Here is a 144,179-nt window from a genome sequence, read left to right as displayed (position 1 = left end):
CAAGAAGTATTCAACTACTGTAGAATTTGTGTCGTCATCAGGGTTGGCATTTCTGAATTTTATTCCAGATCATCCAATATTTGTGTCAAATATATTGTTATTACAATCAGTTGCTGAAGTTCATAATGCATGCAAACAAAATAGAGATATAAATTATTTTTATTGCATGGAAGAAATTAAAAAATGTAAAAGATATACATATGAGTACTTTGATATTGTTGATTCAGTTTGGTGGGAGTCTTTTTTCAATAATCAAAGTGATATCATTTCAAGAACAATAAATGAAGATATACCTTTGAAAACTCCATTTATTTTGCCACAAAATGCGTCAAATGAACATGACGAAAGAAATATTGTTGAACAACAACAATCTCAACGTATTATTAATTCTTCACAGGTAGAGGAAAGAGAAATGTATATTGGTTCCAAAAGATCTCATGCATAACGTGAAGCCATGAAAGACCTTTATAGGGGTTCAGTACAGGATATTAAGGAGGGTTGCATGATCGCAATGATAGCAGATGGAGATGCCAATGGCTATCCATTCTGAGTTGCTAAGGTTATAAAGTTCATTACAGAAAATGAAGATATTTCAGGTGTTGAAGTACATTGGTATGCCACAAGTACACACCATTCAATGGTGTGTACAACCCAGAGATGGTAGTTGATAAAAAAATAGGTGGAAAGAGAAAAATAAAGGGTATAAATATAAATATTCGTTGCATAGACCTATTAAAATTGGAGGATTTTGACATACTTGTTTATGACTTCAATTTAACAAAGTGAGCAACTCTTCGCTTCAAGACGATAGAGATTCTAAAGAAGGTGTTACTAGAAGAAACAGTTTTGAGATGGGAGTCTAATGAAACCCGTCGTAGATCCAGAAGAATTTTGAAACCTGAAATGGTGGGCATGCATGTGGACTTAGACGAGGAACTAGTTGATGAAAGAGAAGAATATGGAACATCTTCATCAACATCTATTCATTCATTTGAAGATGTGAATTATAATGGTGTGCAAGAAAATATGAGCGATTTTGAATAATTCTCTAAGACAATTTATATAACTGATGTTTGCATCGTATCTTGAAATAAAAATTTTGATTTCCATATGATGTTAAATGAAGTTGTGAGTCATTTTTATGTTTGTTAGATTATATGTTTTAATTATAATGAGTTTTATTGTTTAGAATATCTACAATGCAACAATAACTTAGAGATATAATTTATGTTTCATTCAATCTACAAGTATTGACATTTTGATTAATTTATTCATGTAATTTGTTCATAATGTCATGGTTTAAATGTGTTGAAAACTTAGAGTTTTTTAATTCTATGGTTGAAAATTTTCCAATTTTTTTTTTATCTAATGTTATGGTTGAAAACAACTAGAGTTTTAGCGATCTTTAGTATCATGTTATTATATGTTTAACAACATGGATGAAAACTAATGGAATTTTAATGTGTTTCCAATCCCATTATTTTATCTTTATCTTCATTACTAAAAAATGTTGAAATTATACCTGGGAAAGAAAATTGTTATTCTACCAAAAACACAAGTGTGGTTTTTTCCTAAAAAACAAATTTTTTTTGCACAAAAAAATTGGTTTTACTGCCATTTTTTAAAAATGTTGAAAATTAACCCTAAAAAAAACATCATTCCAATATACGCACTTTTCAGTTTTAGCAATGTTTTTCATGTTTTTTGGGGTTTTTTGGCTAGAGTTCCCGTTTTGAGTTTATAGTTCCTGTTTCAAAGTTTACATCATTTTATTCAATGCATTGTAATTTGTATGTGAGTTTTATATATGGGAAACACGTATATATGCAAATCTATTTAATGAAAGTCGCACATATGTTCTAGGGTTTGTAATTTATGCATGGTGATGAGAGTTGATGATGACTATTTTATTTTATATTGTTAGCCAATGATGTCTTGATCAAAATGGTTTTTGTCTAGTAGTGTTGATTGGATTCATTTAATTGTGGCTTGGTATATTGATCAATGATGATGTTGCAAAATTGTGATTGGGTATTCATTAATTGAGTATTGGTATATCTATGATTAGTTGTTGTTGTGACTTGATATTTCAATGATTCATTGGTTTATACAATGATTTAGTTTGATAGTGTTTCAATATTCAATGATTTGATATTTGTATGCAGTTTTTGTGCACCGCAAGCGCGTATATACGAATATATGCTTCAGAAAAATCACACTTATATTTTGAATTAAATTTGATTAGGGATTGTAATGCCTGCATATTAGTTTTATATTGATGACATTGTGATTGGTTGATTGGCATCTTGGTATTGAGCATATTCTTGGGTGTGGGTCTAGTTTGCAAATATGATGAAAGGTGGCCTACATATTTTGATGTGTATTTGAGACAGGTGGATCCAGTATGAAATATTATGAAACATGGTCCACAAGATGTTGACCGTTGTATCCTTTAGTGAGAAGGTAGGAGCCTGTAAATGAGATTAGGGGGTTGTAGCTCCCTTCGAGTGGGTGTTGGAGAATGAGTGGAGGTTGTAGCCTTCTGCAATTAGGTGCACACATGCTGGCAAGATTTTGCACTTGTACAAGACCATGATGAAATGAATGATTTTTCATTAAAATAATAGAAGAAGATAGAGACAACAATCGCGGTGGTTTTCTCCCACATTAGGTTTCCACCTAAAATCTCGATGTCCATATGCATTGATGTGTTTCTTATGTGTTGATGATTTATCTACTATTTACTACTCATGGGTACTGCATAATGAATGACTAAAGAAATAATGATGCAATGGTTAAGTTAAATGATTTATGGAAATTATGAAAAATTACTAATCTGGATATACACCGTTTTAATTAACTAAAGGCACGTACACACGTGGGTTATTTGAATAATAGTAGCATACAAAATCCTAAATTTGAATTGAATGTTAAAGTGAAATAAAAATATTGATTCAACCCACCTTTAAGTATTTTTCCTAGCAAACAATTCATTATGATTATTTTGTAAGTAATGAAGTAATTAATTACACATCGTTCATAGGATAAGAGAACACATTTTAGTAAGATCATATATTATGGACCATGGTTTTCTATATAGTTCATGGCACTCTAAAGCATTACATGCCTAGATTAATAAATTCAGTGTATCCCTGGGTTTCTATGACTTTAATTGATTATTGTCAGAATAATTTAGCCCATCATTGAGGTCTTAAATTTAGCACTTGGATGAAGACTATATCCTCCCCTAATACAATTTTCACCCTCTCGTTCCTTAGTTTTACACACTTATATTTCTAGGGGTTTGTCCCCTTCTTCCAACTCATAATTACCCTAGTTTATTTCAACGGTTTCAACATAGGAGTTTAAGTGTTTCCCCTATACACCACAATCAAATCTAGATATGAACTTGCAAATGCTCACCCCCTTAGAAGTAGATATTCATTCCCGTACCATTTGGATTTCCTTTGCCAAATTTTCAAGAAATGTTTCTAGTAATGCTTTAAGATTAAAAGATATTTGTGTACCGACTCCATCAACTAAGTAAGTTGAATCATTCTTTTGTTTGTAAGTTGTTGGCTCAACCTTCTCAAGTCTAGATCCACCCATCCTAATGTACATTGGTACCTTGAGCATTGGATATAGAAGCATTCTTCATGTGAGCCTTAATTCTTAACTCCACTAGGTTTTAGAACTCTTTAAGATCCTTAGACCCTATGTTTTTGTGCAATGAAGAATTTCCAAAGTGACCTTCATGACTAAAGTTAGGAACCTTAGACCTAGGGTCATGTAACTTATAGACAAAATAGGGTAGAATCGAGCCTCCTTGATCAGAACATGAATTCACCAATACCTTTATGTTATGGCAACCGTATTTTGAAACACATGTGTCCTACATGTCCTTCCACTTATGCCCAATTAGAACTTCCATGGTAAAAAATTATGTATCCTTTCTTTGGTCTTAGGATAATGCTTTAATTCATTGTAGGTCCCCTTTTTTCATACTAGACTCGTCATTGTATCAAAAATAAAACCCACTACCAAAATATTCTTGTTGTGATTATTATTACAAATTATGTAGAGAGTGATCACCATATATATATGCTTAATGAAAGCACAAAATAAGAAAACCCAAACAATAATGACATATATTAACAAACAAAGAGCATGTACATACTCACACAATTAGAACCACAATCTGAGGTTGTGAACAAACTAGGAAAGATGCAAAAGCTAGAAAATAAGTAGAAGTGAGTCCAAAGGGGTATCTGATATATAAGGATGAATTTCAATAAGGAAATGTTGTAGTTAAAAGAAAAATGAGGTCTTAGTTAGTGGTTTACATAGATCAATGTAAAATGGTTGTGTTTCATGTCCTTCTCTATAGGAAAATATGTGGGTGGCTAAGACCTTGTAAAAAGGAGTTTCTTACTTCAATCACGCAAAAATAAACTCATTTAAAAGTACTAAATTGATCTTTTTATTGGGGACTTTTAAACCTCAAACCAATAAAATTGCACAACTAAGAATGGACAAGTTCATACAGAAGAAACACGAGAAACTACACACTAATTACTTGAAAAAGAGAAAAAAGAACTCAACAAAAGCATGGTAAACTAAGCCAATTGACTAGAGAACAATAAATAATAACATCTTAACTAAGGGAAATAAATGAATACCACTTAACATAGGTATAGGAATATCCAATACCAACAATTTCTTAAACAAAATTTATATTACCTAGAAATAAATAAATACCAATCAACTTTAGATGTAAGAATAATCTAATACAAACAAAGTCTTAAACAATTTTATATTACCAAAGCCATTGCTACAATCTAAAATTAAGGCTCACTTTCTCTTGTTCAATGACAGTGGGAACATAGCAAATTTTTAAATAATGCAAAATGGTTCATCATACACAAAATAAATACAATTTTCTTTCAACCATGATAATAATAAATGAGTAACTTTCCGTTATTTGAATGCATGTCCCTCTCACTACTTTTCAAAAACACGAGGTGTGTTTATATATAATTTAATTAAAAGTTTTCAAAAAGCTGGGGTAGATAAATAATCTAATTTAATTTAGTTGTAGGAGTCATGTATATATGTATAATTTAATTTAATTTAATTTAATTGAAGTAGTTCCAGCAATCATGTATATATTAAATAATTTGATTAAATTTTTAGTTCTAGGAATCATGTATCTATGTCATATGATTTATTTAATTTAATTAAAGTAGTTCTAGCAATCATGTATATATGTCGCTTCATGATTGTGATTAAATTCGATTTTGGGAAAGCAACCGCAACGATTTAGTATTTAAAAAAAACTTTTCACGGTTGTGGCCTAAAGTAAAAAAAAAACATGTTTCCAACTTATTTTGATTTTTTTATATGCTTTGTCTGAAGGAAATGCAAATGCAGGCAAAAGATGAAATGTATATATATATATATAATTTGAAAGGTTACGTATAATACTTTTATTTTTCTTTTGCAAAGCTTAATATTCAAAATAAGACATCTAAAAGTTTGAAAGGGAATGTTTATATTATACCATTAAGTTAATATTTTGTGTATTATTTGCCAATAATTTAAAATAAGGAAATATGATGATTAGGTAAGATTTAAATTATGGATTGAGTCTCCTCAATTGTATCTAGTTTTTTTTTTCTCATATTAAGAATGTGCTTCTTTATTAAGTATGTTATCTATCATTTATATCTTTTTTTTTTTTTTTTTTTATTAGCTAAATGTGTTGTACATTTTACTAGGTCATCTAGTAAATATTGTTTCTTAATCTCTAATATTCAACTTTGACTTTTTTATAATTTGCAATATGTTGCACATTATTGAAAAAGGTCTTGTTCAATTTGTACTTCTCCATTTCAACATACTTAGAGTAACATTTTACTCTATTACTCATTATATTGTTGTCATTTTCTTGTTTCACATTTCAACATGCAAATTCGTTCTTAGTTTTTCTATTACTAGTTTTTTAGCTTATGATATGTTAAGCTTCAAGCAGTTTTGTATTATGCTCTCATTTTTATTTATGGAAGTTGTCTATGTGGAATTTTCATTCTCTTCATTTTCTCTTCCTGTAGCATTCTTATACATGACTTGTCAATACCTTTCTATTTATTGGGCACCTTTCTTCTTATATACCCCATTCTTCAAATGATTTTCTACATTATTGGACTTGTGTTGTCTTCCTTCTTTTTAGTTCGTCTTCATTGACTCTAATCAAAATCTTGCCAATATTCATTATTGCCATTTTATATTTATATGAGATTGATTTTATTAGTTGTTTCAATTATGTTAGGTCAACTAGGACTATCTAGTATGGGGCGAGTAAATTTAGGGTCTAAAATGGATCTTATTAGAAAAATATGTGTTGATGAGCTAGAATTCAAAAATAAATAGACTCTCAAGAAATTAAGTTCATGATAAGCATTGATTTGGATATATAAAAATCGAAATTGATTATATATCATATTTTCAATTAACAATATTCAATTATATATAAACTTTATCTTGATTAAGATTTTGATAATATTATCATGAGATATATTAAGTATTCCAGATATAAAGTATTCCACATTATCACTATTTCAAATAATGTAAAATAATAAAAAATATTTTATATTATTATTATTTCAAATAAAAACCATAATGAAATCACCATAAATCATTTCTCATATATATATATATATATATTTCACTTATATAATATATTACATATTCTAAAATTAACTAAGAAATATATTATATATTATATCATGTGGCAATTAATATAACTAATTTATATATCTTATAACTAAGAGATGTAATATATTAACAATGATTGTAATAGAATTATAATCATGAGTAGAACATTATTATATAACTATCCCCATGGTGGGTGAGTACCCCATAACCTACACGCACCATTGCCTTAATGTTGTTACTTGCTCCAACGTTTCCTCACAATGCTCAACCACTTGGTGCTCTTGTTTTATCTTCATAGCTTACATATGATGAAGAACGTGTTGACGGTGATCGAAGGTACCAACATATAGGGGGTCTCCCTGATATGAAGTTCCAACTATACCTCACACCATTTGCGATAGGGTCCTTATCTGGGAATTCAATTCAGCCACCATTATATTGATTTTATAGATTAGCCTTGCCTGCAATCAACACACAAGAGAGCATGCACATAACTTTGAGATAAGCAACTAAGTTAGATTTGTGAAACACCAATTGCAATGTATATAAAGTATTTTCATGGACTGGAAAAGAAAGAGTGAGCCTTTAAAAGAAAAGTAATAGTACTATCCTAATAAAGACACACACAGGCATGAAAAGAATTGTTAATTATCTTGCAAAAGAGTCCACAAAGTAACAACGATCATGAAAGCAAGCAAGAACACACATTCAACTAGATGTATACCAAAGCCAACGAAATAGTTCATTTTCTTTACTACATATCAATACAAACATACATAGTAAACATTAAAAGAGTAGTCTTACAACATTCACGATACATGCATGAAAGTGCATCGAATCTGAGAGCTTCAAGATATTAAGTGAAAGTTACAATATACATAATTACAACGATGCAACACTAGCCCCAATTATGGAACATGAAGCTACCACTTGCTCCTCCAATGAATGATATTATCTCATATGCTAAACTAGAGAAGCCAACACTAAAATCTAAAATTCTAAGCTTTTTACTTGAGGCATGAGAGTTTATTTATAACAATTGAGGTGACCCTTCACCTCCCCATGTGACTCTTGAGCTCCTTCATGACCCTTGAGCTCCCATATGACTTTTGAGCTCCTCTATGACCTTTGGACTACTTAATGACTCTTCACATTATTCATGTGACTCTTAGACTTCCACTCACACATTTTACATTTTCTTGTTATTTTCAAAATACAAAATTACATTTAACAAAATGTGGCCATAGCCATTAGACAAAATAATACAACATGCTCAAACTTAAGGAAATTGCAACTCGGTGACTATAACATCTAGGTTTGTTGTAAGATGATGGTACTAAGATTTATATTTATTGTTATGTATCCAACCTTTTGTGGTATATATGGATTATATCTGATCTTTCCCTCCAACGCATTTGGATATATTGTCTTGGAACTTGTCTTAATGTTGTTCCACAGCATGACTAGCTTCATATGTATCTTGGTTGGATTGGATACTTATTGCAGAACAAAATATTTTGTCACCTCTAACTCATCCTGAGTGTTCACCTATCTAATATTGTTCAAGAACCCTTCTATCTCCTTCCTTATAGCATTCCTTCTTTTCACTTCCCCAAGTGCACCAACAAAATGTATTTTGTGCATTCTCACCAAGGAATCTAATCCACGATACATTATTGCCTCCCAAATAGGTACAATTCAAGGCCAATCTAACCATCCTTAGACACATTTAACCTCTCTTTTTGCATTTGATGACATATTTTTGAGCTATGATGTGTTCATTATGAAGGTTTATAGATAATTCCATATTATATGCCTAATATTATTTATTTTACAGATATTGAGAGAATATTGAGTAAATTTTGAAGATCTACAGAATGAGAGAATTTAGGGACTTTCTCCCTACCACAAGATACTACAGGATGGACCAATAAACAAATAGGATATATTGAAATTATGGAAAAGATTCTAGAGATCCACTAATCGAGAAAATCTAGGGATGCGTTCCTTGCTACAGGAGAAGCCAAAACTCAGTATTTAATGAAGATCCCTACTGTGATTTGGCAGGGGAATGTTGTATCCTTTCAAGGAAGATGTTTCTCCATCAATTTTTATAAGTACCAATTCAAATTTTCCTCTAGAGGCATGGATCGTTTAGTCTTCTTGTGAAGAAAACTTGTTCTTAGCAGCTCTACTTTCATTTCTAGTAGGGATGTACTTGAATTGATTCTCATAATGTAAATAGGTTTCATTTTCAGGTTTTAAGGCTTGGGTTCCTTCATATTACTCTCAGTATCCTTGTTCTTGGACATCCTAGGAGCCTCAAAACCTTAATGTACAATTTCTTTGTCTTCTTTTCATTTCTTGTTCACTTACATATCTTGTTCTTGCATTTCCTATTTCTGCATTTAGTATTCCTGTTGCATTTGTTTTAAGTTATATTGGTTAAATGATAGAAGTGAGTTGTTTTGTAGGTTATTTATAGTTTCAAAAATACGTTGTATCATTATAACAAATTTTCAAGGTCACATTCATCATTGAGCTACTTGGATGGCTTTACTAGTTCACAATTCTAGAAATTCTGGAAGTTTCTTGTAGAAAAACAGTAGTAGATTTCTGCTGAATTTTAACACATGATAATAAATTAATTTCGAGCTCATTAAAATTGTATTAAACAATTAAAACATTTAAATTAAAAAAATAACTATCCCACAAAATTTGTACTTGATTAGCTTAGGCATTTAGTTACTTAGATTGGCTTACTACTTCATCTTTTTGAAATTTCTGGTTTCAGTAATAAATTTCTACTAAATTTTAGAACATGTTAATGAGCCTATTATGAGTTTATTCCACTTGGATTGAAGCATAAAAAGATCCAACTAAATAATAAAAAAACACGCCATATAGTTTTCACTTCATCATCTTGGGAATTTGGGTGCTTAGATCAACTTACTAGTTCACTTTGGCACAAATATGGTTTGTATGAAAAAAAGTTTCGTCTCTGTAGGTTGGTCAGTCGATTCTTCTAAAAAGCTTGGTTATAAGCACTATGAGGACAAGCTCAAAAATATATTATTTATTTTATGCCATAGTTAGACTCTAGTTTAAATTCAACTCATCCTTTCCTTTGCATTTTGATTTCTACAATTAGCCTTTTAGCAGTCCTTTAAATCATGATGTCTTTGTTAGTTGAATAATCACTTTTTGTGTAGGTAATATATATTGGTTTAGAGGAAAATAATAGCACCATATTTTATCACCAAAACCATTTCTTTCAGCAAATTTATTCCAACGATTCCTCCAAATTGTCTATGCACAATGATTACATTATAGGGTTGAAAGAGACCATTAGTTTGAATTTTCCCCTTGTGCAAGATGGTCTACTGAGTAGATATAAGCTTGGCAAGGTTCTCTACACTCTTTTCCAACCTTCCACCATATTTTTCCACCTTCACATCGCTTCTAGAGTTGTTAGAATTCTTTTGGATAAAATCTGGTACCATCTTGTAGCATTCTTATAACATCTCGTAGCACTTAACAGAATTGATCAGAACTTGGCAACAATTTCATCTTAAGTTTATTTGTATTCTTCCATCACCTTTCAATATATCCTAAGCCTTGGAATCCAGCTAGAAGAGACCAGATACCCTTTGTGCATCATCCCTCCATCATTGTAGCTTTAATTTTACAATTAATGTTTACCATTTTGTTCATGAGTTAAATAACATAGAAATAGTTTGCATTGATTTATTTTGAGCACTTGATGGTTTTTGCAAATATATTAGAGTTTAATTTGAATGCAGTAGTATATATTTTATTTATTGCATTTGATTCCATGAAACTATTGTAGGTTTACATTCATGTCATTTAATTTTTGCAAAACAAAATTAGGGTTTTTTCAGCACTTCTTTTTTTGCAAATAGATTAGAGTTTCTTCGATGCAGTAAGACAAGTAAAGTTTCAATTGATTCTTTCTTGTAAAGTTAAGTTCAGTAGTTTCCTTTCTTAGAATTTTGCAAGATTGTGTTTTCACATCTCAATTCATTTCACTGCTTCAAATCAATGAAGGAAGGACACATTGCATGTTGCACACATAGTTCCAACACCTCTAAAGTTTGTACAAACCCCAAGTTGATAGTTAAAGTTGGTAGCCTTGGGAGTTGCAACACTCTTGTTGCAATATTGGGGCTCATCAGTTCATTCACACATATTCTAACATAGTGTTGGTTACAAAGTTACTAAGGGACTCATAGACCGATATAAACATTCTTATATCCACTTTGTCCATCTCAACATCATGCCTTCCTTTCCTAACCAATGTTGTAGGTACATTCAAATACTTGGTGCCCCATTCAATTTGTCTTCAATACATTCACATTTTCCTGCAATCCTTTTTGTGCTTCACACAGGGGCGCTACTACCTTATGTAGATTGGTCATATCCGCATACAAATGCTTCATTATGTCTTCCAATGGCTTGAGTTCTTTAAGTATGGTTTCATGTAATCCCTCTATGTTAGCACTAATGGAATACATTCTTTGATTCTCGGCAATGAGATGATAAATTTGTTGCTTTGAAGTAGTTGATTCCTTCTCCAACTGTTCATTCTTTTTCATCATGAAGTTTGTATTATTTTGTGTGGCCACTGCAAATCCTGCATTAGATAAAGCAACTTCTTTACGATTTTTCCTAGTGTTCAACACAATCACCGTTTATGTGTTGATGGAAACAAGCTGGTCATGATCATTCAGGAAGTACCTTCATATTTCCTGCACAATATTATTCTTCATCTCATTGAAGTTGAAGTTTGAAATATCCATGACCTATCATCATGTGGAGGAATAATTCCCATTTTACTGAATAGGAGATTGCCACCACTCAGAGGTGGTGTGGGTTGGATGCTTGTCTTTTCTATTATCGATTGAATGTCTATCACCTAGTCATCCTCCTCTTTTTCTTCATCTATATTATGGGCCTACAATTCTTCCGCCAAATTTCTTAAAAACTTTTCCTCTGGTTTCTTCTTGTTTTCTTCCTCTAATAATAGCCCTTTGCTTCTTCAAAGCTTCTTCTTATTGCTTCTTTTGACCTTCCTCTTCTTTTCTCTTCTTTGATTCTTCTTTCCTTCTAAAACAACTAGGTCAAGCATATAAATCCATCCTTCTTCAAAGAACTTAGTTCTTTCACACCCATACAATCTACAGCACATAGCCATGAGTTATTGAGAATTTTTTCTTAATGATTTTGTCCTGTAGATTCCCTTAAGATTCTGGTGAAATTTTCTTGGTTCTTTCCACCATGTCTTAATAACATTCTTTGTAATTAAATGAGACAAGGCTACGTAGAAACTTGAATTCAAGTATTCTCTTGGGCTCAGAAACTTGTAATAAGAGCGAATATCATGGGGCTAATAAGTCACAAGATCTTGCCCACTTTCACTATTGAGAATCATATTTTGTGTGTCTAGACGTTGCAGTATCCATCCTAACATTTTTACACATGGTAAAACTAGATATATAGTAGTAACCCTATGGAACCTAGAGCTCTTGATATTCAAGTACATTTCTTTATCCTCCAAGTCTTCTAGGAACTCTTTCTCAATATTTTTTTTGTTATGATTTTCCATGCTATGGTGGCGGACTTTTTAATGAAGCACTGTGAGGAAATTTTTGTCTAGAGTTTTCCATGACACCTTTGACACTGCTTTCAGTAGCCTCCCTTCTTTGTTCTTTACATGTGACTAGAGGAATCGTGTGAGCAGAAGATAATAGAATAAAAATTGGATTTGCAATACCTAGAAGTGGAAATTCACTCATGGAAAAACAAAATTATTTCCACAAAAGGAACTTGTTATGCCTATTTCATCATTGCAAAAGGATGGAATATTGTGCTTGCTTTGAGCACAAATATGCAATCTTGAGGCAAGGTGACCTTATTGGCCACTATAAATGCACTCTACAAAATAGCAAGGAAGAGAGACTCATATAATGCACATGTCGGATCAACAAGAGATAAAGGTTAGAGTCTTAGGTATTGGAGCTGCACAATGCACAATTATTGATAGAGAGGATTTTGTCTTGTGTAGGTGGCATCAATAGTGAGCAGTGGCCTACATGTTCCTAACTAGAAGTGCATAATGCATAATTGAAGGCTAGGTTGGGCGTAGTGAGCAACCATAATGAGCAAGGAGATCAAGATTGTTGGCTAAGAATGTGTAATGCACCAATTGAAGAGAGGCAACTCCTTTGGTGTGCACAAGTCGCATCAATAGTGAGCATAGTTTAACAACTTGTTTCTTGGAAGAGATTGATGGGCTAGTGAAAGGATGGAGGAAAATATCAACTCGAAAATTGATTGAGTGTTAGACAATAATAAGCAAATATCACCATGAGAATGAGAATACTAGCATGCATGCATTCATATATTCAACCGCAATCATGACTGGAATGTGAAATGTCATGGAATGTGAAGAGATATTATAAAGGACATGAAAAAACGAAAAAACACATATAAGAGCTGAAATAAGCAAAAGAGACACTTACAATTGAAAAATCAAGCAAAAAAGACACATGTAAAAGTAAACAAAAGGGAAAGTAAAAGCAACAATTGAGAAACTTACCTGGGAAAAGAAAATACTTTCAACCAAGAATGGTCCTTGTGCTCATGGAATGTACAGAACTCCAAAGAAAATTATGAATGTGAGTGTTGGGCATGGAATTCCCCCCAAGGAATGTCTTGGGGCTTAAAGCCCAAGTTTTTACCAAATCCTTTGTAAAAGCTCCGCGAATTGTGGGCACAGAGTGTGAAGTCATAATAGAGTCACAGGGTTTTCCGCCCTCGTTTTTGTAATGTAATGTCAGCTTGATAGACCTACCCATGGTCCACGAACCATGGGATTGTATAAATAGAGTGAGCCTCTAAGTGTAGACGATATCATAGCTAGAAGAAGCATGATGAGTCTAAGAGATTGAGTAAAAGTGTAAAGTGTGTCTTTGGGTCATACAGTAGGAGATGGCTTTGCAGCTGAGTGCACAGAGGCCTAGTAGTCCACAGTTGAGTGCGCGAACCCCTACAGCTGAGTGCGCAAGGCAGGTCGAGTATGTGACTATTGGAAGAATTAATAAAGAGAAGTTTACCATATTTCTATGTATCTTTTCCTGTTTAAATGTATTATTGTGTATAAATTGCAAGTGTACTGTTTATTTTTTGTGCGAACTTATATGTGCGTATAAATAAATATAAAACAAGGCTTCTATTTACGCAAAAATAACTAACTAGTGTAGGAAGATAGGTAAGATCTCATGTGTGACTTAGGGAAATAGTGCAGAGCGCTGCTCCAGTAGCGTGGAAGCCCCACGTCCCCTGGTTATGGCTGCACGAAGGCAAGTAGATCAGGGCGCAAAGGCTAGGGAAGTGCGCAAAGCAACATGTGTGCAGGGACAAATAGTGGGACTGAATCAAACCTTCAGACATCTCAAGGGTGTGGAAACCTGGTTCCAGCACCCCCCCTACTACTTCAGGTGAGACCTCAGTCCGCGCTCCACAGACTGTTGCTGAAAGGGCTAGTAGTAAGGGATTTGTTTGGCTAACTCCGAACCTGGGTCAAGCCCCAACAAGCCAACAAATGGTTCCGTTGTCGGGACCGGGATCTGCACAGAGATGTCTAATGTTATATCACTGGAATCCGATAAAGAAAGGAATTGAAGATTGGTTAGATAGGAAGATTCACGAGTTCGTGGCACAGGAAAACAGAAACCCGCAACTATCAAAGGATGAGTAGTTAGACTGCTTCTTATACACAAAGATCCACAAAAGTTTCTTCACATCTTTCCCTACTGAGATATACGAGTGGATCGTGAAGCTAGCAGATAGCCAAGGAAGGTGTAAGCTCGACAGACCTATTGTGTGGACTCCAAAATTGGTGCACATATTGGAAGCATCGAAGTATAAGATCGCGCGTGTTGTTGACCACTGACTCGATCAAATTATAGGAGGATTCATCACCAAGTTCACGGTAGATACTTCAATCAGCTATAGCAAGGCAGAACGACACTTCCTCAAAGGGCCGCAAGATAAGTACGTTAAATCTTTGAACACTTGGATTAAAATGCTACTATGTGAAAACCAGGTTATGTGAATAAATTGATGTTTGGGGCTACGCAAAGTGGGAGAATCTACAGAAATGAAGGTAGTACAAAACTAGAAACTAGCCCCTTGGTTTCACCTTCGCAAGGGGGCGAAAAAGAGCTCGTGAAGGTTTTACCAAGAAGTGTGATAAATTTGAATTTCGCGCATACCACCCCCACCCACACCACCACCAGTTTTACCATCTTCACCCCCATCTTCGCCCATACCACCTCCACCACCACCTCGAATCAATATGGCAAGCATGATAAAGTTGCTAGTGTTCAAGGGAGTAGGGAATGAAGATCCGAACCAGTTTTGGTTTGTGATAAAAGTTGTACGGGAAGCACATGGAGTCACGGATGAAAACATAAAGAAAGTGACGTTGGTCAGCACTCTACAGGATCTCATGTTGACTTGGTACATTAAGCATTCTAATGACAATCTGAATGTGGGGATCGTAGATATTCAAACTGTGCTAAAGAAAGAATATAGCAGGTTGAAGTCAGAAGCACAGTCGATCATTGGGTTCAAGGAAATCATAATGCTACCAGGTGAGACCCCTTGGGAGCTGAATTAGAGACTGAAGTGCATAATTTGCGAAGCTAACATGATGTTGACAAATGGACAACACCACGAATGGTTTGTAGCATCATTGACACCGCATCTAAGGAATGTGTTGTCACAACAGAGACTAACAACTCAGGCTGAGGCCTGGAGGTCACGATGAGATTTCATGAGACTCCGATACAGGATCCCAACCTAAGAGTCCAGCAGATTCACTCACAGCTGAAAAACTTGTGCCTTGAGATGCAGAGTTTGAAACAAGACAGGACAACTCACCCAGAAGTGTGCAATGACGTATGGTGCGTAAAGTGCAAGGGTCAGGGACATGACAAGGACCACTGCCCGGTGTTAACAAATTACCTCACGGGAGGAGGACTAATGCCATTGAGACCAGAGGCACAAGCAGGAGCAAGTGTCGCACCCGCATTGTGGTGAACAATTTGTTATATAGGGGAAAAGCATGCTATAGATAACTGCCTTTTATTACAAAAGTAGATGCAAAATTCACAACAGTTGTTCTATAATTTTTGTCGATCAGTGGGACATGATGAGCACTCCTGTAGAAGTTATGAGCTGATAATGGATCAAACTCCTACTTATAGGGTTCAGGCTGAAACGCAGGCTCTTGACCAGAACACGAGGATGACATGAACCGGATTTCAGGGGCGCGGACGAGGCCGAGGTGGAGGAGGACCAAGAAGAGGTCTCGGACAACTGATATGTTACAATTGAGGAGGTCTAGGACATTATGCCAGTTACTGTACAAACCCAACGCGGCCATCATACTTGTATTATACATTGTTTGATCACGAGACAGAGGATTTTCCCACACTGATAGCCAGGTTACGCGATAAAAGAGCACTCCAACCTCCCCCGACTCAGAACCTGCAAATGATGAGGTCTGAGCTGCATGAGGAAGACCCTAATGTAAATATTGTGCTCTAAAGTGGAATTACGACATGGGATGACAAAGGAAAGTAGCCTGAAGAAAGTACTTGGGTTCACAAGGCTCCAACGAAGGAACCAGAGTTTGATTTGGAGTGTGCTAAGGAAACCTTCATGGAAGCCAAGAAGAGCTTCGCTGATGCCTCCACTTCAGGGAGTAAAGGCAGACTGGAGCATGAAATGGACCCGTTGATGCTCACAACATTCCTGGAAACATGCATGAACCTGCTGTGCGACAGTAAGGCTGTAAAGGGGCTGCAGGAATGCATAAATAGATGTATGGGGACCATGCCAGGAGAATCGCGCATAGTCCAGAAGCTCGAAAAGAACACAAGGCGAACGGGAAGGGAGATGATATTGACCACATAGATTGGAGAATATGAGATGGACCAAGTGATTTTGGATCTCGGAACGGATGTGAACGTCTTGCCGAAGCAAACATGGGAGTGCATGGGGAGGCCTACACTGCAATGGTCTCCTATCCAACTACGAATGGCGAACCAACAAAAGATCCTACCCATGGGGAGATTGCAAGGAATCACAATGGATATCGAAGGAGCAAGCGTGCTCGCAGATTTCGAAGTGATAGATATTGTTGATGACATCAATCCATACCCCCCACTATTAAGAATAAGTTGGGCCATTGACATGAATGGGGTGATAAATCTCAAGAAGCGCAAGATGATTTTTGAGAAAAATTCTCTGTGCGTAGTTGTACCTTTGGACCCTGCAGAAGGATCACGCTACATGGAGCCAATGCGTGACGATAATTTGGATTGCATATACAAGATAACCACGTGAGAGAAAGACTAGGTGAATCCGATCGCGGATGGATGAATCTCATGGGAGCATGAAAGCTCCTGCACATCGGATTCGGACGAGGAAATAGAATGATGGCAGAACTAGTTACATGAGGTAAGCACACCAGAACTGTAACATGATGACGATATCGTTGCTTTGTGTATCAAAGGAGGTAAGGGATTTGCCTACGTATGATGGGTTAAGTCAAGTTGATGACTTCCTAAATAGATTTGAAAGAGAAGTGTCGGAACAGCAACGTTATGAAGCTTTGAAATGGGTATTGTGCGCTACGTCTGCGAGTTGGTGGGTATTTTTCAAGAAAAGTGATGAATGACCAGATGAAACCCTATACAGGTGGCACAACCACCTGAATAGACGTGGAAAGTACAGTCTTAGCACTCCTGGCAGCTGATAGGAGGCGCAGGACTATAAACTATTCTACCCGGGAGCTGCGCAATGTTGGAGCTGCGCGCAGGAGTAATGTGTCACAAGGTCTGCGACCATGCAAGGGGGGTTGCGCGTAGGAGTAATGTGTCACAAGGTCTGCGACCATGCAAGGGGGGCTGCGCTACCACGCAGGTTGGCCAATAAGTGACCGTTGAAGTCACTATTCACGATGTGATGCTCGACTTGAGACCAAATGAAGCGGGCGGTAGGAATTTAAGACGTGATTTATGGGCAAGATTTGGGAAAATATGCTGCCAAGGGAACATTAATGGACCACAATTGGGGGGAACGATCGAATTCAAATTCAAAAGGCACTATAAATTACAAAAGGCTGCCCACCAAACAACACTTGGTCATTTGCGAATTGAGTTGTTGTATACCCTGCGTAGCTTGAGCAGAGCCCAGTTTGACCTATGCAGAACATTGATTGAGCCCCTGAGTACGCGAGTGATAGATTTCTAGTTGGACATGATGGCAGCATCTGATGAAGTTATGGAAATTACAGAGATGACCGCCGAAGAGGCCGCATAGGCCTTCACTGTGGGGGTGCCCCTGAAGGCATCAGGATTGTGGCAGAAATCCCTAAAGCACCACACACACCATGGTCGAAGAAATACAAATAGGCGATGGTTCCTGTACATGTGTCCCCGAAAAACCCACTACGCACCAGGCTGACAATGGAGGAGAAGGGGAAGTCATTAATGTAAAAACTGAGGAAGAGGAGGAAGACCTGGAGGACCTTATCATCAAAGAAGATGAGGACGAAGGCATGGATGAGGAAACTGAGCCTACACACCCACCAACAAAGTTTCCAACCTATATCCCCCTGCGGAAGTGGAAGGCTAAAGTGCCCAAGGATCTTGACGAGAGAAAGAGCTCTCTCCAGACCCCGCTCCTCCCAGACGACATCATTTTTTAGGGCACGCACCTAGGACAGGTGCAAAGTTTGAAATTTGAAGATTACGATCTCGCTGACCACGAGAAGTTCCCTCACCTAGAGAGCGCATAGCTTATGAAGCCTAAGCAAAACACTGTGGCAAGGGTTACCAAATTAGAGCCACGAAAGTGGTTGTGCGGAGTGGAAAAGGCAGGGCTACTAAACCTGCTCTGGGTGTTGCATTTCCACCGTGCCCCAATAACAACTTTCATCATCAGGCAGGTGCTCTGCTTGGTGCATGGTTGGTGTTTGTGGCTGGAGGAACCCATCCCCATCATGGACCACTTGATTCACTACATTACCTGACTTCCATGTAAAAGAGATGACCCCACAAATATCTTGAAGGGGAAAAGCAGTGACCTAGCCATCGCGGAGGCCATGAAGAAGAAATATAAACTGGAAAAGAAGAAGAGGGGCTACGCCATATCCAGAATCAACGGCAAAGCAGTAAGAGTGGTGACCCAAATACTGGCAGGTAAGGTTATGCACAAGTGCCTTGAAAATGAGGTACTCGCGCCAGTGGTAGCACTTGTTGAGAAGTGTGCAGAGGGGGGCCAGCTTAATTGGTCTGAGTTCCTCTGTAAGGAATTCTTAGAGAATTGCTACAAGGCTTAGGAAAAAGGAAAAACATTCCACTATGCATGGCTTCTATTGTCCATAATGCTCGTGTTATGGGAATTTTCGGAGGACAATCAGTTCCCCACAATTGATAGGGATCTGTCAGAGGCCACGAAGTATGCTTTGCTCTAGGCCAAGAAGGATGCAAACCAAATTCACGACAGCAAGATATTCTGGGTGTTCATGGAAATGAACCTGAGGATGGGGATTAACCACAAGCCATAATTATCACCCACTGTCTACAATAGCCTACAAAGTTTTGTAGAGTTTAAAGCAGCCCTCCACAACATATACATTAGAGCGCATAAGGACCTAACCAAGCAATGGAGAGATCTACCCTTTGTAATCACAGATGACATAATCTTTGACGTACTGGAGACATGGCTGCTGAAGTGGCGCTCTCCAGACATCGAGGCAATGGAGAAGTCTACGGTGCAGAGGAAGATAGAGGAGGCCAAACTGTACATGGCGCAATTGGCTGAGAAGAGAAGGAAGGAGGCAGCAGCAGCAGAAGCGTAGGAGGTACATGATGCTGCATAGATATCCGCATACTAGAAAATTGCAACAGCAGCAGGAGGCAACTGCGAAGGTGCGCGAGGGCCAAAATTCGCCTTCGCATGGGCAGGAAGTAGAGGAAGAGGAGGGAGGCATGGACCCATAAACCATGTCAACACAATTGAAGCACTAGTTCTCAAGCGAGAAAACAGGGCTGCACAAGAAGGTCAAGGCATCAAAGTTGTCTATTGACCCGATCACCCTTACCGAGGGTGATCTGCATGACATCAGTGAGACAGTGCACGATGTCACTTTCGAGGCCCTCTAGAATTTTGTGCAGGAGTTACAGGTGTGCACTCCTCATGCTGGTACCCTTTCAACCAGCCTCGCAGTCGGGATAACTATAGAAGAGCAGATGTTGCGTGCTCGGACAACCAATACAATAGTTCTGCCAGAAGGGGCACCGGTGACAACAAATGAGGCTGACAAGCTTACGATTAGCGCACTGAAGGGTATCAAAATCAACATGGCTGCAGTCCTATGGGAGACTTCAAACGTTCTGCAAGATGGGATTATTATGGAACTGTGGGCTAGAGAGATCCGCATGCTACAAGTCCTAAGTGAGCAAAAGATCAACATGGAACAGTTGAGCTTGCAGCATGAGGAAGTGGTGTCACAGAATCGACAGCTAGTACAGGTACTAGAAGAAGCCTGTCAAAGTGTCCCTGAGTTGGCCATCCCAACAGACACACCAGCAGAGTCACGCATCCACACGCTAGTAGCAGGGGTGCGTGAGGCGCAAGTAGAAATGACTAAGGTTCAGCTGGAGTTAAACCTTTAGATCATCGAGCTACGGTTGAAGGCGCATCCGTCCACACCTTCGGAAGTAAGAGAACAATGCACCAATGCTATTATAGCACGACTGGATGAGATTGGCAGTGTAGTGAGGGACTGCACCAGAATGTTGGAGGAGTCATTTGAGGTCCTCAAGAACCTACAGGAGGACCCCAACATCCAGCGCTTAGAGATAGAGGCATGTGAACTCCATCAGCAGTATGAAAATGTCAAAGGAACTGCGTAGACAGTGGCCCTCACTTAGAGGCTTGCACGGATGCAATAGACAAAGCGTTGAAAGAACTCGTGGACGTAGCACGGCACAAGGAAGCAGTCCTGAAAGTGTGTGTTCAGCCATGGATCGATGAGGCCTTCACCATCACAACAAAAATTAAAGTCAAGCTCGTCCAAATGCAGGGGATGTAGGAATAGATGCGGGGAAGCAGTTCTGACACTGCGGTCTTGAAACAATCCGTATAAGAGATCCAACAAGCAGCTGCTCAGTGCACTGCCGACCTTGTGCGGTTTGGACAGAGTTGGAGGGACTCCATGCAAAGATCTCTGCGTCGATAGAGTGACTCGAGGGCAAGTCACGATGTTTGTGTTGAGGGCCTGTTGGGCATGGAATCCCCCTAAGGCATGTTTTGGGGCTTAAAGCCCAAGTTTTGACCAAATCCTTTGTAAAAGCTCTACGAATTGTGGCCGCAGAGCGCGAAGTAATAATAGAGTCATAGGGTTGTCTGCCCTCATTTTTCTAATGTAATGTCAGCTTGATAGACCTACCCATGGTCCACAGACCATGGGATTGTATAAATAGAGTGAGGCTCTAAGTGTAGAAGATAGCATAGCTAGAAGAAGCATGATGAGTCTAAGAGATTGAGTAAAAGTGTAAAGTGTGTCTTTGGGTCGTAGAGTAGGAGAAGGCTCTGCAACTAAGTGCACAGAGGCCTAGTAGTCCGTAGTTGAGTGTGCAAACCCCTGCAGCTGAGTGCACAGGACAGGTCGAGTATGTGATCGTTGGAAGAATTAATAAAGAGAAGTTTACCATATTTTCTGTGTATCCTTTCCTGTTTAAATGTATTATTGGGTATAAATTGTAAGTGTGCTATTTATTTGCTGCGTGAACTTATAGGTGTGTATAAATAAATATAACACAAGGCTTCTATTTACGTGAAGATAAGTAACTGGCTAAGGAAGATAGGTAAGATCTTAGGTGTGACTTAGGAAAATAGTGCAGAGCACTGCTCCAGCAGCGTAGAAGCCCCACAGCCCCTGGTTAGGGCTGTGCGAAGGCAAGTATATCAGGGAGTGAGGGCTAGCGAAGTGCGCGAAGCAACCTGTGCGCAGGGACGAATAGTGGGACATAATCAAACCCTCAGACATCTCAAGGGTGCGGAAACCTAGTTCCAGCACACCCCCATACTACTTCGAGTGAGACCTCAGTCCATCCTCCGCGGACTATTGCCGAAAGGGCTAGTAGTACAGGTATTTGTTTGGCTAATTAACTCTGAACCTGGGTTAGGCCCCAACAAGCCAATAGTGAGAATGAGCTCTAGGATAGACTCCTTATATAAGGAGAGCACACATGCAATTCAGGTTAGGGTTTGTGTGTGCTCAACACATCTCGGGAAACTAGGAGATAAGGATGAGTTAAATACCACTTGTGATAGTGCTAAATTCGGAAATTGTGCCTTCATTGTCAACAAGAATTTTGCATTTAACTGTTCATAAGGAGTGTGTAGTCACCTTTAGCAAGGAGTGTGCAGTCACTGTATTTAGGAACTGCGCAATCATTGTCTCTCGGAACTGTATAATGATTGTCAACAAGATGTGCACTTGCTAGAGTTCAAGAGTGCACATTGATTTACAATAGGGAGTATGCTTTGCCTAGTGGCGATAATTTTGCTCCATTGTCTCCAAGAAGTGCACAATGCCTACTTGGAAGAGGTGTACTTATCAAGGCATCAAGAGTTAGGCATGTGAAAGCAAGTAGTTTTGACACTTAGGATTCCTATAAGAAGACTTGAACACTTGGAAAATTATGAAAAAGGATGATTTTGATGACTCAAAATGATAGTTCACATGATCATTGAGTGGCTCCAAAATTTAGATATAGGAAATTTTTTGGAGGGGGTTGTAGTAGCTACAAAACTTGACGATTCACTGGAAGAACCCCAACTTCTCTGTTTAGGTATAAATTTAGGCACAGGGTCTATCTTTTGGGAACTATTATCTCATCTTATAGATCAACCTAGCTTCCTTACTTGCCCCGATTATAGATATAGTTTCTCATGTTACTCTTATCAGCTTAAAACTCTTCATAAAGCTAGTCAAACTTAATTTATTTCAATCAAGTAGTAGGAGTATGTAAATTCGCAAGTTTAATATGTTAATAGTTTTGGCATCTTTTTTGTTGTTTCCCTGCTACTAGCACACTTTTTAAGTGCCCTAGTGAAGTCACTTCAACGAATCACAAACATTTCTTCACTTCCAGCAGGCCTATTCAATACCCTAGCAAAGTTTCTCGCTTCACCTCTCTACACAGGAAGCCTTTCTCTTCTTTCACCCCTTATTTATTTTATCTTATTATGCACATTGGAATTTCATAGATGTTTATATCAGCAAGGGAAGAAGAGGGTGTAGAACTATAACTAGGGTCTCTCACACCACCAATTATACCACATTATTAAGTCAATCCGGGATCATTTTGTTCTTTCAAGGAGTAACTCAATCCGAGGCTATTCTGTCCAAGTAGTGCTCGGTAGTATAGCGTTCTAATGACTTGAAAGGAAACAAACACTAAGCTGTAACTAAACCAATTCAGAAAATGAATTCACACAAGGCAAATGATCAGTCAAGGGTACGGAACCAATAACCCTTCCCTTTAGAAACTGATAAAGAAAGCAAACCAAAGCATGGGCTTATAGGTCAGGGAGCTAGGCAGCGTCTTGCTGGGCTCACGACAGCCTTAGGCCTGCTATCACGCGAAAGCAATAAAGGCAGATTAATGAAAGTAAAATGGAACAACAATTCTTAAAATGGAACAACAGTAATGAAATGGAACAGCAGTAATGAAATGGAACAGCAAACTCAAATGGAACAGCAGATCCAAATGGAACAACAAACTCAAATGGAATAGCAAACTCAAAGTATGTACAAGGTCTATACTACTGTAGCGATCCGAGAGCAATGTATGATGCGACTATGTTTCTGAACAAAGTGATATTATCTTCAAGTCTCACAAGTACTTATTTCATATGAATCCAATAATGATAACATTCATACCAATAACTTACTATAGAAATGGATGCAATTCGAATAGATTCAGTTTGTGTCATACAGAGACGTGAATTACAGAACTTATTCAGATTCAGATATTAATTAAGAAGCATAGTCTATCATATAAGAAATGTATCGGATTACTGTAATGAAAGAAATAAGCAAACCACACAAATCACCGTATGATACAACAGCAAGTGACTGTCGGAGCTGGGCCCTTGGCTACGATGGTACACTGCTTAGAGTTACTTCAGATACAGAAACGAAGTGAACACCAAATCCTTTATATTGATTGCATAACAAAAGTGTGCAAAATCAGATATTACAAAAGCTCAGTGATCAAAATCGTTCTGAGTTTTTAATTATAATAACAGTCATTCCCCCCACGCTCGATGGCGTGGTACCTTTATATAACATAACTGACGGAGATGTCTAGATACAAAAGATAAGCTTTAAAGCAGCGATCCCTCAGGATCGAAGATCCTGAGGGATTCGCTAATCGTTCAGGTCTCTTGCGTTCTCCGTCACGGTATCCTGCGCTCTTTTCCTGGATTATTCGGCTCCAATTTTACTTGATCTTGTCCGCATCCGGTTCCCTGTCAACGGGGCAGCAGTTACTTTCCTTGCGCTTCTCGTTTTTACTCGATAATCCCCTATTTCCGCGTCCTTCTGCATAGAAAACATCGATTATTAGTGATTGAGCTTCGTTTGTCCATTTTCACATAATTTACCAAAACCCTTATGTTTTTAGGCTCAATATGCAGAAAAGATTAGAAATAGTATTTGAAAAACCACTAGATTACTTATCAAAAAGCATACCTTCCAGGTGCTCCACACACCCCCCTGCTTACCCTGTTTCATGTCCTCATGAAAACGTTGTAATTGACATGCAGGGCTGTGAGAGAGTAGGCCGGAGAAGGGATCTCTCGAAGAGGCCGACAACCATGATTAGCAGCTAGATGGTCAAAGAACTGGTCTAACTGATCTGCAGGCATCTCATATAGAGCCTGATATCCAGGTGCAGGATGCCAAACAATTGGGCTACGAAACCGATACCCCAACCAAAATGGTCCTGCTCGCAGAATCCGTTCCCCATAGAGACTCAATCGACTGGCAGCCAATTCAAAATTCTCAAAGTTAAAGGGTTCTCTGAGCTGGATGTTTGGGTTAGAGGTTCGGTATCGAAACTTTGCAGCACGGAAGGCCTGGTCTTTAATAGTCAGGAAATACTCCAGACCATTTCGGATCAAGTCTTCATGCATGGGACCTAATATCTTCATGACACCTGGGATCCTCATCATACTCCTATGCTCTCTCCATAATGCTGTTGGGTCCCTAGGTTCAGCTCGTACCCAAAGGTCTAAGCTATTTTCTTGCCTCTGGAAGATGTTGTAAGCTTTAAGCCATTTTAACTGATTCACCCCAAATGAGATAAAGGCTTGAAATTGTATATCGCCAACGAAAGGGCCAGGATTCAAATCAGTTTCCTGGTCTAAGACAAGATTGTGCAAGTAGAATTCACATAACAATCTTTGAACTTTAACTCCATAGTGCTTGCAGCAATCTATAAAATCATTAGCAGTGTTGATATGGATAGGTGCTCCTGCCCTAACAGCTTTTATTTTTAATCTCAAATAACGTTCAAGCAAAAACAAAGCATAATTTTTAGCAGGGGCTCTACAAGTCAAAACATCAGTATACAAGGAACACAAGGTGTCCATCTGCTTAACAACACTATCTAGTCGACGAGTTACCTTAGCAACCTTTTCCTGCTCCTTCTGCCATCCTTCAAAGGCCTGGCTCTCAGACTGACTGATGTTTCGAAGTTGCTGTTGGAGCTCCTCGTATCTTTCCTTGGGGACCGTCTGTTCTCGCAACTGCTCGGCCTCCTGCTGGGCTTCCTTCATCATTTTATGCAAGGTCCTGGTCTTCGGGTCTTTCTTCCACAGAGCCGTAGAAGCTGGAAGTTTAACCTGGACCTTCCTATTGCGTTGCTTGGAATTTAGGACCCGAATTACACCCGAGGGGGGTGTTTCCGTTTGAACCTCTTTGCTATCCGTCTCCTTTTTGATGCGAACAAAGGGTTGGTGTGGTCTTTCTACCACCGGAGCCTCTTGCTGTTCCATTGGAATGTCCATTCGTTCCTCTGGGCCAAATGGAACAGCAGTTTCCATTGGAACAGCACCTTGTTCCTCATTGACATTCGGAACAGCGGACTGTTCCTTAACAGTAGGTCTCCTCATGGGGTTTCGTCCTTCAAAACGAACCCTAACCCTCGGGGTCCTCGCTGCCATGGTCCTTTTCTTTTGCCTTGCAGTTTGTTGTATTCTCAGACTGGCTTTCAACATTCTGATTTGTTGCCGAAGTCTGGCTATCGTGCCCAGCATCCTCTGGTGCTTCTTCTTCAATTTTGCAATTTCCCTAGCCTCGGCAGAGGGTTTGGCCTTTAATTTTACTTCTTCTTCCTCTCCCGAAACATCTTCTGGTGCCCTGGGGACAGATTGTCCCGAATTGATGTCCTCTGCTTCTTTATCGGGCAGGTTTTCTTCCCCTGCTTCTTCTACATGCCCTTCTTCAGGTAACTCTTCTTCTGCGGGACCGTCAAGGATGCCTCCTGGACTGGAGGCTTGGCCGTATTCTCCCATATTGGCCAGAACTGCTGCCAATTCCTCTTCTCCTGGATGGTCTTGCAACGGGCTACCCAAGGATTGTGCATTTTCTTCCTCAATTCCTTCTTCTGGCTGGTTAGTTCCAGCCTCTAATTGCTCAGCATTTCCTTCGGGTAATTCACCTTCTTCTTCCGAAGGTTCGTCCTCGATTTCGATTGGTTGGGTCGCAGTTTTCTGAATCTTTTCCAACCTTCCCCTTATTTGAACCAATCGAGCTGACTTCCTGGGTCTTTCAGGTAGGTTGGGAGTGCCAACAGGTTCTCTAGGTTCCTCTGGTCGTTCCGGCGTATTGGAGGATTGCTTCCGTTTCGACACAGCATGTTTTTCTGCCGCCGACTTCTTACGTTTCTCTGATTGTTCCGGCGTGCTAGAGGACTGCTTTCGTTTTGAAACAGCATGCTTTTCTGCTGCTGGCTCCTTGTGTTCTTCTGAACGTTCCAGTGTGCTGGAGGTTCGAGGTAAAGCCAGTCCCACTTTGACTGTTTCAACCAACTCCTCCCAAGTGTCTTGCTGTTGGGCCAGACTGTGGCTTATTATTAGCCGAATCAGTTTGTGGTGGCTAACAACCGTCTCTGTGTGCTGAGCTTTCTTCAAACTTCGGGCCGCATCATGTAATAATGAATTTAAAAAGGCAGGGAGATTTACAGAGCATTTTCCCTTCAAAACAGCTAGAAGTTTTAAGTGACGAGCCCTTACCACATCTTTTCTCCCCTCGCAGGTGATATAGCTCTGCACTATTTTCGCCAGCTCGGTCCAGGGTTCCCCCAGTGTTGTCGGCAGAACTCCTTTTCCTTTGACTGTCGACTTTGGCCTTCGCTTTGGAAAATTCCTATTGCTTTCTGCAGTCTTTCCTTCTTCAGCTCCCATCTGGGTCCAACAGCTGGTAATCCTGAGGTTTCTGCAATAATTTCCTCTGTGACTTCTATCCGCTTTCCTCCGACTATAGAGTGGTTTTCCTGCAGATTTTGCAGGAATTCCAATGCTACAGCCTCGTTCGATTCTTGCAGGCAGTTGAAGTAATTCAACCAACCTGCATTTTCCAGAATTTCACGGGCAGCATCAGACGCGATCAGCTTGTGCGGTTCACTTCGGATTGTTTTCCCGCCCATAGCTTACTCTCAGGAATGAACTCGGGAATGACACAGCAACTGTCCGTGGTATTTACCGAACAGAGAGGGTACTCGATGCTATTTTTAGGAAGGATTTTCGCAGAGCATGCAACAAAGAGAAAGACCGTGGGTGGCAGTCCGTAGAATGAGATCATCATACCGTTAAATCATGTCATTATTTTGCCCGAATGGTGTGCAGCCACATAACCATTGGAGTAATGAGGTCACCTCCCCCCCCGTGATCTGATAGGCTGCCCCCAGCCGTCAAAGAGAGGAGCAGCAGCCAGTCGGGAGTCAAATCATAAAGTACAGCAGGTGGAAATTATGCCATGTTGTAAAAGACAATGAAGTACCGAAACCGAGGCAGAAAAATGGATCGCTTTTAAGATAAGCCAGTGTGATATAATGAGGAACCGAGGGTTGGACGTCTGTCAACTGTACCAAGTCTCCAGTAGTCATTGTCAATTCCGTTGCCATGATTGGTGATAATGCTCATGCGATAATTATATCAGGGTGTGACATATGATACATGCGAAGGAAATAAAAGACAAACAGACTTAATATCATACCTGTTGGTGTAAATATTATGACTCCAATGCCATTAACAGAGCTCTGCTGCCAACAGGTGTTCATAACCTTGGCAAAGTTGTTTATCTCACCCTCCGGAACCATTATCCTTTGTGTATCTACTGAAGAGTGCTTTGTCAAAATGCAGGCCATTATGCTGGCTTGGTGACCAGATAACCATAATGCCATTCACAAGGTAGGCACGAAACGTGGTCAGGCCGGCTCGTGATGAGACCTCCTGTTCCAAGGTTTGCTTGTTATTTTACCTTTGGACCATATCCCTGGTGTGGTGGCCGTAATGGGTATGCCACTTCGTTTCCATCCTTATGATCATGGTAGGCTGGCTCTGAATGAGACCCCCTATCCTGCATTTGACAATTTCATATCTTGTTTTTATATATTTTTTCTTTTTTTTTTTTATTCTTCTTTTGCAGCACACTTCTTTTTTCTTTGTTCGATTACACATAAGGGTGGTTCCGCACTCCTTAAGAGCGGGGAATGGTGGAAGAAGTCTTACAATCCCAACAGATAGATATAAATTGTTTGCTCATATTCCTCAGTAATGATCAAGGAAGTTTTTAGGGAAATCGACATGATAAAAATTACCAAACCATGGTTCAGGAACAAGATAATGACAGTAAAGACGAAAGTTAATGTCCTTCCTCTTGACTTCTTATATATATTGACTGTTAAAATAATAGCGATTTGTGATATGCAGGTTTCGGTATAACATGTTTTTATGTTCATTGCATAATGTCATTGCTATATCTAAAGGATTTAGGAGAGCATAATCGCAAAACGTCCAAATAGAAGCAGAAAGGTTCTGATGGTGTCTTCTCTGAGCGAAACATGCGAATGACTCCTCTTGCGGAAAAGAAAAACCAAATTCTGCATCTTGAAAAAAAGAAATATGCGAGTGCTGTTCCTTTTCGCAAAGGAACAGCAAAGCACAAAGAGTGATGTTCCTTTTCACAAAGGAACAGAAAAAATCCACACGGGCTGTTCCTTTTCGCAAAGGAACAGCAAAAATCCACACGGGCTGTTCCTTTTCGCAAAGGAACAGCAAAAATCCACACGGGCTGTTCCTTTTCGCAAAGGAACAGCAAAGCCAAAAAGTGCTGTTCCTTTTCGCAAAGGAACAGCAAAACAAAAAGTGCTGTTCCTTTTTCCAAAGGAATAGCAAAAATTCCAAAACGTCAAAGTGCTGTTCCTTTTCGCAAGGGAACAGCAAAAATTCCAAAACACAAACGTGCTGTTCCTTTTCGCAAAGGAACAGCAAAAATTCCAAAACACAGAAGTGTTGTTCCTTTTCGCAAAGGAACAGCAAAAATTCCAAAACGCAAAAGTGCTGTTCCTTTCCGCAAAGGAACAGCAAAATAAAAAGTGTTGTTTCTTTTCGAAAAAGAACAGCAAAACAACAAGTGTTGTTCCTTTTTGCAAAGGAACAGCAAAACACCAAAAGTGTTGTTCCTTTTGAAAAGGAACAGCAGAATCACACGAGTGCTGTTCCTTTTTTAAAAAGGAACAGCAAAATCAAACGAGTGCTGTTCAAAATAAAGTAACCAAAATACTACAAAACAAAAATGAAAAGAACATATATACAGGATGTTATGTACAAATTATGAAAAACAAATTGCTTAAGTTATGGGTGAGGAAGATTTCACTTCCTCTGCTAGGATCTCCAAATCAGTATCTTGCTGAAGCTGTTGACAAAAGGATTCCCGAGTAAGGGGTCTTCGATAGAGACGAACTCGGTGGCCATTTACTTTGAACGTATGTCCAGAACCGTCAATCGTGATCAGAGTGAGGGTCCCATTGTCGTGCACCTTCTGGATCTCATATGGTCCTAGCCAGCGAGTCTGGAGTTTCCCCGGGAAGTCCTGGAATCGAGAATCGTATAACAGAGCCCAGTCTCCTTCATGGAAGACTTTATTCTTTATGTTATCACTTAGAACCATAGTTCATGTATGTAATGTTGTCCACAAGGTTCATATAAAGGTTTTCAGTTTTGTGAATAGGTTTATATGTGTGTGTCACTTTGAAATGTGAATTTCAAAAGGTATTGATGTAAGTTCGTGTAAGAAAAAAATCGTTAGATACCCTCCATCATTGTCAGTTAAGACATGTCATGTCATTAGTACTTTGCGCAGTTTCGCAGCGCATGTTTGTTTGGTCAATTTAGCTGCGCAATGATGTTTCCGTCTTTTCGCAGCGTACTGTTTATCAGCCATTTCGTAGCGCGTTTTGTTAAATTTGAACTGTCCGCGCTACGAAATCGGGGTTTCAGTGTTTGTGTAGCGCTTGTTCTTGGAATGTCAAATCCGGGAGGGGTGAGTCATAGGTCCGTTCATGTTTGTCAGTTGATGTCATCTCCCGGTCATGATAAATCATCATTCCGCCATAAGGTCCAGAGTCATGCATATGAATGTCAGCTTAAGGGATTTTACGAGGTATGGTTATGTCATAATGTGTTTTCATAATGTGTAAACATGTTTGCTGTATGAGAAGCCCAAGTTCTCATTTAAAGGGATCATTGCAAGCGAGCTTGCACTCCAAAGTCGAGATTGTTTTCGCGCTGTAGCTGCCATTAGTTCCCTGTGTGAAAATATTCGAAGCAAGATGGAAAAGAGGGAACATCGATCCGGTAGGTGCTTGAGGACAGAGCCGGAGGGGCTTGATGTTACACTCAGGGATGAAGGTGTCGCAAGAGCCTTTCGAAATGCTGGTTGCTGGAGGTTCTGCGAGAAGTTGAAAGGAGGACATGCAGAGGTAACGAAGGCTTTCGCATTGAATTTTACTGGACTGAATTCAAAGGTGTCAATGTTAGAGTTTCCTGTGTCTCCTGAAACTATTTCCACTATCACTGAAATTCCGAGGGGAGGTCAAGAATGGTTCAAAAACTTTAAATTCGACATGAGTCCCTGTAAAGAATTTTTGAAAGAACCTTATGTAAATGAGGACCTCACCAAAGCGGTGCCAAGGAGTTACATAAAGGAACATTATGCTATGCTCCTCACATGCATTCAGAAATACCTAACATGCGAGGGAAGGTACAATAAAGTTTACTCCTACCACTTCAAACTTTTGTTGCATTTCACAGGTAAGGCTTCAATAGATATACCTTTCTATTTGTTCAGAAGTATTAGTAAAATGTGTGATAAAATCCAGTTAAAGAAAGATGGTTGTGAAACATCCTTGTTTCATCATGGTTTAGTAAAGTTGCTGGTGTTGGATGGTTTACAAAAGATTGGCAGAGATTGGGATTCATTTGTGTTTATGGCCGGCTTTCCAAGCAAAACAGGCCTCACTCCATTGCCTGTGACGGAAAGGGAAGAAATGAGTGAAGAACCCACTCTGGCTGAGCTCAGAAAAGAGGTGACAGACCAAAAGAAGCCTAAAACCAAATTAAGGAAATCAGAGAAGTCTGTGGCAGCAAAAGAGACACCTAAATCATCAGCAAAGGAAACTCCTAAGCCATCATCTAAGGAGACACCTCAGTCATCAAAGCAGAAGATCCAGAAAAAGAAGGATGAAGCTAAACCAAGTGAAGTTGAAAAGATTTTAAGGGTGAAAACCAGAGGTCAACTAAGCAAGGAAAAGGGTAAGTCAATTACTGTGGAAGAAAGCCCTATTTCAAAAGGCAGTTTAAATGACTTACTTGAAGCCATTGAACTTGAGCAAGATCAGCCAATACAGATTGAACCAATAGAGTTTGAGCAAGATCACCCAGTGCAGCCAATGCATATTGACCTCACTCAATCTTCACCCGAAAGTACAAAAAAACCAAGAGCTTCAAAAAGATTGAAATTTGAAGAGCCTAGTAAAGAATATGCTTTCAAGCCACGTAGACCAGTCACAAGAAGACAAATGAAAGAAGTGGAGAAAGCGCAGAAAGAGAAGGCACCTTTAGAAGTGCCTAGTACAGATGTATTTGAGGTTTTGACCAGAACAGTTCAAGCAGCCAAAAGTAAAAATAAGGGTAATAGGGTTATCATTAGTCAAGGTGGAAATGTCATTGCTATCAAGCAACAAGCAGGAACAACACAAGAAGAAATACCTCAGATTAAAAATGTTTCTAAGGAAAGGGCAGTAAGATATGTAAATTATAAAAAGGCTGTAATAAAGGGCAGAACAAGTCTAATGAGCCAAACTGACTCAGTGTTTGATGCATATTTGTGGACGGTGCCAGCTCTGAAGCAGGCAAAAATCATGAAACAAATGAACACAAGCTTAAGAGCAGAAAACAAGGCTTTAAAGGAAGAAGTTAGCAGTTTAAAGAGGAAGCTAGGCAAACTAGCTGATTAATCCAAGGGGAAATTTGATTTTCAAGTTTTGATAAATTTTGGCTGTCATCATTTTGAAACTTTTTGGAGCCCTTACACCTGTACAAAATAGCTGAAGAAATCACGGAGTTAAGTCATCAGTGCTTTAAGATTCATATGCTTTGTTTTGATTACCTACAGCAGTTTCGTAGCGCGCTACGAAACTGCTGTAGATGACTGTTTATGTGAAAAAATGAAATTGATGCTGAGGTCAGCAAATCTTAAAAGGGATGACTCGAGTCCAGCATGGAGATTATACAAAGCTATTCAGATATCCAAAAGGTGACAGGTGTGAGTATTTAAGGAAAAAGTGAAATTTTTGTCTTTTGTTAAAGTCTTCCTAAAGTTACTTTATAGCCGAATTATTAGGGTTCTGGTAGGGTTACCGAAGTTTTGAGTGGTACACCTGTTCAGTTCACAAAGTGTCCAGATCATAAGGCATATTGAATTATGCGTGGCTATTAGAAGAATTAAATGGCTTGGAGCATAGTCTTTTAATGCATGAAGACTAATGGGAGGCAGAGACCGTGTAAATAGGGCACAGATCCTTATCAGTTGATGAGTCATCCACATATCAAGTATCCGAAGCTGCTCATTCAGTGAATGTTCCTCCAGCATGTCTTGGCTATTACTGAAGTGATACAGGTGTCAAATTTCAAGAAAGCATCAATGCACACGAGGAGATAGACTTAGAGTTTCAATGGGAATGGGACTCTATGTTTTCACAGCGCAATACCTTTGTAATTAATTAGTTTGTTTAGATATGGATAAGGCAATTAATGATAGGATTTCGAGCTCCCTTCATGCTTGTTGAGGAGTCTCAAGTAGTTGTACTTTTGGTTTTCCTATATATAGAAATGACTCTGATGTAAAAAAGGTTGGAGATTTTATACAAAAACAGAGTTTATTTGGGCCAATAGAAAGACTTATTACAGTAATAGTAAAACAGTGGTTGTTTCTTCTCAAGATTCTCAATGGATTATATTGTTCAAATGTGATAGTGTTTTATTTTCTTAATGTTCTTTTAACAGCCTTGTTATAGCACAATCACTCAGAATTCATATCTTATGCTCTGACTTCCTGTGTGTTTGGCAAGCTGTGGTTTTTGTGGAGTATGTTTGAACATTTAATGCAAAGAGCCTTGACTTCCATGAAATGACTGTGCTTTTGTTTACTAAAGGTGTGAGACTCCATAGCCCAATGAAGACTAGTTTGATATGTGTCCAACCAGCTTTGTTTTCATGAATGTGTGAAGAGTTAGCCATCTGTTGTTGTGATTGATTTTTATCAAAAGTCTGTGAGAGAGCCCTCTCTGATCAAAGAGGCTAATCTTTGGTCTAAAGTCTGGTTGAAAGAGTTACATGAAATCTTGCTTGGCTGCAGCCCTTAGTACTGATTTTGTGATAACATTTTGGTGCGTCTGCCGGGAGCCTGATGATTACTTATTCCCGAAATTTGAAGATTGAATTTCTGAAGGTAGCAGGAGTTCAAATGATTTTCGAGGCTGCATTCTACCTTGGTGACTCCATTGTTTTTTAAAGTTTAAAGGTGGCTTCGAGAGGAAGATACACAAGGAGTAAGCCTGACCCAAACCCACCTAGTCCTGTGGAGAATCCTAATATCATCTCAAGGAGTAAACAAAGATTCTCTGATATACCAAGTACTTCAAGTATTTCAAAGTCCTTATTTCCTGAGTTTTCTAGAAGTCCTGAGAATAAACTTGTTGATGATAAAGTTCAAGAGGTTATATTAAGGTCTGAGAATGAAGAAGAATTAATTGGTATTATTTTGGATCTACAAAGGAGAGGTATTGATACTTCTTCTTTAGTATCACAAAAAGATAAAGAGGAGTTTTGGGAAATTGTTTCTTCTGAGTTACTATTAGAAAAAGAGGATTTGAAACAGCTCAAGGAGCTTGACCCTTTTGAAATTTTTCTTAACTCAAAGATTGGTTTACCTCTCCCAGATTGGAGTTCTTTTGTTGGTGGTTTACAAAGCCCCAATAGTCCTTTTCGTACTCATAATTTGTCTTCTGCCTCTGCTAGTCCAAATAGCCCTCAGACAACATCTCATACTAGTTCTAGTCCTTCTGGTCATACAATACCTATTGTCACTTTTCCTCCTTTCATTATGGCTGTGCCTGCTAGGTATGCTCCTCTAGCTCTCCCTGCTGTTCTGCATGATCTCCCTAATAAATATGCTGCTAGGATTCCAACATGGGGAGGAGATGAAGACATTACAGCTGAAGAGCATGTGGATAGATTCAATGATTTTATTGATAGGTATGAAGTGGATGATGAAGATGTCAAACTGAGATTGTTTGCTCAGTCTTTCATTGGGGAAGTCAGGAAATGGTTTAAAGCCTTGGGAGCTGGTAGCATTCACAGTTGGGCTGAGTTTGAAGATAGTTTTCTGAGGAAATGGGGAAATAGAACTAATCCTGTTCAGGCCCTCACTGAATATAATAATTTAAGAAGAGCTCCAGATGAGACTGTTCAAAACTTTTCTAAGAGGTTTAATAAAATTTATAATTCCATTCCAGCTCACTTGAAACCTCCTGGAGCTTTGGCACAGTTAAGATATGCTGAGTCCTTTGATTCTGATTTCTCTCTCTTACTCAGAGAAAGAGAGTCTGCTACACTGGCTGACATGCAAAATGATGCTATCAAAGTGGAGGTGAATATACTTGCTGCTAAAAAGTCCAAGATGGCTAAGACTAAGATAAAGGAAGAGGAGAGGCCTTCTACCTCTGCTCAAGAAGAGAAATTTGAAACCATGATGAAGACTATGGAGAAATTGATGGACCAATTAGCACTTGGGAATACTGCTGCTCCCCAAGCACAACAAGAACCTCGGTTCAGAAATCCTCAGTTTAGAAGGCCTCAAAATCAGCAAAGGCCAAGGGAAAATAGAAATCAGCAAGCTGATCCTCCTGTAAGACCTCCTTTTCAGCAAAATATGGTGGATGAAGAAGAAGAACCTGAGGAACCTGAGGAATCTATTCATTGTCTTGGTGAAGAAGATTCGGAGATTTTTCTAACAAAGGAGGAACATGATGAGTCCAGCCAACTAAAAGCCGAGGAGGAACCCTCAGATTTCTTAAAGGGTTATCAGCATGCCATATTTGAAATCCAAAAGCAATACAACCTCAGAAACAGAGATGTCCCTATTACAGCAAATAAGGCTCAGCCCAAGAAGAATGTTTCAAAAGCAGTGGAAGACAAAAAAGAAAAGCCAAAACAAGCTGATGGAAAAAGTGATTCTCCTCTTGAGAAAAAGGATAATCAAACCCCTGCTCCTCCTAAGGAAATTGAAAGGTCTACTTCTGTGTTCAATATAGAAAATGAGATTGCTAAAATTAAAATATCAGTCCCATTTAATGAAATTTTGAAAGTAAACAAGTATAGAAGTAAGATTGTGGAAATGCTTAATTCTCCATCAGGAGGGGCTGATATTTTGAATTTGCAAGAGGATAATCCTGTTATTTGTTTAGGTCCAAGACTTGAAGATGAGCAAAATGATGAGTTTCCTCCTTTTTATATAAGCATCAATATACATGAGATGACTCTTCATAATGCCATGTTGGATTCAGGGGCATCTCATAACCTTATGCCTAAAGTCATTATGGAAAGGTTAGGATTAGAAGTGACCAGGCCTTACAAGGATTTATTTTCTTTTGATTCAAAGAGGGTTCATTGTATTGGGTTGATAAAGGATGTGGTTGTGGCACTCACACAAATCCCAGCTAAAACCACTGTCATGGATATTGTTGTGGCAGATGTTCCACCTAAATTTGGAATGTTACTCTCAAGGTCATGGGCAGCTAAGATTAAAGGTACCATGCAGATGGATTTGAGTTATGCTACTATTCCAGTATTTGGGGAGCAAAGAAGGTTATACCGTGAGACAAGAATGGCATATATGGTGAGCAGCAAGGACAAACCACAGAATTTTCCCATTTATTCTTGTGATACAGGCCTTGGATCAGCTATTCTATTTAATGAATCAGTGGGAAAAGAATCAAAGGAAGAAAAGGCAGAAAATCAGTGTGAAGAGTTGCAGCAAAGTGATGAAGAAGATGCTTCTGGTTGCTGGTCTTTGTACTTTGATGGAGCAGCAGGGAAAGATGGTGCGGGAGCTGGAATTTGGATCATGAGTCCAGCTGAGGAAAGTAAGTTTTTGTCATATAAACTTAATTTTGATTGTACAAATAACATGGCGGAATATGAGTCCCTGGTTTTAGGCTTAGAAAATTTGATTGAGTTTAAGGCAAAGAACATTGCTGTTTATGGAGATTCTGAGCTAGTCATAAAGCAAGTTCAAGGTGCTTATCAAACAAAAGATGCAAGGATGAGAGCTTATAGAAACTTGGTATTGGAATTGTTGGAGAAATTTCAGTCATATACTTTCAATATCAAAACCAGAGATCAGAATTCTATGGCAGATTCTCTTGCTGTAGCAGCTAGTCTTTTTGTCATCCCCAAACATGCTTCTGATAGCTATGAAGTGAAAGTCCGCCATAGGCCAGTTATCCCGGATAATATCCTAAATTGGCAAGTCTTTGAAGATGACCAGCAGGTGAAAAGTTTCCTAGAGTTGAAAGGAGAATTTGAACATAGTCAAATTGATCAGCAAAACATGTTAGTGGAAACAAAAGAAAAGTCTGAAGTGTTACAGCTGCAAAACAATCTGATTCCTAAAGGTCTTATTCCACTTGAGAAACTTTTTGATCAGAATGATGTGTTTAAAGCACCAAGGTTGCAAGCAGATGAAGAGGAAGTAGAGAGCTGTAATTTAGGTGATTCAGTAGCGCCTAAATTGGTTAAAATTTCAAAAATTTTATCAGCTGATCTAAAAGTTAAATATGTTGAGTTAATGAAAAAGTTCATTGATGTTTTTGCATGGAACTATGCTGATCTGAAGCAATATGATTCCTCAATTATACAGCATACAATTCCAATCAAGCCAAATGAGAAACCTTTTAAGCAAAAATTAGGAAGAATTAATCCTCTGCTAATGCCATTGATTGAAAAAGAAGTGAAGAAGCTTTTTGATGCAAAGATTATTGTTCCTATCAGATTTTCAAATTGGCTTGCTAACTTGGTACCAGTTAGGAAAAAGAATGGAGAGATAAGGATTTGCATAGACTTCAGGAATTTGAACAAGGCCTCACTGAAAGACAATTATCCTCTTCCTAAAATGGATTTTATTTTGTAGAATATTGTTGGCTCTCAAAGAATGTCAATGTTAGATGGCTTCTCAGGATACAATCAGATCCTTGTTCATCCAGAGGATCAGGAGAAGACAGCCTTCACTACACCATGGGGCACATTTATGTATGCAAAGATGCCCTTTGGCCTCATGAATGCAGGGGCGACTTTCCAGAGGGCTATGGACATTGCTTTTGCAGAGGAAAAAGATAAATCAGTGGTGGTATATCTTGATGATATCACAGTCTTTTCAAAGAGAGAGGAGGATCATCTAAAGCATCTTGAAAAGATACTATTGAAGTGTAGGAGGTTTGGTATTTCTTTAAACCCAACCAAAAGTATCTTTGCTTTGACTTCTGGTAAATTGCTTGGGCATATCATTTCTGAAGAAGGAATTAGGATTGATCCTAATAGAGTCAGTGCTATTTCAAAGTTGGATTTGCCAAGGAGCAAGAAAGAGGTTCAATCTTTTCTTGGTAAAGTTAATTTCGTTAGAAGGTTCATCCCCAACTTTGCTGAAGTGGTTAAACACATCACAAAAATACTAAAGAAAGGAGTAGACTTCAAGTGGACAGCTGAGGCAAGGAAGTCATTTGAAGAAATTAAGAAAGCACTCACTCAAGCACCAGTCCTTATCAGCCCTGATTTCACCAAGGAATTTCTAATCTTCACATATGCTTCTGAGGATACAATTGCTGGAGTCCTATTGCAAAAAGGAAATCAAGGTACTGAACAGCCTATTTCATTCTTTAGTAAGACATTGGCTAATGCTGAATTAAAGTATAACATTTTAGAGAAGCAGGCATATGCATTGGTAAAGGCAATCAAAGATTTTAGAATCTATGTGTTACATTCTCATATTGTTGCATATGTGCCAAGTGCTGTTATTAAAGACATTCTTACACAAGCAGACCCGGATGGAAAAAGAGGAAAATGGATAGCCATCTGTTGTTGTGATTGATTTTTATCAAAAGTCTGTGAGAGAGCCCTCTCTGATCAAAGAGGCTAATCTTTGGTCTAAAGTCTGGTTGAAAGAGTTACATGAAATCTTGCTTGGCTGCAGCCCTTAGCACTGATTTTGTGATAACACTTTATAAGTGCATCGTGCCACTTAGCTCGCTGCTGTTGGATTAATGCTGTGTTTTGTAATGCAAAGAGCCTAATCTCATCCAATTCGTTGATTTGTCGTAGTCGATTGATCTGTGCCTCATTCAGATCTAGGCCAACCTCTTGTGCAGTTCGTAGTGTTTGGATCTCGAATTCGATAGGAAAGATTGGTTGTTTCCCAAACACCAATTGATAAGGTGAATAGCCTGTCGTACTTCTCCATGTGGTTCTATAAGCCCACAGTGCTTCAGGTAGCCGAGCAGCCCAATCACGCCTGTGTGATGCGATGGTCTTTGTTAAGATTGACTCAATTATCTTGTTACTGTTTTCTACTTGTCCATTTGCCTGCGGATGGTAGGGGGTAGTAATCTTATGTTGGATATGATAATTGTTAAGTGTTGCGGCTAGTTTGTTTCCAACAAATTGTGGTCCACCATCTGTAATCACTTCTCTCGGAAGTCCATAACGTACAAACAAATGGAACAGAAATTGTATTACCGAATCTTCTGTAGCCCTAGCTAATGATTCAGCCTCGACCCATTTAGTAACATAGTCTGTTGCTACCAGGATGTATGTCCTTTGGTTTGATGGTGGATTAATGGGCCCGACGAAATCGAGAGCCCATCGTTCAAATGGCTCAATAACCACTTGTGGTCTCAGAGGCATTTCATCATCTTGACCAGGCTTTCCTGCTCACTGGCAGCTATCACAGGCCTGCACAAACTTTTTTGCGTCCTTAAAGATTGTAGGCCAATAGTACCCTGCCTGTAGTATTTTATGTGTTGTTCTCTTGTCGGCAAAGTGCCCCCCGCATGGTCCACTGTGACAAGCCTTTAAGATGTCTAGGATCTCATCCTCTCGAATACACCTTCTGATTTGCATGTCTACCCCTGTATGGAATAAATGGTCTCCAATCCACAAAAATCGTGTGCTTTTTTGAACAATTTGTTTTCGTTCCTGAGGGGTTAGGTGTTTTGGTAACTTACCCACTGCAAGGTAATTGGCGACGTCAGCATACCAGGGTGTGCGAACGGCAATGGCAAATAGATGTTCGTCAGGGAATTGATCTTCTACGGCTGCTGCTTCGCTTGATTTGGGTATTCTTGAGAGGAAGTCGGCTACAGGGTTCTCCTTGCCGGGTCGATCCTTAATTGTGATGTCAAACTCCTGCAACAGGATCAACCATCGAGTTACTCTAGCATTCGTGACAGGTTTGTTTGCTAGATATTTAATAGCAGAATGATCTGTATATAACACAACAGGGTAACCTGTAATATAATGCCTAAATTTATTAACAGCATGAATTACAGCCAGAAATTCCTTTTCAGTAACAGTATAATTGAGTTCGGCAGAGGATAAATTTTTGCTAATATAGTAAATAGCGTATGGCTTCTTATCCTCTTCTTGTCCTAGGACTGCACCGATTGCTGTATCCGAGGCATCCGATGAGATCTGGAATGGCAGATTCCAGTTTGGTCCTCGAAGGACTGGAGCTATAGACAGCAACTTTTTCAATTCTTTAAAAGCTTGGTCGCATTTATCTGTCCACAAAAAATCGACATTACCTGTCAGGGCATATAGAGGTGCTGCAATTCGTGAATAATGTTCTATAAAGCGTCTGTAATATCCAGAAAATCCAAGGAAACTACGTACCTCTGTTTGAGTAGTGGGGGTAGGGATGAGCAAAAGAATCTGAATTTTAGCAGGGCCTACCTGGATACCAGCTGCTGAAATGTAGTGCCCTAGGATGATTCCTTCCGTCATCATCATGTAGCACTTCTCGTGGCTCAGGCAGAGTCTGGTAGCAATGCAGCGTTGTAAAACTTTTTCCAGGGTATCCAGAGCTGGATCAAATTCATCCCCATACGGTGTGAAGTCGTCCATATACACCTCAAGTCCATCGTTCATTAGATCTGCAAAAATACTGAGAATAGCCCTTTGAAATGTAGCAGGGGCGTTACATAGGCCGAAGGGTAATACACGATAGGCAAACGTTCCCCAAGGGCACGTAAAGGTAGTTTTATCCTTGTCTTCAGGGGCAATTTGGATTTGGTTATATCCACTGAAGCCATCCAAAAAGGAGAAAAATTTCTTCCCTGCTAACGTGTCCAATACTTGATCTATAAATGGGAGGGGAAAGTGATCATTTTGTGTAGCCTTGTTTAACTCCCTGTAATCGACGCAGATCCTCCATTTTCCGTTTTTCTTTGGTACCACCACAAGGGGAGAGACCCATTTACTGTCAGAGATAGGGTAAATAAAGTTAACATCTAAGAGCTTCTGAAGTTCATCTTTCACTATCTCTTTTAGGTGCGGGTTGAGTCTCCTTTGTGGCTGACGGACAGGTCTTGCGTCTTTCTCTATATAGATGTGATGGGTGCATAATTGAGGATCAATCCCCTTCATGTCGGGGTAATCCCACGCAAATGCATCTTTGTATTTTTGTAACAGATTAACAAGTTTTATCTCTTGATCTGGTGTAAGATTGGCGTTAATATTCAGAGTTTTACCAGGTTCAATTTCCACTACTTTAGTATTAGCAACAGCAATTACTGGTATTGTCTGATCATGCGGATCTTTTAAGGGATCTTCTTCTAGGTCATTGTCAAATGCTGCCTCTATCATAAGGCACTGCATATGTTTTCTAGCTTCAGTTTGACTAATAAAATTGTTAATGGCGTCGTCTTCTGTTTGATCTTTGAAATCTAACGCCTTCTGTATAGTTAATGGAGATCTAATATTGTTAGCGAGATATGATACAGGATAAGGGTTAGTTTTAATCATTGGCAGGCTTGGCTGAGCTGGAGGGTACAGAATTAAATTTTTAACATCAGGTCCTTTAGCTATAGTCATGTTTCCCTGTCGGCAGCCAATGTAGGCATCGGCAGTAGCAAGCCAGGGTCTGCCTAGGATTAACGGATGTCCATCTAGTCGGGTTTTAGGATTAATTACCAGGAAATCTGTGGGATACTCCCATGAATCTACGGAAACCATGACATCATTCAGAGTACCTTCTGGTCGAACTACAGATCGATCTGCCAATTCTAACAGAGTAGAAGTAGGTTCTACTGACGTAATGCCAAGCTTTTGGCAGATGGAGGTTGTCAAAATGTTGATTGCAGCTCCCAGGTCGACTAGAGCGTTAGTCAGGGTTTGGCCATAGATTTGAACGGTCACAATTGGGTTCCCGGGATCTTCATATTTGATAGGTGTCTCCTTTCCTGATAATAGGTCGGATAAAGTACCAACTACTTGGACTCTAGGATTAGTATTTGTATTCCTCCTTGATTTTTTGATGCATAATTCCTTTATGGTTTTCGCATATATGGGAATATCTTGTATAGCTTGGAGGAATGGAATCTTTATATACAGATTTTGTAATTCTCCCAGAATGTCAAAGTCTGGAGGTTGTATAGGTCGAGATATGACTAATCGTTCTGGGAAAGGAGGAGAGGATGTGCTTGCTTGCTTATTGTTTTGCTCTTTGTTTTCATCCTCCCGTTGTGGGGGTTGTTCTACAGGTAACTGATTTTCAATATGAACCATTTTGTCTCCCTCTGTTTCTACTATTCGTCTCGATCTTAACTGAAGATCGTTGCACTCCCTTAGGTCAGACTCAATCTCTGATGTGTCTATGAGTTGAATAGATTGGACTGGCCTATTATTAGGGTTGGGATTGGGTTGGGCTGGGAGTTGCGGTCTCAGATTAGACTGGGGATTTTGTGGTAAAGCTGGCAGAGTTGGTTGAGGGAGTGGTATTGATCCTGTTGGCTGATATGTCGGTCTTGGCCAACTTGTCTACCAGGATGAGCTTTGCGAAGTGGAAGGGGTCCACTGTGGAGGATAGGAACTATTCTGCCAATATGATGGAGGATAAGGGCAGTTTGCCCAACCAAATTGGGACATCCAAGGATTTGGAGTAGGAAACATTTGAGGTGACCAATTTGAAAACGGGGGTTGGGATTGATTTTTCCACATGTTCTGCTACTGAGTACTGAACTGCGGGGGTTGAAAAGAAGAGGAGGGGTCTGAAAACATACCTGGTTGCCTAGGCTGCCATTGGCGACGCTGGTTAACAAAATATGCTGGTTCTGACTCCTCTTCTGCTTCTTTGTATACTGCCTTCAAACCAGGCAGTGAAGGGTAGTTTTCGGTCAGGTGGTCCTTGGTACAGATAGCACATATTTGGACTGTATCCAGCGGGCATTCTTTGTGGCTGTGTTTCTTCCTGCATCGTGGGCAAAAGATGGCTAGATTCTGCTCTGCCTCGGCTTGCTTTTGTTTAGCCTGCACAATGTCAAGTTGTGTAGTTAGTGTTCCCAGGATATCAGTTTTAAAATTTTCTAGCAAATTTCCAAGTTCTACCCGTGTTACTCCCTCTGTTAATGTTCTGTTATCTCTGGGGAAGCGATCATATTCCGCTGGTTTTATCCTCGTACTGCCTCTTGAACTCCTGATACACAGATCAATGATATCAGCAAAATTTTCCTGATAAATGTCTCCTTTCCCCATGATGTTTAACGTTTCGATCCATTGCTCTCTCATACCTCTAATTAATGCAGTTTTCAACACGTTATCTGGCAGAGGTAGTGATGCATAAGGGGATCTCTGCAAGTTATATTGGAAACGTTCCACATATTCTTCTAAGGTTTCGTTTGGTCTGGCTGACATTTGAAAGATTTCATCTTTTAATTCCCTCGATCTACAGTAATCTTGGTATTTCTTTAAAAAGGCTTCTTTCATTTGATCCCAATTGTTAATAACCCCACCACCTAAGCCCATAAACCATCTCAACGCAACCCCTTTTAATGTAGAGGGGAACAATTTCAGTTTCTGGGGGTCTGTGGTGTAATCGTATCCTCTACATAATACATCAAATTCGAACAAGAAGGCGTCCGGATCTTCTAATGTGAGGCCATGAAATGTGGGAATATGCTGGAGAGGGATGGCTTTCATGGGCGCATTTGCTGCAGAATCTACTATCGGATATTGCAATGTGGAGGTCTGGGTGTTTGGTTGGTTCTGCGCCATGGGATCGAATATATGCCAGTAATCTTCAGGAATTTCCAAGAGAGTGTTCCTTGGTTGAGGAGGGGTAGTCTTAACAGGGATTGTCTTGACACCACTCCCTTGATCAGGGATGATAATGGCCCCAACTGTCTGCGGTGAATGAATTCCTTCAACAAGGATTTTTACAGCGCTTCCCTTGTCCGGGCTATTCGAAGGCTGGTTCAATTCAATAGGGGATCTAGGTTCCTCAACTTCCCCTGTTTCTCCTTCTCCTTCACAAAGGTTACTTTGGGTCCCTTCGTGCAATGGTCCAGGAGTCAAATTTTCAATTTCTTGAAAATCCTGCTCCTCTGTTCGACTGTGCACCTCAGCAAAGGCTTCGAATGGTGATCCCGAGGCCTGAAGGGAACTAGTAGGCTGTTTAGAATTGACTTTCTTATAACCTACTGATGGCTGAGAGTCGGCTTTCTTATAGATTTCGTCTATGAAGGTCGTTCGTCCAAGGGTCACCGGCCCCTTAGCTTTGGATGGAGGCTTTTGATCTTTTTCTAACTTTTTCTGCTTAGTCATGCACTCCAAGTAAACTGCTAAATCCTATTTAACCAGCAATTCTACTAAGAGAGCGGACGGTGGAGCAGGGCTTTTACATGCTCCGTACGCAGGTTCTTACCTTCCGTTTTTAAAATCCAACTCCCTCCTAGCAGATTTGCGCACTACTCTATAAGGGACAAATGGCTATTACCCCTTCCCCGGCAACGGCGCCAAAATGTAGAACTATAACTAGGGTCTCTCACACCACCAATTATACCACATTATTAAGTCAATCCGGGATCGTTTTGTTCTTTCAAGGAGTAACTCAATCCGAGGCTATTCTGTCCAAGTAGTGCTCGGTAGTATAGCGTTCTAATGACTTGAAAGGAAACAAACACTAAGCTGTAACTAAACCAATTCAGAAAATGAAATCACACAAGGCAAATGATCAGTCAAGGGTACGGAACCAATAACCCTTCCCTTTAGAAACTGATAAAGAAAGCAAACCAAAGCATGGGCTTATAGGTCAGGGAGCTAGGCAGCGTCTTGCTGGGCTCACGACAGCCTTAGGCCTGCTATCACGTGAAAGCAATAAAGGCAGATTAATGAAAGTAAAATGGAACAGCAATTCTTAAAATGGAACAGCAGTAATGAAATGGAACAGCAGTAATGAAATGGAACAGCAAACTCAAATGGAACAGCAGATCCAAATGGAACAGCAAACTCAAATGGAACAGCAAACTCAAAGTATGTACAAGGTCTATACTACTGTAGCGATCCGAGAGCAATGTATGATGCGACTATGTTTCTGAACAAAGTGATATTATCTTCAAGTCTCACAAGTACTTATTTCATATGAATCCAATAATGATAACATTCATACCAATAACTTACTATAGAAATGGATGCAATTCGAATAGATTCAGTTTGTGTCATACAGAGACGTGAATTACAGAACTTATTCAGATTCAGATATTAATTAAGAAGCATAGTCTATCATATAAGAAATGTATCGGATTACTGTAATGAAAGAAATAAGCAAACCACACAAATCACCGTATGATACAACAGCAAGTGACCGTCGGAGCTGGGCCCTTGGCTATGATGGTACACTGCTTAGAGTTACTTCAGATACAGAAACGAAGTGAACACCAAATCCTTTATATTGATTGCATAACAAAAGTGTGCAAAATCAGATATTACAAAAGCTCAGTGATCAAAATCATTCTGAGTTTTTAATTATAATAACAGTCATTCCCCCACGCTCGATGGCGTGGTACCTTTATATAACATAACTGACGGAGATGTCTAGATACAAAAGATAAGCTTTAAAGCAGCGATCCCTCAGGATCGAAGATCCTGAGGGATTCGCTAATCGTTCAGGTCTCTTGCGTTCTCCGTCACGGTATCCTGCGCTTTTTTCCTGGATTATTCGGCTCCAATTTTACTTGATCTTGTCCGCATCCGGTTCCCTGTCGACGGGGTAGCAGTTACTTTCCTTGCGCTTCTCGTTTTTACTCGATAATCCCCTATTTCCGCGTCCTTCTGCATAGAAAACATCGATTATTAGTGATTGAGCTTCGTTTGTCCATTTTCACATAATTTACCAAAACCCTTATGTTTTTAGGCTCAATATGCAGAAAAGATTAGAAATAGTATTTGAAAAACCACTAGATTACTTATCAAAAAGCATACCTTCCAGGTGCTCCACAGAGGGATCCAGAGTTATTTAAAGAGCAAGAGAGGTTGTTCCTTGTTTTGTAGAGACTTGTATATATATACCTTAGTGCTTAGTTTGATCACTTAAGTTTCCTCCTTTCCCTTCTCTACTCAACTCAGTTGATAAGTATAAAATTTTGATTCAAGGAAAGAATATCCCATTATGGATATAAGCATAGTAGATATTCTAAGGCTTTCATTTGGAACGAGTCATATTTTCCATCTAAGCATCATGGACTCTTAAAGATATTAGGCATAAACAAAGAAGGGAGCCAAAAGTTAACCAAGAATTTTCAGTTGTCTCAATGCCCTCTTTAAACTTTTTCCAAATTATTTTAGAGCCAAAAGAGATGGTTTTCACACAAAATTTGATTCATGTAAAAAATTGAAAAGAGGGTGTGAAAGACAAAACTCAAATGAAAATCAAAGGAATGCAAAACTAAAAAAGTTCAAGAAAATAAACAGAAGAAAACTAAAGTACACTTACACCTACACTAATATAGAAGGTTAAGACTACGTAAAGTCAAAGCTATAGCGCAGCCACAAAATTTTCTCCTGACCTATAGGAACTAGGGTAGGATCAATTAATACCAAGATGAAATAATGTGCATAAATGAAATGGTTTTCGTGAAAGGGCTACACATAAAATTGAAGGTGTGACCTACAGGGATAAAAATATAACATGAATGCTTCCCTTCATCAGTCTGCAATTCTACCTTGTTGATAATCATACGATCCTTGACAACTAGTCATGAATGTACATTCATTCTTGTTTTCAATGTTAGAAAACATGAAGAAGGTTCAAAAATAATATTAGCAATAGAGCTTGCCAAGTAGGATTCTTCTAGCCATTTAGTGATTGGACCATGATATTCGAAACAACTTGTTGAAAACCCTTGAAATTAAAGAGAATATAATCTTTCAATCAATGCATTTGGATTGTAAAGAGAATCTTGCAAGGGAAAATCAATCTGATCTCATTCAAAAACCTTGTCAAGATCACAAGAGCCTGACATAACCATCAACAAGGGAAGAAGTGCCTCAACTCCTTAACAAGTTTCTAAACTCTCAAATGATGAATCATCAAATTTGGGTGGCTTTGAAAGATCAACATGTAGATATGCACAACTATCATCGGATGTATTAATGACCACATTCTCAACACCACTAAATTGATTAGATATGACATTTGGCTCATGCGACTCTTAATTGATAAAATATATAGATGAATCAAATAGAGGACTTCATCTAAAGTTATAATTCTTTACTCCTCACCTATTGAGGATGATAAAATAAACAAATAATAAACAATGGATTCCACGTTCTCATCTTCTAGTTGAGAAACAACACCATCCCATACCTGATTGTGATTAATACCAACTACATAAATATTTAAAGAATTTAGAGAAATAGCTAGCATAACGGGTTCATCAAACATGTTAGGGTATAATGAATAGTGTGTTAAGGGTGAAGGAAAAGTGAAAGACTTAGATGGGGATTCATCAATTGAAATTGATATTGATTCAAAATTTGACTCATGCACAATGATATCACTACGTAAAAACAATGAATCATCATGGAAATTATCTTCACCCTTTTTCTCCTCTTTATGTGGAATGTAGCCATATTACACTTGATCTCCCTTGGAATCAGTAAATTGAGAATCAAGAGAATATGAGACAATTGTCCATGTAGAAAATTGATAAAGTGAATCAAAGCACAGAGGGTCATAAGATTTAAATAGTAGAGGATGAAAGGTATGCCTTGAAGAAATGATATCATCAATCAAATCAGATCCAATATTTACCTTATGCTCATTAAGATATTGATCATGAGAAGGAGATGAAAGTGGAATAAGCAGATAAACAGTCTAATTTTCAAGTTTCCCAACTTCAATATCAGTACACAAGATCACTTTATTCAGCAAAGCCAAAGGAGGAGGTGAAGGAACAAAATGGATAGATTCATCCTCCGAGATGTGAAGTGTCTCATTACTGGGAAGATATTAGAAAACATAATTCGGATTGGGACTTGAAGATGGTTTAGATTCTAATTGTCCCAAATATATCTTAACCAAATGCTAAAACTTTTCATTCATGAAATCCCAATCCACATCTTCTTTAGAAAATTCATAACAAAGATGAAAAAACAATCAATAAAATATTCTAATGATTCATCATATTTCATTCTAAGTTTATTAATCTATTTATACACATCATGATAATTATACCTCATAAAGGCTTGATGAATATCCTTGAAAAGTTGTTCAAACGAATGAATTGAAGTAGCTGGTAAAGTGTGACATAATTTCTTAACATGACCTTCAAGTGTGAGAGTGAATCATATGAAAGCAACATCTTCACAACTCACTTCATAAGAATCATGCAATTTAAGAAACTAAAGTGTATGCTCAAGAATGGGCGTTCCACCCTCGCCATTAAGATTTAATTGAGAGAGGTTATGGAGTATTTCCATGGGGATTGTAAGATTTACATTATTAGGAGAACACCTTGATATTATGATTTGGGTAAAATACAACAAAAATTAAGATTGAAACTAGACTTCATGGGCTCATCTTATCATCTATCCCTCCTTCTAGTGCCAGAATGTTGACGGTGTTCGAAGCTGCCAACGTACATGGGGTTTCCCTGATATGAAGTCTCAACTAAACCTCACACCATTTGGGATAGGAGCCCCATCTGGGGACGTTGGCTTGAGGGATCCTAACCCATGTTTAGAGTTAGCTACGCCAACCAACAAAACCCTAAATACTGGCCCTTTCAGCAACAACCCGCATAGCGCAGGCTGCAATCTCACCCAAAGTAGTGTTGGGGGATGATAGAACCAGGTCTATGCATCCAGAGATTTGTGTGATGGGTTCCTGCGATTTCTAGGGCTTATTTCGATGTTTGTGAACCTTAACCCTTATATTATAGATAATTGTAGTAACTTCTAGAAACAGAATCTAACCCTTCACAAAGCACTTTAAACATTCATAACACTAAATAAATAAGAAGATCTTCTACTTTCTCGCATCAATTAAGCATTACTTCATATAAATTCAAAATAATAGAGCGAATAGACATAAATTCCATAAGTAAATACAAATGCACATATACACAATTATGGCTCAAAATAGTCTTTATTAGATTTATTCTTTCTATTACAAACTCCTCTTCCCTGCGCACTCAGCTACAAGGGCCCGTGCACTCAGCTTGCAGACTTACCAAGGTATTTGCGCACTCAGCAGCAGGAGCCTTCCCTTCGCCTAAGTACAAGAAACAGACTTTCATGTCTTACCTTACTTGCCCATACGATGATCTTCTATCCTATCATTATCTCCTAGACTCACTATGACTCCTTTATATATAGCCTTCTCTTTTACATTACCATGGTTTGTGAGCCATGGGTGGGTCACAAAACCTCCTATCTTCTAATAAACTAAGGGACTAATCCCTTTTGACTCATATAACCTTCATGCTCCGCTCCCATAAAATGTGGAGACTTTACAATTATAACACAATTAATGACAAAATTTACCCCAGGGGGTCCTGTCCTAATAGGGGATTTGGCTTGAACACCATTATATTGATCTTATAGATTAGCCTTGCATGCAATCAACACACAAGAGAGAATGCACATAACTTTGGGATAAGAAAGTAAGTTAGCTTTTTGAAACACCAATTGCAATTTATATAAAGTACTTTCACAAATGGGAATAGAAAGAGTGAACTTTTAGAAGAAAAGCAATAGTACTATCCTAAAAAAGACACATGGGAACATATAAAAAATTGTTAATTATCTTCAAAAATAGTTTGCAAAGTAACAATGATCATGAAAGTAAGTAAGAATGCACATTCAACTAGATGTATACCAAATCCAATGAAATATTTCATTTTATTTAGTACATGTGAATACAAACATACGTCATATACATTAAAATAATAGTCTTACAACATTCACAATACATGCATGAAACCACGTTGACTCTAAGAGCTTCCAGATATTAAGTGAAAGTTTCAAGATACACAATTACAATGATGCAACACTATCCCCAATAGTGGAACATGAAGATACTACTTGCTCCTCCAAAGAATGATATTCTCTCCTATGCTAAAGTAGAGAAGCCCAAGCTAAAACTCTAAAAGTCCAAGTTGTTTTCTTGATTCAAGTGGATTTATTTATAACAATTGGGGTGACCCTTCACCTCCCCATGTGACTCTTGAGCTGCCTCATGACTCTTGAGCTTCCATATGACTGTTGAGCTCCTCTATAACCTTGGGACTACCTAACAACTCTTCACATTTCTCATGTGACTCTTGGACTTCCACTCACACATTTTACATTTTCTTATTATTTTCAAAATACGAAATTACATTTGACAAAATGTGGTGATATCCATGAGACAAAATAATACATCATGCTCAAACTTAAGGAAACTGGGACTTGACGAATGTGACATGTACTTGTGTTGTAAGATATTGGTATATTATGCTTTTATGTATCCAACCTTTTGTGGGAGATCTATATTTTATCTAATCTTTCCCTCCAATTCATCTAGATATATAGCCTTGGAGCATGTCTGAATGTTGTTCCACAACATGACTAACTTCATATATAGCTTGGTTGGCTTGGCTACATATTGCATAACTGAGTCTTTTGTCACCTCTAATTCATCCTGAGTGTTTTCCTGACTAATAATTTTCAAGAACTCTTTTATCTCCTTCCTTATAAAAATTTTTCTTTTCACTTCCCCAAGCACACCAATAGAAGGTATTTTGTGCATTCTCACCAAGGCATCCAATCCATGGTACAGTTGCACGTATGTTGACATAGTCTTGGTTACAAATTTACTAAGCTTCTCATAGACTTGTGTAAACATTATTATCTTTGATTTTTCCATATCAACATCATGCCTTCCCTTCTTGACCAATGATGTAGGTACATTCAAATACTTGGTGCCCCATTCTTGGATCACATCTATAGTTTCATAAGTTTTCTTCAAGACTTTCAAATTTTCTTGTGATCCTTTGTATGCTTCATACACGATCGTTGTTGCCTTATGTAGAGTGATAATAGCCTCATACAACTACTTCATTGTGTCTTCTAGTGGCTTGAGTTCTTCAAGTATGGCTTCCTTTAATCCCTCTCTGCTAGCACTAATGGAAGAAATTCTCTAATTCTCAGTAATGAGATGATCAATATGTTGCTTTGCAGTAGCCAATTCCTTCTCCAACTGTTCATCCCTTTTCATCAAGAAGTTTGTATTTTTTTGTGTGGCCACTACAAATATTACATTAGCTAAAGTGAATGCTCTAGGATTTTTATTGATGTTTGACACAAACACCTTTTATGTGTTGATGGAAATAGGATGGTCAAGATCATTCAGGAAGTACCTTCATATTTCTTGCATAATCTTATTCTTAATCTCATCAAAGGTGAAGTTAAAAATATACATGAACCTATCATCGATTGGAGGAAGAATCCCCATTTTACTGAACGAGAGATGACTTCCAGTCAAAGGAGGTGTGATTCGGATGCTTGGTTGTTATGGGATCGGTTGGATATCTACTGCCTAGTCATCTTCCTATTTTTATTTATCTATATTATGGTCCTGCAAGCCTTCCTCCAAATTTATTACAAACTCTTCCTCTTGTTTCTTCATGTTTTCTTCCTCTAGGAATAGTTTTTGTCATTCTCTTCTTCCCTATGCTTCTTCAAAGCTTCTTCTTATTGCTTCATCTGAACTTCATCTTATTTGCTCATCCTCAATTCTTCTTTTCTTATAAAACATCTAGGTTGTGTTAGAAACCTTTGAGCACTACTGGGTGGGGAGAGAGGGGGGTGAATCAGTAGTGTGAATTCTTTAACAATTTTACCAAATATTACTTCACTTGCTAAATCATGCATATAACTAGAAACACATTATATTATCTCATGCATATAAACCATATAAGCAGCTAAAACAAGATAATCATGAGAGCAACAATAATCATCACATAAAAAACACATCCACACAAGAGACACAAGATATCTGGTGGAAAACCCTTCACTAGTAAAAAAAAAAAAAAAACCTTGCTACTACTGCAAGGCTTTGAATCTTCTATTAAGAAAAATATTTTTTTTACATAGAATTGTTGACTCCCATAAGCATGGAGACTCGACCTCATATACAAACAGCTGACTCTAATCAGTCTGGAGATTCAATTCTATAGATCAAATCAGAAGACTATGTTCTCCACGGTTCTATGGACTACCATCTTCTAAAAGCCACCACAATCAATCAATCATCACCTAACTCTAATTGGACTATCCAACTACCATTGGATTGAGAAACTATTCCTTTTGTTGAAACTTTGAAACCACTACTCCACATCCATGACGTCACCGGCCCTCTACTCTATGCAAACCTCCTTTCATCTATTTTCAAACTGTATCCCAAGAATTTATGCTTAACTCGATTCAACTCTGCAATACTACCTCTAGAAGCAATACATCATCATCAAATCAATAAAAATAATACCACAAATATGTGCTCTCAACTTTACCAAAAGAGTGGCCATGTCAAATCTAAAAATTATCAAACCCTCACATCAATATGATGCTACAGAATATAATTAACATCATAAGGCACTATCTCAATGTGCCAAATTCATCAACAGATCTTGCAAAAACAACTATGAGAGTCACCAACAAAAACACTATCAAGCAGCATACAAAATCTTTGCAAACAATCTCTACTCCAACAACATCAAATCTTATATATTTTGAAACATGCTTCAAATCTTCTGACTATGTAGCCATTAACACTCATGCACTGAAGCATTTATTATCTCCAATACGTCTGAACCATAATCACTCACTGCAGCCTTCTCTTACACATATACATTCAACATCAATCCTAAACCAGCTCCAAAGTGATGAATATAAAAAATGTAGGGCGAAATTGAGCTTAGGGCTAAGATCAAGAGTGCACAAATTGGGCCAAATCAATCCATTAATACCACTACATTTTCATCAAATGAGTTCACATCATCGGAGGACTTTTTCAAACCATTCCCTACCTTTACAACTAATTCTAGAAGACTCTAGGAATTTACTTGCCAATTTTCTTCCAATTTGCATGAGGAATGCAGAGAAAATCTTGTGAAAATATTTAGTCGCATGCATAACACTGGCTAAACTTGAATGGAACCTTCATTTCCTCCCATATTGCTTTCTTCTAGTGATTGGAGCCTTTCAATAGCTCCAACAAGTTTGGCTCCATGCTACTGGGGCTAAGGATGAATAAAAACATCATGCCTTCAACTTAGAACCTCTACTACCTGTTGGATCATCTTCTCTAGAATTTATACATGCCTCCAAATGTCTAACATAACCTCTGACACTTCTACAAGTGGAACAAACATGTCTCCCAAGTATCACTACAAAATTGACCTAGAAGGCCAACAAACAAGGTTGGAAAGAGTGCCAACAAGTCCTCCACTCTCCAATAATCATCTCCACAAGTTGCACCACCTCTGACAGATATCCATATCACCTATGCAACATTATTATCATCATAACTCCCAACGAACACTGCAACAATTCATCTCCATGAGAATAAACATGAAGACCTATATGAAGACCTAGTTTCCCACTCAACTAGCGTGCCAACCATCATCTCCATCACATGTAGATTTGTATCATCCACCTGTAGCAGCATCATCATCTGACCATAATGAGTGACACCATACTGTTGACATCAATGCCAAAAAAATCATCCCAATATCAACACAACGAACTGCAACCATGCTACAATGAATGGCATCCAAACATCATCTAGTCTACAAGGGTTGACATCAATTCCAACATGAGCTTGCTACCATCATGAACCAATGCCAACATCAGCTATCTAGACCCATGCACACCATAATGCAAACAATATCCCCCTTTGGAATCGATAGAAACCATACACAAACTCCAGACCATCATCGTCTATTTCTCCCCCTTTGACATCAATGGAAAAGGGCCAACTCCATTTGATAAGGCAACAAAACAGTGAAGCAATTGATCTCAACATGGCTGAAAAGTGATGCATGTCAAAAAGCATCCATGTCTCTCCACAATAGTAGAAACAAGCACCAAATATACCAATCATCATCTATAGAAGTATAACAACCATCAACCTCTAACAACAAGTGACAACATGCCAACATAAAGCAACCATAAAATCATCATATGCAATATCATCTTAATAGCAACTATGAGAAGCATCAAGTATACACATCAACAAGCACATGAGGAATCAACCAAGACTCCTCCACATAGAAACCAAATATCATCAACCACCAAATATCTTTGAATATAAAATGAGGCCAAGAACCCCAATAGTCATATCCTAGTATGAGGTACACAATGACACCTCCAAGAATATCATAAGACCAATAATGTATGGCTAAATTAAACAAGATAAGATGATGATCCCCCTAAACTCGTGCCATCTCTAATATCATATAAAGATTGTAGTGAACCACTTCCACTGCAAGCAATTCTTCATCGACACATAGAAGCACCATATGGACCAAGACTCCACATGGACATATAGAATGATACATACATGGTTGTATAAGTGACATAAGACCCCATTTATAACCCATATATCATCATAACATGACCTCACGACTCATGATTAAATGACCTTATGATAGTACAACATAAGTACATGGATCCATGAGCATTTTATATGAATATATCAATAAATACATGGTTGTTATGATCATCTGCTTTGGACCAATCAATAAAAAAACATGATACATCATGAATATTACATCATCATTAGACCATATATATGGCTTCATAATAGACTTATGATACTCCTCTACAACAAACCTATCGCCATGATGATGCATCATAGTAAAGATTGGACTCGCAACCAATAAATAATGATGATACAATAACAAATACATGGTTGTAGTAATCATCACACACCATCTCATACATGGCTAGTCCATTTCTTAGTTCATGTCAATAATGGTTGTAGGAATGAGTACAATCTATGCATGGTTGCACATCTTTCCAACCAACTGTTAGTGGAAACCAAAAACATATGTGTCTGAAAAATGTACTCATTTTCACTCATGAAAACACACATAAATATGCTTCAAATAATTGAGTGAAAACAATGGAGCATATTCCAAAGAACTCATGTAAATCTCATACCATTAATAGCTTCCCCTAATCTCAATATACCTCCAAGAGGCAGGCTGATCCTATGGACCTGAATGTGCATGAGGCTCAAATGAACTCATTATATGTTGTTGCAATAATCTCATAATTAAGTGACAAAATGCTCCCCCTGAGGTTGTGCACCTCTCATGAATTTTGTAGTCTTTATGGATATGCATCAAATAATCATGAACTACAGAAGGGAATTCTCTTCACTACTTGAAGAGTTGTTGCTCCTTCTTCCTCCACATGGTCTTTGGCTACTTATTTTCTTCCTTAATTTGATTCTTCTCTTCCTTCACTTTCTTCTTTCCTTCTTTCACTAGTTTTCTATTATGTCCCCTTTACTTTTTCTACTTTTGTCGATTTTGGCTTCAATAACGGGGCATAAAACAATCTATTGCCATATGGCCAAATCTATGACATGTGTAGCACTCCGCATGGCCAAGATATGTAGTAAGAGGAATAGAACTCCTACAACTCATGTTAGATCTATACCTTGCTTTCAATGTGCTTCTCCTCCATTGATTAGATCTGCAATCAAATTCCTTATGGCCAAACAGGTTGAATGAGTGAAAATAACCATAAAAAACATGATTATACATGTTGGCCAATATCCTTGGATACTGAAATTGCTACAAGCTCCACTGACTTGATCTATACATTTTGCACCTACATTTGGCTGCAACATGACCAAATCTGTGACAGTTGTAACATTCTACCTTATGCACGAAAGGAATAAAAGAACCTTGTTTCCTTAGAAATTTTACAAATATGTTACGATCCTTTCTTGGAGAAAAAGGTATTCTAAATGTAGGCACTCCTTGAGGTTTTCTTCTATGCTACTAGTTTTGCCTCTTGTTTCCTTGGTTCTCACTCTTGCTACTAGTATTATTTGCTACATGTTTCTTGGGCTCTTCCTTATTATTTTTTCCTACATGCAAACTAGACTCACCCTTTTGAAATCCAAGACCAGATTTATCCAATGGTGATCTTTGGATCTAAAGAAAATTATCCATGACCATGGTACTCTTCTCCATCTTTCATTTCTTTCTCAAGGAAGTCACTTCAACTTCTAATCTCTCAACCTCTTCTACCTTCTCTTGGTACTTCTTCCTCATACCTTCCTTAACTCTTTTGATTCTTCCAACTTAATCTGTAAGCTAGCAATCTCTTTCTTGAGCTTGGCCTCCTTATCATCACAAATCTACAATAATTTTTCTTAATCCTTGCATGCAGTTATTAGTCTAGAAATCTCAGCTCAAGGACCCTTAATAACATTCTCATCTTCATTATGTGCTTCAACATGATCTAAATATAAATCATCAAAATTATAACTAAAAAAAACCATTAATGTTTATACATTTGGATTCATGATTTTCTAATCTCTTCTCATCATATGTTGAATCATGTGCACTAGAAGAATGAGACTCTTGTGGCTGAGATTCTTTTTTCTGAAGGCCCTTGTTCTTTTTCTTCTCTTGTTCTTCTTTTTGTTTATCTTCTTTTCATTTTCCTTATTATTTCTAGTACCATCAGCAAATATATATTCTATTTGGTCCCACATTTGTGTGGCACGTTTCAAACCCACTAGTCTCTTCATATCATCATCATCAAGATTTTTGTAGATTATGCATCTTTCTTGTGCATCATGCTGCAAAACTTCATCTGAAAGTGATCCTTGCCACAACCTTCACATATGAATCTCCAAATGTTAGATCCACAAGATAATAATTGAGGTTTTACATTTTTGTGCAATACTTTGTAATTTGTAGTAGTGAGGACAGCCATTCCAAAAAAAAATTGATTTATGTCAATAAACCCCAGATCTACTCTCTAGTGATCAAGTTGCAACCAAGATCCTTTCTCTAATACCAATTATTAGAAACCTTTGAGAACTACTCAGGGCGGTGAATTAATAGTGTGCCTTCTTTTACAAATTTACCAAACATTACTTCACTTACTGAATCATGCATATAACCAGCAACACATTAGATTATCTCATGCATATAAACCATATAAAAAGCTAAAACAAGATAATCATGAGAGAAACAATAATCATCACATCAAAAACATATCCACAAAAGAGACACAAGATATCTAGTGGAAAACCCTTCACCAGTCAAAAAATCACCCTTCCCGCTACTGTGTTTCTCTGAATATTCTACTAAGAAATATATTTTTTTTACATACATTTGATGACTCCCATTAGAATGGAGACTCAACCTCATATACAATCAGCTAACTCTAGTTAGCCTAGAGACTTGATTCTATTGATTAGATTAGAAGACTATGCTCTCCATGGATCTAAAGACTACAATCTACTGAAAGCAACCACGATCAATCGATCCTCGCCCAACTCCGATTGAACTATCCAAAAACCATTGGATTGAGAAACTATTCCTTTTATTGAAACTTCGAAATCACTGCTCCACATCCATGAAGTCACTGCTCATGTACTCTATGCGGACCTCCTTTCATATATTTCCAAATTGGATCCCAAGACTTTCTACTCAACTCGATTGAACTCTGCAATATGACCTCTAGCAGGAAGACATTATCATCACATCAATAAAAATAATACCACAAATATGTGCTCTCAACTTTACCAAAATAGTGGCCACATCAAATCTGAATACTATCAAACTCTCACATCAATATAATGTTGCATAATACAACTAACATCATAAGACACTATGGATATGTTCCAAATGCATCAGCGGCTTCTACAAAACAAACTATGAGGGTAACCAACAAAAACATTATCCAACACTGAGCAGCATCAAATTTGATCTATTATGCAACATGCTTTAGATCTACTCACTCTGCAACCATTAACTCTCGTACATTAAAGCATCTATTCTCTCCAATAGGTCTAAAGAACGATCAATATTTTCATCCTTCTCTTACACATATACACTCAACATCAATCCTAAACCAACTCCAAAGTTATGAATATAAAACATGTAGGGCGAAATTGAGCTTTGGGATAGGATCAAGAGTGCACAAATTGGACCAAATCAATCCACTAAGACCACTTATTTTTCACTAAATGAGTTCACATCATTGGTGGACCTTTTCAAACCACTCCCGACCTCTAAAACTAATTCTAAAAGCCTTTGGGAATTTACTTGCCTATTTTCTTTTGATTTTCATGAGGAATGCAGAGAAAATATTGTGAAAGTCCTTAGTTGCATGCATAACACTAGTTGAACTTGACTAGAACCTTCAACCATTCATATAGGCTTGTCTTCTAGCGATTAGAGCCTTTCAGTCACTTCCATATGCTTGGCTCCATCCGACTGGGGCTAAGGATGAAGAAAAACATCATGCCTTCAGCTCAAAACCTCTGCCACCTATTAGATCACCTTCTCTATAATTTGTACATGCCTCCATGGTGGGCATGGAATGCCCCCAAGGCATGTTTCAGGCTTAAAGCCCAAGTTTTGACCAAATCTTGTTGTAAAATCTCTGCGAATTGCGGGCACAGGGCGTGAAAGTATAATAGAGTCACAAGGTTGTCCACCCTATTTTTTGTAATGTAATGTCGGCTGGATAGACCTACCCATGGTCCACAGACCATGGAATTGTATAAATAGAGCGAGGCTCTAAGTGTAAAAGATAGCTAACGAATCGAATAGAAGATGAGAAGCCTAAGTGATTGAGTCAAAGTATAAAGTGTATCTGTGGGTCGTAGAATAGGAGAATGCTATGCAGCTAAGTGCACAGAGGCCTAGTAGTCCACAGCTGAGTGTGTAGAGCCCTGCAGCTGAGTGTGCAGGGCGGGTCAAATCTGTAACCATTGGAGAATCAATAAAGAGAAGTTTTACTATAATTCTGTGTATCTTTTCCTAGGTTAATGCATGATCGAATATAATTTGCAAGTATACTATTTATTTATTGCACGAACCTGTATGAATGTTTTGTATTGTTAAGTATAACCTAAGACATTTAAGTAGGCGAAGGTGTTTAATTAATATTGGAATATAAATAAGATCTCAGGCAATAGCGCAGAGTGCGGCACAACCCCTAGTTAGGACTACGCGAAGGCGAGATATCAGGCCGAAAGGAACGTAAGGTGCGCAAAGCCACCTGCGCACAGGAACAAACAAATGACTAGTGAAACCTCTCAGACATCTCAAGGGTGCGGAAACCTATTTCTAGCACCCTCCCATACTACTTTGGGTGAGACCTCAATCCGTGCTCCGCAGACTCTTGCCGAAAGGGCCAGTAGTACAGGGATTTGTTTGGATAATTAACTCTGAACCTAGGTCAGGCCCCAACAATCCAACAAATGGTTCCATTGTTAGGACCAAGATCTGCATAGAGATGTTTGATGTCGTATCACTGGAATCCGACAAAGAAAGGAATTGAAGAGTGGTTGGACAGAAAGATTCATGAGTTCGCGGCGCAGGAAAATAGGAATCTGTGACTATCAAAGGAAGAGTGGTTAGATTGCTACTTGTATACAGAGATCCATGAAATTTTCTTTGCATCCTTCCCTACTGAGTTGTACAAGTGGATCACGAAGCTAGCAGATAGCCAAGGAAGGTGTAAACTCGACAAACCTATTGTGTGGACTCCAGAATTGGTGTGCAAACTGGAAGCATCAGAGGATAAGATCGCGTGTGCTGTCGACCATTGGCTCAATCAAATCATAGGAGGATTCATCACCAAATTCGCGGTAGATACTTCAATCAACTATAGAGAGGCAGAACAACATTTCCTCAAGGTACTGCGAGGTAAGTACATTAAATCCTTGAACACTTGGATTAAAATGCTACTGTGTGAAAAACAAGTTATGCGAATAAATTGATTTTTGGGGCTACGCAAAGTGGGAGAATCTACAGAAACAAAGGTAGCAGAGAACTAGAAACTAGCCCCTTGATTTCACCTCCACGAGGGGGCGAAGAAGAGCTCGTGAAGGTTTTGCCAAGAAGTGTGATCAATCTGATAAGGCAAAGAATTCTGCACATAATATTCCCACCCACACCACCACCAGTTTCACCATCTTCACCCTTGACTTCGCCCATACTACCTCCACCACCACCACGAAGCAGTATGGACAGCGCGATAAAGGTACCAGTGTTCAAGGGAGTAGGGAATGAAGATCCAGACCAGTTTTGGTTCATGATAAAAGCTGTATGGGAAGCACGGGGTGTCACGAACGACAATATAAAGAAGGCGACATTGGTTAACGCTCTGTAGGATCGCACGATGACTTGGTACATTAATCATTCCAATGACAATCCGAATGCAGGGATAATGGATATCCAAGTTGTGCTAAACAAAGAATTTAGCAAGCCAAAATCAGAGGCACAATCGATCATTTGATTCAAGGAAATCACAATGCTACTAGGCGAAACCCCGTGGGAGTTGGATCAAAGACTGAAGTGCACAATTCATGAAGTGAACATGGCATTAATAGATGGTCAACACCAATTTCGTTAACATTGCATCTATGAAACGCATTGTCACAACAAAGGCTAACCACTCAGGCTGAGGCTTTGGAGGTCACAATGAGATTGCACGAGACTCCAATATAGGATCTTAACATGAGAGTTCAGCAAATTCACGCGCAGTTGAAAAACTTGTGCCTTGAGATGCAGAGTTTGAAACAAGACAGGACAGCTCACCTTGAAGTACGCGATGAGGTATGGTGTGTAAAATTCAAGGACAAGGAGCACGACAAGGACCACTACCCAGTGTTCATGAATTACCTTGTAGGAGGAGGGCCAATGCCACTAAGACCAGAGGCACAAGTAGGACCAAGTGTAGTGCCTTCATTATGGTGCGCGATTTGTCAGATAGGAAGGAAGCATGCTATAGATAACTGCCATCTATTACAGAAGTATACGCAAAATTCCCAACAGTTGTTCTATAATTTCTGCAGGTCAGTAGGACATGATGAGCGCACCTGTAGAAGTTATGAGCTGATGATGGATCGAACTCCTACCTATAGAGTTCAGGCCAAAACATTGGCCCTTGATCAAAACACATGAATGTCACACACTAGATTTCAGGGGTGCAAACAAGGCCGAGGTGGAATGGGACCAGGAAGAGGTCGCGGACAACTAATATGTTACAATTGTGGAGGGCCAGGACATTATGTCTGTGATTGTACGAATCTAGCGTGGCCATCATGCTTGTATTGTACATTGTTTGATCATGAGACAAATGACTGTCCAACACTGATAGCGAGGTTACACGATAAAGGAGCACTCCAACCTCCCCTGACTCAGAACCTACAAATGATGAGGTTTGAGCCACACAAGGAAGACCCTAATGTAAATATCGTGCTCCGGAGTGGTATTATGACAGGGGATGACAAAGGCAAGCATCCTGAAGAAAGCACCTGGGTTCGCAAGGCTCCAACGAAGGAACCAGAGTTTGATTTGGAGTGCACTAAGGAGACCTTCATCAAAGCTAAGAGGAGCTTCACTGATGCCTCCACTTTAGGAAGTAAAGACATACTGGAGCCAGAAATGGACCCATCGGTGCTCACTACATTCTTGGAGACATGCATAAAGCTGCTATGCGACAGTAAGGGTGTAAAGGGGCTGCAAGAACTCATAACTAGATGTGCTCGGACTGTGCCAAGAGAACCGCGTGTAGTCTGGAAGCTCAGGAAGTAGACAACGCAAACAGGAAGGGAGATGAGATTGATAGCATAGATCGGGGAATATGAGATGGACCAAGTGATTCTAGACCTAGGATCGGACACAAACGTCCTGCCAAAGCACACGTGGGACCGCATGGGCAGGCCTGCGCTGCAATGGTCTCCTATCCAACTGCAAATGGAAAACCAACAAAATATCCTACCTATGGGGAGATTGCAAGGAATCACAGTAGACATCGAAGGAGCAAGCGCGCTAGTAGATTTCAAAGTGATAGATATTGTTGATGACAACAATCCCTACCCCGCACTATTGGGAATAGATTGGGCCACTGACATGAATGGAGTGATAAATATAGAGAAGTGCAAGATGATCTTTGAGAAAAATTCTCTACGCGTAGTGGTACCTTTAGACCCTGTAGAAGGATCACGCTACACAGAGCCAGTGCGTGACTATGACAGTGACAATGACTTGGACTGTATCTACGAAATATCTGTGTGGGAGCAGGACTGGGTAAATCCAACCACGGATGGCTGAATCTCTTGGGAGTGCGAAAGCTCCTACACAACAGATTCTATCGGGGAGATAGAACAATGGAAGAACCAGTTACAAGAGGTAACCATGCTCAACCGTAACATGATGAAGAGGTCGCTGCACTGTGTAGCAACAAAGGTAAGAGATCTACCTACGTATGATGGGTTGAGCAAGGTGGATGACTTCCTAAACAAATTTGAAAGAGAAGTACCAGAATAGCAACGATTCGATGCTCTAAAATGGGTACTATGAGCTACACCCACAAGATGGTGGAGTATGAACCAAAGGAGTTTTGAGGACTAGCGCGAATGCAGAAGGATGATGCTTATGCAGTTTGGGAAGCCTTATATGTGATTAAAAGACAAGTATGACAGACGAACTAGCCCACACACCCACCTATCCAGGTGGATACAGGCATATGATGCGAAACCTGCACGAACGCACACCATCCTCGCGATAGCATACACAATCACTAAGCAGGTGTGGTAAGGTAATGGCGCGAATGACCCCTCCAGTTGGGACCACGAAGTATGGAAATACCAAGTGCATAGAATAATATCCATGCAGAAGCTTTTAAAAAAGTACTCAAAGCGTTGAACAAGGTCCACAATGTGAAGGGGACTGACTGGGACCTGTGTGTACTAGTGGTTCTCTGGGCTTATAGGACTGTGTGCAAAAACCTGACCACACAGGCACCACTAAGGCTGGAGAATGAATCAACCACAGTAAGCCCTATAATACTTGGAGAACTTAGGCCGTGAATGATAGCACCAATAGATACGATAGTTCGTGGAACCTTGGAAGTAGAAATCCAACAAGGAAATCTCAAACTCCAAGAACTTGAAGAAGAAAGGAAACGATTAAGGAAGAAAAGCTCTGGTGGATGCAGAATTCAAGAAGCTGGAGGACGAGATAAAGGAATATTTTCTAGAAAAACAACCAGGGTGATAAGGCAGGATGCGGATGATCACGATGACAGGTTTAAGGCCTATTGCCACGAATTGATCAGTCTGATGCCTTGGCTTGGACAACACATTGCTAAACATATTGACCAGGGTAGCGCATTGCAGATGGTAAAGTGCACGATGCCGACTGTAACAATAAAAGGTGGGTATTCTCCAGGAAACATGATGGATGACAAGATGATGGTGCAACTGCCTAAATAACCGAAGGAAGAACAGTCTTAGTGCTCCAGGTAGTTCAACGGGAGCATGGGACTATAAACTATTATGCCTGAGAGCTGCGCGATGTTGAAGCTGCGCGCAGAAGCAAAGAGTCACAAGGTTCGCGACTGCGCACAAGGGGTTGCGCTACCACGCGGGGTGACCATAAAGCGACCATTGAAGTCACCATTCATGATGGGATGCTTGACTTGAGACCAAATGGAGCGGGCGACAGGCATTTAACACGTGATTTATGGACAAGATTTGGGAAAATCTGCCGCCAAGGGGGCATTAATGAACCAGATTTGGGGGGAACGTTCGAATTAAAATTCAAAAAGCGCTATAAAATACAAAGGGCTACCTAGCAAACAATACTTGGTCATTTGCAAATTGATCTATTGAGCAGAGCCTGATTGTTGTGTGTCGAGCGTTGATTGAGACCCTGAGTTCGCGAGTGCTAGATTTCTAGACAAATATGATGGCAACAGCTGAGGATGTTATGGAGATAACCGAAATGACTACCAAGGAGGCCACACAGGCCCTGACTGTAGGGGATGCTCCGGAAGGTGTCGGGATTGTGGCAGAAATCCCGAAATCACCGTGCATGCCAAGACCCAAGAAGGACAAACAAGTGATGGTTCCTGTACGTGTGTCCCTGTGAAACCCACTATGCACCAAGTTGTCACTGGAGGAGAAGGGGAAAGTCATCACCATAGAGACCGATGAAGAAGAGGAATACCTGGAGGACCTAATCATCGCAGAAGATGAGGATGAAGGCATGGAGGAGGAAACTCAGCCTGCGCACCCCCCGACAAAGTTGCCCACCTATGGCCCCCACGAAAAGGGAAGGCTGAAGTGCCCAAGGACCTGGACGAGACCAAGATCTTTCTCCAGACCCCGCTCCTCCCAGACAACATTATGTTTGAGGGAAAACACCTGGGATGGGTGTTGAGCCTAAAATTTAAAGATTGGGACCTCTTTGACCATGAGAAGTTCCCTCACCTTGAGACCAGGCACCTCATGAAGCCCAAGCAGAACACTACAGTGGGGGTTACAGAACTAGAGCCGGGAAAGCAGTTGCATGGAGTGGAAAAGGCTGGGCTACTGAACCTGCTCTGGGTGCTGCATTTCCACCGTAACCCAATAACCATTTTCATCATCAAGTAGCAACTCTGCCTGGTGCATGATGGGTGTTTGTTTCTGGAGGAGCCCATCCCACGATAGACTTGATTCATTGCATCTCCTAGCTTCCATGCAAAGGAAAGGACCCCAAAAACATCTCGGAGGGGAAGAACAATGACTTGGCCATCACGGAGGCCATGAAGAAAAAATACAAGCTGGCGAAGAAGAAACAAGGCTACGCCATATCTAGCATCACTAACAAAGCAATAAAAGTGGCAACCCAAATACTGGCTGGTAAGGTTATGCGCAAGTGCCGTGCAGAAAAAGTACCCACGCCGATGGTCACATTGGCTGAGGAGTGCGCAGAGGGGGTACAGTTTAACTGGTCTAAGTTCCTCTGCAAGGAGTTTTTAGAGAATTGTCGCGAAGCTCAGGAATAGGGAAAAATTTTCCACTATGCATGGCTTCTACTATCCATAGTTCTCGCGGTAGGATTACCGAAGGATAGTCAATTCTCCATAATTGACATGGACTTGCCAAAGGCTGCGAAGTACGCTTCGCTCTGAGCCACAAAGGATGCCAAGAGGATCTGCGACAGTAAAATATTCTGGGTGTTCATGGAGATGAACCTCAGAATGGGGATCAACCGTAAGCTGTAGTTGTCGCCCACTATCTACAACAGCCAGTAGAGTTTTGTGGAATTCAAACCAAACATCCACAACATTTACATCAGAGCATGTAAAGACCCAACCAAATAGTGGATAAAGCTACCCTTCATAACCACAGACGACGTCATTTTTAACATACTGGAGGCATGGCCGTCAAAGTGGCGCGCCCTAGACATCACGGAGATAGAGAAGTCAGTGAAACAAAGAAACAAAGACGAGGCCAAGCCGCACATCACACAATTGGCCAAAAAGAGAAGGAAGGAAGCAGTGGCAGCAAAAGTATGGGCGGAGCGGGACGCTGCACATACAACAACTAAGCAGGCATATGCTGCAGCAGTATCAGTAACAGCGCAGGAGGCAGCCGCGAAAGTGAGCGATGGAAAACCATCACCTTCGCATGGGCAGGAAGCAGAGGAAGAAGAGGAAGGCACGGACCCATGAACTGCGTCAACCCAGTTAAAGCGCCAACACCCAACCGAGTGGGTAGGGTTGTGTAAGAAGGTCAAGGCATTGAAGTTGTCGATTGTCTTAATCACCCTAACAGAGGGTGATCTGCACGACATCGACGAGATGGTGCGCGATGTCACCTCTAAGGCCCTCCAAAATTTCATGCAAGAGACCCAGATTGTGTTGGGGGCCCTCAAAGCGCAATTGTAGGAATTGCAGGTATGCCCTCCTTAGGCTGGTACCCTTTCAACCAACCTTGTAGTCGAAACAAAAATAACAGAATAGATATTGCACGCACAGATGACGAATACCATAGTGCTTCCAAAAGGGGCACTAGTGACAAAAAATGAGGCCGACAAACCTATGGTTAGTGCACTAAAGGGGCTCGGTATCAACATAGCTACACTCCTGTGAGAGACCTTATATGTTTTATAGGATGGGATAACTGTAGAGCTACAAGCTAGGGAGAGCCACACACTACAAGTCCTCAGTGAGCAGAGAATCAATATTGAATAATTAAGCTTGCAGCACAACGAAGTGGTGTCGCAGAATCAACAACTGGTACAAGTAATAGACGATGCTTGCCAAAGTGTCTCAGAGTTGGCCATCCCAGCAAACATGCCAGCAGAGCCGTGGATCCACAGGTTAGCAGTAGGGGTACGCGAGGCGAGGGAAGAAATGACAAAGGTGTAACTGGAGTTGAACCTTTAGATCGCCGAGCTGCTGTTAAAGGTGCAACTATCAACCCCCTAGAATTCAAAGAACAACGCACTAGCACTATCATAGCAGGACTAGATGAAATTGGCAGTTGAGTGCGAGACTGCACCAACATGTTGGAAGAATCATTTGAGGTCCTCACAAATCTGCAGGAGGACCCCAACATCTAGCGCTTAGAGACAAAGGTACGAGAACTCCAACAGGCAGTATGACAGCAACAAAGGAACTACACAGACGGTGGCCCACACTCAGAGCCTCATGCAGATGCAACAGGCTAAAGCGTTGAACGAACAGGTGGACACAACACGACACAAGGAAGCAGTCCTGAAGGCGCGTGTTCAGCCTTCGATGGACAAGGCCTTCAACATCACAACAGAAATTTAAGGCAAGCTAGCACAAATGCAGGGGATGCACGCACTGATGCAGAGAATCTCTTCCGACATAGAGGTCCCAGAACAACGTATGCAGTAGATCCAGCATGCAGCAGCTCAGTGTGTTGCTGACTTTATCGCAGTTCGAGAACAGTTGGAGGGACTCCGCACAAAGATCTCCACACCAATAGAGTGACTCGAGGGTGAGTCATGATGTTTGTTTTGGGGGCCTGTTGGGCATGTAATCCCCCCAAGGCATGTTTTGGGGCTTAAATCCCAACTTTTGATCGAATTTTGTTGTAAAAGCTCCACAAATTGTAGGCACGGGGCACAAAAGTATAATAGAGTCGCAAGGTTGTCCACCCTATTTTTTGTAATGTAATTTCGGCTGGATAGACCTACCCATGGTCCACGGACCATGGAATCGTATAAATAGAGCGAGGCTCTAAGTGTAAAAGATAGCTAATGAATGGAATAGAAGATGAGAAGCCTAAGTGATTGAGTCAAAGTGGAAAGTGTATATGTGGGTCATAGAATAGGAGAAGGCTTTACAGCTGAGTGCGCAGAGGCCTAGTAGTCCACAGCTGAGTGTGCAAACCCCTGCAGCTGAGTGCGGTGGGCAGGTCAAGTCTGTAACCGTTCAATAATCAATAAAGAGAAGTTTTACTATAATTTTGTGTATCTTTTCCTAGGTTAATGCATGATTGGATATAATTTACAAGTATATTGTTTATTTACTGCGCAAACCTGTATGAATGTTTTGTATTGTTAAGTATAACTTAAGACATTTGAGTATGGGAAGGTGTTTACTTAATACTGGAAGATAAATAAGATCTCGGGTAATAGCACAGAGTGTAGCATAGCCCCTGGTTAGGACTATGCGAAGGCGGGATATCAGGCTACGAGGAACAAAAGTTATGTGAAGCCACCTATCTGCAGGAACAAACAAAGGACCAGTCGAACCTCTCAAACATGTCAAGGGTGCAGAAACCTGGTTCTAGCACCCTCCCATACTACTTCGGGTGAGACCTCAGTCCACGCTCTGCAAACTGTTGCTGAAAGGGCCAGTAGTACAGGGATTTGTTTGGCTAATTAACTCTGAACCTGGGTCAAGCCCCAACAAGCCAACACTCCAAAACTCTAACACATCTTTAAGTGGAACAATCATGTCTCCCAAGTGTCGTTTCCAAGTTTACCTAGAAGGTCAACAAACAAAGTTAGAAAGACTGCCAACAAGTCCTCCACTCTCCAACAATAATCTCCACAAGTTGCAACACCTCTGATAGACCTCTGCCCCACCTCTACAACATCATCATCATCATGACTCTAAACCAATAGTGTAAAAAGTCATCCCCGTGAGCATAAGAAAGAATACCTAGATGAAGAACTAGTTTCCAACTCAACGAGTGTGTCATTCATCATCTCCATCACATGTAGATCTGCATCATCCACCTATAGTAGCATCGTCATATGACCATAATGAGTGACAACATATTGTCGACATAAATGCAAACATAATCATCCCAATGTCAACACAATGAATTACAACCATGCTACAATAAATGGAATCCAAACATCAACTAGTCTACAAGGGTTGACATCAATGCCAACATGAGCTAGCTGACATCATGAACCAATGCGAACATTAGCTAGCTAGAACCATGTTGGGCATGGGATCCCCCACAGCATGTTTTCGGGGCTAGAAGCCCACGTGTTGGTCAATTATATTGTAAGACTTCGTGAATTGCGAGCGCGGAGCGCGAAGTCTAGGATGAGTCATAGGGTTGTCCGCCCTAAAATATTGTAATTTAATGTAAATTTGTGTCAGACTACCCATGGTCCGCGGACCATGGGATTGCATAAATAGAGCGAGGCTCAAAGTGTAAAGATAGGTAATGATAGCTAGAATAGCGAAGGCATGGTTCAGGGTTAGAGTTGGATCTGAGGTGTACTGGGTCATAGCAGTAGGAAGAGGCTCTGCAAAGGAGTTCACATAGGCCTAGAAGAGTCCGCTGCTAAGTGCGCAGGGTAGAGTCAGGTCTGTAATTGGGATTGAAAGTTAATAAAGAGAAGTTTACTCCGTGAACCTGTTCTTGAATCCATATTTTGATGTTTTGCAGTACTTTTACTCTGTTTATTTACTGCGCGCAATTGATAAATACTTGTATGAATGCTTATATATGAAAATAATCTAAGTAATCAGCTAACAAAGCCTAATTAAGGAAGACTTGGGTAAATAACATTGGTCGCGCTGCGGCTAGAACCGTGCGAAGACAGTATTGTAGAGTGCGGGGTGCCCGCTGATGCGCGTAGCGCAGTAAGTGTGAAGGTTGGACCACATTCCAATCACCTCATATTAGACATCCCAGGGTGCGGAAACTTGGTTCTAGCACCCTCCCATACTACTTCGGGTGAGACCTCAGTTCGCACTCCATAGACTGTTGCTAGAAGGGCCAGTAGTAACAGGATTTGCTTGGGTAAATCACTTCTGAACCTGGGTTAGGCCCCTGTAAGCCAACAAATGGTTCCATTGTCAGGACCAGGATCTACATAAGGGATGTCTGATGTCGTGCCACTGGAACCCAACAAAGAAGGAAATTGAAGAGTGGTTGGACAAGAAGATTCACGAGTTCGCGACACAAGAAAACAGAACTCCACAAGTATCTAAGGAAATGTGGCTGGAGCGCTAGGTGTATACGGAGATCCATGATATTTTCTTTGCATTCATTCCTTCTGAGCTGTATGAGTGGATCACGAAGTTAGCCGACAGCCAGGGAAGGGTGAGGCTCAACAAACCAATAGTGTGGTCTCTGGAATTAGTGCACAGACTAAAAGCATCAGAAGATAAGATCGCGCAAGCTTTGGACCATTGGCTCGACCAAATAATAGGGGGATTTATCACTGAGTTTGTGGTAGACACGAGCGTGAGCTACAGCGAGGCAGAACAATGCTTTCTCAAAGGACCGCGAGGTAAGTATATTAAATCTTTGAATACTTGGATTAAGATGCTATTGTGTGAAAAGAGGGTCATGCGAATACATTAATGTTTGGGACTACGCAGAGCAACAATATCTACAAAAGTAGCAAAGAAGTAGAAAACAATCCCTTAATTTCACCCTCGTGAGAGAGCAAGGAAGATTTCACTAAGGTCTCTCCGAGAAGCACGGTCAATTTGATAAGGCAACGCATTCCACGGTTACCACCTCCACCCACACTGCCACCCACTTCACCTCCCTCACCTCCATCTCCACCCACTCCACCTCCACCACCTCCACAGTTCAGTATGGCGAGCGTGATTAAGCTACCAGTATTCAGAGGAGTAGGGAATGAAGATCTAGACCAATTCTGGTTCATGGTAAGAGCAGTATGGGAAGCACAAGGTCTCACGGATGACAATATTAAGAAGGCTACATTGGTGAGCGTGCTGCAGGATCACACATTAACATGGTATATCAAGCACTCTAATGACCACCCAAAAGTAGGGATAGAAGAGATCTACACCATGCTGAACAGGGAATTTAGCAAGCCAAAGTCAGAAACACAATCAATCATTGGGTTTAAAGAAATCGTGATGCTCCCGGGTGAGACTCCTTGGGATCAGGATCAACAGCTGAAGAGTACGATCCACGAAGCCAATATGACATTGACAAATGGATAGCATCGCGCATCGTTTGTATCATCTCTGACACCACACTTGAGGATGGCACTGTCACAACAGAAACTTTCCACCCAAGCCGAAGCGTTGGAAATGGCAATGAGATTACATGAGACCCCGATACAAGACCCTGGGTTAGGAGTTCAACAAATCCACGCGCAACTACAGAATCTGTGTTTAGAAATGCAAAGTTTGAAGCAAGATAGGGCACTGCGAACAGAGGCACGCGAGGAAGTATGGTGCATAAAATGCAAAGGCCAGGGCCATGACAAGGATCATTGTCCATTGTTTGCGAACTAATTGGCAGGAGGAGGGCCAATGCCATTGAGACAAGAGGCACAGGCAGGGCCAAGTGCGGCACCTAATTTATGGTGCGTGATGTGTCAGATAGGAGGGAAACACATGATGGATAATTGTCATTTGTTGCAGAAGTATACACAGACACCCCAACAATTGTTTTGTAATTTCTGTAGGTCTATAGGCCACAATGAGTGCACTTGTCGTAGTTACAAGCTAATGATGGATCGAACCCCTACCTATAGGATGCAGACGGAAATGCAAGCCCTCGACCCAGATGCGGGGATGGCGCGTGTGGGATTTTAGGGGCAAGTTCGAGGACGAGCTGGAATGGGACCAGGAAGGGGCCGTAGACAATTAATTTTTTACAATTACAGAGGACCAGGGCACTATTCTCGTGATTGTACCAACCCGACGAGGATATCCTATTTGTATTGTGCTCAGTTTGATCATGAAACAATAGACTGTCCTATGTTGATCACAACGATGTGCGAAAAAGGGGTATTCCAGCCTCCCCCGACTCAGAATATACAAATGATGAGGTCTAAGCTCCACGAAGAGGACCCGAATGTAAACCTGATTCTCAGAAGCGGTACGGCCACGTGAGAGGAGACGAGGAAGCAACCAGAGGAAAGTATGTGGGTTGGCAAGGCTCCTACAAAGGAACCTGAGTTTGACTTAGAACATGCAAAGGAGACATTCATGGAAGCTATGAAGAGCTTCATGGAATCCTCCACTTCAAGTAGTAAGGATCAACCAAAGACAGGAATGGATCCTTCAATGCTCACTTCCTTTCTGGAGACATGCATGAAACTGCTGCGCGATAACAAGGCAGTTAAAGGACTACAGGAATTTATCACCGGGTGTGTGGGGTCAGGAGAACTGTGCATAGTCCAGAAATTAGGGAAGCATGCATTGCGCACTAGAAGGGAAATGAGGTTGACTGCACAGATTGGTGAGTATGAAATGGATCAGGTAATCCTAGATCTGGGTTCGGACGCGAATGTATTACCGAAGAAAACATGGGAATTCATGGGTGGGCCCACATTACAATGGTCCCCTATTCAATTATAAATGGCGAACCAACAGAATATTTTTCCCATGGGAAGGTTGCAAGGGGTAACAGTTGATATTGAAGGCGTGAGCATGCAGGCGGATTTTGAAGTAATAGAGATTGTCGATGACAGCAAACCCTATCCCGCATTTTAGGAATATACTGGGCCACCGATATGAACGGAGTCATCAACCTGAAGAAGCGCAAAATGATCTTCGAGAAAAAGTCACTACGCATAGCAGTCCCACTGGACCCAGCTGGAGGAGTGCGATACACTGAACCAGTGCACGATGATGATAGCGGCGATGATATTGATTGTATTTACAAGATAACTGTGTGAAAACAGCATTGGGTAAATCCAACTACAGATGGGAGGATCTCGTGGGAGCGTGAAAGCTCCTGCACTTCAGATTCAGATGAAGAAGTAGAGTGATGGAAGAATCGGTTGCATGAAGTGATGACACTACATCGTAACATGATGGTTAGATCACTACATTGTGTGAAAACAGAGGCAAGGGAGTTGCCGACATATGATGGATTGAAAGTGGTGGATGAATTCTTGAGAAAATTTGAAGCGCAGTACCGGAACAGAAGCGGTTCGATGCATTGAAGTGGGAACTATGCGCAACACCTACACAATGGTGGGATACACATCAAGGAAACTTTGAGGACTGGCACAGATGTAGAAGGATGATTTGCCTACGGTTTGGAAGGCCCCAGCTTCAAACAAGAGTCGATCAGCAAGGATGGAGCAAATTGCACACCCACCTGTCTCGATGGGTACAGACATGTGCTGTGCAGCCCACAAAAGCACACCCCAAACTTAGGATCAAAAATTGGAATAGGACGTAGCAACAAGAAAGGCGACATGCACCGCAAACATTCCACTTGGAAGCATTCAATAAGGTATGCAGAGTCCTGAACAGGGTTCTCCAGTCGAGATGAACTAATTGGGACCTGCGCGTGCCAGCGATTAGATGGGCCTATAGGGCCATGTGCAAAAACCTGAGTGCGGAGATGATTTCGAAGCTAAGGAGTAGAGTCGAGACCATAATTTTGGAGGAATGGAATCCTCACGCAATAGCTCCCACAGTTGGGACAGTACGCGAGGACCAGGATGAAGGTATTATGTAGCTACGCGAGGGTGAACATATGCGGATTCAGGAAGCCATTCGATGAGGGAACTTTAAGCTTCACGAACTCGAAGAAGATTGGGTATGACTGAGGAAGAAAAACATGTTAATGGACACAGAGATCAAAACACTAGAAATTGAAATCGCACAAGCATGTGTTGTCGATAAACTAAGAATGAAAAGACAAGATACGGACAACCATACTACTACATTAGAAGATTGTCACCAAGAATTTGTGACTCTACTACCATGGCTGCAACCACACCTTACCAAACAACGTAACCGGGGAGCACACTGCATAAGGAAGAATGCGCGGCGCTGATTTTCGCGAGGGTAATTGAGGAGTGCCTGCAGACTAAACTGGAAGGTGAATTGAAGTCTTGCACAGGTGGTGTGACCACCTGACTAGTCGTAGCAAGCATAGTCTCAGCGCTCCAAGTAGTTGAAAGAGAGCGTGGGACTATAAAAGAGTCTATGGGGGGAGCTGTGCGATAAGGAGATTGCGCAAGATCGGCATATCACAAGGGTCGTTCCTGTGCAGAGGGGGTTGTGCTACCGCGTGGATAGGCTGGGAAGTGACCATTGGTGTCACTGTTCATGACAAGATGTCCAATTTAAGACAAAGAGGAGCAGGCAGTGGGCAATTAAGACACGAAGTCAGAGCTAGATTTGGGATGATCTACCGCCAAGAATGCATTAATGACTCAGAAATGGGGGGAACAGTCAAATTCAAATTTGAAAGACACTATAAAACTACCAAGGCTAGCCATGAGACAACACTTGTTTGTTTGAGATTTGAGCTGTTACAAAGAGCACAGAGTGTTGAGTGCCAAGCGGTGTTTGAGCCCCCAAAGTCGCGAACAACTACAGAAAACTCGAACAAGATGACAACTACTAGGAGAGGTGTGGGTTTGTCGAAAGTACCTCTGAGGAAGCCGCGTAGAGCCCTACAACACCGGTGGGGGATGCGCCAGAAATCCCGAAATCACCTCGGATGCCAAGGCCCAAGAAGGAAAAGTAGACAACAGCACCAATCCGCATGTTCCCACAAAATCTGTGTTTTGGTAAACTTTCCATGGAGGAAAAGGGAAAGACTGTCAACCGTGAGACAGAGGATGAGGAGGAGGACCTACAGGCCCTCGTAGATGAGATAGAGGCAGATGAAGAGATGACAAAAGACATCCAGTCGGTGCACGCTATAGCAAAACTGCCTAAATACATTCCCCCGCGTAAAGGGAAAGTTAAGGTACCTGTTACACAAAATATTGTCACCATGACTATTTGCAGTCAGTATGGGTCTATCATCATTCATACTGTCCTCCTTAGCAAGTCTCAAACCTCAGCTCTTCATTTCAAGCTTTGAAAATGAGAGAAAGACCTCAAAAATCAATAAAGCTCTGGTTCCGCACTTTCTCTCACTATTACCTGTGGTCCTGCACCCCTTGTTCATGTTACCTGCGGACCTGCCCGCTCTGTCTCTAAAGGAGTGGGTGTAGACCCCTGTGAAAGTCAAAAAGGCGCAAGTTTATTCTTCAAAACTCACTTGTGGTTAATTCTGGATGATTCTAGAAGGAATCTTGACGTAGATGGTTCGCTCCTAGGTGGTTCATGCATCCCAAAACTAAAGGAGCTAATCCCTTGATGAGAGGAGCTTATCCCTTTGAAGGAGGGCTTTATCCCTTTGAAGGTGGACCTAGTAACTTCCTCCATTACACTATAAATTAAGGCATTGGGCTGGTTGCTAGGAAGGTTAGAAGCTGAACATTTTTTAGGGTAAATGATGTTGGAATTGAGACTTCCTAGTTAAGCTTGAGAGGAGAGATTACATACCTTTTGGCTTCATTGGGAAGAGAGTGAAACTTGTCAAAGTATAGGAGATTCTTGCTGGAACCTGGGAGGTGCTTGTACAGCACCAAGGCACCAAGGTTGTAAAGTTCTTCTTTGATTAAAATCAATACAATCAGATTCATTTTTCTCAACAAATTGTCTTATGTGATTTGTTTCATGAATTCCTTGATCATCATGATAAGTATGCTTTATTATATTGGCTTTTCAGGTGCTATTTAATGTGTGTGCTTGTTTGTGTTTACAGATTCATTACAAGGGAGCTCATTTGGATCAACGGAGCGTGGCTTCTACAAACTTGCACTGGACCCAAGGTAGGCCTAAAACACTTGTTTGCCTTTATCTATAAATTGCATATTTAGAGAAAGATAGAGTTTGTTTGGTTTGCTTGTCACTAGATATCATTAGATTCTAGGGAGGTCGGTCTTGTCTGCAAGAACGACTTATCTGGCTGACAAAATGGCGACTCCACTGGGGACTTGAATTTTTTATTTTTCCTTTGCTTTTACTTTGACTTGAGAAACTGTGTTTTTTGTTTCTGTTTTTGGCTTGATGTGTGTGGGATTGGGTAGGTTTAGTAGATCTTCAATTATTTTTTGTTTTTCATACTTTTGGGAGAGGACCGCACCCTCTGCTTGTAACATAGTGCGGACCTATCTGCACTTTTTCTTTACACACAGAGCGGTCCCGCATCTGGGTAAACTGGGAGCCTGCGGACCTTGTCAAAATTTTGAAAAACTTAAGATTTTCTCTTTCAGTCAGCTTAGGATTTGTTAGGTGTTTTTAGCCTCTACCCAGATCTGCACGTGACTTATCAGGAACTTTTCTTAGGTTAATTCCATTGGCATTAGGGTTTTAGGTGAAATTCCTAGAAGTTTTGGTTGCCGGGCTTGATTTTCATTTTGGTCTTGTAGTAGCTTAGAGCTTAGAAGCCTTATAAGCCTCAGATCACTTTGGTTTTTACTGGCCTTCTTATGAGTCTAATTGTTTGCAAAATCTGCCTTTGTTGAGGAATCCATCTTGTTTTTCTCTTTGCGAAACTTTGAAAGGACTTGTGTTGAAAGTTTTGGATTTCATTTTTAGAAAAGAAAACAAAAATTGGTTGTTTTTTGACAGATTTGTGATTCTGGACAAATTAGTCCTTAGTTTGCTTATAGCTAAGTAAAACATCCTTGAAAATAAATCTTGTAAGCTTTTACTTCAAATAGTTTTTAGAATTTACAGATCTCAAGATTAGATTTTTCCATAGTTTTGAGTGTTTTATAAAAATAAAAATAAAAATTTCTTTTGGAAAAAGTTTGTTTTTGTAGTATTTGAGTGTTTGAAAGAAAAGGGAAATTTTCGTGAGCATAAGTAGTTTTCTCGTTTTTTAGTGTATTGGAAAAGACAAAAAGCTCTTCATTTGATTTGTTTGTTAAGGAAAGATTTGTTTTTACAAGCATTTGCATTCTCAACTCTTTCCTAGCTAAAAATTCTTTGAAGGGCAAAGATTGCTTATCATCTTAAGTGCATTTTTTAATGATTTGGAGTCGATTCTTCACACCATAAGTTTCATCTCCACACCTTTTGACTTAAGAAAAAACCAATAAAAAAAACACTTAAAGTAAAATCTATCTAGTAATCTTTTCATTTCTAGGGCTCTTTATCACCAACATAGCTTAGGCTAGTATCTTGGAGTAGGGAGTAATTAACTCTCCAAGATAGTAAAACAAACAAGTAGCTGTATCTTGCAGTAGGAGATAAATTCCAATTGTTACATATATGCTCTAGGAAAGCTCCTCTTAAAGGAGAAGCACGAGATCATATCTGAACCAGTGTGGGAATCAATCCTTCCTCATTGGGAACGATAGAAGATATTCACGTATTAAAAACGGTAAACCTCGGATTAACCATTGTCGAGGAGCCTGGGGTCACTTGCTGGTAAACCTTGGATTATGTCAAGGAGCCTTCAAGGAGATTGAGCTTGTTACTCTGCCCTTGCTTGTGTATTGGATCGTAGACTATTCCCCCAGGTATATTTTTTTCCGTTGGTAACCATAGTGACCATGTTCTATAGGATTCTTTCCTAAGGTGACGATGGAGGGAAGATCCCACTGTACCTGGAGCAGATGTCGGCTAGACTCACTTGGATTTTTTGGGGGGTTCTCTTCACTCGAGACGGTTTAGTGGAGAAACTTGTGCCAGTCTATTCATTAAGTAGGTTGCCGGGGTAACTGTTCCAAGTGCCATTTCTGTATTGAATTCTGCGACGTTGGATTTCATCACCAACTAGTGTTTTCGGTACGGAAAGTTACTGTTTATGTATGATTTGATCTCCTAGATTCTTTAGGCGTGTGATTCAAAATTTTTGGTTCTTTAGAGGCTTTAGGTGGTTTTCATTGAGATTTTTCTTTGTTTGCGTGTGAAGTAGTTAAATATTTAATTGTGGTTGAATTACCGATGAAGTCCCATAGACTTCGGGGCCAACCTCCTGAGTTTTCACCAAGCCAGCCTGAAGGGCTACAAGCCCTTGTAACTCCTAGAGACAGTAGAGTTGGGTCACCTAAAGAAGGAGAGTCTTCATTGGTTGTACATCCTGATTATCAAGCTCTAGTAACAAATTATAATCCACAATCTATTTCATTTTCTGAAGTTACTGGTAGTTTTTCATCTACTAGTGATTTAGCTGAGGAACCTAAAATATCTGAACCTGAAACTGAATTTGCTGCTACTCCAACATCAGGATTTGCCTCTCCAACTTCCAGTGGTCCTAGTTCACCCAGGGTAGAAAGAGTAATTACCCAAAATCTTCCTTCTGGACTTATTGCTATTGAAGAACTTTTTACTCCAGAAGAAAGTATCCCTATCCCTAAAAATCAACCAACTATAGAACTTAGGGAGCGTGAATCGATCTTTTATAGTCCACCTAGGAGCGATGCTTGGTATCTTTCATTGACCAATTTTTTGGAAAACCCGGGACTAAGTTTTTCACCACCTCGCATTCCTTTTCACCCAACACCTAGGGATTATTATCCTCCATTAAATATGTCAAGATAGTTGTCCATGTTTTCTCAATCTCCAGAAAACTTTTTATACGGCGGTCCTTTTGTTCCCTCTGGGCATCAGTCACTTATTGGTACATTTTCAGGAGCATCTCCTCAACCTATTGAACAAGGGTTATTAACTGGTAATAACGGAACTAAGCCGTTGAGTGTAGAAGATATTCTTATGATGTCAGGTACTATTCCTAATCCGCAACCTCAAGGTGGCCAGTTACCGCCTGGGGGGCAGCCTCAAAGTCCTCAATTATCACATGAGGGGCAACCTCAAGGTACCCAATTTCCACCTGGGGGGCAACCTCAAGGACAGTACATACCTACGGGACAGTACATTCCTCAAGGTCAACCCCAGACTTAGTATGTACCTCAAGGTCAACCCCAATATCAATATGTACCTCAAGGTCAACCCAAATATCAGTACGTGCCTCAAGGTTATCAACCTCAAGGTCAGTACCCAACCCAAGGTTTCCAACCACCTTCTGGTCAATCATTTGTCCAAGGAGCTGGAAATGTACCTTTGAATTATCAACCCTACCCTCAACCCAGTTATGGTCCTCAATATTCTCAACCTGCTATAGGTCCGTACCCCAGAATGAATTTAGTGTGGGATCCATCTCAATCTCAACAAATCTTGCAAACGAATGTGTAGTTGTCATCTCAATCTAGACAACCCTTGGTTTCTGGTTCACCCCAGCAACCTGTCCAGTCTACTATTCAAACTTCTGCACCTTCTGTAGTTTCTCAGCCTGGGCCTAGTACGCCTCGTACTCCGCCTCAAACGACTGCTGAAACTACTGCAACATCTGTTCAATCTACCCCACCTACTTCTGGAGTATTGACAGCTCCGGTTTCTACTGTTCCTGTATCAACTCCTCAAGCATCTTTACCTCAGTTTGGATCCACAATTCAGACTTCGGTTCAAATGCCTGTAGGAAAACCTGGTCCAAGTACAGTTGTCACAAGTCAACCTCTATTTACTTATCAACCGTACCAGGGACATTACCAATTCGTTCCTACTGCGCAGTAGCCAGTCTATCAGTATCAACCGTACCCTAGATATACATATCATCAACCTCAACAACCCCAGTACGGTTCGGTTAATCCTGGTTTTCTGGGAGGATACAATATCCCAAATGCAATTCCAATTCCTAGTTATCTTGGATATCCTCCTCCAGGGGCTGGTCTCATGACCCAGGGTTTCAGGGACACTAATCATCAGTTACCGTTCATTGCAACTTTGGACTTGCCTGACTTGTCGCGCCTTACGAAGGATCCAATTAACTATCTTCCGTTTTGGCCGCCAATGCCGAATAAGTTGCCTAGTGATATTCCTAAGTTTGAAGGCAAATCAGGAGAGGACCCGTCGAACCATGTGATGACTTACCACCTCTGGTGTGCGTCTAATTCCATTTCAGATGATTCAATCCGTTTAAGGCTTTTTCAACGCACTCTAATTGATCTTGCAGCCAAATGGTACATTGAGTTACTGCGAGCCACTTTTTATAACTTTAGTCAATTAGCTACTTCGTTTTTAACTCATTTTCAGTTGCTAGTCATATATGACAATGGCACGGAATTATTAACTTCATTAAAACAGTCAACGTCCACTTACATTTCAGATCATATTCATGAATGGAGACGTCGACGACGTTTAGTGAAAGTTTTTATTCCGGATCAGATCTTAGCTGAATGGTTTGTAAAATCTTTATTACTGAAGATCACTGAGGATGTAGCTAAGGCAGAAGTCGTTACTAAAGAGCAAGTAATTGCTCAAGCTCAGTACCTTGACTTAGTTTATACACAGTCAGGTACATTACACGAGAAAATCCCCGACCTTCCTAAACAAAATCAAATATCTGCAGCTCCTTCAGGGTCTCATGCCGCTGATGGTATGATTGGTATGGTTAATACCAAAAGTAAGAAGAAATCTTCCAAGAATTCTTCTCCTATCATAACTTTACCAGATTCCCCGACAGGAGATTCTTTCATGGAAATTTCTGCCGATATTCATGTTGTAGAGTCATCTACAGCAAAATCAAAATCCAACGGTAAAAAGAAAGGGAAGAAGAAAAATAAAACATATAAAAATTCAAAAGAGAAACCAGAAAAAATGGAATCTACTGATGAGAAACGCAAACCTCGTTATCCTTGTCTCATTTGTGACGAAGAGCATTTTACAAGAGACCGCCCTCATCGTGCAGAGGTTGTGAAAATCGTCAAAGGTTCCCAAACGCCTGCTGTTTTCAAGGATCCTTTTCCTAGTCAAGACAGTAAGATGATAGGTTCTTCCTCAAATGCCTCCGAAGAACCCATAATGATGATGTCCCATGTTAGGATTGTGACTCGATTGCAAGATTATGGAAGTAAAAGTCCTGTTGGTGGTAAGGAAGTAGAATCTTCTAATTCGAACCCATCAACTTCAACTCCCGGTTCCGATCCACTACAGATCGAGAAACCTAACCCAGACTTAGTAATCAAACCGCCCGCCAAGGGTATACTTCGAAAGTCAGCTTTCAATCCACATGCGAGAGCGGCTCAGAACTATAACATTGTTGAATATTTGGCTATTTCACCTTTAACAATGCTGGCTTTGGAGGTGCTGCAATCATGTCCAGCATAGCGTAAATTGCTATTGTCGGCTATAGGAGCTATTGACGTTCAGGACTCGAACCTTATAATTTTCGATCTAGAAAATAGTACACCTTGCTTACCTCATCAAATGGCTTTCCAGATTCCAGTGTTAGTAAAAAACAGACCTTGTTATAGGACTGTGATTGATGAGGGAGCCTCAACGTGTATTATCTCAATCCAGTTTTGGAGATCGCTTGGTTCTCCTACACTTAATCAATCCCCGAAGATTCTAAAGGCCTTTGATGGCCGTGGGTTCCATCCTTTTGGCATTCTACAGGATTTACCTATAGGGGTTGAAGGCAAAACTATTAATCTAGATGTGGAGGTGGTTGATGCCCCTCTAGATTACAACCTTCTCTTGGGTCGTAGTTGGTCTTATGCTATGACAGTTGTTGTTTCATCGGTCTTTCGGCTTATAAAGTTCCCTCATAATGGAAAGATCGTAACTATAGACCAGCTAACTTACTTTTCATCTGACCTAGCCTCTTCTGAAAGTATTCAGCATGTCGGCAAAACAACTATCCCTTATAAGAATGTTGGAGTGGGACTAGTTAAAGATTCTGGTTTACTAGGAACTTTTACTTTTCCTCCTATCAACACATCATCTTCTACTGCAACCATTCATATGATTTCATCCAACACTATTGTTTATGATGATCCTTGGATCGTACCTTCCGAATCTGAGATAGATTCATTTAGTGATGTTATGCCTTTGAGTCCATATGAAATTGTGTATCAGGCCGTGCAATCGTTTTCCGAACCTTCTTCAACTGAAATTGACTTAATGAATGTGGTCCATGAAGAATCACTTTCAACATCAAACTCAGATTCAACAACATTTTCCGAACTTGTTCACACTGATGAGAAAATTCGTGAAATCCTGTGTGTTGATGATTTACCATGGGAAGATCTTCATCATAGATCTTCATTTTTACCTGAGATTGATTGCTTTGAAAATGATTTTTCATCTATTTTTATGACTGAATATGTCAAGGAACCTCAGAATCCAATGAAAAATCTTGATTCTGAGTTAAATTTGGGAAACATTTCTCGAACAATTCCTATTGATATTTCGGTTAAGCCTGGAATTGTTGAAAACATTCATATAGGTGCCTCTTGTACGGAAATTGAAATTCAAAAATATAAGGCCCTATTTCAAGAATTCCGCAACATGTTTGCCTGGTCATATGAGGAAATGCTAGGAATTGACCCAACGATTGTTGTTCATGAAATCAAAACTTACCCGAATGCTAAACCCGTTCGGCAACATTTGCGTCAAATCCACCCGCGAAAAGCTGCTACTATTAAAGAAGAAGTTGAAAAATTACTTAAAGTAGGTTTCATTTATCCAATTCTGTTAATGGATTGGGTATCGAATATTGTTCCTGTTAACAAAAAGCAAGGAACAATAAGAATATGTATCGATTATAGGGATATTAATCGAGCCTGTCCAAAAGACAATTACCCAACTCCCTATATCGATCAAATCATTGATGATTGTGCCGGCAATGAAATATTCTCCTTCATGGATGGTTTTTCTGGATACAATCAAATAAATATTCTACCTGCTGATCAACCAAAAACGACTTTCATTTGTCCATGGGGGACATTTTCTTATTGCAAATTACCTTTTGGGCTTAAGAACGCTGGGGCAACTTTTCAAAGAGCCATGTCTTACACGTTTCATGATGTCAAGCACATTGTGCAACCCTATCTCGATGATTTACCTGCTCATTCATTACATCGAGCTAATCATCTCATCCATTTACGAGCAATATTTATGAGGAGTAGGCATTATCGAATTAGGTTGAATCCACACAAGTGCGTTTTCTATATAGAAACTGGTCGGTTACTGGGGTTTGTTGTTTCGAAAGCCGGCATTCACGTCGATCCCTCGAAGTTTGATGCTATTGTCAAATTACCCCCTCCTTCGACTCTTCGCCAACTCCAAAGTTTGCAAGGGAAAGCAAACTTTTTACGTCGATTCATTCCTAACTACGCCGAGATCACAAAGGGTTTTACCCGGTTGTTGAAACAGAATACTCCATTCTTTTGGGATGAGATAGCTTAAAAATCTTTTGATGCACTAAAACACGCATCAACCCATGCACCGTTACTGCATCCTCCCAACTACAACCAGGACTACTTCTTATATCTCGCCGCCTCGCATTCCACCATTGGAATGGTGTTAGTTCAGGAAGATGAATTTGGTAGTGAACATGTGATATATTACCTTAGTCGAACTTTAAATCCAACTGAGCTAAAATATTCACATGTGGAGAAAGTGGCATTGGTAGTTATTCAAGCTATCCAACGTTTTTGTCATTACATTTTACTACGCAAAACTACAGTAATTTCCGATTGCAACCCTATGATCTATATTCTGACCAAACAATTGCTAGGGGGCAAGTACTCCAAATGGATTGTGATCCTGCAGGAGTTTGACTTGGAATTTGAAAAGTCTAAGTCAAAGAAATCTTTAGTTTTTGCGGAGTTGATGTGTGACTTCCCGCGTGCTGACACGGAAACTGTGGTGGAGGAGCCCATTGCGGACGAATCCTTGTTTCTAATTAGCACTTTAGATCCATGGTATGGAGATATCATCATTTATCTCTAGACCCAATCCTTTCAGCCAGAAATTTCAAGATCAGAGCGTCAAAAAATACGATTCCAGTCCCAACAATTCAAAATTATTGGAGATACTCTTTATCGTCATGGGGCGGACTCTGTTTTCCGACGTTGTTTAACTCATGAGGAAGCTAAAAGGGTTCTAAATGACTGTCACTCTGGAGCGTGTGGCGGTCATATGTCTGGGTTTGCCACAGCCCAAAAGATATTGCGCGTTGGCTATTTCTGGCCGTCTTTGTTTAAAGATTGTATTAACGTGGTCTGAAAATGCCACAACTGCCAAATTTTTGATCAAAAGATGCGCGCTCCACCTGCTTCTCTCCACCATATAATTGCCGTCGGTCCTTTTGCGAAATGGGGTATCAATTTTATTACATGTAACCCTCACTCGACCGGGGGGCATGCGTATATTATCCTTGCGGTAGATTATTTTACCAAGTGGGCCGAGGTGATGCCTACATTTGAGGCAGACGGCAAAACTGTTGTGATTTTCGTGTTCAATCATATAATTGCTAGGTTTGGTGTTCCACAAGCGATTATCACTGATCATGGGCATCATTTTCGAAACATTATGATGATTGAACTGACATACCAACTTGGCCTGCGTCACGATAGTTCAACTCCATATTATCCACAGGCTAATGATCTGGCTGAAGCCATCAACAAAGTTCTAGTCATCATGATCCGATGAATCATTGGGATTCATAGGTCGAATTGGCATAACATGTTATTTTCAGCGCTTCGGACGTATCGAACCTCAGTAAAAACGTCAACCGGTTTCACTCCTTTCCAACTAGTTTATGGTCTGGAAGCTGTGTTACCCATTGAATGCGAAATCCCGTCATTGCAAATGGCCATCAAATTACTTCCAGCCACTTCCGAAGAGGAAAAACGTTTGTTGTACTTGGCTCAGCTAGATGAGAATCGACGTGATGTTGCATTAGCAATCGAAACTCATGCCAAATGTATTAAAGCTCAGTATGATCGAAATGTTACCCCTCATAATTTTTCAGAAGGAGACCTAGTCTTATTGTACGATCAAGCAAATGATAAATTAGGCGCTGGAAAATTCGTACCCATGTGGCATGGTCCTTATGTTGTTAAGTGAAAGCTAGCAAAAGGGGCCTATGAATTGGTAGACTTTGACGGGGTCTCTTTAGGTAAACCTAGAAATGGTCTTTACCTGAAGAGGTATTATGCTTAAATCTAGGTGTGGAGATTTTTAGTTAGGTTAGTTTTCTTTCTAGCTAGTGTGTTTTAGATTTAAAAGGTGTGCTTAGCTTAGAGAGTTTTTTTTTGTCATTATTCCTGCTTATCTTGGTTTTACTCTTGATATTGCAGATGTCAACGTTTCTCCAAACATACATTGGGTTTGCTGATGGTGCTTTTCATAATACACGGAACATTTCTTCCGCAGCTTGGGTTATCTATTCGCCCTCTAACGAGTTGGTATCTATGCATGGGGTAAGCCTCAGTCAAACAACGAACAACATTGCCGAGTATAGTGCAGTGATTGAGTTATTATCTGAATCTATCTCATTTAGGATTCGGAGTTTGATAGTGAGGTTTGATTCTGAACTCGTTGTGTTACAGCTTAATAGAGTGTATGCCATTAGAAATCTAGTGTTACTGAGATTATTTTTGAGAGTTCGTCTCTTGGAACGTGAATTTGACTATATTGAATATCAACATATTCCAAGATATTTAAATACATTAGCATATGCAATTGCTTCTCGAATGTTAAGTAGACATTTGCAATAATCATACAAGTAAATTTAAAAACATTCCATAACATGTTTTACAAGATAAGCCAGTAATAGTGATATAGTATAACATAGAAGTGTGTCAAATATACATCGTCTTCGATCATAGGTTGAAAAACACCTTATGATCGGCAAAAATGATAGTACAGAAAGAAAAATGTCATATGTGTCTACAACAGGCGATCATCCTATCACTGGTGATGATCACGATAAGAAACCACGGTACGGGCCACCCTACAAAGGAACCTCCTGAAAGTTCCTGGGACCCCAATCACATAGCACTGTAGCCTAAAAGGAATGTCATCTATGCTGGTCTCCGGAATGTCTGTTGTCAAATGCTCTAGATGACTCTCCAATTCGGCCAAGGTCTCTGTAGATTCGTCCTGTGGGACTGGTGCTGCTGCAACTGGTTGTTTCCTCTCATAGGTTCGGAGAGTGGCTGGTCACCGTGGACCTACATATTCATTTGAAACTTTTATTGTTAATTTTGGGACAAGATAAAAAAAAAAAAAAAAAAAAATTAAATTAGAAAATGTTGAAATGATTTTACCTGAGTCATCCCATTGCTCTCCTGGTGGAAGAGCCATGTCTGGGTCACCACGATAATCTACCCCAGCATAAGGAAAGTCCTGAATAGCAAAAAATTGGTTCTCCAACCAATGAAAATACTCAAGAGTGAATCGAATGACTTATGTTCCCTCCTCAGGATGACGGGCCATAACTGCAACCCAACGCATCAGTTTGGGCTCTCGGGGAAGTCTAGCTCCAATGGTAAGATGTTGTGGGACCAACATTGGAACCCTCTCCAGACCAAAGCTCACAACTAAAGCACCATATCCAGAGGTCTTCAATTTTCCGTTCTTTGCTCTAGCCAGTTGGCCGTTTATATTAGCCAACACAGCATCGCACCAGTTGAAGATGGTGCCTCAAAAGCAGTCTACTGCCATCCGCATTTGGGATCCAGTGGCTATATGTAGTGTTGCGCTTCTGCAGAGCCTGGTAACAGTAAACACAATCACTTTTAGTTCAGGAAGGGATATGGTTTTGATATCTATCCCTTTGTCTCTAGTTTGGTCGTTGTAGAACTCTAGCCGGAGGCTATCGACAGACTGGCCACTTGGCCTAGTCCCGAATAGAGTCAAATGTTCACCTCTCTTAGACAAACCAGTCAAAAAGTAAATGTCTTCCGGCTCCATTTTGAGCTGGTGGCCACCAATGAAGAAACACTGGTCCTGTATGTTCCACCTGTCTACCAGCCACTGCAAAAAGTCCACCTGGGCCCTCATGCCAGGTATGGCGCAGAATTTGTATAAACCGCATGCCTTTAATGCATCAATCAAAGGTTGATGATTAATCGCGGCTAGATCTACATCCTCGTGCTCCCGTTCCCGCCAATCAAGCATGATGTATACCCTACATTTAATAAAAAGGCAGATTAGAATATCTAAAATCAAAATTTTTGGGTGGAATTTGAAAAATTTAGGTTTAAAAACCTTTGTTGCGGGGACCGCACCCTCTCTGTTAGAGACAGGTCATGGGTCCACACTTTGCCTTCACGGCAGGTGTGGACCCCTGACTTTTTTCCTTTTACAAAAAAGTTGGGGTCCGCAGGTTACCTGTGTTATGCCTGCGGACCCCGCGCGCGGGTCTTTACCTAAAAAATTTCCTAAAAAACAAAATAAAGCCCTAAAAACAATTTTCAAATGGATGAAATGAAAGAGTAGGATGATGTGGATTACCTGGAGGAGATGGCGTTCGATTCCAACGGACGGATTTTCCGCAATCTTCACGGGAAGTTTCTGACCAAAAGCTCTCTTTTCTCACTCTGAAGTCAAACAGTAAAAATGAATTTACAAAAGCCCTTTTTATAAGCTTTTTTGAATAAATGAGTTTTTAATTTGTTTATTTTTCACTTTAAGGAGGTAACTTTTGAAGCATTTTTATCCATTTTAAACAGGTATGAGTAATGTTTGAGTTTTTGTGCAGGATAACGGATTTTCAGGCAAAGTTGGTCATTTTTGACGAAAAAACATTAGAGTCACCTTAAAGCTCTTTTCTGACTCCTAAAACATGAAAAGATTGCCGAGTTTTTCTTTTGGAGCTTGTTAAAACAGAACTAAAAAGACGGTCCACTTACAGCCCTTTTTTGACCGTAAAAACATGAAAAGATTACCGGATTTTTGTCGTTTCAAATTCGATATTGGTTATAAAATGACGTGTCATTGATTGCTTTTTTACTTTTTCGGATCAAAGGCACTAATTATGAAAAGTACTCCTTGGTCGTAATGATCAAGCTGTTCTCTCAAGTATTATTTTATACTTTTTCGGGCTTGGGAGACACAAATTTACGAAAAATGACAACCATGGAGTTTTCTTAAGTTTTTTCAGACTCTCTAAAATTGAAAAACGCCGAATTTCTCCTATACTGGACTAGTTAAAATTTAACAATAAAGGACCTGTTCAATTACAAACAGGAACGGACCACTCCTTCTTAGGGTTCGAATTTAAACTAAGTTGGACTCATCCAAAGGATAAGATTATAATCAAGCAAATGTTATCCTCCTCAAGCTTGTCAAAAATAAAGAGGTACTTGCCAGAAATGGTGGGGGAAAAGAGAGAAAAATGAGCCTGCTTGTCATACTTTGTAACCACTCTTGAACACGACACTTTTATTCACCTAGGTTGGGAAATCCTTTGCCTAACAGTTGATCAAACCATATTGAAAGTCTTCAGCCAGTTTCTGGGTATTAACTTTGGGTCAATTGTCACCAAACCATCTGATGTGTCGTTATGTGTTCAAGAGGTCAGTGCAAATAAACCATTCATCTGCAAAATATCTATCATCCATCTTGACCATCCCTGAGTCAGTCCTTGCAACTAAATTTCTTCAAACTTGATCTATGATTTCGTGTTGTGGGCTTGCCTACGACGGATCGCTTTCTATCGACTTCAGCTTATTATCTATAAAGATGATCTAGAAATCGTCAGTACCTTGGGATCTGCATGCCTCAATGGCAGGTTTCTCGCCTTCGACGATAGGTTGCATCATTGACCTTCTACTAAAGGATTCTGTGACATGCTCGACATCAACACATCTATTCACATCTCATAGATTGTACTAAGTACTTTGAGAGCCATTGACATTACTAGTGGTTTCTCTCACACTTGTTAATAGTTTACATCATTGACTGGTAATCAAGTAGTTTCTACCATGTTCGACTTCGACACATTCATTCACATAGATAGAATCGTACTATTTTAGGAAGTAGAAATCAAGACCCTGGATCTAGTTTCCACCATCCAGGTTGCGAGGACTTTTGTATTCATTATACAGTGGACTATTCATAAACAGATGGTTGCGTCCATACTGTGTCTACATGTGTCTATACTTATGATGTATTACAAGATCATTCCTATATCAGAGCAGTAGTTAGTTTTCTAGTCAATTTTGATCTGAGTATGGGAATGCCTACCTCAACGATGATATGATCTCATATATATATTTTGCATTGAATGTTTTTACAGGTTCCAACCGGGCTCTCCACAAGATGATCCTCGAAATGATAAAGTACTTCACTTTTCTTAGATGGTAAATGAAATCCTCATCTACTACAGACTTCGCACTTTAGGGGGCAATATGTTACACAAAATATTGTCACCGTGACTATTTGCAGTCAGTATGGGTCTATCATCATTCATACTGTCCTCCTTAGCAAGTCTCAAACCTCAGCTCTTCATGTCAAGCTTTGAAAATGAGAGAAAGACCTTAAAAATAAATAAAGCTCTGGTTCTGCACTTTCTCTCACTATTACTTGCGGTCTCGCACCCCCTTTTCATGTTGCCTGCGGACCTGCCCACTTTGTCTCTAAAGGAGTGGGTGCGGACCCCTGTGAAAGTCAAAAAGGCACAAGTTTATTCTTAAAAACTCACTTGTGGTTAATTCTGGATGATTCTAGAAGGAATCTTGACGTGGATGGTTCGCTCCTAGATGGTTCATGCATCCCAAAACTAAAGGAGCTAGTCCCTTCATGAGAGGAGCTTATCCCTTTGAAGGAGGGCTTTATCCCTTTGAAGGTGGACCTAGTAACTTCCCTACATTGCACTATAAATTAAGGCATTGGGCTGGTTGCTAGGGAGGTTAGAAGCTGAACATTTTTTAGGGTAAATGTTGTTGGAATTGAGGCTTCATTAGGAAGAGAGTGAAACTTGTCAAAGTAGAGGAGATTCTTGCTAGACCCTGGGAGGAGCTTGTACAGCATCAAAGCACCAAGGTTGTAAAGTTCTTCTTTGATTAAAATCAATACAATCATATTCATTTTTCTCAACAAATTGTCTTATGTGATTTGTTTCATGAATTCCTTGATCATCATGATAAGTATGCTTTATTATATTGGCTTTCCAGGTGCTATTTAATGTGTGTGCTTGTTTGTGTTTGCAGATTCTTTACAAGGGAGCTCATTTGGATCAACGAAGCGTGGCTTCTACAAACTTGCACTGGACCCAAGGTAGGCCTAAAACACTTGTTTGCCTTTATCTATAAATTGCATATTTAGAGAAAGATAGAGTTTGTTTGGTTTGCTTGTCACTAGATATCATTAGATACTAGGGAGGTCGGTCTTGTCCGCAAGAATGACTTATCCGGCCGACAGTACCCAAGGATCTGGATGCCACTAAAAGTGCACTCCAAACCCCTCTCCTCCCAGATGGAGTTTTGTTTAAAGGCTTGGCCCTAGGGCGAGTGCCCACAATGAAATTTGAAGACTAGGACCTCGCAGACGGTGAAACTTTCCCACATTTACAGACTAAGAACCTCATGAAACAAAGCAAGGAAGGTTTCGTTACAATGCTAGAATGCAAAAATGGTTGCATGGTGTGGAGAAGGCAGGGCTACTCCACCTACCATGGATTCCGCATTTTCACCACGCACTGATTACGATCTTTGTCATCAGGCAGCTTCTTTGCCTAGTACACGATGGGTAATTGTGACTAGAGGAGCCCATTCCCATCACAACCGAGCTTAGCCACAAGATTTCCCAGCTTCCCTGTAAGGGAAAGGACCCCGCGGAGATAGCTGGCAAAAGCGGACAATTGGCACTCATGGAGGCCATGAAAAAGAAGTTTAAGTTGGAAAAGAAGAAGAGAGGCTATGTCATCAGTAGCATTAAATACAAAGGGGGGCATGTAGCCACCCAGCTGCTGGCCGGAAAGGTGATGAGAAAATGCCACAGCGACGAGGTACTAGTGGCTGTGGTTGCGTTGGCCAAACAGTGTGCAGAGGGGGTCCAATTCAACTAGGCTAAGTTCCTCTATGAGGATTTTTTGACCAATTGTAAGGAAGCTCAAGAGCAAGGCAAGACCTTTCACTATGTGTGGTTGCTCTTGTCCATCTTACTAGTGATAAGGGAACTGCCGGAGGACAGTCAATTTCCTCATATTGAACAAGACTTGCCAGAGGCTGCCAAATATGTGTCGCGCTGGGCTACGAAGGATTCCACGCGGATCCACGAGACAAAGATCTTCTGGGTGCTCATGGAGGCGAGTGTTCGGATGTGGATTAATAGAAGGCCGCGCCTATCCCCCACAATGTACAATAGCCTGCGGAGCTTTTCAGACTTCAAGGAGGATGTGCACAATGTGTATATTAAGGCACGTAAGAATCCGGAGTAGAATTGGACCAAACTTCCTTTCATTATGATTGATGATGCTATTTTCACCGTGCTCGACTCATGGCCTCCCAAGTGGCGCGCCCTGAATATGGCGAAGCGCGATAAGACAATAGTAAAAAGATAGAAGGATGCCACCAAGCTACTAGCTCAGCAGAAGTGCAATGAGAAGTTGGCTGCGAAGGTAAGGGTTGTTCGCAAGGCAACGAAGGTCACCAAAGAGCAGACCAAGGCCGCTGAAAAAGCAGCAACAGCATAGGCAACAGGGGCCACCATGACGCGGGAGGAAGGAGGCCTAGACTTGACCACAAGATAGGGAACAGAGGACACAATGGAAGGCATAGACCCAAGCTTGATATCTACACAACTGAAACAGTTGCGCGGTACAGAACGAGAAAGCCCGCGGAAGAATACCAAGGCTTCCAAACTGGAGAGTGAACCTATTACACTAATAGAGGGTGACCTCTACGACATTGGCGACGCAATTCGCGAGGTCACCAGGGAAGCATTCCAGGAAGCGATGACGGAGCAGCAGAATGTGTTGGGGGGGCTCAGGGCCAAGCTCCAGAACTTTAGGTGTGGCCCCCACAGGAAGGAACGGCAGCCGCCTATGATGCGGCAGGTACATCGGCAATGGAGCAGTTGCTGCGGGCCAAAATGGCTAACACCATCGTGCTACTGGAAGGATCACTAATAGTAAAAAGCACGGAGGTTAGAGCCGTAGTGGTCCGGATCAAGGGACTTGGCCTAAACTTGGCTGCCCTTCTGTGGGATATATTATACTAGCTATAGGACGGAGCGGCAACAGAAATCCGTGCTAGGGAAGGCCACACAGTACAGATGCTCAAAGAACAGAGAATCAACATCAAGAAGCTTTTTCTACAATGCGATGAAGTGCTGGCGCAGAATCAATAGCTAGAGAAAATGGTAGAGGAAGCATGTCGCCGCATTCCAGAGTTAGAAATTGCGACAGACCTCCTAGTTGGAGTGCGAATTCACAGATTGGATAGTGGATTCCGCGAGGCAAAGGAGGAAGCAACGAGGATACAACTGGACCACAACCTTCAGATTGCCAACTTGTGATTAAAGGTGCGGTCATCTACGCCCCTGGAAGTTCGGGAACAGCGTGGTGGCACTATCCAAAAAGGGCTGGAGGAAATAGGACAGGCAGTGCAGAAATATACTACTATGTTGGAAGAATCATTTGCAGTCCTCACTTCCTTACAGGAGCCCCCACCATATAGCACCTAGAAATCGAGGCATGGGAGCTTCAAGTGCAGTATGATAGTGTGCGCAGAATGACGCAAACAGTTGTCCTAACCCAAAAACTGGTGAAGCTACAACAGGCGAAGGTGTTGGAGGAACAGGTGGATGCCGCACACTAGAAAGAGGCAGTACTTAAAGCACGTGTCCAGTCTTGGATTGATGAGGCCTTCCTCATCACTGTTGATATCGAAGGAAATCTCACATAGATGAAGGTGATGCATGCCTTAAGACAGGGATTTGCCCCTGATAGTGGGCATTCGGCCGAAAGAGTAGAGAAGATCCAGCAGACGACAAACCAGTGCGCTGCGGACCTTCGCGCAGCACAGGCACAGTTGGAGGGGCTCCGTGCCAACATCTCTACACCAGAAGAGTGACTCGGGATGAGTCACGATGATTGTGTTGGGGGCTTGTTGGGCATGGGATCCCCCGCAACATTTTTTTGGGGCTCAAAGCCCAAATGTTGGTCAATTATATTGTAAGACCCCGTGAATTGCGAGCACGAAGCACGAAGTCTGGGATGAGTCATAGGGCTGTCCGCCCTAAAATATTGTAATTTAATGTAAAGTTGTGTTGGCCTACCCATGTTCCATGGACCATGGGATCGTATAAATAGAACAAGGCTCGAAGTGTAAATATAGGTAATGGTAGACAGAATAACGAAGGCATGGTTTAGGGTTAGAGTTGGATCTGAAGTGTACTGGGTCATAGTCGTAGGAGAGGCTCTGCAGCTGAGTGCGCAGAGGCCTAGAAGAGTCCGCAGCTGAGTGCACGGACCCCTGTAGCTAAGTGCAAAGGGCAGAGTCGGGTCTATAATTGGGATTGGAATTTAATAAAGATAAGTCTACTCTATGCACCTATTCTTGAATCCATATTTTGATGTTTTGCAGTACTTTTACTCTATTTATTTACTGTGCGCAATTGATAAATACTTGTATGAATACTTCTACATGAAAATAATCTAAGTAATCAGCTAACATAGCCTAATTAAGGAAGACTTGGGTAAATAACACGGGTCGCGTTGCGGCTAGAACCGCACGAAGACAGTATCGCATGGCGCAGGGTGCCCGCTGGTGCACGTAGCACAGTAAGTGTGAAGGTTGGACCACGTACCAATCATCTCATATCAGACATCCCCAGGGTGTGGAAACCTGGTTCTAGCACCCTCCAATACTACTTCGAGTGAGGCCTCAGTCCGCGCTCTACTTACTGCTATTGAAAGGGCCAGTGGTACCGAGATTTACTTGGCTAAATCACTTTTGAACCTGGGTCAGGCCCCACTAAGCCAACAAACCATGCACATCATAATGGCAACAGGGTGAGCATATAAATCCATCCTTCCTCAAATAAATATGTGCTTTCATGGGCATACAATATATAACACATAGCCATGAGGTATTGATATACTTTTCTTAATAATTTTGTCCTATAGATGCCCTCAAGATTCTGGCGAAATTTTCTTGGTTCTTGCCATCCTGTCTTAAGAACATCCTTTGTAGTTAAATGATAACAATATGTGTAGAACCTTGAATTCAACTATTCTTCTTGACTCGACATCTTGTAATAAGGGTGTAGATCATGTGGCTAATAAGTCACGAGCTCTTTCTCACTTTCACTTCTAAGAATCATATTCTTGGAGTCTATATGATGTAGTATCCATCCTATCATTTTTGCACACATTAAAACCACATATTTTCTAGCAACCCTATGGAACCTAGACCTCTTGATATTGATGTATACTTGATCTAAAAATGGAATGTACTTTTTTAATAGTGCAAGGTATCCATTTCCCATAATTGCAAATGTGAGCTATACACTCCAAGTGACCTCTGAAAATGTGAAAACTTCTTATTTCTTATACAGAGATAGACTGTAGGGGCATTCACTGGACATGTCACCTCTAAAGAGAGGATGAGTTCCAGAGGCTACCTGGCCCTCTACAGGCTCTGCCTAAAGAAATAACGAAGTAAACACTTAGAAGTCTTTGACATACACATACTTGAAGTTTGATGTCTTGCGGAATAAGACAAATAACTTTCTGCAGCTGAATAGGTGATTATGTGTGTATGCAAGTTATGTATATTTTATGTTTAACACTTTATATCAGTTTTGTTTAGCATACCATCTTCAACAAATAAAGACATCAAAATGATGAAGCAGTTCACCCCCTCTGGGCTACATCTGTTGGACCAAACCTCTCAAACTAGGCTTGTCCTCTTGTATTAAAAATGCTACAAAGGCTAATACAAGAATATGAGTGTCTCGAAAGACAGATCTAACTGTAAATATAGAATCAGAAGATAGGAATTAGCTAAACATGCTCTTTCCCAAACACTAAACAGTGAAATTGTACCTTATACAGTACTTTCCCCAATTGGCCCTAGTGGCCCTTTAAACTTGCATGGAGAATTTCGAGGTGAAGATGACCTCAATTGTTTCTGAAACCTATGCCATTAGACTCAGAAGGTTGAAAATAGCATACATAGGCTTTTGAATCACCAAAAATGGATGAACATAGCCCCCAAATAGCTCAAGCACTGAAATGGCCATGGTGGCCCTGAAAGCTTCCCTGAAGCTAAACAGTGAGAAGAATGCCTCAACAGGAAAAATGAGCTATAGAAATAGATTTAGAATGCTAAAAACCTTTAGGAATGACCTTCGTTCCACATTCAATGGCTGCACAATTTCCAATGCAGCTCCCAAACTGATTTGGCCCTGGTGGCTCCTGGAACTTCCACGAAGCAAAATCACCTTCCAACGACCTCAGATGGCTGTGAAACCTGTGCCAATGGCTTCAAAAGGTCGAAGAGACCCAAAATCAAAAAAAAATTCGCCCAAAACGGACTTTCCTAGCCAATGTTATGGCCATTTACTCCCAACTGCCAGTTGCCCCTACAAAAACTCCAGATAACTTTAGTTGGAGCCAGTTAGGCCCGCCAAATATGGCGGGTCCGCCCAAATTTGGTGCTCCACCAAAATTTCTGCCAACTTGACTGTCAGTTAACGGCCAGTAAATCCCGCATATGACCGGAAAAATCAGGCTGGTGGTTTACATTGGATTTCGTGCCAGCGGTTAAGGGTCTAGGCCCACGGTTTTGGGCGTAAGGGCATATGGAATGGGGGCTGGCCGTTAGGGGCTGGCCCCCTTAGGGCCCCGCTCAAACCACATTTAAACTTCATATATACTTTCTGCCGCTCACCATTCAAGATCCGCCACTGTGGTATGACGGTAAAACATTGGGTTAGCAACCTGAAGGTTGTGTGATCAAATCACATGGTTGCCACCAAATTTTATAATATGCGCCCATATATGCTGACGTCACTCTGGGCCACGTCACGGCCTCCAAGCTTGCCATGTGGCTGCCTGTCATTGGTTGCCAAAAACAGAATATTCCAAAGAATTTTCTACGGAATATTCTTTTTTTAATTTTTTTTTTTTGAAAAATATTCAAAAATTAAGGGTTATTGGGCGATTTTGTTTTTGGCATAACTTTCTCATACGGCGACCGTTTTTCGAACCGTTCACGGTGCCAAAATCAAGAGGATGAGCTCTATCTAGTTGTTTAGGTTCAAACTAGTTCTGAGCACTTTCATTTTTGACCATTTTACGACACTTGGTCCTGAGCTCCTGATCACACCTCCCAAATGAGAAGGCTTTTGGTCCCCAAAAGCTTACTGAATCTCTGAACTGAACTGTACAGCACTTGAGGAATAGAAATATCCTCTTCCATTCAGCCAAAAGAGCATATTGATGCCAAAATGTCCTGCCTTGCCAACTGTCGTCATGGCAACTTTTTGCTGCATAAGCCAAGTACTCGTCGAATCCCGACCAAGTTCTTTCGCCAGACAAATCTGAAATTGCAGGAACAAGCAATGAAACTTGCTGATATATTGATCCCATTAGTTTAAATTCAGGATATGGCAAGAACACAAACAAGAAGGATGAGATTATCTCGAAGAATCAAGGATCGAGCGAAACTCATTCGGAAAATGATGAGAAAGATATCAATTTGAAGATCGATTCAACTCTTAATTCAACTGAAAATGAGTATTGGAAACCTGAAAAATATCTTTGTGAAGATCCATTCACAAGGAATAAAACGGAGATTGAGCAATGAAGAAAAAGATCAATTCTTTGGGATCTTTCTTTTATTGAAAGAGAACAAACAAAAATAGAATCGGATTTGTCCTCAAAGTGTTTATCAAAAGATTATCCAATCTCTTGGGCGAAAGAATTATTTACAGAAGATCAAAGATATACAGAAGAGAATTCCTTTCCTTTGGAGAGGAAAAGATTCATTGAAAATTTTACAAAATCAATTCGTTATTCTTTTTTTTACATATTGCCAATAGATGAACCGTGTATGGGTGGTCCTAGTGCTACTAAAAAGCCCATTGAAGATTTCAACTTATCCAAAAGGTTATTTAAAATAAAATATAAAAAAAAAAAATGTTTTTTCCCAAGATTTAAGGGATTCAAAATCCTATTCATTAATGAATAGGATAGTTGATCTATGGAAGATCAAAACATATTTTGAAATTGAAAATCCTTCCTTGAATTGTGCTATGCGGAGTTTTACTCTACCTTGGAATCTATTTTCTGCATTCTGTGATCAAAGCAAAGGAAAATACATATTGCACAAAAATTGTCTGGAAATGACAGATCAATTCACTCTATCAATAACTAAGCCAGGTTCATGATAAAATTTCATTTTTTATTTATTATAAAATGAATCCATTATATGAACTCAACAAGAATGGATCATTGAGATCGGATCGGATCTTCAATCACAGAGAAAAATGGAAGAATCAATCTTTATGGGTCCTACTCAATATTATTGATAAAGCGGATGATTATTTAGATAAGCATGCTTATTGAATTGGGAATATTTCAAAAGGTTAAAGTTGGTTTCCTTCTTGTTGATCAAACTCTTGACCATATTAATCAAATTTTAATTCATTTCTCAATAACACTAAAGAGGAAGGATTTTGGGAGCATGTCATCATTAATTGAATGTATTAAGAAATCATGTATTCTAGAGCCTATTTTCACATATTCGAAGAAACTGGTGACATGTGAATATTTATTCTTGGATAACATGGTGAAGAAAAGTGCATAGAACAACTTAATGACATTAGTTTCCAACATCAATTTTGTATCAAATGAAATAAAGGGAAAACACTTATATGGGACAAGTATTAAACTACTACAAAATGGGGGATTTCATTAGGTTTAGCATTTTTTAAGTTCATTCGAAATCATCCAATATTTGCATCAAAGTTATTATTATTGCAATGAGTTTTTGAAATCCATAATGCATTAAGGCATAATAAATATGTAAAATATTCTAAATGCTTACAAGAAATTAAAATATATAATAAAGATACACATGAGTACTTTGATGTTGTTGATTTTGTTTGGTAGGAGTCCTTTTTAAATGATCGAAGTGACATAATTTCAAGCTCAAGAAATGGAGATACATTTTTTATGACTTCATTCATTTGACCACAAAATATACCAAATGAATATGAGGGGAAAAACATTGTTGAACAACAAGAATTTCAAGGTATTACTGAGTCCTCACAAGTAGAGGAAAGAGAAATGCATGTGGGTTATAGAAGATCATGTGCATGACATGAAGCCAAACTCTTCACTCCAAAAAAATAGAGATTATCAAGAGGTTTCTACCACAAGAAATAGTGGCAGTATAGGAGTTTGTTGAACCTAGTCGTAGATCTAGAAATCTTTTGATATTTATAATGTTGTGTATACATGTAGACTTAAATTATGCACTAGTTGATAATAGAGAAGAATATGGGTCATCTACATCTTCATTTAGTCATTCATATAAAGGTGATGTAGATTATAATGGTGTGCCAAAACCTATGAGTCAATTGGAATGATCATATATATATATATATATATATATATATATATATATATATATATGATGTTTACATGGTAAATCAAAATGATTGTTTTAACTTGCATGTGATCTTACAAGAAGTTATGAGACATTCCTATATTTATTGAATTACATGTTTTAGATATGAAGAATATAAAAAAAATTATTATCTCATTTTTTTTAAATATCGACAATGCAAAAATAAATTTGAGAAATAGTTTACGTTTCATTCAATGTAATTAGTATTGAACTTTGGATTAAACGTTAAAATAAGGAAATTGTAGTTGAATTTTTAAATTATATAGTGATATTGTTATGCCATTTTGTATCATCTTTGTAACAACCCCAGATTAAAATTTCATGTAATAAATTTGATAAAAGAAAAATAATAATACCAAGGTCATTGAACACATAGTCTAGGTTGATTCATGTTAGGAAAAACATCCTAGTGGGTGTCACTTGCAATTTATTTATGTCTAGGGAAATTGGCAAAGGCATCGACAAAGGCAAAGAGGAATTAATTGGCATTTATTTATGAAAATAAATGAAAATAGGAGTAAAGGGTGATGAAAGGTCACCAGTTTGCATGAGAGGGAAATTGAAGAAAAAATAGAGGGAAATGAAGAAAATAGAGGCCTCAATGATAAAAAGGCTTCTGAGGATCAGTTCACAAATTTTTTTTATTTTGGCTTTGGCATTATTTCAGAGAGAGAAAAGCACCAAGAGGAGAAATAAAACCAGAAAACAAAGGAAAGCCAAGGAAGCAAAAGGAAAGAAAAGGACAAGCAAGGAAGGTTGGATCAAGTAGCTTTAGCAGGAAGATTTTGCAGGTAACTAGTTTCATGTGTGATTTATTAGTTGTTTTGTGAATGTATGGTAGATTCATTTGTGTATTTGGTTCTATTTCTATCATTGGAATGGGTTTTTCCTGGTGTGATAGCGATTTTAGCCTTGCCTTTCCATTTCTGAATATCCATGGTGTGACAAAATTATATCATGGTTGAGCTTTGGATTGCCGGAAGGTTTTGGAACTGGGTGAGGTGGTCTTAGGAAAATTCCTAACGATTGGATTCCTCAAGGAATTAGTGAAGAAACTCTGAGGCATCCAAGCTTATTTGCCCTGACCCAGGTTCAGAAGAGTTATTAGCCAAACAAATCCCGCAGCTACCAGCCCTTTCGGCAACAGCCCGTGGAGCGCAGACTGAGGTCTCACTCGAGGTAGTAGGGGAGGGTGCTGGAACCAGGTTTCTGCACCCTTGGGATGTCTAGATGGGATCTGGAGGGTTTGCGAACCATTCTGTGGCTTCACACTACTTTACTTCTGCGTAGATCTGGAACAAGGCACTTATTTAAGATTTATTTATGAGGTTGTTATATATCAGATCTATTCTTTGCAGTCTTTAGGCAAACATTTAAACTTAAAACCCTGTGTGCGCAATTATAAAGAAATATCTAAACCCATATAACAGATCATGCATAAATTCATAACGTAAGCAATAGACAGATCCACAAGAAATGACACAATGATTCAGAGATTCTTATCTTTATTGTTCTTCTCTTCAGTACAACTAGATCCGCCCTATGCACTTAGCTGCAGGGGTTCGCGCACATAGGTGTGGACTCTACCAGGCCTCTACGCACACAGCTGCAGAGCCTCTATCTCTCTACCAAATCCCTTGACTCAGACTTACAGATGCTCCAAAACTTCTTGCCTCATAAACCCATTACATTCCATATCAAAAATGTTACTTACCAAAAACTACTTCTAACCATAGAACCTTGCTCTACTTATACATTTCCATGTTCTGCGAACCATGGACAGGCCGACTCATTTTACATTATTTTTGGGCGGACAATCCTTTGACTTGACTCATTACACTTTGCGCTCTGCACATCTCGCAGAGTCTTTACCATACCATTACCGAAAATTGCGAGCTTTGAGCCCCAAAATTGTTACGCGGGGCCTTCGCTACCCAACAATCCCCCAACACAAATCTAGATGACGTTAACAACATACTCATCACCCCGTCTCTTCCAAAAGGGGTTCCACTTGAAGGCATGATGATTGGTCATATTTTGACGATGAAATTTGAAGACTGGGACCTTGCAGATACAGAAAAATTTCCCCATTTGGCGACTAACGAACTAATTGAGAAAAGTGCGAAAGGGATAGTTATGACACTTCAGCCAAAGGAATGGCTACGAAAGGTGGAGGAAGTCGGGTTGCTCTGTCTCCTATCCATTCCCCACTTTCTCCTTCCCCCTATTACAGTATTGGTTATCAGACCGCTGCTCTATCTGGTACACAATGGATACTTATGGATAGATAACCCCTTCCACATCACAGTAGAACTCATTCATAGGAACTCGCAGCTCCCCTGTGAAGGAAGAGAGCCCAGGGAGATCGTTGATAAGAGTGGCGAAGTGACAATGACAGAAACCCTAAAAAAGAAATACAAGCTGGAGAAACGGCAGCGAGGATATACTATTGATAATATTTTAGACAAAGTGGTCCGTGTTGCTACCCAGTTGCTAGTAGGGAAAGTGATACAGAAATGTCACAGCAATGAGGTTCCAGCAATAGTCGTCACGCTAATTGAGAAATGCGCAGCAGGGGAAGGGTTCAATTGAGCACAGTTCCTCTGTGACGAGCTTTTGACCAACTGTAGGGAGGTCCAAGAGGAGGGCAAGACCTTCCACTATTCATGGCTATTGTTTTCCATTGTGCTAGTTACCAGTGAATTACCCAAAGACAACCAAATTTCCTCTTTGGACCAGGATTGGCCAGAAGCTGCCAAATATGCGTCACTCTGGGCGACCAAGGACACTGCAAGAATCTAGGGCATCAAGATTTTTTGGATACTAATGGATGCAAATTTCAGATAATGGATTGCCCAGCAACCTTGGCTGTCCAACGAAATCTATGACAGTGTGAAGCACATCGTCGAGTTTAAAGCAGACATGCACTTTGTCTACATCCGGGTGCGTAAGGACCCCGACCAGACGTGGACTACACTTCCTTTCATTGCCATTGATGAAGCTATCGATGTTGTATTGGATACTTGGCCACCAAAATGGTGTGGACCAGATGCAGTGGGGCACGATGAGGCCACCATCTAGAAACAGAAGGTTGAAGCTAAGCATGCAGCACAGCAGAAGTGGAATGAACAACATGCTGCGGAAGTTCGAGAGGCCCGGGAAGCGACGCAGACTTTGACAGGAAAGTCACCAGCAAGGGGGGTTGCAATGACAAAGGATGAAAGTGGTTCGAAGGTGCCCACAGAGACAGTCACGGATACAGGGACAGAAGGAACACCACCAACCACCACGGCGGCACCCTTAAAACAGCCACCACCAACAGAATGGACGAAGCCGCTAAAAAAGGCTAAGGCATCTAAACGGGACGGAGGAATGACCACAAGGGAGACCTAGGTGACATAGGGGACATAGTTCGTGAAGTCACCCAGGAAGCAATAGACGAGGCCATGTCGAAACAACAGATTGTGTTGGGGGTGCTCCACGCGCAGATACAGAGACTTAGGACACGGGCATCACAACCGAGAACCATTGCTACTCAAGGAGTTACGGGTATGTCAGCCACTGAGCAGCTATTAAAGGCCCAAATGACTCATAATATTGCGATCCCAGCAGGAGAATTAATAACAAAAAATGCGGCAGACAAAGCTATGGTGGACCGACTTACGGGGCTTGGATTAAATTTGGCTACCCTCCCATGCGAAAGTATGTACCAGCTCCAGGACAGCACAACGATGGAGCTCTGTGCCAAGGAAGGAAGCGCGAAACAAGTCCTCAGCGAATAGAGAATTAATATAGAACAATTGAGCCTCCAATGGGATGAAGCTGTCACACAGAGTCAGCAGTTGGAGAAACTTGTAAGGGAAGCATGTTCGTGTGCCCTTGAGCTGGAGATTGCAGCCGAGTTTCCTATTGGCATACGAATCCACAAGCCGGCTAGTGGGTTCTATGAAGCAAAGGAGGAGGCCGCGAGGATTTAGTTGGATCTCAGCTTACAGATCGCAAAGTTGAAACTGCAAGTACAGCCTTCGACGGCACCAGAGGTCACCGAGCATCGCAGAGGCATCATTAAATCCAGGCAGGAAACGATCACACGGGTCATGAAGGAGTGCATCGACTTGTTAGACCAGATGCTTATTACGCTCAATTCACTCCAGGAAGATCCAAACTTACAGCGATTGGAAACAAAGGCAAGGGAGCTCCAACAAGCCTATGATAATGTCAGAGGAACCGTGCAGACAGTTGTTATTATGCAGCGCTTGGCCAAGATGAGGGAGACCTAGGCCCTGAAGATACAAGCTGATGTTGCTCGACAGAAGGAAGCAGTGCTTAAAGAACGTCTCCAGCCATGGCTTGATGAGACATTCGCAATTTCCACCACTATCAAGCGCAAGGTGGTACACATGCAGGCAGAATATGCACCCGGCGAAATAGCTGAAACAGAGACTGAGGTGTTGACGGCCAGTGTCGAACAGGTACAGCGGATGGCGGAAGAGTTTGTTACAAGTACAAGCGAAGCACAAAAGTTGATTACTGACCTCCGTGCGAAGATTGTCGCACCAGCTGAGTGACTCAGGACGAGTCACGATGATTGTGTTGGCGGATTGTTGGGTAGTGAAGGCCCCGCGTAATGGTTTTGGGTGGTATGTGAAAGTCCCTGACTTAGTTGGCTTTTGCATAAGTAAATAACAGTTATTTTCCTATTGCAATATACGAGCACTTATACTTTTTATTATGGTGATTTTATGGTTTTTATGTCATGGTTAATAATCGGGTTATGTGCTAGTTATAAGCATGGATTTGTAATGTACTATAGTTATGTTTTCTTTGTAGAAATTATCGTGTAGATTTGCAACTAATCATAAATTTTTAATCAAAATCACAAGACACAAACGTACTCTACTTCTTTGTGGAAGTTAATTCAGAATTTAGAACAAAAATATCATACATGCAATAAGATATAATACACATGCACACAGTATTTTTCCTAGGGAAAGAATCTGCTAAAAATCCCAATGCCTCCTTGCATTAATCTAATGAGTAGAGATGTATTTCAATTTCCTTAATCAACTGAGCACAACTTGCAAGTGAATAACCTATATCTCTGCTCACTGAGAAGCTCTGACCTAGACTTAGTCTATTTCTACCTCAGCTTGAGCCCCTATTTCCTTGTGCAATAACTTGAGAAATTAGGTTCCTATTATTTTATAATTTCTCCAAAATGGATTGCACAATTCCCAAGGTTGATCATCGGACTGCATGCAACACGTGTACACTTAAGACTAGTCTACAAATGATGTTACACTGCCTTGGAATCTCTACCAAAGTTGGGGAACTCAAATTCTCTACATGCACTAGCTATTTTGGGTTTATTGATTAGTTCACTCGATGATCTCTGAGTTTAACTGAAGTCCCACTGCGCAACTGACCTTCCACTAGTTCCTCCAATAATTGGAACTAGTTTAATTGAAAACAACTTGAGATAACTAACCTTGATTTCTACAAATTAGCAATCACACATGCTTAACTATACTATAACTCCTCCAACTTGAATTTACTAAGTAAACTAGGTGACACAAGCCATGTCACACAAGTTAACTATATCCAAGTTGTCTACTCATGTGGAAATTTGAATTTTCTCCATTTAATCAAGAAAAAATCAAATTGAGAATTTCTAGCTGCATTTTTCAACACTCCCTCTCAGCAAGAAAGGGATTATCAACCATCCCTATCCTACACATGTGGAACTTGAACTTCCCTCTTGAAAATTCCTTTGTCAAAATGTGAGCATATTTTTCCTATGTCAAAATCTAGTGTGCAACATTATCTGCCTCTGCACATGGTCCCGTAAATGGTAATACCAGATATCTATATGCTTGGATCGAACGTGAAATACAATATTCTCAAAGAGCTGATGTATCTCTGATTATCATAGTAGATCATAGTTGGATCCATTATCTAACCAAATAGTCCAACAAGTATCTTTCGCATCAAGATCTCCTCACATGTTGCTTGACTTGTAGCCATGTATTCTACTTCTTCCAAGCTGAGCACCACAGATCTTTGCTTCCTATTGTACCAGGAAACAAATATCGACCCAACACTGAAAATTCCACTCTTTCGGTCTAATGGACTCCCTACCCAATCTACATTTGTGAAGCCACACAGCTTCACTCCCTCCATCCGTTTGTACCATAGTACAAACTAGGTAGTGCCTCTGAGGTACCATAAAACCTACTTAACTCCCTTCCAAAATAATTTGTTTGGCCTGACCATAGCTTGGCTCAGTTGGTTGACTTCATAGAATATATCTAGTCATGTTTTCACAAGATACATCAGTGAACCCACTAATTGTCGGTAAATAGTAGCATCCACTTCCTCACCTAAAGTGGCATCCTCCTTCCCTCCGTTAGTCACTATAGGTGTCTCCATGGGTCTGCAGCTGTCCATGTGGAATCTCTACAATATCTCATTTGCATACTTGCCTTGAGAGACAATCAATTCCCCATCACCTTGCCATACTTCCAACCCGAGGAAGTAGTGCATGAGATCCATGTCCTTCATTTCAAGCTCCCTTGCAAGGTCCTCCTTGCAAGATCTAATTAGATTCTCATCACCAGTTACAATCAAATCATCAACATATAAAACAATAATGAGAAATTTACCTTCTACCAAGATATGATAGAGGTTTCCATACACTTCAATTTTAGTGAAGCCCAAACCGGTGAGATAGTTATCGATCCTGGTGTATCAAGCATGGGGTGCTTGTTTGAGACTTTACAACGCTTGCTTGAGTCTACACACATGAGACTCTCAATCAAATATCTCAAAAAATCATGGTTGTTCGATGTATACCTCCTCCTCAATAACTTCATTAAGAAATGTTGTTTTTACATCCATCTGGTGGATCTTCCATGCCATCTGCATAGCCAAAGAAAGAATTTATCTAATAGATGAATACCTTGCTACAAAAGAAAAGGTCTCCTCATAATCAATTCCATAAACTTGAGAGAATCCTTTGGCCACAAATCTGGCCTTACATTTCTCTATGCTTTTGTCTGTTGCATGCCTAACCTTGAAGATGCATATTGAACCCACTATGCATTTAATTGTTGGTCTTGGGACCACTTCCCAAACATTGTTCTTTACAATGGGTTCATATTCCTCCACCGTTGCATCAGCCCATACAGGTTTCTCTATTGCTTCCATGAAAGAGGATGGCTTAGTCTCTACAAGCTCAGTGATTAGAGACATGTAGCCAATGTACAATTCATGTGACCTTCTTTGTCTATGAAAATTTGAAGGAGCTCCCACATTCTCCCTCGCATCATGTACAAGTTTATAATCTTCCCTAGTCCTTTTCCCACCTTCTCTGGATGGTTATGATTGAGTAGATGTCTCCACTCTATGCTCCTCAATTTTTGGTTGCTCCACAACTTCCTGAGGCTCCTCCTTTGGAGCTAAAATATCCTCTTCTTATGGGATCTGAAGCTCCCTCTCAAGAGAGGACTGCATCACTTTCTCCTCATCAAACTTTACATCCCTTCGCACAACTATCATTCTGAGGGATGGAAAGTACACACGGTAGTTGTGTGGAGTTTCTGTGTAACCCAAAAATACCCCCAATTTTTTTGTCGATTCAAGCTTCTTCCTTGATTCTTTAGAGACATGGCAAAAAACAGAGGCTCCAAATATCCTAAAGCGCGACACATCTGGCTTCTTCCCCGAGAAAGCCTCCTCTAGTGTAATCATACTAATAATCCAATGAGGATGGTGGTTCTACAAATATATTGTTGTGTTTCATGCTTTAGCCAAAAAACATAGAGGTAGGCCTTGCTCATGCAACATTGGCCTCATTGCCCCCACAATGCTACAATTCTTTCTCTCAGCCACTCCATTCTGCTATGGGTTGCGTGGTTTTATCAACTCTCATTGAATTCCTTCTTTTTTACATAAATTTTTGAAATCATTCAACATGTACTTCGCTCTTAAGAGCCTTCACCTTCTTGTTGGTTTCTTTCTCAACCAGGGCCTCAAATTATACAAACTTGGAGAATGTCTCATATTTCTTCCGCGTGAAGAAGACCTAGCAATTCCTTCAGAAGTCATCAATAAAAATGACAAAATATTTGTGTCTGGCAGTGGAGGCTACTGAGAAAGGCCCACAAACATTAGAGTGGATATTTTCCAAGACTGCATGTGCTTTGTTGTCTCAATCATTGAATTTATATTTTGTGTACTTCCCTAGAGTACATACGTTGCATACATCTTACTGCTCAAGTGCTCCTTTGGGGATGTCAGTGGTTATTTACTACATAATCTTCAAGGAACCATGATGCAAATGGCCAAGTCATTTGTGCTAAAGTTCAGTGACATCACAGCTCTGCATTTTCTCTACCTTAGTGCTTAATATAGCACAGTCTCCCACATCTATCTTATATAGGTTCTTCACACAAACCCCGATCTGATCCATCTATCCATGGCTATGTGTCTCAAGAATTATTTCCCTTTTCTAAAGATCACATGACAACAACGGTCTTCCAAAACTGTAATAGAGATGAGATTTTTATTTAGGCCCAGAATAAACATGTCATCCTTGAGTCTGAGAGGGGATCCTGACTCCATCTGAAAGGTGACTGTGCCAATCCTAGTCATGTTGTATCCTCCATTGTCCCCTAACTCAATGTGCATCTACAAATATTTCCCCACCAGGTCACTAAAAAACTCTCTACACCCTGTCATATGGAACAATGCACCTGATTCCGAGTACCACACGCTCCACATCACTGTGTTGGTCATGCATGTGATAAGGGTAAAGTCAAGCTTGAACTCTGAAGCCGAGGATTCACCTTCTACTCCTCCTGAGGTCTTCTTACTTTCCTTTTCGTGTGGACACTTCATGGCATAGTTCCTAAATTCACAACAATTGAAGCATTTAATTTTGTACAAATCTTTCTTCTTCCCCCCTTGGCTAGATTCTAGTTTGGTTTGAGATTTTTTCCCTTTTCCCTTCTTTCCCTTTCCAACCAATGAAAATTTTTCTTCATCCTCCCACTTGGATAAAGTCCCATCTCTAGTATTCTTCCTTATTTCCTCCTGTACCAAATTGAACCATAAGCTTTCCCAATTTAATAGTTTCTCCCTCTCGTTCACTAAATCTTGGTAGCTATGCCAAATATTGGGAAGGCCTAGAAGGGATAGGGCTACCAAGTCATATTTTGTAACATTAACACCAACCCCACCAAGTTCATCATGTCATTGTGTGAACTTTCTCACATGCTGCAAAATAGTGTCATTCTTCTACATCTTGATATTTCAAAATTTATCCTTAAGTGCCAGCTTCCTATGGTCACTACTATTCTTGAGAAATTATGTCAGTGATTTCCACATTGTGAATGGAGTTTCTTTCCCATGGATATTTGAGACAATGTGATATCATACTCCCTGTAAAATTATTCTCCTCACCTTGGCTATATCTTTCTTCCACTAGGAAAGGTTATGGGCATCAGATGCTTATGGTTTTGCAACATGTGTCTTGATGTATTCTAGCAAGTCATTGTCATCCAATACCACCCCCATGCAATGAAATTTGAGGTTCCTTCCAAGGTATAATCTAGCCTCAACCCATTGAAGGTCATCTTACCATCTTTGAAGAGATCCTACTACATGGCGATCCTCCTTATAAACAACTTCAAAATTCTTGTTCTATTGTGAATCCTTCTCTAATACCATGTAGAAATTATGGTGTATATTTGCAATTGATCATGAATTTTTAATTAAAATCATAAGACACAAACCTACTCTACTACTTTGTAGAAGATAATTCACACTTTAGAACAAAAATATCAAACATGCAATAAGAATTAACACACATGCACATAGTATTTTTCCTAGGGAAAGAAATATGCTAAAAACCCCAATGTATGTTTGCGTTAAACTAATGAATAAAATGTATTACAATTTCTTTTCTCAACTGAGCACAACCTGCAAGTGAATAACCTATCTCTCTACTCACTGATAAGATCTGACCTATACTTAGTTAATTTTTTCCTTTGCTTGAGCACCTATTTTCTTGTGCAATTCCTTGAGAAATTAGGCCCCTATTATTTAGGAATTTCTCCAAAATCGATTATGTAATTCCCAAGGTTGATTATCGGACTGCATGAAACACATGTACACTCAAGACTAGTCTACAACTGATGTTACACTACCTTGGAATCTCCACCATTATTGGGGAACTCGAATTCTCTGCATGCACTAGCTATTTTGGGTTGATTGATATTTTAACTGGATGATCATTGAGTTTGAGTGAAGTCCCACTGCACACTTGGCCTTCCACTAGTTCCTCCAACATTTGGAACTAGTTTAACTGAAAACAACTTGAGATAATTGATCTTGATTGCTACAAATTAGCAATAATACATGCTTAACTAAACTCTAACTTCCCCAACTCGAAATTACTAAGTAAACTAGGTGACACAAGCCATTCCACACAGGTTAACTACATCCAAGTTGTCTGTTGATGTGGAAATTTGAATTTTCTCAATTTAATCAAGGAAAAATCAAATTGAGAATTTATTGCTCCATTTTTAAAAAAAAATCAGGATTTGATAAGAATTTCATGGTTAATGGATGCATGGGATAAAAAATGTTATTGCAACTATTATGAGAGAGCACTAGACCTTCTTGGTTATTCTTAGATAAGTTTCAACTTCTATGTTTAAATATGAATTCATGACCTATAGATTACATGTTCACCATATGTTTGACGAAATGACTGTCATAGTTAGGCTTGGTTAGGTCAAGTCCTTGATCAAGCTTTTTATGATTACCATTTTCTTCAAGTCATTTATTATTCTGGAAAGTCTGAGGAAGTTCTGGGAAGTGGTCTGCAGGCTGGACTGGAATTGTGGCTCAGATCTTAAGACTGCACCCTATGAACTGAGGATTTTAGGTTTTAATTGCACCCAAGCAAGCTTGTTCATGTGATTGGAGGGTCATAGCCACACCCTTGCAGGATTTTGCATGTGGTTGGAGGGTCATAAATGCACCCTTGTAGGCTTGTGCATGTGGTTAGGAGTCTAAGTCTCTGAAAAAGAAGTCTAGCTCAAGGTTGGGTCACCTGGGGTGGTTCTTTGACCCCTGAGTGTCCTGTAAGCCCTATAGGATGTCAGATTGTGTTGAGTAAGTCTCATTTGTCAGCCCCACATCCATAACTGAAGCTTGGAGTTTGGTTCATGTCATAATGGCACTATGTTTCACATTTACCGGGAGGGCTTGTAAAAGAGGGTAAATGTGGGGAGGGAAGTTACAGATTGGTATCAGAGCGAGGTTACAACACTTGACCTCGTTGTTGGAAATATGTTGTCATTAATGGAAAATGCAAAGGAAAATGTAAATGAAAAGGCAATGGAAAATATTGGAAAAGGTAACTGCATTGGTAAATATGTTTTCATTGGTGAAAAAGGAAATTGACAGCAAAGGAAAACATTGTTCGTAAAGTCAAAGGCCATGGAAAATACTGTTGGAAAAGGAAAGCATGGAAATCATTGATGGAAAAATAAAAAGTAACAAAGGTGGCAAGGGCCGCATGCATGACAATTTCAAAGCACTATAAATGGTGTTGTCATTATTGGCAAAGGAAGAAACAAATCATAGCAAAGGATCAGTCATAAGAAGATCATGATGGATGAGAATGGTGCAAAGATTTTGGAGACAATTATGGAGTAGCATATCATCTTCGAAGTAGGTGGAACCCACACATATGGAAAAATCTTGGAAAAATATTTCCAGTGGTGTGTAGAAGTTTGAAAATAACCTTCTCGTGTGAAAGTAAGAGTTAGTCAAAGTTGGTAACCCCAAGTCAAACTATTACAAAGCTAGAAGAGGTTGGATGAGCTTTGGTGCATAGCCAAAGTTGGTAGAAATTCCAATCTCAGTGGAGATGGTGGAGGAGCCTCTACGCGAAGCTTTTGGTTGACTTAGAGAAACAACACAACAATGCAAAGTAGTCCCATTAGTCACAAGTGGATCCCACCTCATGGTAATACCTCGGTAGATATAGCCAGCGGTATTTTAATGGTGCACAAGTCTTAGCAACTGGAAGATGTGGAAAACAGTGCGCAGGTCTTAGTGACTAGGCATACGCAGAAGCCACAACATCAACAGAGAGCCTTCCCATAGGCTGAAGGCGGAGCCCATAGTACAGTCTAGCCCGTCAGAGGTAGCCCACTTGGTACACCCCAGAATATTGTGTAGGGCGCAAATGGCTAAGCGCTGGGAGGAAAACGTCGGGAAACATGTTGACTTCCTAATGACACTAGATAAAACCCTTTAGATGGGCTTTCTGGTCACGGGAGGTGGTTTCCCACACATTTAATCACGTATATTAACGACAGTGATCCACCCCGAGGGCACCCATTTGGAAACCACAATCTACTCAGGAGTGGTGTCAGGGAAATGGCTTAAACCTGTTGGTTTTTGGAAAAATAAAATTATAAAGGAAAATGGTCAAAAAACAAGGCCTCAGAGGACCTTTTTCTCTCCTCTCTAACATAGGACAGGTGGAAGCATTTGATTGGCCTAGACAGCAGGAAATGGTGACGTCAGTAAAAGACAATGGGAATGTGACACAGGCAGGTAGATTTGGAATTTTTGGGCACCCTAATGGTCCATCTTTGGGTGAAACGTGTCACAAATCATAGGTCAACACGTGATGTAGGTGGCATCATTGTGACGTCATCCATCTGGACATAGCCTAGAAGTTTCACTATGTTTCATAGAGCAAGTGTTTAGAGTAGCAAGTGTTGGGACACGTCAACACCAACAGTGCAAAAATGCTCATCCAATGAAAACAGTGCCAGGAGGAACCCATAGGATAGCTCATCCTATAGGATTTACCCCGAAAAGATTGATAACAGTTCTTAGCGAAGGCATCGGATAGTAAGCATCGAGCCACAGAGGCATAGCAACAACCTATTATAAAGGGTGCTAGCTGATCCCCACAAGACACGTCGACCAGGCAGATAGACCCCAACAGGTTTACAAAGGTCCACATAAACAAAAGTGTCGAGATGTTGGGGGATATGAGCTAAGTTCCTACATAGGGACCTATGCCACAGGGAAAAACCGAGGGCACGGTATATAAAGATCTGTGAAGGCTCTTAGACCAGCTAAGTGCTAGCTTCTACTCGCTTCGCATAGAAACGAGACCAATGGCATGGAGCCATTAACAAAGGATTTGGCCTACGTAGGACTCAAAAGGGCTTAGCACCCAAAGTATTAAGTCATGGTTACAGAGACAGATTCTATGGTAGAAAAATAGGTAAGAGAGTTCAGCGAAAGGGGCTTAAAGGAAAAAATACGAAACAATATTTTTTTATAGTAGTTTTGGCATTTAAGACAAATTAAACAGTAGCTAAAAGTAGAAGGCATGCTCCTAAATCCTGTAAAACCTCCAGATCAACTGAAATAAGAAAAAAATAGCAGATTGACTTGGAGATCAAGCCCAGAACTATAGATCAGAGATTGAGAACTTGAAGAGAAAAATTAAAAGACTAATATGAATAGGAGAAAGGAAAAAATTAGAGACTCATGCAAGGACTTGAATAATAGTTTAACTAAACATCAATCCAAAAATATCAGCCAAGAATTCTTTAAAGGAAGAATTCGAGTAGGAGAACCGCGGTGGTGAATGAGTGACTGTGTGGGTAAGAGTTGTTGGTGCAGCATGATGCATAATGATGGTATGCATTAGAGGTGTATCAAAAGCCAATCTTCATATCTAAAAGGTGTGGTTAAAGATGAAAAGAAGTGCATGGGTGATTGCTATTGGTGTTGGGAACGGGTTCCCCCAAGAGGTAGTTTTAGGGCTAAAGGCCCATTTTTTCGGGCAGAAAGCCAAAATTTTGTAATAAAGATGTAAATTCTCCACATTTTGTGGTCATAGAGTGCGAAGATGTCAAGATTCATAAAGGGTTGTCCACCCTTGTTTTGTAAAGTCTCATGTCGGTTGTAGAGATCTACCCATGGTCTGCGGACCATGGGATTGTATCAAAAGGGAGTCTTAGAAGAGTCTAATGGGGGGGGTGGGCGAGAAGTAGAAGTAAAAATAGTTTGTGGGTAAGAAGTTCTAAGTGTTCTCAAGTCTTAGCGTAGGTAGAGGCTCTGCAGTTGAGTGCGTAGAGGCCTAGGGTGGAAGTCCGCAGCTGAGTGCGCGAACCCCTGCAACTGTGTGCACAGGGTGGATAGAGTCTGTACTGAACTTGAGATATCAATAAAGAGAAGTATTATGCAACTCACTGTGTATCTTGTCTCTGTTTAATGCATCTAATTATATTATGTTATGATCTGGGTTTACATTATAATGCTTATATGATGTGCAAATGTATTTGATTATATCTGTTAATTGAACACAAGCAAGAATATAGGTTTATGCGAAGATAACTATAAATGCATGGTAGATTAGGTAACACTTAAGATAACTTGGGGACTTATAAAGTAACGTAGCCACAGGGAAGCGTCATTGCCTGGACCTCTGGTTAGGGCTACACGAAGATCAATCAAATACCTTCTTGGAGGTACTGAAGCATGAAAGAGAAGGAACATCGACAAGCCCTAAAGGCTTATCGATCTGCACGAAGGCAAGATCAGGGAGTGTAGATCGACATTGTGACCATCTCAGGGTGTAGAAACTTGGTTACTGCATCCCCCCATACTTCTTCGAGTGAGACTTTGGTCCGCACTCCGCAGGTTGATGCCAAAAGGGCCAGTAGTGTAGGGATTTGCTTGGCTCACTAACGTTGAACCTGGGTTAGGGCTCATCAAGCCAACAAATGGTTCCGTTTTCAGGACCAAGATCTGCATAACGAGATGTGTGATGTCATATCATTGGAATCCAACTAAGAAAGAAATCAAAACCTGGCTAGATAGAAAGATTCACGAATTTGTGGCGCAAGAAAACAAGAATATGCAATTGATGAAAGAACAGTGGTTGGACAGATACCTGTACACAGAAATACACAAAATCTTCTTATGTTCCTTCCCGGTTGAGTTATACGAGTGGATCGCAAAGTTGGTAGACAGCCAAGGAAGGTGGAGGCTTGACAATTCTATTTTTTGGAAACCGGAGCTAATAAGGAGGTTGGAAGCTTCTGAAGATAAGATCACGCGCATTGTCAACCATTGGCTCGACTGCATCATAGGAGGATTTGTGAAAGAGTTCATGGTCGATACCTCTGTCAGTTACAATGAAGCAGAGCACCGCTTCTTTAAAGGACCATGAGGTAAGTATTTAAAATCGCTAAATACTTGGATTAACATGCTCTTGTGTGAACAACGGGTTATGCGGTTACCTTGATGTTTGGAGCTACACAAAGCGGAAGCATTTCAGGGACAAAGGAAGAAAAGGTCCAAAGTATAGCCCATTGATTGACCTCCTTTAAGTAACGACGAAGGAGCATCGCAGACTTCTCCCCTGAGTGCTGGTCAGTTGATAAGATAAGGGTTCTCGCAAATACCTACACCACCTCCACCCTCATCCCATCCATCCACACAGCCTCCATCCTCACCTCCACCGCTCACCCCATCACCCACACCGCCGCCACCTCCGCTGTCCAATATGGCGAACTTCGTAAAACTACCTGTATTCAAGGACATGGGGAATGAGGACTCGGACCAATTTTGGTTCATCATAAAGGTTGTATGGGAAGCTCACGGCGTCACAGATGATCGCATGAAGAAGGCGATGTTGGTTAGTGCCTTGCAGGATCGTGCACTGACCTGGTACATCAAGTAATCTAATGATAACCAGGCAGCTACACTGGCACAGATCCAGACCACGCTGAATAAAGAATTCAGTAGGCCTAAGTCTGAAGCGCAGTCGATTGTGGGATTCAAGGAAATCGTGATGAAACCAGGTGAGACCCCTTGGGAGTTGGATTAGAGATTGAAGTGTAAAATCCGTGAAGCTAATATGAATTTAACGGATGGGTAGCACCACGAATGGTTCATGGCTTTGCTCCTACCTCACCTAAGGGTTGCAATGTCACAACAGAAGATTACAACTCAGGAAGAAGCCTTGGAGATTACAATCAGACTATATGAAACGTCGATGCAGGATCCAAATCTAAGGGTTCAGCAGATTCATGTGCAATTGCAAAACCTTTGTCTCGAGATGCAAGTCTGAAGTAGGACAGAACAGCTCATCCAGAGGCACGCGAAGAAGTTTGGTGCATAAAATGCAAGGGCCGGGGGCATGACAAGGATCACTGCCCAATCTTTGCAAACTATGTTGTAGCAGGAGGCCCAATGCCTCTACGACCAGAAGCTGCTGCAGGGCCAAGTGCAGGGCCTGTGCTATGGTGTGCTATATGTCAAGTAGTAGGGAAACATACCACTGATAATTTCCATTTGCTACAGAAATTTGTACAAACACTGCAACAATTGTTCTACAATTTCTGTCAATCAATAGGTCATGATGAGTGCAATTGTCGAAGTTACAAATTGAAGATGGACAGGACACCTGCATATAGGGTGCGAGCAGAAAAGCGGCCTCTAGACCAAGGCGATGGGGGAACGTGAGGTGAGTATTAGGGGCGAGACTGAGGCCGAGGTGGAGGAGGGCCTGGTAGAGGTCGAGGGCAGCTTATTTGTTACAATTGTGGAGGACTAGGGGACTACACAAGGAACTGTCTAAATCCGATATGACTGTGATGTTGCTACTGTACTCAGTTTGACCATTCGACTAAGGATTGTGCTATATTGTTGGCTAAGATTCGCGAAAAGGAGGCAAAACCAACACAAAATCTCTAGATGATGAGGGTTGAGCCCCACAAGGAGGACCCTAAGGTAAACATTATGCTGCGAAGCAGAACTAAGACATGGGAGGATAAAGGCAAGCAGCCTGTAGAAGGTGAATGGGTTTGCAAAGCACCAAAAAAGGAGACTAGGTTTGATTGGGAGCATGCAAAAGAAACATTTATGGAAGCAAAGAAAAGCTTCGCTAAGGTCTCTACCTTAGGAAGTGAGGAGAAACCATTTGAAGAAATGGACCCATCCATGATTACCACATTCTTGGAGACCTGCATGAAGATACTCCATGACAGTAAGGCCGTGAAGGGCCTAGAGGAACTGATCAATCCATGCGCTGGTAAGGATGGCACTAATAGTGAATCATACATGGTCAAGAAGCTTGGCAAGAACAAGGCTAGGACTAGGTGGGAGATGAGACTCACCGTGCAGATAAGGGAATATGAGATGGACCAAGTTATCCTGGATCTAGGGTCCGACGCAAATGTTTTTCCAAAACAGACATGGGAAAGAATGGGGATACCTTCTCTCCAGTGGTCTCCAATACAGTTAAGAATAGTTAATCAACAGAAAATTATCCTAATGGGGAGGCTGCAAGGGGTCACAGTTGACATCGAGGGAACAAGCACACTGGCAGAAGTTGAGGTGATAGAGATTGTGGATGATAGCAATCCCTACCCTGCACTCCTTGGAATCGATTGGGCCACTGACATGAATGGGGTAATCAACTTGAAGAAGTAGAAGATGATATTTGAAAAGAAGTCGCTCCGCGTAATGGTGTCACTCGATCTCGTAAAGGGATCGTGCTATACAGAACCAGTCCAAGATTATGAAAGTGATGATGATCTGGACCAGATTTACAAGATAACGACACGAGACCAAGATTGGGTGAATCCGACAGCAGACAGATGTATTGCATGGGATCGTGAAAGTTCATGCACATTAGATTCGGATGAAGAATTGGAGCATTGGAAGAGCTGACTGCATGAAGTATCTACGCTGCATTGTAATATTATGACCAAGTCATTGTGTTGTGTGTCATCCGAAGTCAGGGATCTGCCTCATTATGATGGGATAACTGATGTTGATTTCTTTTTGGATGCATTTGAAAGAGAAGTGCTGGAGAAACATCACTTCTAGGCCTTGGACTGGGTACTGTGTGCTACGCCTAGAATATGGTGGGGTACGCACAAGGATAATTTCGGTGATTGGCGCGACTATAGGTGTATGATGATAATACGTTTTGGGCAGCCAAAAGTGTGGATGACAGATAAGTATGATGGAAGGTATGACCCACGTGATCACCTAGCCAAATGGACTAAGGCTTATGGAGTGGAGCCTCAGCCTGAATGGGTGCATCTGTTTTGTCATACCTTGGGCGTCATACCAATGAATTGGTATTTGGAAACTAAGCTCCACCATGGCACTAAAGAATGGGACATCTTGCGCTAGGGATTTTTAATGACGTTTAGTTTTGAGGATGGGTTTGACTGTATTGACACGACACTACAGGAGGTTAAAGAAGCGATCTTTAGGATACCACAAGATCCTTTGGACCTGATCCAACCTAATTGGACTACCCAGCTGAGCCATGCATTGGAATGCTATAATGTGACCATTGAGGAAGAAGATGAGGATCCCCGAAACATTAATATTCCAGAAACTGAAGGCCACCGCAAGGTTGAAGGTCCATAAATAGAGGATCTCGACATAACCGCGCCATTGAAAACCAGGCAGGTCAACATTGGCACATAGGCGGAACCAAAATTTGCAAATAGTGGGGACTATTGGGATAATGAGACAATAGACAAGGTCACTAAGCTCCTCCGTGGATATCAGGATTTGTTCCCAACAAAGTTTTCTAATCTAAAAGGGATAATAAGAGACCTGGGTGTCATGAAGATCACCCTGAAACCCGACGCAAAGCCTGTAAAACAAAGACCTTACCGCCTTAATCCTAAGTACAAGGAAAGGTTTTGCACTCAGTTAGATAAGATGCTCGCGGTAGGAATTATTGATTCAGTAGAAGAATCTGATTGGGTAAGCCCGATAGTGGTTCATGAAAAGAAACAGAAAGAAGAAATAAAGATATGCATGGATCTCTGCGAGCTGAATGATGCTTGCGTGCATGACCCCTTCCCAACCCCGTTCACTGATGAAGTCCTGGATAATGTAGGCAGCCAAGAAGCATACTCTTTCACTGATGGGTTCTCAGGATATCATCGGATCAAAATCGTGCCTAAGGATAGAAGAAAGACGACCTTTGAGATGGAATGGGGATTTTTTTAGTATACCATAATGCCTTTTGGGTTGAAGAATGCAACAGCAATATTTTCGCGCGTAGTCATTGTGACATTCAAAGACTTCATTCATAAGTTCCTGGAGGTGTACTTTGACGATTGGACAATGTTTTGATTGGTCAAGCGTCATGCGGCAAGTCTGCGCTTAATGTTAGATACATGTCAGAGATATCAGATTGCGCTCAATCTAAAGAAGTGTCTAATTTGTGTCCCTTTTGGGATCCTGTTGGGGCATGTGGTGTGCAGATAGGGATTGAAGGTAGACCCTACAAAGATCGTGATGTAATCAACTTGGAGGCACCAAGGAATGTGAAACAGCTGCACACAACTCTAGGACATACCGGGTACTATAGGAAGTTCATCAAGAGTTATGCCCAAATCATCGCGCCCATGGAGAAATTGTTGAAAAAGGATGCTATGTTATGTTGGAGTGATGAATGCCAGAAGAGCTTGGACATGTTGAAAGAGAAAATGGTCATCGAGCCAATCCTAGTCTTCCTGGACTGGAAGAATGAATTTCATGTGCATGTGGACACCTCCTGTATTGCGTTGGGGGCCATGCTTACATAGGTGGGCGAGAGGGAATTGGACCATCCTATAGAATTTACGAGCAGGAAGTTGTCCAAGGATGAGAAGAAATACTCCACTAAAAGCGCGAAGGGCTAGCCATGGTATACGCACTCCAAAAGTTTAGGAACTATTTGTTGTGTGGACATTTCAAGATGTATACGGATCATTTTGCGTTGAAATAGCTGGTTAATAAGCCTATGTTGGGGGGAAGATCTACAGGTGGTTGTTATTGTTCCAAGAGTATGATTTTGAAGTTATTGTGAAGCCTAGATGATTGAACGCGGGACCAGATCATCTGTCACGCATCGAAACGGGAGAGGAGCCCACTAATTTGGAGGAAGGATTGCTTGACACGCAGCTCTTTGTAGTGCATGTCATGGAAAGTCACTTTCAAGATATCATACATTTCCTGACAACGGGGACTGCTCCAGAAGGGTATATGAGCTAGCAGAAGAAGGAATTAGTAGTACGCGCAATAGAATTCTCCGTCATTGTAGGACACTTGTACAAAAAGGGGTCAGACGAAATATTATGACACTATGTATGTGAATTTGAATGAAGCAGCATCCTCATGGAGGCTCATGGAGGAGCTGTAGGAGGACATTATGCAGGAAAAGAAACAATGCAGAAGGTTTTGCATGCTGGATTGTGATGGCCAACTCTGCATAACGACGTGAAAGCATATTGTAGGGCCTGTTACGCATGTCAAAGGACTGGCAGGCCATCGCAGACGGATGAACTGTCATTGATGCCATAGGTGACATTCCAACCATTCAAGAAATGGGCGATCGACTTTGTGGGCCCAATTCAGCCTCTGGGAAAGAAGACAGTTGCGGGGTACATCATCACCGCGTCTAAGTACTTGACCAGGTGGTGAAGGCGCAGCCTGTGAAGGACTGTACTAGCGTGAAAACAATGAAGTTTCTTTTTGAATACGTATTGACAAGATTTGGCTGTCTAAAGATCTAGATGAGTGATCACGGTATGCACTTTCTTAACGAAACAATCAGTGCGTTGATGGAAGAATTTCAGGTGTATCATCAGAAAAGCATGCCTTATCACCCACAGGCCAATGGGATGGTGGAATCCTTCAATAAGATACTGGAGAACGCACTAACAAAGGTCTGCAATGCTCAGAGAAGTGACTAAGATGTGTGCATACCAGTGGTGCTATGGGCCTACAAAACGACTTGCAAGAAGTTGACTGGGAAAACGCCTTTCAAACTTGTGTATGGCATAGAAGCTATGATGCCAATTGAATACATTGTACCTAGTCTACGCATAGTGGCACACATAGGAATGGCAGACCACGGAACCTTCAAAAAGAGGCTCATGCAGCTAGCAGAGCTTGAGGAGGACCGATTCCTAGCTAGATTTCATCAACAAGTTTAAAAGGAGCGCGAAAAGGCATGGCATGATCGATACATTAAGCTGTGCACCTTCAAGGTAAAGAATCTGGTTTTGTTATATGACAGCAAGTTTGATAAATTTCCAGGGAAATTTAGGATCCACTGGCTGGGTCCCTATGTCAACAAAGAGATTACCAACGATGGAGCAGTTTAGTTGGTTAAGTTAAATGGGGAGCCCTTCCCAGGAAAGGTGAATGGTAGCCGATTGAAGCCATACACTGGTGATCTAGCTAGGTGACTATATGAAGGTAGCACAGTCTTAGCGCTCTAGGCAGATGAAAGGAGGTGCGGGACTATAAACTACACTACCCGGGTTTGGGAACTATGCGATGAGGAAACTACGCAGAACGAGGAGATGTCACAGAGACCACACAAGCACGCAAAAGGTTGCGCTACCCAGGATAAAACCGCACAGGTCAGCCGGAAAGTGACCGTTAAAGTCACTGTTCATGATTTGATGACGAAAAAATGGCCAAATGGAGCGGGGGGCGGCATTTAAGACAAAATTTATGGGCAAGATCCTTAAAAATTTGCTGCCAATCTAGCATTAATGAACCGATTTTGGGGGGAACGGTCCGATTTGAATTCAAAATGGCCTATAAATTACATGTGGCTGCCCAACGAAGAACACTTGGCATTTTGAGCATTGAGTTGTTGAGCTCTCAGACACGTATGAACCGTGAATTCTTTGAAGCTCTAATAGCGAGTTCAGCATTTGAGCAATTGCCAAAGGAGACACAAGAACTATTGAATAGCATCATGTCGAAACTGGCAGGAATCGTAGATATTGGGGGAGCAGTGACAGTAGAAGGGGTTGTGCCAGAAGTTGCTATGGAAGTAGTGGGAGTTTCTCCGGAGGTTGCAGAGATACCAGCTAAAGTCACAAAGTCGCCATAGTCACCTAGACCAAGGCCTACCCTGACCTCGGAGGGTGCGAAAAGCAAGAAAGGAAAGCAGGTCACGACACCGCAGCCGGTGCGTGCATCACCTAGGAGAAACCCACCGAAGGACAAGCCCACTACACAAGAAAAGGGAAAAACAATTAACCTAGAACCGGAGGAGGAAGAAATTGAGGATATCCCAATGGACAATGAGGATCTTGGGATAGAAACGGAGGACATTGAAGTTGAGAGGTTTGGCCCCATTACTAAATTGCCTGAGTACGTCCCTCCATGCAAGGGAAAGGCCAAGGTGCCTAAGGACATTGACAAGAGCAAGGTCACCTTGTACACACCTCTGCTACCAGACCAGATTGTTTTTGAAGGACCGCACTTGGGGCAGATTCCAATGTTGAAATTGGAGGAATGGAACTTAGTTGACACCGGGTGATTCCCTCACTTGGCAACAGACCAGCTGATGCACCACATTCTCCATAAGACCACGGGATGACCGCGTTGGAACCGTGGAAGTGGCTCAAAGGCGTGGATAAGGCAAGCTTGCTTAACCTGCTATGGGTGTTGCACTACAATCGCACATCCATTACCTTCCTGGTAATCAAGCAACTGTTGCGCTTGGTACATGATGGGTGTCTCTAGCTGGAGGAGCCAATACCCATCACTAATAGACTGATCCATAAGATCATGAGGCTGCCATACTCAGGGGAGAATCCAGCTATGATGTTTGGTGGAAAGGCGGGTGAGCTAGCCCTCGCAGAGGCCATGAAGAAGAAGTTTGGACTAGTAAAGAATCTGTGTGGCTATGCTATTACAAGTATTTCCGACCCTGCGGTCAAAGTGGCCACCCAGATTTTGGTAGGGAAGGTCATGGGGAAATGTTGCTTCGATGGAGTACTCATGCCCGTCGTGACTCTAGTAGCCCAATGCGTGGAGGGGGTTTAGTTTAATTGGGCACGCTACCTCTGTGGTGAGTTCCTTACAAACTACCGCAAGGCACAGGATCTTAGCAAGACCTTCCACTATGTGTGGCTCTTGTTGTCCATCGTGCTGATAGCCTAGGAGTTACTCGAAGATAGTCAATTTCCTTCGGTCATGTCGGAACTCCCTGAGGCCGCGAAGTACGCTTCGACGTGGGTGACCAAGAATCCTCAACAGATCAAGGACAGAAAGATATTTTGGATCTTGATGGAGATGAACGTGCACATGGCCATCAACTGCAAGCCGCAATTGTTGCCTACTATCTTTGATCAATTGCAGTCGTACGCGGAATTCAAGGCTGATTTCCACCACGTATCCATAAGAACACGAAAGGACCCCAAGCAGAAGTGGTATGATTTTCCCTACTTGGTGATGGATGATGCAATTCAAGTGGTCATTGACAGCTAGCCAGCAAAATGGCACACTGCCTCGGACTTGACTGCAGGATCCAGCAAGACAACCATGCAAAGGAAGAAGGAATAATCCAAGCTCAAGATGGAGCAGCTGGCTGAAAAGGAGAAAGGAGGTTGAGGAAAAGGCTAAGGCAGACCACGCTGCCACACCAGAGACAGGCAGATAGACAAGAGGAGAGGAGCGCGGCTCTGACAAAGAGAAGTCGCCCTCCCTAGAGGAAGAGGAAGAAGAGGACAACCAGACAAAGCAGGGAGGAGTGGACCTGTAAATGCCCTTGTTCCATATCAAGCGTCCAAGGGGACAAGAAAAAGTAGGGCCACGGAAGAATTCCAAGGCCAGCAAGACGTCTGTGGACCCGATCACCCTAACAGAGGGGGATCTAAATGACATTAGAGATACAGTGCGAGGTGCCACCGTAGAAATGCTGCAGTAGTTTGAGAAATAGTAGTAGCAAGCATTGGAGGCCATTTAGGAAAATCTGCAAGAGCTGTAGATTCGAGCATCACAGACTGGCGCAGCATCCACCAATTTGGCCATTGGTACTTCAAAAGCCGTCGGGATGCTGTGTGCGAGGGACTCCCGAGCCATAGTGCTGCCAGATGGAGCACTGATGACAGAGACCAAAGCTGACAGGCCCACTATCAGCGCACTCAAGGGAGTAGGGTTGAACATGGTAGCGCTTCCTAGCAAAGTGCTCCACCTGTTGCATGATAGGGTGATCGCGGAACTGAGGACCCGTGAACATCATGCTTTGTAGGTAATCATCAAGAAGAAGATTAATAATACTCAGATGGGTGTGTAGCGAGACTCCGCCATTGCCTCCATGATGAAACTCACTGACATGAATAAGCGCATGATTAAGGTCATGGAGGAAGCATGTCGAATGGTCCCAGAGTTAGCCATTCCTGAGGATGAGCTGGTATATGTACGCATTCACAAAATCGCTACGGGGGTGTGCTGCGCCTGCACAAAGTTTGAAAAGGTATAGCTGGAGCTAAACCTCCAAATTGCAAAGTTGCAGTTGAAGGCCCAACCTTCTAGTCCGTCAAAAGTCAAGGAGCAATGCGCAACTGCTATAACAGAGGCAATAGTGGCAGTAGAAAGTGCAGTGGCAGACTGCACAATGCTTTTTGAACAGTTGTTCGAAGTACTAACCAGCCTACAAGAAGACCCTACTATGCAAAGGTTAGAAATAGAAGCGCAAGAGCTACAGCAGTGCTACGACAAGGTAAAAGGGATAGTGCATTCTGTCGCCCTCACATAGAGACTCGCAAAGCTGCAGGAGGCCAAGGCATTAAAGGAATAGGTAGATGCAGCTCAGCATAGAGAGGTAGTGCTGAAGACGTGCTTGAATCCTTGGTTGGACGAGGCCTACTTGATCACGACCTCCATTGAAGGTAAGCTCGCTAGTCTACAGGAGACTTAGCTGAAGCTTCAGGCTAACAGTGCAGGGCTAGCGACATAGCAGTTGGTCGAGGAAATAAAGCAGGTGGTCGCGCAATACACCGCCGAGGTAGCTGTCATACAAGTCGAGCTGGGGGGTCTTCAAACTAAGATCTTCGTGTCCACAGAGTGACTCAAGGGTAAGTCACCATGTTTGTGTCGGGGGCTTGTTGGGAACGGGTTCCCCCAAGAGGTAGTTTTGGGGCTAAGAGCCCATGTTTTTGGGCAGAAAGCCCAAATTTTGTAATAAATAAGTAAAGTCTCTGCATTGTTTGGTCGCAGAGCGCGAAGGTGTCATGAGTCATAAAGGGTTGTCTGCCCTTGGTTTGTAAAGTCTCATGTCGGCTATAGAGATCTACCCATGGTCCGTGGACCATGGGATTGTATAAAAAGGGAGTCTTAGAAGAGTCTAAGTGGGGGAGAAGTAGAAGTAAAAAGAGTTTGTGGGTAATAAGCTCTAAGTGTTCTTGGGTCTTAGCGTAGGTAGAGGCTCTGTAGTTGAGTGCGCATAGGCCTAGGGTGGAATTCTACAGCTGAGTGCGCAGACCCTTGCAGCTATGTGCGCAGGGTGGATAGAGTTTGTACTCAACTTGAGATATCAATAAAGAGAAGTATTATGCAAATCACTGTGTATCTTGTCTTTGTTTAATGCATCTGATTATATTATGTTACGATCTGTGTTTACATTATAATGCTTATTTGATGCATGAATGTGTTTGATTATATGTGTTAATTGAACGTGAGCAAGAATATAGGTTTACATGAAGATAATTGTAAATGCATGATAGATTAGGTAACACTTAATATAACTTGGGAACTTATACAGTAACGTAGCCACAGGGGTGCATTAGTGCCCGACCTCTGGTTAGGGCTGTGCGAAGATCAGTGGGATACCTTCGCAGAGGTATTGAAGGACAGAAGAGAAGGAACATCGACAAGCCCTAAAGGTTTATCGATCTGCACGAAGGTAGGATCAGGGAGTGTAGATTGACATCACGACCATCTCAGGGTGCGGAAACTTGGTTCCTACATCCCCCCATACTGCTTTGGTCTACGCTTCGCGGGCTGATGCCGAAAGGGCCAGTAGTGTAGGGATTTTCTTGGCTGACTAATGTTGAACCTGGGTTAGGGATCATCAAGCCAACAGTTGGTGTTGTTGTTGCATGATTATTTGTTCAACAATGAGAAAGTGTTGAAGGTGATGGTGATTTTATCAACAATCAGAAACTGTTGAAGGTGATTTTTTCAGCAAATAGAGATTGTTGAAGGTGTTTATGATGGCTTTGGTGAGCATTTGCAGTGAGCAAAATTTTGTTGGTTTATAAGGTAAGAGGTCTCTTGGTTTTACTATGAAAATGGATGAAATATGGATCAATAAGGCCAGCAAGTGGTAGCTTACAAATCAAGGGTAGAAGATACTTCTAGTGGGTGCTAATAAATGTTCAGGGGCAACAGTCCCTTTTAACAGAGACTGATAAACGAATAGGGGCAAGAGTCCCTTCTAGTGAGTACTAGTAAACGAGCAGGGGCAGCAATCCCTTTCAATGGTAGCTAATAAACGAGCAGGGATTGAAGTTCCTTTCAATAGTAGTTGATAAACCTACAAGTGGTAGCTTGTGGGGCCATGATGTAATCAAGTTGAAGCTTGTAATAAAAAGAATATTGGTGTCTTGTGTATATGTTTCTCATGTGCTTGATGTTTATGATGTTATGTTCTACATGATTGAGTTGTGTTGTTGATCCATGAATAATTGTTAAAGTGATTAAAAAGTGAAATTTGTGAAGAATTGTATAATTTGGCCACACTACTAATTCACACCCCCTCTTAGTAGTGTACTAGTTTCCATTATTTCTAATAGTCGAGGTAAAAGTGATTGCATACGTGCATGTCAATGTCTATGTGGTTGTTATGCATCCACTTCCATGGTCATGGTTGTCATGCATGAGGTCATTGTATGCAATTAGTGTTATCATGCATGATGTCGATATATTGATATGATTATATATACATGTATCGTGCTAATATAGATTGATTTTGCAGATGATATAGCCTCCCCTAAACTTCATTCAGGTATGTTTATTATGTTTGTATTTGGTTTATCTGACATGGTACTTTTGTAGGAAGAAGAAGATCAGAGATGACTAGCAGAATGGTGGAATACATTTCACAAGACTCTCCTTATAGATCATATGAGAAACATAGAGATGAGTACTCTCCTGACATAGAAAATACCTTGAGAATTTTAAAGGCATAAATAAAAAATTGCAAGGCAGATAATGACACAATCATTCAGTCACATGAAAGACTAGTCAAAGCACAAGTAAAGCAATCAAAATTCAATATAGTGATCATTCAGATTTTGTCATATTTGTAGAGATAGGCATAACCACAAATGAGTTATGGACGCTGTAGTGTCCTATCTAGGGTGCTAGATTAGGCTATATTTATTATCGACCAGGTAAGTAAACTTCGAGGCATGCGTCTACAATCTATAGACATAAAGGATTCCTAACTAAGTGTTCATGATGGTAGGTTACAGAACTTCTTTACGGAAGGTTGAGGTATGCTCCCTATCACCTGGACACTCAGGTCACTCAATTCATCTACCTATTCTAAAAAACACTGTGCATTACTTAAACCAAGATTTCAATCCCCTTACGAGGATGTTGTGCATAAAACCCCTGTTCAGTGAACACTCAGCATTCAATGTTTATCATTCATGAAAGATTGAAACATACTGAAATCATAAGTACACTTAAAATTCAAATACATGAGAAACAGGGTTCATGAAGATGCTTTTAAAAATAACGAAAGATCAAGTCCCTTACAGGATACAGTTCAACTATCTCAGCGATGAATCCTTCAAGCCACCATCATAAACTTCACTCATACGAATTGCTAATTAAATCAACGAAAGCATAAACCAAACTCTAATCACTGTGCATACAGAAGTTTCTAATAAAATAAAATGACAGTATACCCGTTCCACGCAGGGCCCGTCCGCGTTTCAAAGGTATACTGGACTACGCTCAAGCAACTATAGAATCAACGCAATAACAAAATCGTGACTGCAACTGAGTTCTGGTATTAAGTTCAAAAGCTTTGTTTTTCAAAACGATACACAGATAACAACTGACCAACAACACATAACTGTGTTTACATATGTCTTTTAAAAAAACTAACATCGTTTACATTTTGGAATGAATGTACATTCGTTATGCGGCTGTTGCCGCTTTTGTTATGGAATATTTTTTAAGTTGTTTCCATTCTGAACCGATTTCAAAAAGGAACAAAACTAAATCGGTTTAGAACCCTATGCTGTTGCTGCTTTTGTCGCCAACATGCTATGCTTTGACCATCATCGACCGCACATTCAGGAGTGTTGGTTCTGCTGTAGGATAGGTGTTCGTCCATGCTTGTACATTCTATTTTTCATCCCTACCCTTTGCTTTAGCTTAGCTGTCATGCCATATGTCAAACAATAAACCAATTATAGGATGTTGTAACTTCCTGTAGTCTTTTTATCAAAAATCCCTAATTCTTTAACATAAAACTCATAAATCAATTTTAATGCATCTAACAACTATAATACTGTTAACTAATCAATTTCAAGGGGTCTAAGAGATGTATGAAGGAAAAAGGTAGGCAAACGATGTGTTTCAAGAGGAAAAAGGAGGTCATGGAATGGTACCAACATCTCTCCCCGACTTAATGAATTAGCATGACCTCATGCTAACCCCGATGTGCTTCCTCTGAACTCGGTCCCTGCCTGTACCTCTGCTGCCTTCAACAATGTATCCACATTCTTCTTCACCTGGGCATCCTTCTGACCATGGAGCTCATGCTTTAAACTTTTGTACTTTTCCTTGAGGCCCTTCTTTTGGTTGTACCATTTAGTGGCCCACTTACAAATATCTGTTTGTTCAGCGTCAAGTTCATTGATTCGTTCCCTTAACTTCTCATTTTTCTGTTGAGTTTCTTTACTCTGTGCTCTTAGCAATTCATTTTCTTTCTTGATAATTTTTTCAAACATATTGGCCTCCATTAGTTCTTCCTTTAACTTCTCAATTTGCTTCTCCAGTTTCTTCTGTTTCTTAATGGCAGGTTGTGAATCTTTTTCTTGCCTGTTATTTCTTTCAACCTCCATCTCAGCTCCTGGTCCAGGTTGTGAGTGGGCACTACTCTCAATATCCATTGGTATAGGTGCATTTGATTCAGGCTGGTCTTCTTGTAGCTGGGCCTTTGATGCTCTCCTAGTTCTTCTTGTATAGGTGGTAAAAATTTTATCTTGCTCTGCTTCCTGAGCATCCTCTTTTCTCATTTTCCTTGTCCTCACACTACTAACAGGTGGAGGTACCTTGCTTGCTTTGTGTATAGGAATCTCTTCATCGATATCATTCATAAATCCTGAGTTCTCCAGTGGTTCTTCTTTATCTTCTTCATCTTTAATTTGGTTGGCAGCCAAGAATTCCTTCCACGTTTTCCCTCTTCTCTGTAACTCATACTCAATAAGAATTTTAACTAGCCCAAAGTGATATAAGCTCTTGTCTTCATTACCTTTCTGCTTTTGGATGGTCTTCGACATTTTGGTTACGCTTTGCAAGAGGAAGTATGGCAGACTGATAACACACTGCCCTTTCAAATGTAACAGTAATTTGATATGGTACAAGTAAACAATACTGTAGCGGCCTTCACAAGTTACAAATTTTTGGATGATATAGACCATCTCGTCCCAGGGATGCACTAGCCAGCTCCTTGGGACGCCTTTCTTCCAATTTACGGATGAAACCCTTGATCTGGACATAAATTGAGTCCATGACTTGAAGTACTTCTCCCCTTCTAGGCTGATCCCTAGGGACTGGGCTATGGTGTCTTCCGACACCCTGAATGAAAAATTACCTATCAGAGCTTTCTCTCCGTTGAATGTAAAAGCGAATTGTTTGGTGACCTCTTCATTACTTCCACGAAATTTCTCTAAAAAGGGTAGCCACTGTATTTCTTTAAGAATTGAAATGCAATCTTCGTGATACTGGGAACTATCGAATATGCTTGGTTCGACCCTATTGGTCATTTTGGTAGAGAGTTGTGCTCTAGCTCTTCTTTCTTTATGTTTTGCAAATTCAACAAAGAAGTTTTGATTTGTTACCTTTTGTCTTCTGCCCCAACACTGCTGACCTGGTGGCGTCCTCGGCTCTTTAACACTAGCTCCTTTAGTAACCCAAGCGATGCTCGATTGACTGTCTTGTCATTATGGTGGAGGTCGAACCCAAATGAATACATTTTCATTTCGTGGCGCTTGCTACTTTCAGTCCTTACTGTTGAAGTCACGGGAGTTGAATGCTAACATAGAATAACTGAGAATGATAATGAAATAACCGGCTTGACTTAATTCATAGCATATTCATCTTTTGAAACAGAGGAATGGTTGTACTGGTCGTATGGATGCCATCATAGAAGCGCTAGAAGCATATATGAAGTACTGGGATATGATTTCAGGTAGTCGTTTGCATCATTTGGCTTCGTCGGGTGGTTAAATCATAATTCGGTCGTTTCAAACATAATGAACAAGCTCGCATAACATTTGGTTTCAAACAATTCACCACGTGTCCTGCTTCTGTTGGTACCCAGCCAAATAGAAATATTGGAATGGTTGTAGGGTCTGATTGGTTGGTAACAGAGATTGAAAAGGTGATATGGGAGGGGATAACAAAATCATATAAGTATGAGATAGGTTGGAGTATTGGAAGATGATAGGGATTAACAATAGGATAAGGAGTGATAGGTATGGAGGTGTCTCTGAAATTGATCATAACAGTCACAGTTATTAAATTTAACATTAAAAATTAATCTAAGAATTTAAATGTTAAGAATAAGGAATACATTACACTTTTGTTGGTTGTTCAAGCGTTGCATTGGCATGCTAGGTAGGACTAGTCTCTTTTGACTACTCTTTGTTGTTCATAACAGGTCCCCCTAGAATAGATTCGACTGCAACAGGTCCCTCTGAGATCTGGAAAATGTTGATGCAGCTTCTTTGAAATCCGGAAAAGAACTATATGTATACAGGTTCCTTGATCTTTGGTATTTGATGAAGTCTTGGTGACCAGCAACCTGTGGATCCTTGTTGAAACTTGATGAAGCTTTGTTGAAGTAATCTTGAAGTAACAATCTCTTAACAGGTCCCTCTTATATGTCTTGAACAGGCCCCATTACTGCTGGTGTTGGTAACATGGTCTTCTGGACAGAACAAATCCCCCTGCATAATGTTTTTAACCAGGTCCCTCTGAGATAAAACAATGACAAAACAACTTCTTTATTGAAATCTGGAGTGCTGAAACAAACTTCTTTGGAAATTTACAGTGAGGAGATGATCTAAGAAATCTTTGAGAATTTACAATGAGGAGATAAGAAAACAAAATGTTGATGCTTCTCCCCCCCACTAAAGTTTTGACTTGTCCTCAAGTCATTATTCAGTTGATGAATCAAACAGGAAACAAAAGAAAAGGAATTCTTACCCGCCAATGAATTGGTTTTCAAGTAAGAATTCTGGGTTAGAGTGTGCCAGAGTCTGGTTTTCACATCTAACCCATTTTTATTATTTTTTTCGTTGTGTTTTTTTTTTTTTTTTTTTTTTTTAGATTTTGTTTTTTTTTTTTTTTCTCTTTTTTTTTAAATTTCTTTTGAATTTATAAATTGAAATGAAATGAACTAAGGCAGAGATACTGCAGTTGGAGGCTGCAGTATCTCAACCTCTCTTTGTTGAGATATTGTTTGGAGAAAATTTTGCTTGCTGATGGGCTTAGTGTAAAGTTTCAGGCGATGACATTGACAGTAAAGGAATGACCTTCTCCATCAATAGTTTTGAGCTTGACTGAACCATTGTCGTAAGCCTGAATAATTTGGTATGGGCCCATCCAATGTGTGGTAAACTTGGCTTTATGATCTCTGAATTTAGAGTCAAAAAGTAAATCCCAGTCTCCTTCCTTGAATTGTTTCTTCTTCATATGTGCATCATGCCACTGCTTCCTTTGTTTTTGCATGAGGATTGTTGTTTCCTCTGCTTGTTGCCTCATTTAATCCAGCTGGTTCAACTGCTGAATTCTTTCTTGTTGTGCTTGGTTCAGGTCAATTTGCAAATCTGCAGCCAGTTTAAAAGTATGTATTTGAAATTCAATAGGAAGCATTACCTCTTTTCCATACACCAACTGATATGGTGTAAATCCTGTAGTATTCTTCCACATAATTCTATAAGCCCAGAGTGCATCTTTGAGCTTCTCTTCCCAATTCTTTCTGTTCATTGCCACAGTTTTAGTGATGATCCCTTCCAAAGTTTTTTTTGTGGATTCCACCTGCCTATTGGCCTGTGGATGGTAAGGTGTACTTCTTCTGTGCTTGATTTGGTATTTGTTTGTGATGTCCTTCACTAACTTTGAAGTAAATTGAGTACCTTGATCAGTCACTATTTCCCTTGGTACTCCATACCTTACAAAAATCTCTTCAAAAAGGAAGTTTACCACTGTTTGTTCGGTGGCTCTAACTAGTGCTTTTGCTTTAGCCCATTTTGTTACGTAATCAGTACATACTAAGATGTACTTCTTACCATTGGAGGTTGGGTTAATGGGTCCTATAAAATCTAGAGCCCATTTTTCAAATGGCTCTAGGTGAACTTGGGGCTGAAGTGGCATCTCATCTGTAGCTGTTGGCCTGCCCATTCTTTGGCAGCTATCACAACTCTTCACATACTTCTTGGAATCCTTAAAAATGGATGGCCAGTAGTATCCAAGACTAAGAATTTTGAATGTTGTTTGCTTAGCTGCAAAATGCCCACCACACGGTTCATCATGGCAAGATTTTAAAATATCAATTATCTCATCATTTCTTACACATCGTCTAATAATCATATCATAACCAGTGTAAAATAAATCGCCATTAATCCATGAGTATCGAGCACTTTGTTTGACTAGTCTCTTCTTTTCCTTTGGAGTAAAGTATGGAGGTGTCCTTCCTGTAGACAAATAATTGGCCAAGTCAGCATACCAAGGATTCACTATGGAAATTGCAAATAAATTTTCATCTGGGAAAGAATCTTCAACCGGAACAGTCTCACCTGGATTTTGTAGTCTAGAAAGAAAATCTGCCACCTGATTCTCTTTACCTGGTCTATCTAACACTGTGATGTTAAATTCCTGTAACAATAATAACCATCTGGTAACTCTGCCACTAGTTATTGGTTTATTCATTAAATGTCTAATGGCGGAATGGTCAGTGTGTACAAAGACTTCATAACCAGTTATATAATGTCGGAATTTATTCACAGCATATATGATGGCAAGTGTTTCCTTTTCTGTGACTGTGTAGTTTAATTCTGCAGGTGTTAGATTTTTGCTAATGAAATAAATGGCATAATTACAAGATTCCTCCTTTTGGCCTAATGAGGCACCTACTGCAGTGTCAGATGCATCTGTAAAGATATGAAATGGTAGGCTCCAGTTAGGCCCTCTTAAGACTGGTGTGGTTGATAACTTCTTTTTGAGTGCTTCAAATGCTTGCTGGCAGTTCTCATTCCAGTTGAAAAGTACATCTTTTGTTAGAAGCTTAAACAAAGGTAAAGCTATTTTACTAAAATGTTCAATAAACCTTCTGTAATAGCTTGCATACCCAAGGAAACTTCTTACCTCTTTTTGATTCTTTGGAATTGGGAAATCAACAATGATCTGGATTTTTGCTAGATCAACTTTAATGCCTTGAAAAGAAATATAGTGGCCTAATACTATCCCCTCGTTTAACATCATAAAGCACTTTTCATTGCTCAGGGATAGATTAGCTTCAATACATCTTTTCAAAACTCTTTCAAGGTTCTCTAATGCATGTTCAAATGAATTGTCGTACACTGAAAAATCATCCATGTAAACTTCAACACAATCATGAACTAAATCAGCAAAAATAGCTAATACAGCTCTCTGAAATGTAGCTGGAGCATTGCAAAGTCCAAATGGCAAAACATTATAAGCATAAGTGCCCCAAGGACAAGTGAATGTGGTTTTGTCCTGGTCTTCTGAGGCTATCCTGATCTGGTTGTAGCCACTGAAACCATCAAGAAAAGAGAATGATGATTTCCCAGCTAATGTGTCTAACACTTGGTCAATAAATGGTAGTGGGAAATAATCTTTGAGCGTTGCTTTGTTCAATTGTCTGTAATCAACACAAATGCGCCACTTACCATTTTTCTTGGGCACTATTACCAATGGGGATACCCACTGACTGTCAGAAATAGGATATATAAAATTAACTCTCAACAGTTTTTGCAATTCTTCTCTGACAATATCCTGGAGCATGGGGTTCATTCTTCTCTGGTGTTGCCTCACTGGTTTGATAGTACTATATGTATAAATATGGTGAGTGCATGTGTCGGGGTGAATCCCATGCATATCGGTGTAGTCCCAAGCAAATGCTTTCTGGTATTTTCTCAATAGTCGAATCAATTTCTCTTGCTGAGATGAGTCTAGGTGATTGCCAATGTTCAGAGTTTTCCCTAGACTAATCTCTATGATCTGACTCTGTGTGTTTGTGATGGATTGAACTGGAAAAATATCATGAAATGTTGTTTGCAAAGATTGAATGGTGCATGTTTCCTAAAAATTTTGGGCTAAAAGCACATCTGCAGCATGATATTGGTCGTTTCTCAAATTTTCGGAAATATCAGGTTGAGAAAGGAACAATTCTACCAAATCATTATTATTTTGTTCTTGGAAATCATAGATTTGGTCGATGCTAAAAATAGATTGTACTTCTTCTTTATCATTGTATTTATCATCAAGCCATAAATTGTGTGTTACTGCTGGTGATTGTGCCAATGGATAAAGAGTGAGTTGTTTTCTTTCAGTTCCTCTTGAAATGATCATGTTGCCCGATCGACATCCTATGAATGCATCAGCAGTCGCTAACCATGGTCTACCAAGGATGATAGGGTGCCCTCCTCAATTGGATTTGGGTTGAAGAACTAAGAAGTCCACTGGATACTCCCAAGAGTCTAGTGAAACAATTATGTCCTCCAAAATCCCTTCAGGAATCACTTTAGACCTATCAGCTAGTTCTAGAACAATCGTTGTGTGTTGCAAATTTATGAGCTGGAGTGTTCTCATGGTTTCAAGAGTCATGACATTTATTGCGGCCCCAAGATCTATTAAAGTGTTTGGAATATGTATGTTGTTAATGATTGTAGTAACTCTGGGGATACCAGGATCAACATACTTTTCCATTGAGATGGTTTTGTCATAAGGCCAGCTAAATGTCCTATAACATGAATGGTTTGTGGGTCAATCCTTTTCCTAGTGGGCTTCTTAAGGCACATTTCTTTGATTGCTTTAGTATATATGGGAATGTCATTTATGGCTTGCAGTAGAGGAATTTTTATATAGACATTCTTGAGCTCATCTAAAACATCAAATTGTGGTATAGACATTGGAAGTTTCATTTGGACCAATCAGTCTGGAAAAGGTGAATGCAATGGTTGCATTTGCTTATCTTTGGTATCATCGTTTAGTTTTCTTTGATTTGTCATTTTGTTTTCATTTTTTGTGTTTTCTTCTTGTTTATCAGTTGTTGGAGAATCTTTATGGAGTACCTTACCAGACCTCAAGTTGATATTTTGCAAGGGTAGTGTGGGATATGAGATTCCCTCTTCTACATTGTAGGCTGGCCTCTTTGCTCTGTTATTTGGATTTGGGACAGTTTGATCAGGAATTTGAGTAGGTCTGGGAGGTTGTGAGTTAGATGGAAATTGTAGTTGTGGTGGATTTATTGGTGGAGGAGCAGGCAGTGCTTGTTGAGTAGGTTGAGGTTGGTAAACAACTTGCTGTTGAGGATACTGCTGATATGGTTGAGGATGTGATGAGTATGGCTAATGATATTGTTGATATGGCTGCGAATATGGTTGGTATGATTGAGGATATGTATGATATGATTGAGAGTATTGTTGAAATGGTCTCCATTGTTGTTGTGGGTGATTTTGGTGCTGTCATGGCATGGGTACATTCCATGAATTCTGAGCATACATTTGATCATTTACAGGAAATTGCAAATTTTGATTTGGAAACATACCTTGAGGTGCTGGTCTTGGCTGCCATGGTCTCTTTGTGCCCATGTAATACACATTTTCCATCTCTACATTAGCTGCCATATTACAGTTCTGCAAAACCTTAACTTTAGGACAATTAAATATATCATGATTTTCAGTACAGAAGGCACAAACTTGGATGTTTTCTAATGGGTAGTCTTTTAAGGCATGTTTCTTCCGGCATTTTGGGCAGAAGATAGCCATTATCTGATCTTCATCTTCTTGTTTCTTCTTAGCTTTTAGAGTGTCAATTTGGTTCCCTAAGGTGCTTAACAGATCTGTTTTAAATTCTTCTAACAGATTCCCTATTTCAGCCCTTGTGACACTTGCTGAAGCAGATTTTGTGACTTTGGATGACAAGGTTCTTTTTCCAATTTTAGCTTTGCTCCTTGAATACTTTTCGCATAATTCAGCGATTTCTTCAAAAGGTAAGGTAGAAATGTCACATTTGCCCATCAGATTAAGATCATCCATGTATTCCTCTCGGATGCCTTTCAAGAATATTTTGCGAATCAAATCAAGAGGCATAGTTCGGTGTTTGGATTTTTGTAAATTGTAGACAAACCGTTCTAAGTATTCCTCTAAGGTTTCATCCTCTTGTTGGTTCATTCTAAAGATATCATCTTTGGAATCTTTGGATCTACAATAAGGTTGATATTTCTTTAGAATATTCTTCTCATGCCATCCCAATCAATTATCGCATGCTCACCAAGCCCCATGAACCATCTTAAGGCTGATGCCTTTAATGTCGCTGGGAAGAGTCTAAGCCTATGGGCATCATCTGTGTAACCATATGTTCGACATACAATGTCAAACTCGAACAAGAATGAGTCTGGGTCTTCTGAAGCCATACCATAAAAGTTTGGTAGCACGGATGGAGGTATGTTTTTCATTTTGATCTCATCATCTTCTTGTGGTTCTTGAATAGGAAACTTAAAGGTTGACTCTTCTTCATCTCTTCGTCCTTGATTTGGTACTGATCCATCTCCTTCCTCAGCCATTTTAATAGTTTCCTCTATGTCAGTGTCACTTGTTTCAAAGAGAAGATTAAAGAAAGATTGTTCGGTCACTGTGCTACTTTCTCCTTGTGTAGAGGATCTAGGAAAGTGTTTATTCTGTGATTTGTGTGCTAATAAAGTTTGCCTTTCGATGAGAGTAAGTCTTTTCCCTGACTTTTGTTTATCCTCTAATGCTTGTATGGTGACTTCCTCAGCTGGTGTTGTATTTCCTAAAGAGTCTGCTCCCGATGATAGGTTAGTTTTTGGATGGGGGGTTTTTATGAATCTACCTTGATTATCTCTAGATCTAGGCATAAGTGAACATGATTTCTAAATCTATGTTTTTGCTTGTTTTTGTTTATAAATTTTTTTCAAATCCTTTAACTACGCCTCCCTGGCAATGGCGCCAAAATGTAGTGTCCTATCTAGGGTGCTAGATTAGGCTATATTTATTATCGACCAGGATAAGTAAACTTCGAGGCATGCGTCTACAATCTATAGACATAAAGGATTCCTAACTAAGTGTTCATGATGGTAGGTTACAGAACTTCTTTACGGAAGGTTGAGGTATGCTCCCTATCACCTGGACACCCAGGTCACTCAATTCATCTACCTATTCTAAAAAACACTGTGCATTACTTAAACCAAGATTTCAATCCCCTTACGAGGATGTTGTGCATAAAACCCCTATTCAGTGAACACTCAGCATTCAATGTTTATCATTCATGAAAGATTGAAACATACTGAAATCGTAAGTACACTTAAAATTCAAATACATGAGAAACAGGGTTCATGAAGATGCTTTTAAAAATAACGAAAGATCAGATCCCTTACAGGATACAGTTCAACGATCTCAGCGATGAATCCTTCAAGCCACCATCATAAACTTCACTCATACGAATTGCTAATTAAATCAACGAAAGCATAAACCAAACTCTAATCACTGTGCATACAGAAGTTGCTAATAAAATAAAATGACAGTATACCCGTTCCACGCAGGGCCCGTCCGCGTTTCAAAGGTATACTGGACTGCGCTCAAGCAACTATAGAATCAACGCAATAACAAAACCGTGACTGCAACTAAGTTCTGGTATTAAGTTCAAAAGCTCTGTTTTTCAAAACGATACACAGATAACAACTAACCAACAACACATAACTGTGTTTACATATGTCTTTTAAAAAAACTAACACCGTTTACATTTTGGAACGAATGTACATTCGTTATGCGGCTGTTGCCGCTTTTGTTATGGAATAGCTTTTAAGTTGTTTCCATTCTGAACCGATTTCAAAAAGGAGCAAAACTAAATCGGTTTAGAACCCTATGCTGTTGCTGCTTTTGTCGCCAACATGTTGTGCTTTGACCATCATTGACCGCGCATTCAGGAGTGTTGTTTCTGCTGTAGGATAGGTGTTCGTCCATGCTTGTACATTCTATTTTTCATCCCTACCCTTTGCTTTAGCTTAGCTGTCATGCCATATGTCAAACAATAAACCAATTACAGGATGTTGTAACTTCCTGTAGTCTTTTTATCAAAAATCCCTAATTCTTTAACATAAAACTCATAAATCAATTTTAATGCATCTAACAACTATAATAATGTTAACTAATCAATTTCAAGGGGTCTAAGAGATGTATGAAGGAAAAAGGTAGGCAAACGATGTGTTTCAAGAGGAAAAAGGAGGTCATGGAATGGTACCAATAGACGCGACGACAAGAATAATTTGGCATATGGTAGCAGGTCTCATGGAGGGCACAGGTTATATAGGATGACACGTTTAGAGATGGTAGGTTCTTGGATACACCTGACAGGAGAGGAAGTGGTTATATGTTCTACTCTAGTTTTGATTCAAACCGGTTTCATGGTCATCATCGCTATCATCCTTATAGGAGGAGTGAGAGGGGATACTTTCCACATGGATTCAAGAAACCCAAGCCACCTACATTCAATGGAGAGTTGAAGAAACAGGGGGATGCAGAAGCATGGTTTCTTCAGATGAAGAAGTTCTTTGAGCTACATAACGATATAGAGAACATGAAAGTTAGGATAGTTATTTTCAGTCTCAAAGGGAAAGTTGACATCTAGTGGGACCATGTGAAGTGTGTTAGAGACATCAGGACAGAGGAGTTGAGTTGGCATGAATTCAAGAGACTCTTCAGGGTACTTGTCTGAAAGGTACTATGACAAAAAGGCCAAAGAGTTATATGAGTTGAAGATGGGATCAATGATAAATGAAGAGTACATAACTAAGTTCGTGTAGTTGTTGAGGTATGTGCCTTATCTTAAGGATGAGAATACAAAAGTTCATAGACTTATCATTGGACTTCCATTAGCATTTAAGGATCAAATTGAGTATGATGAGCCTCGGTCGCTGGAAGAAGTCATAAGAATGTTGAAGGAGTGCTATGAGAAATTGAAGCGTAAGACTGAGTCTAAGCAGGGTTGGAAAGGGAATGAAAATACTAAATTAAAGTGGCCACCAAAGCGGGGAAGACCTTAGGATGCATGTGAGAAGGAAAATGTTGCTCCTTACGAGAAGTTTAATGTAGTTGAGAAGGGACATGGACCTCAATCTAGAGAGTAGTAGAATAAGGGTAGTGGAAGGGATCCATTGCAGTGCTAGATATGTGGCAAGGTTCATTGCAAGAAGGATTGTCTATTGTATCAGGGTGGAAGACCTCAAATTTACAATGTTCAAGAGGAATGGATAGTTGGGGATGTTGGACAGAGTATTCCTTGGATTTATGCAACATTGGATAATAGGTAGGCTAATCATCAGGCATCTATTATCGAGAAGGAAGGTAAGCTTTGTGATCAAGTTGTTTCCATTTTGATCGACCCTGGATCTAATTATAGTTATGTTAATCCTGACCTAGTGGATAAGTGTGGTTTGAGAAAATAAGTGCATGCAGAGTCTTGGTTTGTGCAGTTGGCTACAGGTTCTAAGAAAGAGTTCATCGTTGGGTGAGAGCTTGTGCATTTGAGTTGAATGGTATGCCTACATCAACACATTTGAATGTGCTTCCTTTGGGTTCGTACAGTATGCTTTTGGGTATGGATTGGTTGTACCTTCACATGAATAAGGTGGATTCTCATGAGAATGTTATCGAGTGCTTGGATGATGAGAGAAATAAGAGAATATTATAGGGAAAGGAGAAGTCTACATCAGTAAGAATGGTTACAGCTATGCAAGAAGGGTGTGTATTATTTGCAGTGCATGTTTCTAGTGATAAAGGTAAGGATGTTGAGGATGTTGAAGTATTGAAGAGGTATCCATTTTTGCAGCAATTTCATGATGTATTCCCAATAGATATTTAAGAGTTCTACCTCATAAGAAAGTGGACTTTTCTATTGGGTTGGTACTACGAGCAACAACAACATCAAAGGCACCTTATGGGATGAGCACTCCAGAGCTAGTGGAATTGAAGTTGCAGCTGAAGGAAATGCTTTACTAGGGATACATTAGACCAAGTGTGTCACCTTGGGGTGCACTAGAGTTTTTTGTGAAGAATAAGGATGGAACTCTCAGGTTGTGCATTGATTACAGACACTTGAACAAGGTGACGATCAAGAACAAGTATCTGTGTTGAGGATTGATGATTTGTTTGATCAATAGAAGGGAGAAACAATGTTCTCGAAGATTGATTTGAGATCAGGATATCATCAGGTTTGCATCAAAGAAGAGGGAATCTATAAGACTACTTTCTGAACCAAGTATGGGCATTATGTGTTTGTTGTGGTTCCTTTGTTTTGACTAATTCTCTAGCTACTTTCATGTGTTTGATGAATAGTGTGTTGCATCCTTATCTGGAAAATTTTGTGATAGTATTCATTGATGATATATTGATATATTCTAAGAACGAGGAAGAGCATGTAGAACACCTGGCAGCAGTGCTAATATTATTGAGAGAGAAAAAGTTTTATGATAAGCTTAGTAAGTGTAGCTTATTTTAGGCAGAGGCACATTACTTAGGACATGGTGTTTCCAAGGAGTTTATAGCAATTGACTCAGAAAATATCAGAGCTATCATGGAATGGGCAACTCCTAGGAATGTGGATGAAGTCAAATCATTCATGGGTTTAGCAAGTTATTACAGGAGGTTCAGCTCAAACTTCTCATGGATTTCCTATCATATTAAATCCTTGTAGAGGAAAGGAAAGAAGTTTGAATGGAAAGAGGAATGTGCAGCTATTCTTGAGAAGTTGAAGTAATTACTTACAAATATTGCTTCAATTATAAGGATTGAAAATGTAGATAAAGTGTTCATGGTGTGTACAAATGCTTGCAAGAGAGGACTTGGTGGAGTCCTAATGTAAGAGGGACAGGTGGTATGCTATGATTCAAGGAAACTAAAACAGAATGAGCATAATTATGTGAAGCATGATCTTGGGTTGGTAGCTATCATCTATGCATTGAAGATGCGGAGACACTATCTTCTTGGTAAGAGGTTCATCTTGATGAGCGATCACAATGGGATGAGATACTTGTTTGACTAACCTAATTTGAATTCCAGGAAAGGTAGATGGTCAACCACAGTCAGTGAGTTGACTTCGAGATCAGGTACATTAAAGGTAAAGAGAAAAATGTTGTAGATGCTCTTAGTAGAAGAGTGCAGGTAAATCACATAGCAACGATGAGTTCATATGGGAAAATTTTACAGGATCAGATCTTACAAGAAATAAAATAGGATGACAGGTACCAACATCTTAGGCACGAGTTATAGTAGCAGCGTATAGGTGATAAGGATGTGGATTATCATCTCATGACAGATGGTTTGGTGAGATTTAGGTACAGGTTCTATGTGTCGGACAGTAGTGAGCTCAAGAAGCTTATCTTGAGGGAATTTTATGTAAATCCATATTTAGGTCACCTAGGATATCAGAAGACTCTAACAATTGTGAATAAGTTCTATTATTAATTGACTATGAAGAAGGAGGTATCTAAGTTCATCGCAAGGTGTTTAGATTGTCAACCGGTAAAATCAGAGTGCAAGAATCTAGGTGGTTTATTGCAGCCAATTTTGTTTCCATTCTAAAAATTGGAGTTTATTTCCATGGATTTCATCAGAGGTTTTCCAAGGACATCTAGACAACATAATTCCATTATGGTTGTGTTTGATATGTTGACCAAGGTAGCTCACTTCATTATAATGAAGTCTACTAATCCAATTAATGAGGTAGCTTAGGTCTTCATCGGGGAGATAGTGATATTGTGTGGTATTCCTAAGAAGATTGTATCTGACAGAGATGCTAATTTCACTTCCAGGTTTTGGAAGGAGTTGTTGCAGGTTTGGGGATAGAGTTGACTTTTAGTACATCTTATCATCTGCAGATAGATGGAAAGATAGAGAGGGTCAACAAGATTCTGGAGGACATGTTGAGGATGTAGAAAAGCATTAAGAAAGCAAAGCCACCCAAATTTCATGGGGAAATGAGGAAGTCAAAGGAGATAGAAGCCTGGTTGTTGGAAATGACGAATTTTTTCAAGATTCATGACTATTATGAGAGTATGAAAGATAGTATTTCCATCTATACCCTAAAGGGAAAAGCAGAAATGTGGTGGGAAGATCTGAAGGATGTTAGAGAAATAGATGAGAAGGAGTTGACCTGGATAGAATTCAAGGAAACTCTTTATAGACCAATATCTTCATAAGTGTTATTATAATGGAAAAGAAAAACTATGAACTCAAGATGGGACGATTATTAGATGATGAATATCTCACTAAGTTTTTAGAATTATTGAGATATGTGCCCTATCTCATAGATGAGAAGGCCAAGATTCAGGGGTTCATTAGTGCACTACCTATGGCATTCATGGATAGAATTAAGTTGTTGGAACATCAGACCCTAAAGGATGCTATTAAAAAGTTAAAACATTCTACGAACAGGCAAAGCACAAACCCAAGGTTAAAGGCAAATGGTAGCCAAAGAGAAGCATTGGGAATAAGAAGAATTGGCCTAAGAAAAGCTTAGAAAAGAGGGAAGATAAGCACCCAACCCCTATAAACCAATTTCAACATAAAGCTAGTGTTGTTGTTAAGAAAATTGTACAACAACTAGCAATAGAATAGACCAATTTTGAGGGATGAGAGCCACTAAGGTGTTGGACTTGCGGTGAAAACCACAGGAAAAGATATTTCCCACATCAACAAAATGTTTGTCCAAAGATTAATAGTGCTCAAGAATCTTGCACAATGGGTGAGGTATCTCGAAGTGTACCTAGAATTTATGCACCAGTGGAAAACCTCTAGGCATACCACTAGGCATCCATCATTGAGATGGAAGGTGAGTTGCAAGGTCAAATTATTTCCATTTTAATTGATCCAAGCTCTAATTATAGTTATGTCAACCCAAAGCTTATTAAAAAATTCAATCTAGGTAGGGAGTTGAATGAAGAACCATGAATGGTTCGGTTAACCACTAGAACGAAGAGAAATATTAGTCACTGGGTAAGGTCATGTGTATTTTAACTCAGTCGCATGCCCACAACTACACATTTGAATGTATTACCATTAGGTACATACATTATATTACTAGGCATGGACTAGTTATACCTGCATATGACTAAGGTGGATTGTTTTGAGAAGGATATTGAATGCTTAGACAAGAAGGGGGAAAGAAAAGATTTTCAGGGAAAAAATAAGCCTACATCAGTGAGACATATCATTGTTATGCAAGCTAAGTGCAACAACAAAAAAGGATGCACATTGTTTGTAGTTTAGATTACGAGCAATGCAAAAGGTGGTAGTGACCTTGAGGAGGAGGAAATTGAGTTGCTGAGAAGGTACCCAGTTCTGTAGTAGTATGCAGATGTTTTTCCAGTGGAGGTCCCTGGATTACCACCCCATAAAGAGATAAACTTCTCTATTGAGTTGATACCTGGAGTAGCACTAGCATACAAATATCCATATAGGATGAGCACTCTTGATTTCGTGGAGTTAAAGTTGCAGCTAAAGGAAATGCCTGACAAGGGTTACATAAGGCCAAGTGTGTCTCCATGGGGAGCACTGTACTGTTTGCAAAGAAGAAGGATGGAACCCTTACATTGTGAATTTATTCTAGACAACTAAACAAGGTAACCATAAAGAATAAGCACCCATTTCCAAGGATTGATGATTTTTTGATCAGCTAAGGGGAGCAGTAGTCTTCTCCAAAATTGACTTAAGCATAGGATACCCTCAAGTAAGGATCGAGGAGGATATTCATAATATTATTTTTAGAAAAAGGAATGGGCACTATGAGTTCGTAGTTGTACCTTTTGGAATTACCAATGCCCTTGCCACGTTCATGTGCTTAATGAAAAGCGTGATGTGTCCCTATTTGGACAAGTTTATCATTGTGTTTGTAGATGACATATTGGTGTATCTTGAGATATAGGAAGAGCACGTGAAGCATCTAGCTGTAGTGCTAAAACTACTAATAGATCACAAGATTTATGAAAATCTTAACAAGTGTGACTTCTTCCAGTCACAAATACATTATTTGGGCATATCGTATCCAAGGAGGGGATCTCAATTGATCCTAAAAAGATTAAGGCCATAATGGAGTGGCCAACTCCAAGGAATGTGGATGAGGTTAGGTCATTCATGGGATTAGTAGTTTATTATAGGATATTTATTAGGAATTTCTCCAAGATGGTCCATCCTATCATGTCCTTGCAGAGGAAAGGAAAGAGATTTGAGTGGACCGCCCAATGTACAAAAATATTTGAACAACTAAAGTAATTTCTCAATAATGCACCAGTGTTGAGAATTGCAGATTCTTATAAGGAATTTTTTTTGTGCATGGATTCTTGCAAGCAAGGACTCTAAGGGGTCTTAATGCAGGAAGGTTAGGTAGTATGTTGCGAGTCTAGGAAGTTGGATGAACATGAGATGAATTATGTGACTCATGACTTAGAATTAGTTTCCATAATTCATGCACTAAAGATGTGGAGGGATTACCTCCTGGGCAAAAAATTTATACATATGGCAGATCATAATGAACTTAAGTATTTTTTGTACAACCCAAGCTAAATGCTAGCTAAGCAAGATGGTTGGCCACACTTAGCGAATTTTACTTTGAAATTAAGTACATCAAGGGAAAAGAAAATAAGGTCGTTGATGCTCTTAGTAGAAGAGTTCAAGTGAGTCACTTGACAATTGTGAGTTCTTATACAATAGACCTGGTAGAAAGAGTAAAAAAAATTGGACAACAAGATGAACAATATCAGAAAGTGAAGGAATAGTTGCCACAAGCTGGTGAGGATATAGAATATCACCTCACTGATGACGACCTAGTTATATTTAAAAAGAGGATTTATGTGCCTAACCATGAGGAAATAAAAAGGATGATAATGAAAGAATTCCATGTTAAGCCTTATTCATGCCATCCAAGATATCATAAGACCCTTACAACCATTAAAAGGTACTATTACTAGCCTAATTTGAAAAATGAAGTGGTTGATTTTGTGGTAAGACGTATGGAATGCTATCAAGTAAAGGCCAAGTGCAAACACCCAACAAGATTGTTGCATCCTATTGCCATCCAGGAATGGAGATGGGAGGTAATTTCCATGGATTTAATTACAGGATTTCCTAAAACATCTAGACATCATGATGTAATCATGGTAGTAGTTGATAAGTTGAGCAAGATAGATCATTTTGTGACAGTCAATTCTTCCAACTCTGCTAGTGAAGTGGCACAAATATTCATAAAGGAAGTAGTGAGGTTTCATGGTATTCCAAAGAAAACTATATCATACCAAGATGCTAAGTTCACTTCACAGTTTTGGAAGGAATTTTTTATAGGTTTGGGAATGGAACTGGCATTTAGCATAGCCTACCATCCACAAACAAATGGGAAAACAAATAGAGTAAATAGAATCCTTCAAGATATGTTGAGTATTTATGTAATTCATCAACCTAATAAGTCTAAAGAGTACCTAGCACTCGTAGAATTTTCTTACAACAATGGATATGAAGAACCCATCAGAATGAGTCCATTTGAAACTCTATATGCGAGAAATTGCAATATTCCTATCAGTTGGAGTGATCCAATGAATAGGGTCATTATTAGCCCTGATATGCTTAAGGAGATGGAGTAGCAAGTTCAATTCATCAAATAGAATCTGAAAATGGAATAGGATAGGCATAAAATATATGCAAATCAACATAGGGTGCCCAAGGAGTTCCAAGTTGAGGAACATTTGTATCTAAGAATTAAACATAAGAAGAGTTCCCTAAATATTGGGACATGTGCCAAGATGGCACCACGTTATAGAGGTCCATTTGAGATCCTTAAGAGGATTGGGCCAGTGTCCTATAGGTTAGCCTTACCTACTTGAAATACATTTCAAGACGTTTTCCATGTTTCTTTACTTAAGATATATGTCCATGATTATAATCATGTGATTGATTGGTCTATGCTACAGATGGGACCAAAGGGAGAGTTCAAGCGAGAGCCAATATACACCCGATACAAGAGGAGTCTCATGCTCTGGAA

Source organism: Pinus tabuliformis, chromosome 1_2, assembly GCF_031772625.1.
Source record: "Pinus tabuliformis cultivar Carrire ecotype Pingquan chromosome 1_2, CPIR1, whole genome shotgun sequence".
Lineage (NCBI taxonomy): Eukaryota > Viridiplantae > Streptophyta > Pinopsida > Pinales > Pinaceae > Pinus > Pinus tabuliformis.
Note: the sequence above shows the minus strand (reverse complement) of the source record.